Source organism: Myotis nattereri (assembly GCF_964212035.1).
Source record: "Myotis nattereri genome assembly, chromosome: 7".
Classification (NCBI taxonomy): domain Eukaryota; kingdom Metazoa; phylum Chordata; class Mammalia; order Chiroptera; family Vespertilionidae; genus Myotis; species Myotis nattereri.
In genome coordinates, this window is record NC_138082.1 from 2667732 (window position 1) to 2811910 (window position 144179).

Consider the following 144179-nt stretch of genomic DNA (forward strand, 5'->3'; position numbering starts at 1 on the left):
CAGGCAGGGCGAAGTGTTTTATTTGTAATTGTGGTAAAATGCACGTAACATAGTTGCGTCATCTTTTCTAATGGGGGTTCTTGATGTCGACACTTAGCAGATCGCGCTCAGCCTGTCTCCCGGGTTAAACCAGGCCTGACTCCAGTCTCAACAGATGAGTAGAAGTTTCTAGAAGGGAAGTCCTGCACTGACACCAGAGCAGAGCCGCTGGCCAGCGGCATCGTGGGTACCTGTGTCACGTGCTGTAAAGACGTTTAAACTGGGACGCTGCCCACAAGGTCACGCTCATGGTAATGCCTGGAGGTATCGAAGGATCAATACCACAAATGCATGAGGCTTCTCACACCCGAAATGTATCCCTTTAAACATTCATTTAAAAAGAAAAGCCCGAGCTCACGACCATCGGGTACAAAAGTGTGGCTGAGAAATGTGGCGGCCGCCTTGACCACGGCCACGCTGACTGAGGGCCTCCTTCGGGGTGTCACGGAGAGGGGCTCCCCTGTGGCTCAGGACCACTGGAGGCGGGGGTGGGAGAGTTACTCATGGAATTCCCCAACGGGAAGTGCCTGTAAGGCAGGACCAAGCAAAGGAGTCTTGTCATCGGAGATTTGTATCCTTACCTCCTAGGCCGGTGACGGCGAGCCTTCTGAGCGCGGCGTGCCAGCATTTCGAAAAACCCTAACTTCACTCTGGTGCCGTGTCACATAGAGAGATGTTTTGATTTTTGCGACCATAGTAAAACAAAGACTTATATTTTTGATATTTATTTTATATATTTAAATGCCATTTAACAAAGAAAAATCAACCCAAAAAATGAGTGTCATAGGTTCGCCATCACTGGCCTAGTCCCTCCATACAGCAAGCCACTGACTAGGCAGTTACCGCCTTGTCCCGCGTGGATGACATCACAGAAAAGCTCCTGGTGAAACCTCTCAAAGGACACCGAACACTCGACAGCAATGTCCCTACAGTTAACATCGCTCTAATCCAGGCAGGGAGAAGGGGACAGGCTGCTAGGACACCTGCAGTACAAAGTTCCAGATTCAAGGAAATCATCCCCAAACAAAACCAAACCCTTTTCGTCACATACACTTTCATCAACTGAATAAAATTTCTCAAATAATGGATATAAGTATATGTGGTCAACTGAAAAGGGCAGTGCAATAGGGTGGTGAAGGCCTGGGAGGGGCCGGTGCGGGGTGGGGGAGGGGGGGCGGGAGGAGGTCAATCGGGAAAAAGGGGAGTCACCATAATACTTTCAACAATAGAGGAATTTTTTTAAAAGTACAATGCACAACGAGAAGTTAGTTGCACGCTACTTGTTAAAATCTCAGATGGGTTTTCAGAAACGTAGACACATTGTTTGCTCCAGAGAACATACCTGTGTGACAGGCACGTTTATACTTAACAGATATTCCGCTCGCCAAAGTTACCTTTTGTCTTGATTTAGAATTCTGTGATTGACACGATTTTGGCCTGGCTCCCTTTCTAAAACTCTCCTCTCATTGGAAAAGTCAGGCTAATGTTTAAGCAGATGCCCCCCTCTGCCTCCCCACCCCCGCCTGCTCCCCTAAAAAAGCTCCCCCTGCTCTGACATGACCCAGGCCTGCACACACGGGCCAGAACTCAGCAGAGCCACCGCCTTTCTCCCTGCAGGGCCGGTTCTCTACCTGCAGCATCAGCGCATCCTGCCCCCCCCAGGTGCTCTCCTGTGGTTTCTGATTTAAAAACATATGTTCTCTTATACGACAATAACACAGCTAATCTCTCAAGAGAGCAGGTGCTAAACATCTAACACAAGAGAAGGAATAACAGAAGAAAGTCTTGATGAGCAATATTACATATCTCCTACAATTTGATATCCAAAAAATCCAAACCGAAATGTTGAAATATTACCTTTAGGGATTTTTGAAAAGCACAAATCAAATCTTCATTTTTTAAAAAAATATATTTTTATTGATTTCAGTGAGGAAGGGGGAGAGAGAGAAACGTCAATCATTGGTTGCCTCCTGCATGCCCCCTACCGAGCATCAAGCCTGCAATCCGGGCCTGTTCCCTGACCGGGAATTGAACCAGGATCTCCTGGCTCGTAGGTCGACCCCAACCACTGAGCCACGCCGGCCGGGCTCAGATCTTCATTTTTAATTGTGGGACTTTTATGGCGGCTTCTCCAACTTCTTTGGATATATCCACCCCCAGAGGACATCTGCATCAGAATCAGACAAATCACGTTACTGCAAACATTGGCTTCCTCCTCTGTCCCTCGTTCTACAGACTGTGTGCTTAGAATTCTAACAACATACATATCTAATTTATAATTAATCCCAGGTGGTGGTAGCTCTTAAATAAATACAAATAGGATCTCAAACCAGAATAATGGGTGAAGAAAGGCCAGTTCCATTAATGAATCTAAACTTCGAGACTTTTAAAAACCACTTTGAGGTATATTTGACATTTCTAAAAAGCTACACATATTTAATATATACAACCCAATGACTTTGGGGATTGAGATGTTTTGAAAGAAATAATTCTACACATCTCAAATACTGTAAATAAAGAAAAACTTAAAATGAAGTAAAAAATAACAAAAAAAGTCTTATGATTCTCTATAAAGATAAGAAGGTGAAATAGTTCACATGTAGCTGAAGGCAAACCTGCACCCCTTCCTACCCTACCCATCCCCCAGGTTCCCACTGCTTCCTCTCTGAGCGTCACCACCTGGCTTGCTCCTTGTCCTTCCTCGGTTGCTACTGGCAGGAGAGGCGAGATCCGACCCTCTTTCTTTGTTCTTCCTTAGTTCATAATTCTGGCTTCTGATTTCTGCTATTTCACTCTGTTACCCAACCTGGAGAAAGCCACCGTCTCCAGCCTCCACACTGCCCAGAGGAAGGCACCACGGCATCAGACGGTGGATTCCACCAGAGGCTGGGCCATCGACATGGGGCGGGGCCGGGGGCGGTTCTGCCACCACCAGCTAACTCTGCTCATTTGTAATCAGCCCTAAGAGTCTGGTTCATGCAGCGACAGTGAAGGACTCCAACACGGAGAAGTTTAAAGCATCAGATGAAACAATGTAGACACAGAACTGTTAGGTCAGGAAACATAACCATCCTCCGCTGGTTTTACGAGTCCAGGACTAACTGAGCCCGGAACTTGGTGCCAGATGGGGAAACCGTGCTCCTCGCTGGACCCGGGAGACAGAGGAAGGCGTGCAGAGAGCAGCTGCCTGGGCTGTGTCTCAGCTGCACGGGAAGAGCACACTCGCAGCCCAGTCCCCAGCAGGATGCCTGGTGCACATTCCCCTTCCGTTTCCCAGCATCCTCGCTGGTTCTGAGATGGATGTGACATTGCAAAATGCAGGCCAGGGACCTGGCTCCCACTGTTTCCAAAGGAAGGAATCCATCACCCTCACCCGTCCCCTGTTTCTAACCTGTGATTTGTCAGGTTTTTTGTCATTTGAAATTGTAGCAAACGCACTTCTTATAAGGTATCTACCTGATCGGTTCATGAAAGAAATGACTGTAACCAGAAGATCAATGAAAACCTCACATAGAAAAGCAACATCCCGGCTTTGACTTTGATAATGCAACTTGCGTAAAGATAGGAATGGTGCTACCTACTTCGGTTCGTAGCGGACGCCTTCTGTGTCGTATAAAATGCCCACGCCGGCACGCAGTCTTTCAATCCCGTTCCTAAACCAGGATCATTACACAGCGTGAGCAGCCCAGAGTTAAAGGAAGAAGGCGAGCGTAATGAAAGGGCGGTTCATATTGACCTGCTGAGGCAGGCACGCGTCCCAGGGCTTACCACGCGATCATCACGCCGTTGTCCGTGCACAGTCGGGGGGGAGGACACAGCAGAGCGCACTGGGTGGCGTTTGTTACAAGTTCCAGAGCTTTTCGGATGTAGAAGTTGCTGGCAACTCCTCCAGACACGACCTGGAGGAGCCGAGAAGAGCAGGAACAGGTGTCACGTACGGATGTAAGCCAGGCTGGCAGCTAACCTGGGAACGGCAGCATGCAATCAACCCCGCATCTGACAGATGGGCGACGGGCGGTGAAACATCTGCAGAATAACGATTTGAAGAAAAATACCACAAAACACTTCACATCAGCGTGTAATCGCTCCTCTCGTTTCTGTGTTCTTTCCTCTGGCCTTTTTCTAAGGACAGTCAGAGTACGATACCTTACCAGTGGTCGGCAAACTCATTAGTCAACAGAGCCAAATATCAACAGCACTTCTTCAAAACAGACTCGCCCAGGCCGAAAACCGACTTCTGCGCATGGGCCACGAAGTTTCAATCGCACTGACCGTGTGCGCTCGCACGTGGTATTTTGTGGAAGAGCCACACTCAAGGGGCTAAAGAGCCACATGTGGCTCGCGAGCCGCGGTTTGCCGACCACGGCCTTAGACCCTGGAGTTTTTACTTATAAGCACTTTTTTCTTAAACAATCCTTTAAGAACGATCGCCTTTGATATTCCAGTCTGTGCATCTACCGCCATCTAAATATCGTCTCACTTCCTAATTTTCAGAAAACCGCACTTTAAGACACAGTTACCCGAGGTTTACCAAGGCTGTAAACACGCGCGAGGGAGTTCATCAAAGGAGCACAAGTGTTAAGGAAATCAGCCCGTTTTCCTAAAAACCATGCCACCGGCTCCTGCCGTTCCTTCTAATCGTGGAGCCTCTGAAATGCACGGGCAGACGGCCCGGGGCTTCCTGGGCACACGGCTGTGCACACATCCCCTAACGCTGCCGCCTGTACAGGGAAGGGACGTGGTCTCCACTCCGCACATTGCCCACGTGGGCGCTGGCTGTGGCCCAGAGCCCATCCCTCAGGTGCTCAGGTGGCTGGGCCGCCCACCCCCCCCCCCTCCAGAACAGCCTCAGCACAGAGGGCGCCGCTACTCCAGGGGGACAGGCTCACCAGGGCGGGGGGCTCACCAGGGCGGGGGGCTCACCAGGGCGGCGTTGCTGGGCGGCAGCAGGCCTCGCTGCTGGCAGAACAGCAGGGCGCGGTGCGTGCGCTTGGCGAGGTGGCAGGCGGTGGTGTGCTGCACGGCGGCCGCAATGTCCGCAGCGGAGGCCAGGACCTGCCCCTGCTCCACGCCTGCAGACAGAGCACAGTCTGGGGTTACTCCTCTGTCCATCTTTATTACTTTCTTTTTGGTTAACCCTCACCCGAGGATATTTTTCCATCGATTTTCAGAGAGAGTGGGAGGGAGGGGGAGAGTCAGAGAGAAACATCGATGCACAAGGATTGGCTGCCTCCTGCAAGAGCCCTGACCAGGGCCTGGGCCCCTGCAACCGAGGTACATGCCCTTGACCGGAATCGAACCCAGGACCCTTGGTCCCCAAGCCAACGCTCTATCCACTGGGCCAAACCTGCTAGGGCTGTCCACCTTTATTTATTAGAAATATACCTTCCTCTTTTTCCTTTTGTGTTATTATCTTATTGACAGCATGTTGAAGTCCAGTGAAAGAAAAATCACAGTTTTTAGCCCGATGCATGGGAGGTGTGAGGTCAAAATGCAGTCTATTTCCTTGTTTCGCCAGATGCTCGATGGCCTTCCCACCACTCATGGTGGCGCACTCCGGGTGTTTTGTTAAAGACAGCCTTCTTGCCACCTGTCAGAAACAGACACAACGTCTTACAATGAGCCAGAAAATTGCACGCTTTGAAACCAAGATGCAAAGGAAACGAAAAACACACCAAACCTGGATGAATAAGACATGCTCTGCCTTTACAAACACGGCCGACAGCTGGTCAGGGAGACGGCCAGGCCTGCCTTTCTGACAACCCGACCGACAGCGGCTGGCACTGCCTCCCCGTCCACTGTTGCTCTTTCACTGGGGATGGGAAACAGGTTGGAAGTTAAGAATGGCCGCTTCTTCCATAAGAATCTGCCCTGCTGCTTCCCAACGTGCCAGTGGCTGCCAGCAGGATCTCTGTAGGATCCTGCCACAGAGGAAGCAGCAATCTGCGTGGTGGTAGTGCTGGTAATGGTGACATTTAACCACAGAACTCTGTGCGTCTCTAATGTCCTTATCTTCCTATATCCTCACATTTCACGTTTTTAGAGTACTTGACACTTCACAAAACACCTTCTTTCACATATATTATCCTATTTGATGAAAAACATAACTGCAGGCAATGAGATACCATCTCACACCTGTCAGAATGGCTATCATCAACAAATCAACAAATGACACGTGATGGCGAGGATGCGGAGAAAAAGGAACCCTCGTGCACTGCTGGTGGGAATGCAGACTGGTGCAGCCACTGTGGAGAACAGTATGGAGTTTCCTCAAAAAACTAAAAATGGAACTCCCATTTGACCCAGTGATCCCACTTCTAGGACTATATCCCAAGAAACCAGAAACACCATCAGAAAGGACATATGCACCCCTATGTTCATAGCAGCACAATTCACCATAGCTAAGATCTGGAAACAGCCTAAGTGCCCATCAGGAGATGAGTGGATTAGAAAACTGTGGTACATCTACACGATGGAATACTATGCTGCTGTAACAAAGAAAGAACTCTTACCATTTGCAACAGCAAGGAGGGACCTGGAGAGCATTATGCTAAGTGAAATAAGCCAGTCAGAGAAAGATAAATATCACATGATCTCACTCATTTGTGGAATATAATGAACAACATAAACTAATGAACAAAAACAGATCCAGAGACAGAGGCATTGAACAGACCGTCAAACCTCAGAGGGAAGGCAGGGAAAGGTGGGGGTAAGGGGGAGAGATCAACCACAGGACTTGTCTGTATGCACATAAGCATAACCAATGGACACAGACACTAGGAGGGTGAGGGCATGTGCTGGGGGTTGGGGGTGGCCGGAGAGAGGTCAATGGGGTAAAAGGAGACATATATAATACTATATGTAATACTTTTAAGCAATAAAGAATTTAAAAAAAAACAAAAGAACAACTGCATTTGCGAACTATGTGAGCCTTTATGGGCTGCTGTAAACCTCCTACCTTTTATTTGAAATGGGGCAGAAAGAATCTTTTGTAAACTAGGCACTACTTTTTCTGTTTGTCTTACCCTACGCATATGTTTTCGGTCTAATGGGATATCATTCAGAAATATTTAGATGAATGGTACTAGTGCAGCCATCACTCCTCAACGGAAACGGACACCTTGACAAAAAATAAGGTAGAAATTAATCTGAGTTACCTTGTCAAGCATGTCACCCGGCGCTATGTCCAGAGACTTTCCGAGAAGCAGGAAATCTGCAACTCCTCTGACTAAGGCCAACAGACAATGGCCTCCAGAAATCAAGAGAACGAGAAAGGGAAATTCCACTTCATTCGTCAGCCTGATAGTGAGCGCGTGAGCTTCCATGTGGTGGATGGGAATGAAGGGCTTCTTCAGCTGGCCGACCAGCTGCAGGCTGAAGGACAGGCCCACGCCCAGGCTCAGGGCGAGGCCGGGCATGGTGGTGGTGGCGACGGCGGAGAGTTCGCTCGGAGGGACTCGACTGGCCGACAGCGCTTCTTGCACTATCCGCTGGATATTTTCTCTGTGAAGCTGCTGAGCTACTGGCGGAATGATCCCACCGGTTCTGAAAGAGGTTTTTAAAAAAGCTTTTTGTAATTTTAAGATTGTAAAAACAGGGGAAGAAAAATTGTATACGAGAGCTGAAGGTATGTTTTCAAATCAATCATTAGATAGCTCACAATGTCAGTCACGTATTTTCAAACGTGTCTTACGATCCAGCTGCTGGAACCCAAATTGCAGTGATTCGGGGTGTGGTGTCTCTGCAAGCTGAAGGAAAGCGCCAAAATCATCCGAGAAACACGCCAAGGAAGAACTCTCGGGCAAGGGAAGGACAAGATGAAACTGGACTTTGGAAAAACGGATCTCTCTGCAGGCAGGAAGATTTTAGAAGATGTTTACAGTTGCCGCAGAAGGGTAAGGTGATTACATCTTAAACGGGGTGACCGTGGGGATGGAAAGAAAGGGACAGAGGCCTGGGCCACTGTAATCACTAGGTGGGTATCAGGGGAGGGAGGCCAAGGCATCGGAGGTGAGTCAGGCCGGGAGCTGGAATGACGGGGAGAAGAGAAAGGCTGACGGAAACATGAAGCCCGTTTAGTGAAGGAGACGAGTTTATTTTTAGACCCTCCGCACTGGCAGCCACGGCAGGACAGTCGACAGCCTGCAATCTGAAATGAAGTCGGGAGTTTTGATTTTGGGTCCATGTGGGACAAGCAGTGGATGAGCACTCTGAACGTCAAAAGCAAAGAAGTAGGGGGTGAAGTTGCCAGCAAAACACGTGCCAGCATGTGGCAGAGAAGCACAGCCATCGAATACGAGATCTGCAACACGTACCCCAAATCTCAGAAAGAACACAACACCTTTAAATGTGTGATATTGAAGATCTGCTGGGTATATAAACAGAAATAAAAACCCTGCCCTGGCCGGTTTGGCTCTGGATAGAGAGCGTCAACCTGCAGACTGAAGGGTCCTGGGCTCGATTCCGGTCAAGGGCACATGCCAGGGTTGTGGGCTCGATCCCCAGTAGGGGGCGTGCAGGAGGCAGCCAATCAATGACTCTCTCTCAGTATTGATGTTTCCATCTCTGTCTCCCTCTCCCTTCCTCTCTGAAAGCAATAAAAATAAAATAAATGAAAATCCTCAGTAGGAGCGTGCAATGACTATTTATTGAATACAGTCGGCCCTTGAATAACGCAGGGCTCAGGGGTGCCAACCCCCGTGCCGTCGAAAAGCCATGGATAACTTTGACTCTCCAACACTTTCCTAAGGGCCTACTGTTGACTGGCTGCCTTGCTGATAACATGGGCAGTTAATTAACACATATTTGGTGTATGTTTTACATACTGCCTTCTTACAATAAAGAAAGCCAGAGAAAAGAAGTCGCTATGAAGAAAATCCTCCGGAAGAGAAGCTGCATTTAGTACTGTACTGCCGTCGTTGATACCATGAGTTCATATTGTCTGCTTACAAGATGAATCGCCTATCAGTGCCCACATCAATACTGCCTTATGTGCTACAGAACACTGTAGATTGATACGGAGCAGTAACGCTGGGCATCCAAGTACTGGACACACGAGATAAACGGTATTTCATACGAAGGGCCAGGCTCTTACACCCGCTGGCACGGCTGCAGCGGCGGCCTCGCAAGCGTCCTTTCTGTTTACGATGGTCCCTCCGCTGGATTCCTGGGCCTTGGCTTGGTGGGCATGTCTCGATCCAGACCAAGCACGCCAGCTTTCCTTGTCAGGCCGAGACTGTCCTCTGCTCCTCACTAGCGGCACTTCGCGTGGGTCCCAGGGTGTTACCCAGAGTTTATGGTGCTGCATGAGGAACCCGCAGAGGTGACATTTACTGGGATACACACTTTCCTGGGGATGAGCTGCTTATGGAGAGGCAATGAGAGCCGCGCGGCGTTTTAAGCAGATGCTCACAACATCAGAGCTCACTGCAATAGCGACAGGAAGGGGCTACGAAACTACGACAGGAGTATAGCACGTACTGCAGTGGATTCTACGCGGTTATGATTTCGTGCTTCATCTCTCCGTTTGTTTACATTTCTCTCAACTGCAAATGGCGCCACGTGCAGTCTGTAAGTATATGCATACGTTTTGACAAATCTTAACTTTTTAGAACAGATTTGTGTATATTTTATGGTAGTCAATGATAAAACAGACTAATATCTACATATATTTTATACAGTCATGACATGACTTTTTCTTATTTTTTTAATATTTCTCAGCTATGTGATTCGGTTATGAGTTTTTTCAAATTGTTACAAATCTCCAAAAAAAATGTTCCAATATATTTACTGAAAAAAATCTATGCATAAGTGAACCTATGCCGTTCAAACCCATGTTGTCCAAGGGTCACTGCATACCATGTCTTAGAGATTAGGTTAAGCTTCCTGAGAGCAAGGACTTCTTGGTACTTCACTGTCCCTTTTATGTCTCACGTACGCACGAGAGGCCTATCCATTACTTCTAATTATCATCTTCTATATTATTCCTGTTATACTTCCCCCAATCCTATAAGGCAGTTATCTTTCCCACTTTATGGCGTGAAAAAAGAGGATAAAGAACGTGCCTAAAGTCAGCCAATAACAAATGCCTAATTCATGATTCAAATACAGGTCTGTGATCTCAAAATATCAACCTTTTTCACTACTCAGATGTTGTTAAATTAGTGACTTCAAGGTGTTTTTGATCTGTACAGTACTTTCAACACATTTTGAATTAGCTACTAATTTTAAAAACCTGGAGATATTACAGTCACGTTTCTCTCGAGGAGTCTGATCCAACAAACAGGGTCCATAGTCCTGCATGGCAATCACTGAGCAGTGACTCCCTGCAGGTATTTTCCACCTTCTCTCCAGCCCCTTCATTTCTGTCCCCTGCCTGGTGGGGACATCCAGGTTTACAGGCCTTGCAACTGCCGTGCTTTAACACAACAGCATATTGTTATTATAGAGCCAACATGAGTTGTGTCTAGAAACAGGAATAGCATTTGTTCTTTCCAGGGATTCACACAGGCCGGAAGTCAAGCCAGGCTCTCCTAGGCCTTCAGTGGAGAACATGAAACTTACAGGTGAACAAAAGAGGGGAAATCTTGGATAAATGTTGGAGCTGGGAACAAGCATGGTGTCTTTTTGGCAATGGGATTAGCTGGATCCGGGCCTCACTGTGGAGAGCCTTAAGGGCCAGGCTGACGGCGGAAGGCTAACGACAGCAGTTCTTAGAAGCTTTTGTACAAGAGAAGCAATTAGCTCCTGGAATTTAACTTTTATACAAGATAAACAGAAAAGAACTATTTCATTTTACACTTTCCAAAAAAAGTGGAAATCTACCAAGAGAGTGTCTACTTACTTTAAGTGAACTTCAGTCTGGGAATGTATTGCTTCTCCCAAAACATTCCCAGCGTCATCCACCACAGCAGCCGCCGTATCGTCACAACTGGTCTCGATTCCCAACACGACTTTGTGCAGAAATGCTTTCCCAGGATGAAAATTGGAACTTCTTAAATACTCATAAATTTTCCTTTTTGATGGTTTAGAAAAAACTCCTGCTGCCTTATTCAATATTAGCATGCTTGCTCTATTGATAGTTTCTGGAAAAGAATGAAAGGAACAAACTGTCATTCGGAACTGGCATTAGCCACTCGACCATTCAGTGAAGCAAAAATTCTGAAAGCTTGGTTTATTTTTTAATGTGTAGTTTTATAAAATTATAGTTAAGTCTTATAAAAGTCAGCAGAAAAATTTAAAGCAACTTGTTATGTAATTTATATACCATAATATAAATGACAGTGTGAATGAATGTAATACTTTTTAAGGGGGAAAATAGGGAAGTCAGAGGTAACATTTTTTTGGATTACTGTTACTCTCATGCTGTTCTTACCAAACCCTTCTTTATTCTTTATAAAACAGCTAATATTACAGTATAACAGTTGCATGGAATAGTCCTCCGGAAAGTGCTATTTATTTCTGTGACTGCTAACATTAAGACAAAATGTGGGGTTTTTTTTTAAAAAAAAAATCAAATGATAAAGGCAAAATGGATCAGTAAAAACAAATGCATTATATTTCCTGGAAACATCTTTCAAAATAAAATGTACTCATTTGCAAAAACAGCAGACACACAAAATAAGCTTTAGTCAGCTAGTTTACAAACAAGTGTTCTCATAACGTCACCTCACATGAACCATACCTCGACTAAAGAGACTGCAGTCGCCTACCTTTGTTATCCACTAGTTACAATTTTTCGAATTAAATTTACCTTTTTGCCAGAGGTTTATCACAACAGGGATGTCCCCAAATCCTCTGTTTCCCAACACAGCAGCAGCCCATCACCAACGCCCCCTGGCGGTCCCACTCTGCCACGTACCTAGTTTCATGTTCCCAGATCACCCGAAACTCTCTGCGGGCTGCCCTGGCCGGTTGCTCAGTGGTTAGAGCACAGCCTGGGGGCTGAAGGGCCCGGGTTCGATTCTGGTCAAGGGCACCTCCCTCTGCTGCGGGCTGGATCCCCGGCCCCGGTCTGGGCAGGGGCAGGAGGCAGCCAATCCGTGTATGATGTTTCTCTCTCTCTCTCTCTCCCTCTCTCGACTTCTCTCTCTAAACGTCAATGGTAACTACCGTCAGGCGAGGATGAACAAAACACAAACAGAACCGCTGCAGAGCGGGCTGGGCGTGTGAGCGGCCCTTTCCCTACACACAGGGGCCGCGCGGAGCAGAGAGCGCGCAGGTGGCGCGGGCAGAGTTAGATGCGATCCATCTATGCACAGAGAACAGGGGGCTTGGCTCAGGCAGACACCCCGGAACCGGACGGGCCACCCCTGGAGGCAGGCGAGGGGCTGGGCCCGCGGGCTCCCGGGGAAGCCGGGGCGCGGCCAGCGGCGCGCACGAAGGCGGGGGTGCCCGCCCGGCTCAGGCGGGGCCGCACCGGGAACCGGGAGGTCACGGCTAGTTCCCGGCCAGGGCTCGGGCCGGGCTGCGGGCTGATTCCGACCACGGGGCGCGCAGGGGCAGCCGTCCGCGCGCCCCGTCATGGACGCTGCTCCCCTCCCGCTCCCCTCCCGCTGGAACCCATGAACTCGCGCGGAAAGGCGGGCCGCCAGCTGCGCGGGGGGAGCCCGGCGCCGGGACGCGCGGGGCCCGGAGGAGCCACTCACCCTGAGCGCGGGCCGCGGGCGCCTCTGCTCCCTCCGCGGGAGGGCGCTCCGCCTGCCGGGGCTGGAGCCCGGCCCGGCGCCGGACGTGATGTCATCGGTCGGGCCGGCGGCCGGTGGCGTCACCGCCCCGAGGAGACGCGCGGGAAGTCCGTCTGCCCCCGGGCGCCGGGTTGCTAGGGACGCTCGCCGTCTGGCTGGACGCGGACGCCCGGGTCGGAGCAGCCTGGGTAGGGGTTCGTCCTCCCGTTCCCGAGGGGCTGCCACCCACTTACCGGTGCGGCCTGCGACACCCCACAATCTCAGGGCCGTGGGCCTGGGGCGCCGCAGGGCGCGGGGCTCCCAGAGGACGGCAGCCTCTCCGCTCGGACTCCCGCTGCTCCCCGTGGAAAGGGCTGGCTCGTTCTGCGGTGAAAACCAAAGGGGGTTGTACAAATTCACGCCTTTAAAGTCTTCATGCCCGACTTTTAGGGTGCATCGTGCACAGACCTGCAGCGCAGTCTTCCTCGTGTTCTTGCTCCCCTTTTATTTTTCTTCTGTTGACAGGTGGACTTGTCACCATTGGTTGGGGCAGGTCTGTCCCCCGAGGCCGTCTTCCTGCGTGGCTTCGGGGTTCACTAAGGGGGACCCTGCGATGCCAGGTGGGCAGCGCCGGCGCCTGGCAGGTGAAGCTCCGGTTAGTAAGATGATGAGACCAGGGGGGAAATCAGTGAGGGTCTCGTGATAGACAGACATGTAAACTCATAATTAGAATGTTAGGGACAGCTTTTCAGGTGAAACTTACCGTTTCCAACATTTTTAATCCTGTGAGGAGTCGTCATAACGAGCAATGAAGGGGCGCTTCCCATGGGCACTTCCCATGCGCCGGCCCCAGACTAACTTGCTGAACCCTCCCAGCCACCCGTGAGGGGCTCCCGTCGTCATTTACGGGAAAAGCGGGTTCACAGGATGTGGGCATCCAGCTACCAGGTGCAGAGTTAGAGTCAGGCTCTGGTCTGTTTTCTTAACTACCCGGTAACTCCTATTTTCTCTGGGCTGCCTTTTTGACCCCAGAGAGACAAAAAGAGAAAAATTAAGACCTAAAGAAAGAGAAGAATTAGTCGTCCCGACTGGCCATGGCAGATCGGAGGGGGCTGTTATGCACTGAAATCTCACCTGGCGCGGCGGTTTCTCTTGCCACGTGAACCAGTGGGCTCAGCAGGCGCCCAGTGCCCCCCTGTGCTGCCCAGCATTATCCTTTGTTGTGTTCGTGTCATTGGTGGATTCCTCGTCCAGGCACTCTTGGCTGACGTGGAGTCTGAACGTTGCATGAGGTGGAAGAGCAGAACTCCAGGGCACAGGGGGGGCGGGCATTTTATTCCTCCTTTGACTGAGTGCATGTTAGAAACTTCGACCCAATGCACGTGCTGTATTTGGCAAGTAAAGGTGTCCTCCTTCCATGCTCGTTATTGCACTAGGGAGAAATTATTGGAGGAATGGCGTGGGTACTCTGGACGGGGCATCTAGGCTTTCATCCGATCACATCATGGTTTGAGTGCCACTTACGGGCATTCTCAACGAAAGATGGCCTAACCACTGAAACTTCAGCTTGAACTGAGAGTTCCAAATAGATCTGAACATGCTCCTTTGTCTCTGCTATCGTCTAACTTCCCATTTGTATAGAGGAAAATTATATACAGAAGAATCTTTACAATTCTCATTCCCTACTTATATCTTACTAAATTGGATTTTAACACGTATTGTGGGGGTTCTTTCCTTTGGGCCAGAACTTATTAGTTGTTAAGAGATAAACTATCCATTCCCTATCTTCAAAGAACCGAGTCTAATAACAGGCAATTGCAATACAGCATTAGGGAAAGTGTGCATTGAGAAAGGGCACTCAGGTGGTGTAGCTTCCAGATGTATCCATAACCTAGCAGGCCTTGGTGCGAGTGCTGGGTTTCAACATCTGATTCTTATATAGCTTTAAACTGGTTTATGAATATGGTTTATGCGGTACCAGAGCACACATTCAATTTGCTAATAAACTATGTAAAAACTATTATACTACTATGTTAATTATGAGGAATGCAACAATGAGCTAGGACAGTTGACCTGGCTGGTCTTCACCTTGACCAGATCACAATGAAAACCAGATTCAAGCTAGAATCGGAGGACTGTTTAGTAAATAGGGAATGAAAGCAACAGAAATGGGTTTGGTGCTTTCCAATGTGTCTTCGTAGCTTCGGTTGTGCTAAAAAATAGTCATTTGCCTCTCTTTTCCTTTGCTAAGAAATATCTTTTGATATGAAACATTCTTTCATTCATGGTAATACTGTCAAGCAGGTCTCATCTTTGGAAGATATTTTGCTCTGTTTGCTGAGTCATTATGCTTATTTCATAAATTTACCCTAAGAAGATTTTAACCATTTTTATGTGTGCAGTTCAACAGTATTAAGTACATTTGTACTGTCGTGCAACCATCACAACCATCCATCTCCAAAACTTTTACATCTTCCCTAAATTTGTATCCATTAAACACTAATTCCCTATTACTGTGGGACCCTTTTCTCCCCACCTCCTCTGGCCTCTGGCAACCACCCACCACTGTTTGTTTTTATGACTTTGACCATGAAAAGAAAACCATCATTTAACAGCACTACATGTTGAACACTTGAGGTTTTAGTGACTGCCATTTACTTGCTTAATTTTTTGCCCCATGGCATTTATTATTACATTAAATGATATGTATTTATTTTTTCATTTATTATCTATTCTCCAGCTAGACTATAAGCACATAAGGGAAAGAACTTGGTTTGTCTTGTTTACAAACTGTATCCACAATACCTGAAATAACATCTACAGCAAATATCTATTGAATAAATATTTTTAAAACATGGTGAAAGTGGGAAAAATAGCAGAAGGCCTGGATTACAGCCAGATTTCTATCTCTGAAGTATGTGCAAAAATAGTAAGCCTTCGGAGATAAAGTTTAAAAATTAAGAAAAACAAAGTACTATTTTAAACTTTTTTTTTATTTTTACAAATTCAGTTGCTGAAAATACACCTTGAAAAATAACAGTATAACATTGATGACTGAATTTGGAGATTTTGCAATAATCCTACACCAAAGAAAATTTTTATTGAAGTATTTAAAAATGTACGGAAAAAAGAATACACAGGAAAAGACAAACATACAGAGGCATTATCATACAGCTGATTTCTAAAGTCAATACTTTTGAAATATAAAACAATTATCCCCAAAAGTCAGTTTACTGAAACAAACTGATTTTAAGTTGGTCTATAACTTTTCATTCAATTTTGTTTACAAATGTTCCTAGGGTTTTCAGTTTCATCCCATATCAGATCTGTTTTTTGGAAATATTTACTTCTCAAAGTTGTATATAGTTACTTCTTGCAATTAATGTCAGCAAATATAGGGAGCTTCTCTAGTCACAAGAATTCAGTATGGCTGCTGCTCTGGAAATAGTTACCATATTGGGTTACCTACATGAAGACTCAAGTACTCAAAGTCCAAATATTGGGGGCAGTATGAGGACTGAGAGCAGGAGGACGAAGGAAAGATGGTATTATCTGTAACTGCAGACCTGCTGGAAAAGACTCCACTAATTACTTTGGTACTAGTGCTAGAGAAGCAGTTGCTGCCAAACCACAAGTTGGCTATATAACTGTCCATTTTGTATTTCCTTTTCTAAAGAATGAATTAAATAATTAGATTGTTCAATCAAATAAGCAGAGACTTTTAAGTTACAATATAGTTTAACTGCGAAATAAATTATTTTATTTAATTGGTTTAGCAGCCTTGGGTCTGCAAAGGAAGCAAACCCCATTTTGTTTCAAAATTAGAAGGCTGACTCAGAGGCTGTTTGTAAGATGCCTAACTATCTTCTATCGCCAGTCAGTCTTGAACATGGACCTTCGTGAACTCAGTAACTTAATCAATGTGAAAATGATCTCATCCCTCAACACACAATGTTGAGCCAGCAAAATGAGAAAAAAAAAAGTACAAGGTAGGAATTAGCTTATATCCTCTTATACAGCACAAGAGGAATATACATGGCAATAAAAACAATCTACATTAGACTTGTAAAGAGATGATTTTGGTGTACATGTAAGTTGGCTTAAACTGACCATAGTGGAATGATTGGAAAGTTTCTTCTCCTAACGTAATGCCCATTCATTATAAACTGAGCTGGTCTTAGTATCTACTACACCCTCATTTTATAGCCATTTAACTTACAAGCTGGGCCTGCCCAGCCTCCCTCTGAAGCCTCTCTTGAGAAAGGTACCAGGTGCATTAAGCACAGGCACCCTCCCTTAAGAATCTGCACTTCACACAGCATATGAAGAACCAGCACTAGGCTCTCCAACGTAAATACCTCTCATTTCACACTATCATGGGAGCAGTTCACTGACCACTCCTTCCTTACAGGCGACTCAGCAGCTGTAAGCGCTTTCCTTCAGTTCCAAAGCCTTTCAATACTTGTTAATTCCAAAAATCCGAACACCGTGTAGCTGTGGCACTTTGGGAATCAGCACACTCAGGAGGGAAGCTGTGTTCAGCATGAAGTGAGTTGGGTCATACTTCGTATAGAAGCTTGCCAGAAAATATCTGTAAAATAAAAGTTAATATATTTAACGTCTAAAAATAAAATTACTTATAATGAAGGCATATGTGCACATTTTCACTTCTGCAATTCTGTTAAATGCATTTAATAAAATATGTTTGCTACTTAGCATCCTTTACGGCAGGCTTTCAAACGAGGGTTCATGTGCTCCCTGAAATTTCAGGTGGAGTTTTATATTTGTGTGTTTCTGAAGAGAAGATTCAGATCCAAAGATCCATCATAGTCTCTAAGGCAGCGGTTCTCAACCTGTGGGTCGCGACCCCTTTGGCGGTCAAACGACCCTTTCACAGGGGTCGCCTAAGACCATCCTGCATATCAGATATTTACATGACGGTTCACAACAGTAGCAACATGACAGTGATGAAGTAGCAACGAAAATAATGTTATGGTTGGGTCACAACATGAGGACCTGTATTTAAAGGGCCAGAAGGTTGAGAACCACTGCTCGACGGGTTCTGTGACCCACCAAAAGGTTAAGAACCACTATTGTGAAGTTGAGAAAAATGGGGTTTAGTGCATCAGTATAATTAGTGTCTTTGAACAAAAGCAAATACTTGGTTGACCTTTTTAACGGTCTCATTTCCATACTGTAAACAAATCTACAACCAGTTTAACTGGAAACCTGAAAGACGCTGTTGTAAAATGTCAGTTGTTTTGCTATTAACTGAACACACACATACATGTTCAAAGACACCCAGCACCTGAGAATTTAACAAGCCTCGCCCGACTGGAAGGCCATAAATCATCGAGCCAGAAAATCTAGTTTTACCCAAGCACTGCATCAGAGCACAGACACATCATCTGGCCCCTAACAACAGTACCCTAATATAGACAAGATTTAGAGAATAAAATATCATAACTAGGAAGTTAGTTTGCATATGGGCGTTTCGTATTTTGAGAGCACACAGGAAAGTATTCTTACAGCTTTTCTCCTAAGTACTGTTGTTAGTTTCTCGTAAGGGAGATAACTGTTTAAATATGGTTAAAAAACAAAAGCTATTTTTAAATGACTAAAAATATCAGAGCTGTGCACATCATTTTCAGATCTAAATTAAGAAATTCTAGTGTCTTAAATTTACCTTACAAACTATATAGTTAGAAAATTCTTGAGAATAATCCATATTCCTTAATCTTTACTTTTAAATCCTTTCTTCCTGTTTTCATATACTTTAGCACTGTTTTCCTCCATTCAATGAACAAAATAGGATACCACTTGCATTTAGTAAGCTTATTTCCCATCATCATTATGGGTTTAATCTATAATCTGTCAGAAATAATAAATCTTCTCAGAATGTTTTCAACTTATCATACCATAGCACATGTCCCCTTTATGTCTTTTAATGCAATGGTCGCCAACCGGTGGTCCACGGACCACTGGTGGTCTGAAAGGTTGGCGACTGCTGTTTTAATGAACAAAAACTGCGTGTGTAGACTATATAAAAATTACTTTACTATACAAAAAACCTACACAATCTTCCAAGGAGATGCAAAACCAAGTGGGAATCAGTGTGATAGTGTTTATTTGCCAAAGAATATTCTGGAAAGAGACCTGTATTAGAAGCCAGAAGTTTAGGGTTTCATCTGGGCTTTTGACTCCAACTACCTGCAAGATTTGGAGCAAGGCAATGCATCTGAGACTGTTTCTTTTAAAAACTTGGGCTAACAATTCACATCTCACCACCTGACAAATAATGATCAAATAAGAAAATGTCTTATTGTCACCAAATAGTATCAATGCTATATAGATGGTTTTAATGCTGTCTTTTCAGTTATGTAAGGAATTTAATTAGATGCTAGATAAAAGGTTAAATGCTTTACAGGTGTTATATCATTTAGTTCTTATAGTTGACTAGAGGCCCAGCACGAAATTCGTGCATGGGGATTGGGGGTCCCCTCAGCCCAGCTTGCACCCTCTCCAATCTGGGACCCCTCGGGGGATGTCCGACTGCTGGTTCCCAGGGATCGGGCCTAAACTGGCAGTCAGACATCCCTCTCACAATCCAGGGCCACTGGCTCCTAACTGCTCACCTGCCTGCCTGGTCGCCTCCAACTGCCCCTCCCCACCGGCCTCGTCGCCAACTGCACCACCTGCCAGCCTGGTTGCCCCACGCAGCCTGTTCAGTCGTTTGGTCACCCCTCACTAACCTCCCTGCCGGCCTGGTTGCCCCCCGCAGCCTGCTGTTCGGTCAGTCGTGACAGCCCCTGGCTTTTTATATATTAGGATGCCACAGGCTAGAATTTTATTTATGAGCAAATTAAACTGGCCAAGTGATCCAGGATTCAACCCAGGTCTACACTATCTTCTAGACCAGGGGTCCTCAAACTACGGCCCGCGGGCCACATGCAAATACAAATATTGTATTTGTTCCCGTTTTGTTTTTTTACTTCAAAATAAGGTATGTGCAGTGTGCATAGGAATTTGTTCATAGTTTTTTTTTTAAACTATAGTCCGGCCCTCCAGCGGTCTGAGGGACAGTGAACTGGCCCCCTGTTTAAAAAGTTTGAGGACCCCTGGTCTAGACCAGTGATTTTCAACTGGTGTGCTACAAGAATGTTTAAAACATGCAGTACCTCACTATTCAGTCAGGGGCACTGATCTCTTTTCCTAGATTCTCAAATAAAAAAATGTCAACAGCCAACAATAGCCACCTGGTGTAAATGAATCGAAAGTATACTTTTTTTGGTCAGATCGGCAAAAAAATATACATTTTGGCGTGCCACACAATTTTAGTAATAAACATGTTCCATGAGATGAAAAAGGTTGAAAATCACTGCTTAAAACCATGCTTTCTTTCCCAAGGAGTTTGAACATCCAAACAGGGCAGGTGGTCAATGAAGTATGTCTGAAACTGTCCAAGCCCTTGTTTAGAGAGAGCGATCTGTAGTGGACTATAAATAAGACTATGTGTTTAGTTTTCTTACAAGCAACTTATGAACATGAACTGGAACACATTTGACCTGTATATCCCAGAATGTCTAGGCATACTGATGGGCGTGGTCTGTTGTCTCCATATGCTACTGACTGAAGTGAAAACTGCTTTGTTACAGTTTGTTAAAGATTTTGCCTGCATTTTATATTTTATCTGAGGTAGCTATTTATTGACAGAAGTTTTTGTGTTTTTTCAAAAATATATTTTATTGATTTATTACAGAGAGGAAGGGAGAGGGATAGAGAGTTAGAAACATCGATGAGAGAAACATCGATCAGCTGCCTCCTGCACACCCCCTACTGGGAATGTGCCTGCAACCAAGGTACATGCCCTTGACCGGAATCGAACCTGGGACCCTTTAGTCCGCAGGCCGACGCTCTATCCACTGAGCCAAACCGGGTAGGGCTATTGACAGAAGTTTTTAACAAAATATTATTTCTAATTCAAATTCAATCCAATAAAACAATAGCTGCCTCTCGTCTAATCCTCCTCATTCCTAAAAATTTCCACCACTTACAGAATTATTGGAGAAATTGTGAAAAACTTCCGTGAAGACGTAAACTGTACTCCATAGTCCAGTTGTTCCCAGTGAGTTAGGAGCCTTGCTCTGCCCTGGTCAGGAGTTTCAAAAGGTGTTCCTTTTACAGCGTGCAGAAACACATACATCCCCTGGAAAACACACACGGGAGCGTATCAGCAACAACACATACGAAAGCGCTATTTGTCAGTCAGCACTAAGATAGTTCCAGACCATTTGTGACAAAGTATGAGATTAACTTACAGCTCAAGTTTTAACCTTTCACATTATTGTTTCCTCAGAGTACAATAAAACTTCCAGAGGCAGATAAATATCATTTGGTGAAAACCAGTGAAAAGTCAACCAAAAGTAACCTGCTTTCATCTTTTTTTAAGTTGAAAATAAGCAAAAAGTTTATCAGGGTAACTTTATATCATTACATTTAGATTTTCTTCTACGACCTTTCCTGTGAGGAAATAGGGTGACATTTTCCCCAATGGGCAGGAAAAGTTTATTGTGGCATATTAGTAAGTCTGATAATATTTATAAAATAAAAAAGACAAATTAGTAAATAATAGTCATAAACAAAATCTCTGTATCAGAAAAAATGGTTTTGAAAATATTTAACATTAGAACTGTCTTTGTCCCAATAGCTCTCTTCCAAAGCAACGGAGATGGTTTGATGTGGGCATAATGTTCTACTCAACTTGCTTTTAAAGTCACAACTGTGCCTCAAAAGTGTGTCTTTTGAAGTTTTAAAAAATAAACAAAATATTACTAAAAGCCAATGTGTTCAGTAATACGTTGAAATATCTAATTTTGTAATTAATTAGGAAAAAAACAATGTATACTAGATTTTTTTTCCCTTGTGATTATGATACCCAGTTAGATTGCTAGGTAGCGCTTCATTGCAGGATCCTATCTGAGGAACTGGTAACAATAAAGTCTAAACATTATGACAGCTTTTCCCACTCGAAATCATAATGTGATGCCTTTTCTACTCCTACTTTCAACAAATATATGGAAAAAACACACAGAAAAATTGGTGATTTGAAATTTCACATTAGTGCAGGTTAAGAGAGCCCTTGTTTTCAAAGCTTAGTCTACTTCCTATTCCATTAGGCAATTCAAAAGTTGTTTAGCTGCAATAACAGCTAAGCTATACAGTAATGATCATGTTCAACTGGATTTAACTCAACATACAGTAATAAGTTAAATGTACGCACCACAGGACATGCATGCATATATGAACTGAACAGACACACAGCCTGAAAAACATCAATCTCCTAAGAGATGGTTAAGGGAAAAAGATGTACAAACAACCAGAATGCAGGGCAGCAACTGTACAATCAGGGCACTCGGGAGATGCAGGGGAAAAGGTTCCTTGTTGCTGAGGCAACAGCCCGATGCTACCTTGTCAACTGCCTCATCCTTGAAGGTTCAGCTCAAATGACTACTCTTTTGTGCAGCCCTCCACAACAGTAATAACCTCTTGTCTGCATGGTTGAATTTTATTGATAATGCTTTTATTATAGCACAATACATATATTGTGCTGGAGTTGTTTACATAATGTTTGTTTTCCCATTAGCCTGAATACGTCAGGAACAAGGGCTGGTATACAGCAAGTACTAGATATGACGCCAAGATGACATTAAGCCAAGGGATGTTTATTCTGTTAGCGTAAGGGAAACATTTTCACGTGGGCTTTAAAGGAAAATATGAGACAGAAATTGTATGGTTTCAGATTCTTAGGAGTATGTTGTTGTCTACTCTAGACCACATAATGTGTTAGAATTATCAAGAGACGAACAATCCTGGTTTTCCCATCAGTACTTAGGATATACGTAATATTCATTGTATATATATCATTTTAAATGAAAAAGAATAAAACCTTATCTGGTCATATATCTTCTACTCTTATCATCATCATTATTATTTTAAATATATTTTATTGATTTTTACAGAGCGTAAGGGAGAGGGATAGAGTTAGAAATATCCATGAGAGAGAAACATTGATCAGCTGCCTCCTGCACACCCGCTACTGGGGATGTGCCTGCAACCAATGTACATGCCCTTGACCGGAATGGAATCTGGATCCTTCAGTCAGCAGGCCGACGCTCTATCCACTGAGCCAAACCCGTTAGGGCTACTCTATTATTTTTATTTTTAATAGTTTTTCTATGAAATTTTAGCAATTTATACCTACATCAAAAGAATTAGGGCCCTAACCAGTTTGGCTCAGTGGATAGAGCGTTGGCCTGCAGACTGAAGATCCCAGGTTTGATTCTGGTCAGGGTTGCAGGCTTGATCGCCAGTGGGTGACGTGCAGGAGGCAGCTGATCAATGATTCTCATCATTGATGTTTCTATCTCCCTCTCCCTTCCTCTCTCTGAAATCAATAAAAATATATGTAAAAAGAAAAGAATTAGGAAAAAAATGTAGCTCATAGTTAGCCCTTAATAAATATTTACTGACTCAAAAAGAATTCTCCTTCATTTTAAAAGCTAGGCAGAAAATTTGGCCAAGTATTAATACCTCTAAGGTGAACTGTAACACCGAAGAAAAACAGTCACTAAGGGGTCCACTGCATGGTTTCAGAAAGGCAAAGACTGTATTTTTTCTAACCAGGGATACCACTTAGGCCTACTTTCCTGTATTTAAAAGCATTCAGCATGTAGCTCACATTTTTAATTGTTTTAATGTAGGCTATCTTCAAAAGAAACTTAAATTTGGAGTCACATAATTGCTACAGCTATGTCTGGTTAGGTAGGTTTTTAGTGTGGTGACCTATGTCAGCAGTTTGTTCCCTGCATGTTGTCAATTTCCTATCCTTTTCCACGGCCATATACATACTGTGCCTCAATCTCAGTCAACCCAACTGAAAACACGAGGGAGTAAGAGGACTTCTAAAGTACATGTAACACACATGTCATAGGAGAAGGAAAAATTACAGGACAACACGGACTAATTCATTCAGCAAACACTGAAATAGGTATTGGGGATACAGAAATAAAAAGTAACAAAGATAAACTGCTAATTGTAAAACTATCATAAGTACAAGAAAGCAGCGTGGTGTTTTGCAGCTTCCTGGAGGAGGTGATTACTTGAGTAGAGTTTTCCAGAACAAGGAGGAATCAGGAAGAGCAGGAAGAAGGCGGGGCCATTAAATACAAGAGCTTACATTAAGGCAGAAAGGTGAGAGCAAGACGATTTTCATCATCGTTACTACGTAGCTTGTGTCTGGAGATGGGCTGTAATAAACTGAGTTCCCTTTCTTGCCTCTCCAGTTACCAAAAGGTGTTGTATCCCACAAGGGACTTGGCATTTTACTTTGAATGTAACGGGATCACTGAAGGATTTAAACAGTGTGACTTGAGCAGACATGCATTTCAAACTATCAAGCTGGAATGGAAGAAAGAAGAGGAGCACCAAGGAGACCATTTATCTATCGCAGCGATTTTCAGCCTTTTTCATATCATGGCACACATAAGCTAATTACTAAAATTCTGCAGCACACCAAAAAATACATGTTTTGCCCATCTGACAAAAAAAGTGTAATTTTGATTCATTGGACTATTGTTGTGTTGGCTGTTGTCTTTTTTATTTGACAATAAGGGAAAACAGATCAGTGCCCCTGACTAAATAAGCAGATATTGCATGTTTAAAAATTCTTCCCGCACACTGTTTGAAATGGCTGATCTTTTGGAGTAATTGACAGAAAAATAAGTGCATGATTTGCAGCAATGCCAGTGGGGACTAAGTTGAGAGGCAGAAAAGGCAGAATGGACAGGGTTTGGCTGAATGAATAGGAACATATAGGAAAGGGGGTGACCTGAGACTGGGGTGACCACATCTGCTAGTTCGCAAGGCGGCCCTGACTTACACCTGTTCCATCGGAGCAGTTCATACTACAGTCCCTTTACCCTCCACACAGCCTGTTTGGATGATACATTATATTATCTCTTTTCCTTTGTCATCCAGCTGTCTGGCTTGTAAGACAGTGGTGCCTTTAGATTAGGATCAAAGTCAAAGGACTGGATTGGGGGTAGTAAGAAATAGACCAGGAATGGGCTCAATTTATACTTGTTTGGTTTAAGGTGAAAGATGATCATTCTTCTAAAAGTAGAAATTGGAACTATGGAAGGATGAGGTAACTTAGAATATACAGCATAAGAAGAGATGAAGAAAAGAACCCTGGGGAAAGAAAGCACGAAGTACAAGAGGAAAGAAAAAAGATCAGAAATATATAGGAAAAAGCAATACCATGACCGCCAAAGGAAAAGAATTCCAATAGAAGGGATCTGATTAACGACGAATATTTCAGAGAAGTTACTATTTCAAAATGGTGTTTGCCCTACCAAAATCTGTCACTGAAAATGGACCAAATAAATGCACATCGGCATGTTTTTACCACATCACCCTTGTCCTCCTCTCATCAACTTTAAATACTCTCTAGAAATAAAATAAGTAATATTAATTTTTAAAAATCTATTCCACATTTTTCTGTCTTAATTTCCAAGGCTACATAATATGGTCAGCAGAGCTGATCAAACCTCTGATACTTTGGAGAGCTATCATATAATACAGAAGTGTGGTAATCAACTTGAAGAAGCTAAGGTACCATAAGGTCCTGAATCACATAAAATATGATTAAGCTCAAAATGTCTATACAGAAGTAGGAAAGTATACTTATAAAATTTAGAAAGACTTAAGGATTGAAACAAAAAAATATTCATTAGACTCCAATTAGCCAAAAATATATTACTTCTTCTGAAGTATTCTGGTCAATCAATATAATGTAGTAGCCTCAATTACAGTGTCTTTGAAATTTTTGCTAAAATGACCTACTATTTTCTAGATTCTAGAAAACCAATAGAAGGAAAAAAGTCTTACTTAGAAAAGGGCCCAATGTTTAAATATAAAGTGTAATAGAAAAATATATTCCCATTCCAGACACTAAAATCACTGAGCTGTACACTTTAAATGGGTGACTTATGTGAATTATATCGTAAAACTGTTTAAAAAAACCTAAATCATGTGTTCTTCTTTATAAGAAAACTTTTAAGCTTGTTAAAAAATTGTGTTTAAGTACAGGTAACATAAAATGTACCATATTAGTCATTTTCTAAGTGTACCGTGGAGTGGTATAAAGTACATTCACATTTATAAGCAAACAGCTTCACCATCCATCTCCAGAACGCTGCATCTCGCAAAGTTAAAACGCTCCCCCTTAAACAGTAACTCCGCACCCTGGCCTCCCCATCCTTGCCCATTAAGCCTTAGCTTCCCATGCTCAGGATGCGGTGAGTCCTTACCAGGTTGTGTATGACATTTGTCAAGGTCCAGGCCACGGGAACGCTGAAGAAGGGGATGCTGAGCAAGACGATGTGAAGCAAGCCCACGCCCAGGGCGTAGGTCAGCCATATCCCCCGGCTGTTCATGACCCGGGTGTTGGGGTTCACCTCGCTGTGGGCCACGCCAACGTTCATGTTTGCCCTGTAGGAAAGCAGTGGCATGGATCAGCACGGACATAGCTGGAACCTAAATAACCCCAATTCTGACCTGATCAAATAAGTGTCGGTAACCAGGATTATTCTTTTTCCTAGTTGTTCTGACACGGAACAAACACACCCTCTCGAATATGCTACTTGCAGGTGCTGACAAAGGCAGTCAAGAATTCTTACCATCTGACTTGATGGTAAGACAAACAAGACTTGTTTTTATAGTTCTTGTGGAAAAAACGAACAGTTTAAACCCCTTTCCTAATGACAACGTGTCTTCTAGCATGCTGGTTTTACTAAATGAGATAATGGGCAGGAAAGCTCAAAGTGAGAGAGAACCTACATTTTCTTATGCTGTGAGAGCAAAGTGAACACTCGGGAGCTCAACTGATCAACACAATCAGTTAATACAAAGAAGCAGCGCTGACCCAGCCAGTCTGCTGTCGTCAGACTCCTATCTGACGTCACGCCGTGCCCACAAAGGGCGTCAGAGTTCAAGTCACTCGGAGGAGGGCGCCGGGGAGGACAGAGCCGGTGGGCAAGCTGCCTGGTCCAGGGCTCGGGCGTTTCCCACCCTCAGGACACAGTCAGGTCCAAGCAACAGCCTCCTGTCAATGCTGTCACTCAAAGGCAATCAGCTCCTTCCTTTCTTTTTTTTAGGTTTTTCCTTTTCCCCTTTGCGTTCGAGATGAACCCCGAAGGGTGAGCGGGCCGCAGTTCCCGGCTGTTTGAACCATGTTTGCTTGGGCCTCAGACTCGCTTAGACAGAATAAGACTGCCCTGCAGAAGGCCCGTCACCCCGGGGAGGACCGACCGACCGACCGACCGACCGACAGTGCGGCCGGAGGGGAGGGGAGTCGGCTGACACTGAACCGGCGGATCTGAAGACATAAATAAACCCTTTCCGTGACAGAGCCGGCATCGAGAGGGGCTATCTCACAACCACCCGCAAGTGTTTCCGGGGCCCACGTCCCCCGCCCCCCCCAAACAGACAGACCCTCTGGGAGAACGCGGGGCAGGGCAGCCGGGCTCCTGCGGCGACAGCTGGTGACGCCGACACGCAGCGAAGCCTCGGGTTGGCACCTGCAAGTCCCGTCCCGACACCCCGGCACCGCACGGTCTCTGTGGGGGGACAGACCCCGCTCGGACGCCGTTCCCACTGCCCGTGTGTGTGTGTGTGTGTGTGTGTATGTGTGTGTGTGTTGGGGGTGCTCCAAAGACGCCCCAAAAGCCGCCTGCGCTGCCGGGGCGGGGGGCGGTCCTGCCCGGGCTCGGAGCCTTCCTGGGGGGCTGCGGGGACGCGGGCTTCACGCGGAGAAAGCCTCCCCGCTTGGCCCCGAGGGCGCCGTGGTGCGACGGGGAGGGCTCCCAGCCCGGCACCCAGCGCCCCGCAGCCCCTGCCCGCCACCCAGCGCCCCGCCCGCCCGAGCCCCCGGGGAGGGCCTTTCGCCCGCCCGACGCCCTGAAGACCGGCTCCACGATCGCCACCGCCGCCCCGCACCCCCTCCGCCCCTCTCCTCTCGAAGCGGCACGTCCGTCACGGCCGAGGCCCGACGACACGTCGCGGGTGCGAGCCTCGCTCAGAGGCCGCTGGGGGCCGCTCCGCCAGCCACAAAGGGCGCGCGGAGGCGGCCGGCGCCCAAGGCTCCCGGAGGCCCACTGGGCTGCCTCCCCGCCGCCCGCAGCAGCCCGCCCGCGGCCGCCGTCCGCTCCCACTCACCCTCCACCACACGCCCGGAGGCCGTCGCGGAGAAGGACCGGCTCCGCGGCGTCGCGTGTCCTCGCAGCCAAACGCCAGCGGCCCGCCCCCGAGCCGCGCAGCCCCGCTCAGCTCACGGAAGCGCTCGGCGCCGGACGCGCTGCCCGCGGATTGGCTGCGTGCGGTGCCAATCCCACGCTCGGGGGCGGGACTCGGACCACGCGCCTGCGCCTGAGCCCGCCCCCACCCTGCGCGCGCGCGCCGAGGGCGAATCCGGCGTCCGCGAGGACGGGCGTGGGCTGCGGGCGGGACGGCGGCTGGTGGCTGGTCGTGGCCCACGTCGCGCGAGCGAGAAGGTAGTGTCGTGTGGCTCCCGGGCACTCACTCGTGTGCTCTTGTGGGCTCGGCCCCCTCCCCTCGGCTCGCCCTGGCCCGCGCGCGAGCGCCCCTCCCCCAGGCCGGGCGGGAAGCGGACGAGCCGGGCCGCGGGCGCGCGCACGTGGGCTCCGCCGGGGGAGTGGCGGCCTGGGTCTGCCCCTGCCGAGTCGTGTGCGGGCCTCCGTGGCCGCCGGTTCCCCGGTTCCCCAGGCCCGCGGCGTCGTTGGCCGGCCCGGCGGCCTGCCAGCTGGCGGCGCGGTGTGTGCCGTGCGTGGCGCCCGGCGGGCGAGCGGGGCGCGCACCCTCCTCGGTGCCGGCTTTTCCCGCGCCGGCGGCTCCTGCGCCCCATGCGGAGGAGATGGGGGTGCGAAGCGTTGGTTTCCTCTGAGAACCGAGGGGAGAATGGAGAGTCTTGGGAGCCATGATTTGAAACCGCGTTACATGACTTGGCCGCGCTCAAAGCTTGGGATGCGCATCGCCGAGGTCGCTGTCAGCAACATGTCGAAGGTGGTGTTCGGGAATGACGACATATAAATATAGATATAGATATAGATGTTGATATCGATTCAGATATAGATATAGATATATCCTATATTATAATAGCCTAATATGCAGATTGTCCCCTTGTCCGGGAGTTCGACCAGGGGGCGAGGCCCTTCTGGCAGCTGCTAGGGACCCTACCCGTGCATGAATTTCCTGCCCTGGGCCTCTAGTGTATGTGTATATGTATATACATGTATATATAAATATACATGTATATACATATATATATAAACACACACACCCCTTGCATTTCTGCTGGCTCTGTGGACAGTTGTGTTAGACTTCCTATGTCCGTTAAGTAAACCTTTTCACTGTGTTGGTCTCTGACTTCCGCTTCGTGTCGGGCCAGCGCTGCCCTCCCTGACGGTCAGGGCGTGCGTTCCCCTCCGCACACCTGCACCCCCGCACACCTGCACCCCCGCACACCTGCACCCCCGCACACCTGCAGGCGGAGTCCTGGCGCCCCCGGGATCCCGGCTGGGACCTGCACGCCCCATACCCACCCTCCACGTTTCCCAAGGTGCAGCAGCACGCGCCATGTCAGCCTCGCCGTGTTGCAGAGCTTCTGCGAAGGGATGGCGATGGACACAAAACCTCTGTCCTCGAGACCCCTGCGCCATGGAGGGGACGGAGAAGCGGGGGCCGGAGCCACCTGTGAGGGGTGTGGGGCTGCCGTGAGTGAGAGGCGCTGGGGGATGGAGAGGAAGGAAGCTTCGAGGGTCCGTGGGCCCTGAACCACAGCTGGAGGGGGTGAGCCCTTGGGAGCCTGGAGAACAGCGGGCTGGGATTAGATAGAGGCCCAGCTGCCAGGGAGTTTGCACTGCACCTGGTTAGTGGTTGGGAATCTTTATAGCATTTCGACTAGAGAAGCAACATGATGAAATTTAAGTTACAGGCAGAAAACCCTACAGGTGATTGAGACTCGAGGCGAAATGTCTGCTAGATGGTTATTGCAAAGTACAAGGATGCAATTTTGAGGGGCTGAGCAGAGGCAGTAGCTGCAGCTGTAGGTCTAGAAAGGAGAGGACTCCTTTGAGAAACGTTTAAGCCGTAGGAGAGAGGACTTGGTGGCAGGGTGTCGGGAGTAAGGAGCACTTCTAGGGCGATGGCATTCTAGTTTTGTCTTGTGAGAGGAGCATGGCCTTCGGAGGCAGACACGCCCAGGTGTGCAGGTGTGCGTCTGTCACTTGCTATTTGTGTGACCTTAGACGCGTTACTACGCTTTTAAACCTAATCTGAGGTAGAAGAATGATAATACACATATGGTGGTTGTGAGGACTGAATGGGGTTTTATGTATATAATAGGTTATATAAAAGGCGGTTTATGTATATAGAAGGTTAATGAGAGGAAGATTCTGAGATCCGTTTGAGAGTCGTTTGGTGTAGGATGCCTGCAGGTCATCTAGGGGATGGTATTTAGAAGGTATTAGGAGATAAGGCCCTGCCTTGGGTTCAGGACAAAGTCTGTGAGGAGATTCAGGTGAGGTAAGGGAGGCCTAATGGAGGCCAGTGAAAACAGAGTGTGTCAGGGAATGAGGGAAGGCAGCCGTCACGTGCTGGGAGAGGGAGCTTTATCTTACGTTGGCTTTGGGGAGCCCACGACTTGAATGTTTTAAGCAGAGTCATGTAAAGGGTAGTTACCTGATATGTCTGGGATCTGACTAGTTCGGATCAATGGTAATTTGCCGGGGCTGACTGTATCTGAAAGAGAGGCCACAGGCTAGTTGGCATAAGGAGCCAAAAAAGCCCCGATTGCCTGCCTCCTTAGGCTTTTATTGTCACAACAGCTTGAACTAAGACTAACCTCTAGATACAATCAGCAGGGTAAGCATCCTTGAGAAAACACCTGCATCTTAGTGTCTTTCAAACCAGGACGTTTGAAGTCTAAACATAAAGATTCTGGTAAACGCCTGGGGCTCAGACCTGTGTGGAAAAGTCAAGGCCGAGTCTGCCGCCTTCGGCAAGGTCCCCCAGAGGCCTCTGACCTTCCAGGGAATCCTCCTTACAGACTTTCCAACCACCCATGCTTCCCCACAGTAATTTTAGGTTCAGGAGATCCGAACTCCAAAAGAGCTCAGTCATTTAAAAAGACACTGTCACTCATGAAAACATACGATGACTAATGTTTCCGTGCGTCCCACAGCGACGGTACCCCCGGCCATTCACAGCCGGCAGGTCACAGGCCACAGGTGTGCTTACCCTTCTTCAGTTATTACCATAACGGGGTTTACCAACTCCTCTGTTATAAAACGGAGATGATAATGGCATCTATGTCAGGGTGTTAAGACATAAGTTACTTAATACTGTATGTGCTTGCAATAGAGCCTGGCATACAGTGAGTCTCCATAAATGTGAGCTGCTATTATTATTGATGTTGCTATTAGTTCTGATGGGAATGCTTAAGTTTTTATTCTTACAACTTTCATTTTTATCTTCTAGGTACTCTACTAAAAGCTAGAATGAAACAGTTACCTACAGCAACGGTTCGCCTCCTTTCAAGCTCCCAGATAATCACGTCAGTGGTCAGTGTTGTAAAAGAGCTCATTGAAAACTCCTTAGATGCAGGGGCCACAAGCATAGATGTCAAACTGGTGAGTGTCCCTGAGAAGCCAAAGACCTTTAAAGCAAAAAAGGGACAGATATTTTCTCCTTACAGCTGTTACCTTTTCAGTAAATTATTCATAGGACATTGTATCCTTTGTTTTGTTTAAGAATAAATTCTCAAAAATAAATTGTGATTTAAATCGACATTAGTAACACTAAAGGAAATTATAAAAAACGCACAAAAACTTCATATTTAGGACTCCATTACATGAATTTATTTTGTATTTCCTAATAATAATTTATTCTAGGTTATTGACATATACTATACTTATTTATATATTCTTATTTGCATTTTATTTTTTACCTAATCTTATTTCAGACTATTTTCTTTGTTGCTTCATGGTTTTCACATTTTTTAATTTAAGTGCTATCTACACTAATAAAAGAGAAACATGGTAATTGGCGTACGACCGCTACCCTTTTCATTGGCTAATCAGCAAGATATGCAAATTAACTGTCAGCCAAGATGGCGGCGGACAGCCAGGCAGCTTGAAACTAACATGAGGCTTGCTTGCCTCAGTGACGGAGGATTGTTGGAGGAAACCAACGTTCCCCGCCTGTGGCTGCAGGCCTCTGAGTGGGCAGTTTAAGAAACATTGTAACAAATACCTCCGGACTTCAGCCAGCAGATTCGCAACATTGTAAGCAAAGGCCAGAAACCTACTTTCAGCACCGGAGGGAGGCCTAAGAGCTGGAGCCAAGCCTCAAGGTAAAGCTGGCCCAGAATAAAAAAGAAAAAAAAAAAAAGAAAAAAGGAGCAGTTGGGAACTTCAGTCACTCCCAGCCTGGAAACAGCCCTCAGCCCCTCACCCAGACTGGCCAGGCACCCCAATGAGGACCCCCACCCTGATCCAGGACACCCTTCAGGGCAAACCAGCCAGCCCCACCCATGCACCAGGCCTCTACCCTATATAGTAAAAGGGTAATATGCCTCCCGGCACCGGGATCAGCGTGACAGGGGGCAGCGCCCAAACCCCCTGAGCAGCCCTGCTCTGTGCCTGATAGGGGGGAGCTCCCCAAACCCCTCCCCCCACGGGCCCTGCTCTGTGTGTGACGGGGTAGAGCCATAACCTCCCCATTGGCCCTGCCCTGAGTGTGAGAGTGGCGGCGCCCCACCCCCCTGATCGGCCCTGCTCTGTGGGTGATAGAGGGCAGTGCCCCAACCCCCTGATTGGCCCTGCTCTGTGTGTGACGGGGTGGCACCGCAACCTCCCCATCGACCCTGCCTTGAGTGTGACAAGGGACGGTGCCCCAACCCCCCAATTGGCCCTACCCTGAGCGTGACTGAGGGTGGCATCACAACCTCCCAATCTGCCCTGCTCTGTGCATGACGGGGCGGCGCCCCAACTCCCCAATCGGCCCTGCTCTGAGCCCGACCAGGGGCTGTACCTAGGGATTGGGCCTGCCCTCTGCCACCCGGGAGTAGGCCTAAGCCAGCAGGTCATTATCTCCTGAGGGGTCCCAGACTGCGAGAGGGCATAGGCCGGGCTGAGGGACCTCCCCCAACCCCCGAGTGCACAAATTTTTGTGCACCGGGCCTCTAGTATATTAAATAATTTGAGTTAACATGACATGACACTCATGATTTATTATAGTTATTTTGCATGTCTACCTCCCCTGTTATAAATTACTAGCTCATAGAGGTAAGGACTATATTTTTTTTTTCTTTTTTTTTTGTGTCCCTGTACCTAACCAGTCCTGCTACATAAAAGGTGAGTAAATGGTATATAAATAGTGTATAGATGGTGAATAAAATTTTGTTGGAGCAAATGAATACATTTTTGTGTTTCCTAATTATCAGATATTTACATTATTTCAAGTATTACAGTATTAGAATACTAATATATTTTTGTAGGAAAAGAAACCTACCCTTTTCATGTATATAATTATCTATATATATATAAAAGCCCAGCGACTGGACCGGCGGAATGACCAGAATGGCTGGTAGCTATGACGTGCACTGCAGAAGCCAATCAGCCCCCAATACCCCTGATTGGGGGTGGGGCTGGCTGGACAATTGCCCTCTGCCCCTCCCCTCTGCCGGCCTGGCCTGATGGGCCCCCATTAGGGGGGGCCAGCCAGACCCCACCCATGTATGAATTCGTGCACTGGGCTTCTAGTATCTTATAAAATTCTTATAAAAACTCTGTGTATTAACTACTACTATTCCCATTATACAAATAATAAGGTTCTGAGAACTTGCCCAAAGGCATGTAATTTGTAAATAGGGGAGCTGAGATTGGAATTCAGATCTTTCTGACTCAAACCCGTTCAAGATCTTTCCTACATGCCAGTGACTCTCATAATGTTTGGGTACATCATCATAATTTAAGGAGTTTGTTAAAACAGCTACTGGGCCCCAGAATTTCAGATTCTCAGTGGGACCAAAAAATTTTCATTTCTAACAGATTTCTAGTTGATGCTGAGAATGGCTATTCTGTACCATATGGAACCTGTTTTTAAATATAAGCTTTATAAACATGAAAAAAATTATTAAACCCAAAGAAAGGCAATTTATTTTTCTTGGACATTTTCTATATTCACTTTAGTCTGATTCTATTACAACTAATAGTAATTAAATAGTACTAGATAATTATATCGAATGTATTTCACTTAAGAATCTTAGGCAGACAAACATCTTGTTCTTAAAGTTCTCTGGAAGGAAAATATCTTTGCCATCATTATTCTGAACTCTATTTCAGGTAAAGTTTTTATCTCTATTTCATTTATCTCTTCTGGAGAATTTTCTTGTCCTTTCATTTGGGGGTTGTTTCTTTGTCTCCTCATTTTGGCTGCCTATTTGGGTTTGTGACTATGTATTAGGCAGATCTGCTACACCTCTCAGTCTCTAGTGCAGAACAGTGTCAAACACTGTTTCTGACTAATTATATTAGGCAAAGACTCAAAGCCTCCAGAGACCACCTCTGCCTGCAGACTGACTGGATTCAGTCTTGATTAACCCTTAGGCAATCATCCTCAGGTGTGGTGAGAGTTTTTCCAACAGGGTGGGGCAATTGCTTCTGCCTGGAGGCTAATTGTTATTTTCAGTCTCCTAATGGACCTCAGAAACTCCACTCCAGGGCCACAGACAATAGGGTGAGTCAACTGTCTTCTCCCCAGGCAAAACCACTGGTCTCTATGTGGTTTTGGAAAACAGTTTTTAAAAGTCATGTTATGCAAGGGGGAGGGAGATCAATGGGGGAAAAAGGAGACATATGTAATACTATATATAATATTTTAAGCAATAAAGAATTTTTTTTAAATGTCACGTTATAAAGCCAACAGAAGTCCTCTTACAAAAGTAAATGAAAGTACACATTTTTAACTGGTTATGTATTTTAATCCCTTGAGATTTATCAGCTTCTTTTTGTTTGCTTTGTAGAGTTTTTAAATAACTGTGTTGCTGTAGAAAATAAGGCCTGTTTTATTATGGTTTCATGCAATAGTAACTATACTGGCTAGGAATGTTTTCCTAATTAGTTAAGCAGATAATATTTTTTGAAACATTTAAGTGGATCTTTGTGTTCTTTTTCTCAGATGACTAGAGTTCTTATTTATATTTAAAGTTTTGCATTTCTGTAGTTAATGATTTTCTATAAAAAATAGACCAGCTATTCCCTGGATAATTTAATTTTAAATTGGAAAGAGCTGAGGAACTAAATTTGGATGTCTCCCCCAATACCTTTCATATATATTTTATCTAAAAAGTACTGGCATAAAAGTATTAAATAATTTTAGACTATTAAAAAGATATGATACCATTTTAAATACCGGAGTCTTTATAAATGTAGGAAGATTTTTTTCCCTTTAAAATTTGCATCTATGGCCATACACATAAAACTTTGTGAAGTTAAGTTTATCATAGAAGTTTAGTACCAAATTTAGAATGTAGCATTCATAGAAAGTGTGATCACTTTAGGAATTTAGATTTTTTTGTTATGTATACATATTTTTAGTATTAGCTAAGAGTGCTAAGCTATGAATTGAGGGTTTTTTCCCTTGATTTTTCAAATTAAAAACTCACTGAGATTGCCAAATTAGGTGTATTTTCTCAGCAGTTTCCTGTTAGGTAACTATGCAGAAAGAAATTTAAAGTTGTAATGTAAATATTTAAACTCGTTATTGAACAAGTAGTTAAAGGGATAAAGTATTAAAAATCAGGTTGAATAATGGTAATTGCCAGACTCTTGGTGGGTGTTGTTTTTGATGGTTATGGTGTTATTTTGTTTGAGAGATTACATGTACAAAGGTATTTGTAATTTAGAAGAACTTTCTTTAGTCAAGTTTAAACATAAATTTAAACATAAATACCTATGATACTGAAGCAATTCAAGAGAACCTTAAAGATGAAACTGATTTTACAGTTGAATCTGAGTCCTGGGAAAATGAGGGACTTGCCCATTGTACCATAACTAGGAGTTAGTAGACTTAAGGAATTAAACTCTTCCTTAAGATTAAGTTTCCATAAGAGGTACATAAATGACAATGTTATTTCACTTGTGTTTCTGTTTCTAAATGTTGTAACAGTTTAATGTCTTAAGATGCTAAAAGTATTTTTTAACTTTGTGTAGGAGAATTATGGATTTGATAAAATTGAAGTGAGAGACAACGGTGAAGGTATCAAGGCCACTGATGCACCTGTGATGGCAATGAAGTACTACACCTCGAAAATAAATAGTCATGAAGATCTTGAAAATTTGACAACTTACGGTTTTCGTGGTGAAGCCTTGGGATCAATTTGTTGTGTAGCTGAGGTAAGGTAATTTATACTATTTTAGTGATTTTATAATTACAGAATATTAGAAGTGAGACAAAACTAAGCCAGCATTATTTATGTGTGTGTGCGTGCATGGGTGCGTGTGTGCGCGCGTGTGTGTGTGTGTGTGTGCGTGTGTCTGTAAGTAAAGGACCCCAGCTAGGTATTCATTTATTCTTTTTTCTCTGTAATGTGATGCCTAAGAAAGAAAAATTATGGGTGGTGGAGGTGGAGCAGTGGTTCCCAATGTGGGGCACATGCCCCACAGGGGGAGCAATTTCAATTTTAAGGAGGGCAATTCAAGAAGGAGTTAACAGTGAATTTTTGGCATTTCTTATGGTTCTAGGGGCTTCATATAAATATATATTGTGACATAATTATGCATTTCAGTTCTCTATTATATGTTTTAAAACTTTATTTGCCATTTTTTCATATCACTTCATATTATTATTTTTTTTAACAATTTCTTAGTGATTTCTTTCTCAGTACTTCAACTGTCCTTTCATTCTTTTATTTTTCTCTTTCATGTTCTTTGAAAGCTTGTTTAGACCAAGTTAATGGCCTTTTAGGCTTCCTCCACATGAACAGTTCACTTTTTGAATAATAAGAATTATATGTCACGGGTGGGGGGGGAGGCATCACCATTTTAGAGATGCTTAGGAGGGGCGTGGCCAAAACGAGGTTGGGAAGCACTGAGGTGGAGTTTGGAGTGGCTGGCATTGCTCCTCAGCATAGAGGACTATGAGCCCTTGCTCAAAAGCCAGGTGTTCAAACATCACTAACAGAGGGAAGACCTTGTGATTCCTCAAGTGCATGCTGCTTAAAACTTCTTTCCCAAACTAGCACAGCCCATGCTTCTGTGATTTTTCTCAGCACTTACTTTAAGTTCACTGAGACTCCAAAGAGTAGAGAAGAGTAACTTACAATTGGGCAATGCCCATCATTTTCCCCAGAGACTGTATATGGGAACCTAGAGCCCGAGGATCTTGCAGAAAACCTTATAAAGTGGGGTGGGATTTGTACCAGAGAACTTCTGAAGCTCCCGGTACTACTACTATTGGTTAAGTTCTCAGTGGCTATTTTAGAAGTCATATAATTTTACTTTATGATAATAAAGTGATAACATAAGTATTTGATTTTTTTAGCTGTTGTCCAAATTTGGCAGGTAGTCTTTAAGCTTTATTTTGGCAGAGTATTGTTGAAAAGTATATAATTTAGTGTTTCATTATTTTTTGAGATGTATATAACCTTTGAGAACGGAAATCAGTCACTATTAGCTTTGTCTGCTAGGTGGCAGCACTATACTTACACATAGGCCATATGATTTATCCACATGGACACTGCAGTTCTGATTTTAGATGGCTGTTTTGCAAGCTCTTATCCAGTAGCACTCTCTGTTTTTTTTCTTTATTTGATTACTTGAACCTACTTGATATCTGTTTATCATTTTGTCTTTTGTTTCAGTTTTTGAGGCATTTGAATGCCTTGAACATAAATACTTAAATAAATTTGCTCATCAGAATTACAAAAGGAGTAAAAGAATTGTCAAAGTATCGTAATAATAGACAGTTATAAACTTGCACACATGCACACACATCACAATGAATTTTTACGTATGTGAACTGCAGATCTAGACCATTGTCAGCACTCCTGAATGTTCTTTAATGCCCCTCCCAGGCTGTACTCCTCAAAGCAATCGCTATTCTGACCTATATCAACATAGTTCTTCTACCTATTTGTGAACTTGATCTAAATGGAATCTTACAATATGTATTATTTTTGCCACAGGTTTTTTTGTTGTTGTTGTGCCTGAAAGCCAAAGGAAATACAGAACTTTGGTGGTAGTAGTAATAGACCCTAGTCACTGCCAGATCCCCCCCGTCAGGCTGAGCACTGATTCTCCCAGCTCCCAAGAGCATTGCTGACTGCGTGCTCACAGCAGTCTCCCTCTGAGGCTGCCCTTGCCTCAGCTGAAGAGAGGTACCTAAACCATGCAGGGCACCTGCATCAGTGATTGGTTGACAAGGGGTTGTCAAGGCCCTATTTCAACTCACAGCTCCACCAGCCATGCTGTCTGCTCCAGAGTGGCCCGTGGGCCCCCAAGGCCTGTGCCTGTGCGCAGCCCACTTCTCTTTCTGCCCTGCCCCCACAGAAGGTCATCCTGGGAGCACTCCTGATAAGTGTCCTTCTCACTAGTCTCCGTCTGCATCTGCGTCCTGTGTCAGCCACCCCACAGTGAGGGTTCATGGCTCCATCTCCTAATACTGACAAGGAAACAGGTCTTGTGAAGACCAAGTGCCAGTTCTCACCCCAACTTCAAAACACAGTCTAATAACCAGTCAGCTGATTTCATTGTCTGAATGCAGTGTGCTGTGCGAAGTTTACTTCAGAGGAACTGTGCATAGAGAACTAAATGGAACATGAAAATTATAGCCTCTTTAGGGATACATAATGTGTTAATGATGAAACCAATAATTTAGTTCCAATGTCATGCTTCCCAGTGCTGAGTATTCCACAGTAGGTTATGCTGCCTTCTTATTAAGGTGGTTAAAAAGCCATTTATAAGTGTAAAAGTATCTCATCTATACTAATAAAAGGGTAATATGCTAATTCGATCAGATAGACGAGACGTCCTTCTGGACAAAGCCACGGTCGCAGGGCTCAGGCAGAGGCGGTTAGGGGCAATCAGGCAGGCAGGCAGGCAGAACAGTTAGGGGCGATCACGCAGGCAGGCAGAGTGGTTAGGAGAGATCAGGCAGGCAGGCGAGCAGTTAGGGGCAATCAGGCAGGCAGGCAGAACAGTTAGGGGCAATCAGGCAGGCAGGCAGAGTGGTTAGGAGAGATCAGGCAGGCAGGTGAGCAGTTAGGGGCAATCAGGCAGGCAGGCAGAACAGTTAGGGGCAATCAATCAGGCAGGCAGGCAGGCGAGCAGTTAGGGGTGATCAGGCAGGTAGGCAGAGTGGTTAGGGGCGATCAGGCAGGCAGGCAGGCAGGCCAGTGGTTAGGAGCCAGCGGTCCCAGATTGCAAGAGGGTGCAGGCCAGGCTGAGCCCCCACCACACACACACACGAATTTCGGGCCTCTAGTATTTAAATAGTAAATATCCAGTAAATAGTAAATAGTAAAAAAAAAATAGTAAATATCTAGTATTTAAATAGTAAAAAAAAAAAAAAAAATATCCAGGCCTGCAGTGTAAGCTCAAAAGATAGGTTGTCAAGGAGAAGTCAAGTTGAAACTTACATGGGAAGGTTCTGAATAGTGTTTCAGAAGTACAAAAAGCAATAGATGCTTGTTAAGGTCAATTGCATTAAAAAATAAATGAAGTTATTCAGGAAGACTTAATGATTGCCTTTTGGGGGGGAAATCACTTCTTAAATTTAATGACTATTCTTCACTCAGAATTGAAGTTTCATTTATAGAAGTTGCTTATTTATTTTAAGGTTCCAATTTATTTTGAAAAATTTTGGATAGAGATTGCAGTTATTATATTATTATATTATTGCAGAAATTTAGATTTTGTTATTTTATCTGCCAAACTAACTAATGCAGATAATTTTAAAGTCATACAGCTGTAAATGATCTCAGGCTCATTAGATTAATAATACAGGGTGGGGCAAAAGTAGGTTTACAGTTGTATGTGAAAGAGTTTATTCTTGTATTATTATTTATTAATTACTGCTGTTTTCCATATGAACAACTATAAACTTTCTTTTGCCCCATCTTGTATGTAATTAGGATAATGTTTTGCACAATATTAAACAGCTATTTCCCAAAACTCCAGTTATTGAAATTATTTTTTGTTAGGTTATTTTAAAGATGTTAATTTTAGCCCTGGCCAGGTGGCTCAGTTGGTTGGAGCATTGTCCTGTACACCAAAAAGATTGTTAGTTCCATTCCCCGTCAGGAAATCATACCTAGGTTGTGAGTTTTATTCCTGGTTGGAGCATGTACGGGAGGCAACCGATTGATGTTTCTCCCTTTACATCAATGTTTCTCTCTCTCTCCCCCTCCCCCCTTTCTCCCTCCCCTCAACCTTCTCCTCTCTCTCTAAAATCAATAAACATATCCTCAGGTAAGAATAAAAAAATTAAAGTAATAATGTTAATTTTAGTTATAGAAAGAAAAAAGTATACTTTCAGCAAAATTGGCTGGAGAAATTTAAAATACATCTAATCCTATATTCTTTATGCACGTTAAAAGAATGGGCAGTTTTTTACTTTGTCAATAATAAAATGACTTTCAATCTTAGAATTAAACAGTCCGAAGGAGTAAAACATTGTCTTTATATCTACAGAGTATCCTATTGGTATTTTCAAATGGATTACTGATTCCATAACCATTAATGTATCAATGACTGGCACAAATTGACTGATAATGATTTTCTTTAAATGAAATCATCAAGCATAACTTCTCTTGAAATACATTATTGTTTGTAGAGTAGTAATTTTGGTATATTTGTCATTTCTCAATGTTAAATTCCTGGTCCTAATTACTAAGCACACCGAATGGAATGAGCTAGAGAGTGAAAATCCTATTTTGACCTGTTCATACAATTTTTATGAAGACTGTATATATTGTTCCTGTAACATAATAAAATATAAAAAATACTATATTTCTGTATAAGTAGATATTTTACAGGCATTATATTAAAAATGATCTTTTTCCCCTCCAAAGAAATGTTTAAGAAACTCATATAAGTTTTTTTTTTTAAACTGGATTTTAAATGGAGGCTAAATTATATCTCAGTTTTGGGAAGACTACAGAACAGATTTGTTTTCTTAAAATCAGAACAAACTCTGAACTAGGAATCAGAAACCTAATTCTCATTCCCAAGTGTTTGAATAAGAGACGTGGTTGGCCAAAGGCATAAAACAGGTTAACTTTTCTGAGTGCCTTTTTATTTTTTTAGTCTATAAAGTGATGATGATAATTTGAGGGTCAAAGGAGATAATGCATATTAAAGTGTCCTGAATATTGTCACGTGCCATGCAGTGGAAGTTCGTTTTCTCTGGTCTTGAATGTGGAACGTGGTAGCAGCTGTATCACATAGGTGATGAGATCACCAGTCTTCCTCATTCCCTTGTTGGCAAGCAGTACTTCACATCAACTTCCAAAGTTTATGTAAACTCCTCAATATTTTGGGAAAATCCTTTCTAAAATTTTATAGCCATTCCTAGGAAAATTCCTTCTAATTTTCACCAAAGGCCTTTATTTTGTTGCATAAATTCATGTTTTTTCCTTTTGGTTTTCCTTCAGAAGAATTAGAATTGCCAGCCATGCTCTGCATAATACTCCTGTTTATTGATTTATTCAGCCAACATTTCTTAAAGAAGTTACAGCGTGCTGGGTATTATTCTGATCTATCAAGTTCACCAAACATAATTTTGTGATGAGCTAATACGGGATCTGTAGACTTGGTACAGTTTTAGGTTACATTAACCCTCCATGGCTTACGGGGACGGAATGGAGCTAAGTTGTTCTGTGTTGAAGATGGAGGTTGAGACTCCCTTTTAGCGGCCCACTCAGCTGTAAACGGCCCGAGGAGGCCCCTGCTGTCATCTGAGGATTCCTGCCTCCGGCTCCGTGGAGTAGGCGCCTTCTGTGTCCTTTCGAGCGCGGGGGGAGAGCTGTAGTTAGAACAGGCACAGGAATTTTTGAAGATTCTGCTTCCTAAAAACAACCTCCTCACAGGTGATAGAACCCTGTTGAAAATGAAAAAGTCAGAGGCCAGATCCGCCTGTTGCTTTCCTCCCACAGTGCAGTCTCTGGGAGAGGGTTCTGACGTCAGCGTGCGTCTGTCAGCGTCCGGCTCTGCACGCTGCCACGCGCACAGTAGGAGAAAGACATGTCGGCCATCCAGGCAGAGCCCGCGTTTCAGCTGAATCACGAGGACCATTTGCTTTAGTTTTCAGATCCATGTTCCTGTGTGGCATTCTTCCAAAAGTTAGTAAAAAATAGAAACACAATTTATGACATAATTACCTTAAATGAATTTTTGTCAAGTGAGGATTTCTTTGCATGAATTACCAGGATATATTCTAAGTTTTTAATTTACATTTTATCTAAAACATTGAGAAAAATTGTGCTTATCTAAACTGTAAATGCTTTTTTGTAACTTTAGCTTTGTAATAGTACTATAATTTCTTGAAACTCAGTAACTGAACCAGAATTAGTTTTTAATAACTGGTAAGTAATAAACCGCTAAAGTCCTCTAAGAACTTCTAAAACTTTTCCTTTTATAATAAACTTCTTTTAAAATTATTTGAATAAATTTTTTAAATTTTTTTTATTAACATCACTAGATTGATTCACTGCCACAGTTCCTCAGTATCTCCAGGAAAAGGCACCAGTAATAATTTGTAATATTCGAGATGCTTCTGCGGTGGAGTTACTGCGGGTTCAAATGCTAGCTACTGGACTGCTAACACATTCTGAACCTGTGCCTGGTCCAAGAAAAGGGTTCTTGCCCAGGACACAGGGTCATATGATGAAATGAACTCTTGAAATACAATTCCTTCCTCTGAAGAACACACTGTATTTCATGAATTGGTGAAACATGCTTATGCATTTTATCCTGCACTGTCTTCAGTAGTGAACTGCAGAGTATTTCCTATCTAAATAATTTTTCATAGTACCCTGAACATTCTAATTTTTTAAATGTTAATGTTGGAAATAATATTGTGTTCTATTTTTTTACTTTAACATAAATGTTACATTATGACCTCGTAGGTCCTATTTTACCTTTTAATACTTCAATTTATTCATCAAGGTTGGAGTATATTTACTATTCATTAATGTTTTGAAGATGAACAAGCTAATATCTGTGAAGTACTTTGACGTAGTTGAAGCGAAAACCCGTGTAACCTTATAAAGTATTAGCATCATCTTCATCTTATCATCACCCTCCCCTTAAAGATGATAGTGTAATTTATTCAGGACCATCGAGCAAGCCACTGGCAGAGTTAGTACTAGAACTCAGAGTTCCAGGGCTGCCTTTGCTCAGTGACACCAACTTTAGGTCAGGTGGCTAGCTCTTTGGAGAATAGAAATAGAATTCAGTTGACCTTGGCATTTTGGAGAAGTGGTTGGTTAAATGTAGAATTGTTTTTAAAGAGACAATCAGAGTAATTAGAGACAAAGAAAATCTCTAGCAGTCTGTCTTCTTTATTTTGACAGCCTTTACTAGAAGAAATCACTTTTGGGCACAGTGGAGTTGTGACATAGCAGGAAAATTAAGATTAGTTATCAGGAAAAATTTTAAATTATACAACTTTTGAACCATGGAATATATTTTTAGAAGAAGTAAAATAATTGTTTTAGATTATTAGAGAAGAGTTATCACAGAAGTAGCAGCTTTGAAGCAATTCTCCTAATAAGGATTTTATAGATGTCACCCTCAGAGACAATCTAGTAGACTGAACTAGTACTGACACTAGAGAAGCTGTACTGTTTTCGTTGTGACTTTGCAATTGCTTGCAGGATACCCACATGTGCCACAGAACCTTGTAGCCTACAGTAAGTCAGTGCATGGCTAGTACAGGGTGACGGAACCATCAGATATAGACTCAACTGGACCTAGTTGACTTCCAGCAACGGACCTGGATCTTCGTGGCTTTTTCCTTAATTATATAGATTTATCTCTCTATATATAAAAGCCTATTATGCAAATTGTCCCCTCAGGAGTTCGATTGCTCACTATGACGCGTGCTGACCACTAGGGGGCAGCTCGGAATGAAGGAAGGCCCCGATTAGCCCTGATTGCTGGCCAGGCCTAGGGACCCTACCCATGTACAAATTCTGTGCACCAGGCCTCTAGTTTTGTACTCAGTCTAAGGATGGCCAAAAAAGATTGCTTCCAGTTTTGGGTTGGCATTGTTCACCAGAAACGTGAGGAGGCTACCCTTTTCTGAATCCACCTGCTTTACTTGCCAGCATCCCCACTCCCCACCTATAGCATTTTCTGGCAGGGATATGGCTCACTGTTGTTATACTCACCTACTGACCTCACAAGATAAGTACACAGAAAGCTGAGGGAGAGTGCAGACCTTCTTAAGTTTATATTTCTATGACTGTAACATCTTAGGAAATGTTTCATACTGAATTAAATCCTTTTTTATACTTACATGTTTTAATGCTAAATTTTTTTAAATAATAAAATTACATTTAAACAGTGAGTTCAAAGCTTGGGTTTAAGAAAAGATTGGCCATACATATGTGTGTTGATTTGTGTTTATTCTTTTGAACCATTAACTTGAAATACAGAAGTGCAGGAAATGATCACTATACAAAAGGATTATTTACCAACAAATTTATGTGAGTAGTCTGTTAAAAAACAAATTTCCTTAATGCATTTGAAGTATTTCATTTTACAGGCGTAAGTCACATAATACATATAATAAAAATAGCCATGTCAGGTATTCCGATTTATATATGATTGTTTTATGTAGAGCAAAATATTAAAAAATGAATAATTAAACGTAAAAATTTATAAACTGACCTATTGCTTATTAGTATAACTCTAAGGAATATTATAAAAGAAGTGGTTATAAGAATTTATTAAGTAAAACTATTTTTAATCTTAAGTGAATATATGATAATTATTTTAAATATGGCTTGAGAATGAGCCCTCTGCAAAAATCATAATTTTATTAGATTTTTTTTTTATTCCAGGTTTTAATTACAACTAGGACAGCTGCTGATAATTTTAGCACCCAGTATGTTTTAGATGGCAGTGGCCACATAATTTCTCAAAAACCTTCACATCTTGGTCAAGGTAAGAGAGTAGCTTTGTAACATGCGTTGCCTTTTCTGTCTTAATAGTTTAGTTATTAAAAATTCTTGTTCCTAAAATTTAAATATATTGATTGCTTCGGGTTTGGTCCTGATAATAGCTAGTTAACTTCCAAGTGAACATTCAGCCTGTGCGTTAGCCACCAGTCTCTTAAATACTTGGAATTGGTCTCAAGAGGATCTGTGTGAAAGACTTTGGACAGCAACATGGATGAGTTACTCCTCTGTAAAAACTGTCAGAGCACTGTTTCACTCTTGCTGGATTACTATTGACTCTTTTATACATGAAGGATAATATTTTATTGAAATGCCTAAAACATTGATTTAGTAATCAAACTAATAAACCATACCCTCAAGGTATGATTAAACCAATAATTTAAAATATATTTACTTACAGAGATCTTAAAAAATGTACACAGTGGATAGAACAGTGTTCCCCTCACTGTTTCAATTATCAACTCATTACTCATGTTTCATCTAATACCTCACCCACTGCCTCCCTTTTTGTATCATTTAAATCAAGTAAATATATTAATTATTGCTATTGGTCATTTAGTTTTTTTCTTTTTTGGGGTTTTTTATTTTCTCTAATGATTAAGGTATTACACAGGGGTCCTCAAACTTTTTAAGCAGGGGGCCAGTTCACTGTCCCTCAGACCGCTGGAGGGCCGGACTATAGTTTAAAAAAAAACTATGAACAAATTCCTATGCACACTGCACATATCTTATTTTGAAGTAAAAAAACAAATACAATATTTGAATTTGCATGTGGCCCGCAGGCCGTAGTTTGAGGACCCCTGGTATTACATATGTGTCCTTATCCCCCCATTGTCCCCACCCCCCACCTCCCCACTCATGCCCTCACCCCCCTGGTGTCTGTGTCCATTTGTTATGCTTATATGCATGCATACAAGTCCTTTGGTTGATCTCTCCTCCTTCCCCCCACCCTCCCCTGCCTTCCATGTGGGGTTTGACGGTCTGATTGATGCTTCTGTCTCTGGATCTGCTTTTGTTCATCAGTTTATGTTGTTCATTATATTCCACAAATGAGTGAGATCATGTGATATTTTTCTTTCTCCAACTGACTTATTTCACTTAGCATAATGCTCTCCAGGTCCAGCCATGCTGTTGCAAATGGTAGGCGTTCCTTCCTTTTTATAGCAGCGCAGTATTCCATTGTGTAGATGTACCACAGTTTTCTAATCCATTCATCTACATAGGGGTGCATATATCCTTTCTGATTGGTGTTTCTGGTTTTCTTGGGATATATTTATTCCTAGAAGTGGGATCACTGGGTCAAATGGGAGCTCCATTTTTAGTTTTTTTTGAGGAAATTCCATACTGTTCTCCACAGTGGCTGCACCAGTCTGTCTGCATTCCCACCAGCAGTGCAGAAGGTGTCCTTTTTCTCCCCATCCTCACCAGCACTTGTCGTTTGTTGATTTGTTGATGATTGCCATTCTGACAGGTGTGAGATGGTACCACATTATCGTTTTGATTTGCATCTCTTGGATGATTAGTGACTTTGAGCATGTTTTCATGTGTCTCTTGGCTTTCTGAATGTCCTCTTTTGAAAAGTATCTATTTAGGTCTGTTGCCCATTTTTTGATTGGGTTGTTTATCTTCCTTCTGTTAAATTGTATCAGTTCCCTATAAATTTTGGAGATTAAACCCTTATCAGAGATAACATTGGCAAATATGTTCTCCCATGCAGTGGCCTTTCTTGTTGTTTTGTTGATGGTTTCTTTTGCTGTGCAGAAGATTTTATTTTGATGTAGTCCCATTTGTTTATTTTCTCTTTAGTTTCCATTGCCCTAGGACTGATGGTGAACCTATGACACCTCTGACACGCGAACTCATTTTTTTGTTGATTTTTCTTTGTTAAATGGCATTTAAATATATAAAATAAATATCAAAAATATGTCTTTGTTTTACTATGGTTGCAGATATCAAAAAATTTCTATATGTGACACGGCACCAGAGTTAAGTTAGGGTTTTTCAAAATGCTGACACGCCGAGCTCAAAAGGTTCGCCATCACTGCCCTAGGAGCTGTATCAGTAAAGATATTGCTTCGGCATATGTCTGAGATTTTGCTGCCTGTGGATTTCTCTAAGATTTTTATGGTTTCCCATCTTATGTTTAAGTCCTTTATCCATTTTGAGTTTATTTTTGTGTATGGTGTAAGTTGGTGGTCTAGTTTCATTTTTTTAGTGTTTTATACACTTACATAATTTCATTGTTTTTTAATCTTGTGTTTCTAAGTACCTCTACTATTTACTTCTAAGGGGAAAATAATCTCTTTAGGCTTGTGTTTCACATATTTCCTTTAATCTTTTTCATACTGCTAACTTCTAATAGGATGTTCAAGTTGAGAGAACGTTAAAGGTATGACCTCTTTAGAGTCATGTCCAAAAGAATTATTAGATCTGTAGAGGGACTTGTGTTTTTGTTGTTGTTTACCATTCTTCTCCAATTTGTATTGTAAATTCACTTTTAATTTTGTGGTCCCTCCCTATAATTTATCAGTCTTTTTTTTTTTTATGGTTTCTTCCTTCTAGGTTTTTTGTTTGTTTGTTTGTTTGTTTGTTTATTTCAGAGAGGAAGAGGGAGAGAGAGATAGAAACATCAATGATGAGAGAGAATCATTGATTGTCTGCCTCTTGCACGCCCCCTTCTGGGGATAGAGCCCACAATCCAGGCATGTGCCCTTGATCAGAATCGAATCCAGGACCCTTCAGTCTCCAGGCCGACGCTCTGTCCACTGAGCCAAACCAGCTAGGGCTCTTCCCTCCAGTTTTAATGTTAAATTATTGGATTTATTTTTTCAAATGTCTTGTCTTTCTTCATTGAAATTTATTTTCTTGTACCTTAACACTGATGCCAGATTCTCTCATTCTTTTTTTTTATATAAATCTCCAATTAGTTACTGTTAGATTTGCCCATTAAAAATTAACATTTTTGTATATACATGGAGTAAATAGAAACTTTTAAGAAAACACACTAACGTTTTTCTCATGTATTTAGATTAGGACAAAGAGAAGGCCTTTTAAAATATGGTTCCTCTCCAGAAATGCTCTGACCCCAGTTCTTAGAAGTTCAAATTAGGAAACCATTAGGAGTTATTTGAGTGGCTGGCTGTCCAGTAGAGTACTTTAAAGTAATCTAGTCACCTTATAAAACTTAAATGTATTTATTTTTATCTTACCTAGTAGCCAGTCTAATCTGGATGGCCAGTGACTTTGCATCACCCACATTTCTCATGCTTTCCTGTATTCATCTCCATGAGAACTATGAAGTAACAATTCTTAAATATGGAAACCTTCGGATCTTTGCCTGTTTTCTGATTGATTTTTCTTTTCTTGTTGACCTACATCTTCTACTTTTAGTGAGATCAGGTATGCATATGAAGGAATTTTTACAGGCAATTAATGAACCTGGTGTTCTTTTACAATATTTCTTTCACCTTAAGAAACAACATACTTGGAAAGTCAGTAGTTGCTAAACTAGTAGTAATTGCCTTTCATAGATCACTTTTTTCTCCAAAGTACAGTTTATTGGCTAGGAAAACAGCACAAAAATCAAGCTTATTGAAATCCACAAACACTTTCAAAAGCATTTTACATTTATATTGCCTTAGTGCTGATAGTTTTTGAGTGATTGAATCACGGACTCACATTTCACCAGCTGTCATTCAGCTTCCATTTAAATATTTTCTGTGTAAGATAAAACTACAGTTCAGCCATCTTAAGTAATACCTGTGCATTTAGGGTTCTCATAGATTAATTTCTGCTGTGGTGTAACAGCCGTACTTAGCAGTTACTCCTCATATCATCTAATAGGATGGCACCTGCAGATAGCCTAACTGTAGATGCAGGAACAAATTACAATTGAATCTTTTTTAAGCATTGGGAAATTTGTTACCCCTTTAAGAAACATATTTTAAAATGTTTAAAAATAGTTTACTGGAGATTCCAGTTCTGGTGTAGTTATTTGTTTTATGGATTAATTTAGCCATTTAAAATTATTTATGTGTTTAACAGTATGCCATTTATAATTACCCTTAGAAGACATTTAAAAAATTAATAAGAAATATAAAATTAAATCTTCAGCTTTTAAATTCTTTTTACTAAGTACTCTGACTAAATTATTTGTTTTAGTCATATCTTTTTTGTCATCACTTCTATTCTCTTTACTCTAGATAATCAGTATTAAGCTTCTAAATTTATTTGCCTTCCTAGAAAAATTCTTTTAACACCTTTTAATACTTCTTCTGCCTTAGGAATTTCTCACATGTCAAAAATAGTGTATTTAAAGTATTCTGATCAGGATATTTCCTTTCCCTACCCTGTTATTAGAGTAGAGCATCATGTTTTTTGTAAATCCCTGCTGTGTGTGATTGTACATATATACAAAGATTTTTTTAATTTTGAGAATGGAATTTTATTAAGTAGTTTAAGGAAATTGACATATGCAACAATCATACCTCTTTACATTAGGAACATAAATCACTGCCTATATAAGTGGCATAACATAGGCATCATGTAAAAATATAACAGGGAGCATATCACAGGCTGCAGTTTCATCCTGGTGTTTGTAGAATGTGCTAAAGTTAGAGAGCTGAACAGTTCTCTTGTAAAATATGATAGTATACTAGGGCCTCCTCCCTCTTGGCCAATATTACTTGGTACTTTTTTTTTAAGACTATATATTTCATTTGGAATCAGCAAAGTTTTCCGTCATTAAGTTTTATTCCAACACATCATTCTTGGCTTATTGGTAATTTTCAATTTACTCTGAGAGAATATTTTTAGCTGCTAAAGCAATTATTTATCAATTAACATATGTATTAGGTATATTGTGGTCTCTGATATGTAACATATTTTAAAAATCAGCATATTTTTTCCTTTCATAAACATATTTTGTCCTACTGATTTCTCCCTGCCTTCTTCCTTCACACCATCTATTCACAGCTACAGTATATGCCCTTATATTTGTCACAGGAACTCATGAGTGGAGAACACAGATGAGTAAATAAATAATGACAATACAAAGTAGCCACCAGCTGCCAAGAGTAAAGGTAACAGAATTTTCAGAAAAGAACATTTGAATTTGAAAATGGTAGGTCAGAAGGGATGGCAGTATAACTTTTCAGCAAGATGGATATAGAAGATTTCAAGAGACCATTGCTTTCTATGTAGCAAAGAAGAGAAAAGCACATAATTTTTAAAATTTGTATTATTTAAAAACCATTGAAGAACTATGTCACAAAGAAGTTTAAATGAATTAAGTTCAAGAGAAAGATGACCCTTTCCTAGACAAGAAGAAGCTAGTGGCCACTGGTATCCCTGGGAACATTAACTGAGACTGGAGGCCTAGCAAGACAAAAGAGCAGACCTACTTTGGTCCTCCGAGAAACCAGTTGAACGTTTAATAGCCATATGTGAGTTTACATGACAGATTGGAAGATGGGATCCTCTAATATGGAGCTTGTTCACCTCATGCCTAAATTTCATCAGGACTTTTACTGAGTAACAAGTGATTAAGAAAGTTGGGACTAAGCTAGAGAGAGAAAGAAAAATCTTAAGTCTTGCTGCGCTTAGGTGTCTTAGCCTTGCTAGAGGAAGAGACATATTTCCATCCTCAAGACATTAGAAACTGGAAGTGAACTGGAACTAAATGAATGGGCAACTCGGCTCCAACACAGATAAACTCCTGATTGTATTGAAGAGATCCGCTCTTTAGCTGCTTGACAGAGGAAATGAAGTGCCTTCTCTGGGGGAAAGAAAGTATTACCACCTTCATTACCTATTGTCCTTTTATGCACAGTGTCTGGGGAAAATAAAAATATTGAGAGACAAAAAGATAGGAAAATGGAATCCGTAATCAAGAGAAAAAATAGTTGATATAAGCAAACCCACAAATGACCCAGATATTTGAATTAGCAGATAAGAACTTTTAAAACAACTGTTATGCTGAAGAATTTGGAGGGAAAATGGTCCTAATTTCATTTTTTTTTAAAACAAGAGCTAATTAATAACCCAATATTTAAGCAGTATAAATGTTTATACCTGTATTCAACTTTTAGTTAAATAAATGCATAATTTAAAAAATATCTTGTTTTGAATATTTGTTGTTCAGAAGATGAGGGTAAATCAAACCAGGCAATTAGATATTTCAGATAAGAATTTTTAGTGGAATAATTAAGGTTATCATATATGCTGCGTAGCTACCTATATATTATACTTTAAGTGTAGAATAAGCATCATCCCGAGGTGTTTTGAATACCAGCAGAATTCTTAAGATACTACATTCCGGTAAGCCCATGTTTCTTTGCAGTGGTAGAAATAAGATTATTTTTGCTTTTACCACATAGAAGAGAGCACACCTAGCAGGTCAGTCCTGTTACAAGAGAAGATTGCAACATAGAATCAGAATAGCAAAGTTGATCTTCTTTGGGCCAAAGTTGGAGGAGGACTGGCTTTCAGTGATAGAAGGGGTTAATTACTGATTGTATATGGATTTAAAGATCTGAAGTTCCTTCCACATCTAAATATGCTCTTCATTTATCTGCCAACAGGTACAACTGTAACTGCTTTAAGATTGTTTAAGAACCTACCTGTAAGAAAGCAATTTTACTCAACTACTAAAAAATGTAAAGATGAAATAAAAAAGGTCCTAGATCTCCTCATAAGCTATGGAATACTTAAACCTGACTTAAGGATTCTTTTTATACATAACAAGGTATGCATTATTGTATTTCTGTAAGATCTTTTTGGTATATGATATATTAAAGGAACAATGTATTTTATCTAAATCAAACATATAAAGAGTCTTCTTAAAATTGTCCTCATTTGTTTAGTTTGATCTCAGTAAATAAAGAATCTTTATTTTGTTACTTAATATCTATATAAAATCTGATGGAACCTTTCATTTATTAATTTCTAAGATCAGAGATTCCCACCTACAGACTCTTCCACGCAAGCAGTGTTTCTGTGCTTCCTAAATATGAAGATAAATAAAGACTTGTTCTTTTCCTTTAAGGAGTTCACAATTTAGTGACATTTTCCACTATCTATTCTAATCCCTTCCTTCTTTGGAAGAGTTTATTTTTACAGGAAACTCTACCTTATTTTCTCCTGTTTTTCAGAGCCGGGCTGATGAGGAACTCTTGTTGCTGTATGAATCTTAGGGGAAAGAAAGGCTTACATAATTTCTGATTATTTTGTTTTTCATAAAGTTTCACATATGTACCTTGAAATAGTTCATGGAAGGAGAGTAGAACCACACAGCGGAAGTGTGGAATCCTGGTGCGAAGTAAGGAATTAACATTTATTGAGAACCCACATAATGCCAGGACCTGTGTAGGTACATTAAACTCCCATAAACAATCACATGAGGTAGACATACCAGTTTTGCAATTGTCCTCTGAGATGAACTCAGGAAGGTCAAGTACTTCACTCCGTGTTGCATGGCTGCTAAACTGTGATGGGATTTGAAACGAACATGCCTACAGAGTGCAGGTCTTTACCATCTGTTGCTTCCCATTGTGATAGTACTTTATCTATAATAATAAAAGCGTAATATGCCAATTAGATCGGACGTCCTTCCGGATGACCTTCCAGACAAAGCAGGGGCTGCAGCCTCAGGACTGAGGAAGCTGCTCCGCTGCGAGGGATATAGGTAGCCAGGGAGGGATCCAGGCAGCCAGGGAGGGATCCAGGCAGCCACCGGGGCTGTGAGGGAGGGATCCAGGCAGCCACCGGGGCTGTGAGGGAGGGATCCAGGCAGCCACCGGGGCTGTGAGGGAGGGATCCTGGCAGCCACCGGGGCTGTGAGGGATCTAGGCAGCCGCAGCAGCTGCAAAGGCCTATTCTTGCACAAATTTCGTGCATCGGGCCTCTAATATTTATATAGTTCTTTTCCAGGTTTCAGAGCACTTACAAAACTTTTTGAGTCAGACTGCGTTATTTCTATTTGCACAGGGAACTTGAAGTTCAGAGTGATGAAAGGATTTTTTTTCCCCAAAGCGATCAAAGGAAAAATTTTATTTTCTAGTAAGTAATAGTGCTTAGGTCAGAACTGTTTTCACCCAGTTTTCTTTCTACTCCACATGTTTTCACTTGTTAAGGTTTTGTATTAAACCAAGCTATGGTAGAATATTTATGATAAAAGTCTTTGGTCATTAAAAAAATAAAAAAGAAAGAAAAACATTAAGAATAGTCAGCCACCTGTTGCTGTTGGCATAGAGCTCAACCAAATGATACTGTGAGATCTCTTCCAGCTCTGCCATGCTGTGATTCCTCAGGGTGTCAATGGGTGGAGGTTCGTCCTGCTAATACAAATAACACGAGGACCTCTTGATCCAAAGGATGTTTACTAATTAAAAGTTGAATGTAACCAATTAAGAAAAGATCAGAGACAGAAGAAATAGTGATCAGGAAGAGAAAAGTGATGGAAAAGGTAAAATATTAAGATAGGAACTATATATAGAAGTGAGTACAACTAAAGAAGAAAGTTAAGTAAGAGAAAACAATCAAAGAATAAAAAGATTATTGCCTCATGTAATGGAAATGAGTATTTAAAGTCATTTTATATATAAAATGAGTATTTATATATGTAAACTTTGGATAAGTTTATATTTTCTCAGCCCCTATAAGATCATCTGTATAGGTATTTTAAGAATGAAAAGTAGAACTTTATAATATACTGCATCTTATTGGTGTTGGAGGGCAACGTGTCTGAACTGACATTGAGCGAACACGAGCCCCTCGATGGCCTTCAGTGATGTCAGGCCCTGGAGAGTGTGCTGAGCGTGTCGTGCCGGGATGTCCGACTACCAAAAGTCTTCCCGTGACCTAGGCATTAGCTCTATTACACAAGGGAACCACGGACTAAGCCACAGCAAGCAGTCTCTCTTCAAGCCTTTTTCTCTTAGTACAAATTGTTTTTCTACTTTTTGTTTCTTAATAGTGCTGTTGTGCCTCGAATTTTAAACTATATTGTTAAACTTCCAAAAACAGCATTGCCACATTTTCTTAAATCTTTTTGAACATTGAGTGCAGTTCTGATCGTAGTCTTTTTCTTTTAAACATGCTTACTCTTACCCTATTTTATGTGCTTTTCTGAAGAATGTTTGTGCCTTTGCTTAAAATTTAAACATTACCATGTCGGCATCTTTTCCTTTTTTGAAAAAAATTTTTGCTGTAGAAGCAAACAATCACATTACACATAATATGAGAAGTACTATTGCTATTTTGACATCTTGGATTAGATAGTGTTTCTTCTTTTTATGAAGGTTTAACCTGCCAAGACATTCTTTGAATACTGATAATGTCAATGTTCTTGCCAGTATGGTTATGTTAGAAAGAAGTGTTTTTCTTCTTTCATCATCATGTTCCTTGAAAGCGTATTGAATAATAAGACAGCTAAAGGGAAATAATTCACAAGTGGATTCAGTGAGTTTATTCAAATAATTTACAAGTGGACTCAGTGAGTTTATTACTTTGAGAAATGCTAGAGCCATTCCTTAGGACGAGCACTACAATTTTCAGCTTTAATTGTAATAACTGAGTTCCTGTGAAGTCCTGCAGCATATATTTTCATTTATAAAGTAATTTTCCATAATTAGAAGTTTTTCTCCCTGTGATAATACCTGAAACCAATTTACTATTCTTAGCTGTTTCATATGTATCTGAGTAAGTCTATATATCACTAGTTCAGAACATAATGCTAAATGTATGAGTTCAGATAAGAAATACTTTCATACTTTATGCTTGTTGTTTTTCTGTGGATATTTCTTTTGCCCAAAATATTGTTTGTAGTTTTTAAAATTGTTTGGAATTCAGTTTTTGTCTTCATAATTAGAAGCCCACTGATATTGCAAAAGCTAAATTGGATATCGTTGATATAAAAAGGTTTTAACTGGTACAAAGGAGAAGTAATTGAAGGAATGACTTCCCACATCCCCCACCTCCATGTGATGAATGCTAAAGTTTATTTGGATCAGTTTAAGTATTTTTGAGGTTTGGAAGAATGGTGTTAGCTTTGAAGAGTTGACTCTCTAGTGTCCGTCAATCTGGGAGGAGGCAGGGCCTTAGTCAGGAACAGAAACCCAGGAAACTGGCCATGGAGAGTTGGTGGCTCCCACTGGACAAAGCTTTTGGGTTTCCTAGGAGGCTACTCTTCTGGGGTGGCGGTCAAAGATTTGGGGGTGGGGGTGACCAAGAATGAGAAAGGGGCTAGTTTATTGGATTATGAATTAAAGATAAGTAAGTGGTCATTTATAATCTGTCCCTTACATTCAAAGATGTTTTTTTGCATCTTTACCATTGTATCCTTCTTTGCATCTTTTAGTCTTTTACTCCAACATGTTTTTTTTTTGTTTTTTTTTAATATATTTTATTGATTTTTTACAGAGAGGAAGGGAGAGAGATAGAGAGTTAGAAACATCGATGAGAGAGAAACATCGATCAGCTGCCTCCTGCACACCTCCCACTGGGGATGTGCCCGCAACCCAGGTACATGCCCTTGACCGGAACTGAACCCGGGACCCCTCAGTCCGCAGGCCGACGCTCTATCCACTGAACCAAACCGGTTTCGGCAACTCCAACATGTTTTAATGTCCCAGTTTTGTGTCAGCTGTGCTAGGAGGAATCAAGGAAAAGTCCTCTGCCCACCATTGGATCATTGCTACAGGGGCACGCCCTTCTCCCCATCCCGGCCAGGGCTGTGGAGGCAGAGTAGTTAAAGAGAAAGTTCAGGTGAGGGCTGTGCTTTAATGCTTCCTTTTGAAGAAATTATTCCTTCAGTTCCAATGTTGAAAGTTTGGGTGGGTTTTGTTTTTGTTTCTTTTTCAGTTAATGAAGGCAGATGTCTCTTTAGATATATTTTATTTATTTATTTTTTGAGAAGCTGAGCGATTTTAATTTATTTGTTTTTATAACTTTATTTTTATTGTTGACACTGTTACAGATGTCCCCATTCCTGCTCCCCTTTGCCCAGCTCCCCCGGCCCCCTGATAATAATGCATCATTCATTCTCCTTTGGCTTCTTCACAGCTGCTAGATTCAGAGCTTTGAGTAGGTGCTCTGGAGCAGTTATGTGATGGCCTGCACTCGGGAATAGCTTACAGTATAAGTCAGAAAATACTGCAAAAGTGTCTGAACATTTAATAGATGGAAATAATGAAAACTTGTTGAGTGGTTGTTGAATGATATCGATCAATACTATAGACATTGAGAGGACGGGACCTTTGCTTTGGGCTAGAACAGTCAGGGAAGACTTTCTGGTGGATGTGTTCCGAGGGCCTCCGCTCTCAGAATAAGACCACTCCTCTCTCTTCTATGCCTCCATCTGCAGTTGTCAGCTAGGATTCCCACAACTCAATCATGGCAAGACCTTAAAAGTCAGAATCTTGCAACTGTTACCTGCTTTGGGACTATCAGCCCTAATATCATGTTTTTATTCCTGTTGATGTCAGTTAACACAAGAAGCCTGGGTCTCCCAAATCATCCCTTATCCCCCTGGACTCTTGCTCATACAAATCATTGCTTTTCCTAACTCTGCCTCTCACACCTGGCCATCTATAGTGCGCCGTTTCATGTAAGCCAAGTAAAATCTCCCGTGTCCTTAGCCTTTGCTTCGCTCACGTTGCTCTAATGGAAATCTGGCTTTTCTGAGAACCTTGTATCCCTGGCAGCCTTTTCAAATGCTGACTAAATATCTAAATGATGACTGAATGGCTAAAATCTCATTCAGCTTTGAATCTTGCTCTTTAGACTCCTAGATTATAATCACTATAGTGAATTCAGTATCCCCATAGGTAGTCTTTTCTAGAGTCTCAGGTCTTTTACTCCTCTTCTCCAGTAATTTTTGTTCTCCACCCTGCCTCGGCCACTAATTCCTGCGGCTACACTGTAGGCCTAGTCATTGTCCAAAACGACACCTCCATTAATTTCAGTGTTAAGTAGTTTACCTCTGCCTGCCACCTCCGTCTCTCCAGCTAACTCCCTGCCAGTCCTTAGACTCTATTGGACCTCTGATCCTTGACTCTGCTGCCTTTTAACTGTTTCTTGTCCCTGTTACCCTCAGTTCTCTCCTTGCCCTACTACAGTACGTTGTCCATAATTAGCATTCCTTGGAAGCTCCTTCGATATTCTTGCTCCTCTCTCACTAAACTGTACTTGTTTGACTAATCAAATCCTGGTTAAATCCATCTCTTTCTCTTCTTGGTGCCTAAGCCTGTACAGTTGGATGTAGCTGGAACACATCTCCTGACTAGTACCACTTTAGATCATGATCACAAATCTTAGTGCTTCCAAGTGTTCACACTGTGTTTCTGTAGTCAATTTTCCCTTCTGGTCTCCTACCAGTGCTTTAAAGAACTTTATCATGGATGCAGATTACTTGAGAATCTTGTTAAAAATGCAGGTTCTGATTCAGTAGGTCAGGGAGGGCTTGCACGTCCACATTTCCAACACGTCTCCAGGTGCTGCAGTTCTGCTGGCTCATTCGCCCCGTTGGGGGATTCCTAGAAAGTTACAGAAGAGAGAGGCTGACTTGGGCCACATGACAGGTGTTATTGATTCAGTACAGTAGAGGCAACATGTAAAAGTGATCTCACCTAGGACCTCCTCCCCCAGGGTGGGTGCACCATAGGGGGACTCTACTACAGTCAAATTTGGTAATACAGATAAATGGATCGCCTTCTAAGTAGAGAAATATTGTGAACATTAACAATGTTGAGCGGTGAATAAATCAATTTAGGTGAGTAGGTATCTTCTATCTATATAAAAGCCTAAGCAACTGTTACTACCTGTCAGCCGAACAACCAGTCGCTATGATGCACACTGACCACTAGGGGGCAGACACTCAATGCAGGAGCTGCCCCCTGGTGGTCAGTGCGCTCCCACAGCCAACCTCCCGTGGTCCCACCTCCTGGCCAGCCGGCCCCAATCAGTCCTGATTGCCAGCCAGGCTGGGACCCCACCCATGCACAAATTCGTGCAGTGGGCCTCTAGTTTTATATAGAGGAAGATAAATCTTGAATGATAATTTGAGGCTAGGTTATAAAGGGTTCTGAATGCGCGGCTGTCTTTTTTTTTTTTTTAATGGAAAATTGGGAGTAGGGAAGTGACTTAATCCAGTGGTTCTCAACCTTCTGGCCCTTTAAATACAGTTCCTCATGTTGTGACCCCCAACCATAAAATTATTTTTGTTGCTACTTCATAACTGTAATTTTGCTACTGTTATCAATCGTAATGTAAATATCTGATATGCAGGATGGTCTTAGGCGACCCCTGTGAAAGGGGTCGCGACCCACAGGTTGAGAATCGCTGGATCAATGTGTTACCCTCTGGCCATTAGTTTGGCAGTGGTTACAGGAAAGAATTATAGTAGGCTATAAGCAGTGATACTAGTTAGGTTATGTGTTTCTAGAAATTGAGCCTTTGCTTCTAGGTTATCCAGTTTGTTGGTATATAAGTATTCATATAGGCTCGTGATTCTTTTTATATGTATGGCATTAGCTGTAATGTCTCTTCTTTCATTTCTAATTTTATTTGAGTCTTTTTTTAGTTTAAGGGTTTGTCAGTTTTGTTTCTTTTCAATAAACCAACTCTTAGTTTTGTGCATTTTTTTCCTGTCTTTTTCTATTGTATTTATTTCTACTCTGTAATCATTGTCATTTTCTTTCTTTTGGTAGCTTTGGTCTTAGGTTGATGTTCTTTTTCTAGTTCCTTAAGGTGAATAGTTAGGTTGTTTATTTAACATCTTTTTTTAAGGTAGACAATGAACTTCACTGTTTGTACTGCTTTTGCTGCATCTCAAGAGTTTTGGTATGTTTTCATTTGTATTTATCTTAAAGAATGTGTTATTTAATTTCCACATATTGTGAATTTTCCAGTTTTCTTCTGGTATTGATTTTTTGTTTTATTCTATTGTGGCCAGAAAAAATGCTTGGTATTTTTTAAACTTAAATTTGTTTTGTGACATACTATAATTTACCCTGGGGAAATAGGAGCTTGGAATGAATGTGTATTTTGCTGCTGTGGGGAAGAGTGATTGGCGTTGGTCTATTAGTTCTATTAGGTCTGTAGTGTTGTTATTCAAGTCCTCTGATTACTCATTGATCTGGATTTTCTATCCATTATTGGTCTTTATCTGAAAAGATAACAACTAGAGAACCATGTGGAGGATGGAGTTGCATTGCAAAGGAGATGGTTGGGGTAGCTTCATTTAGAATGAGAAGTAAAGGCAAGTTTGGAGAAGCAAAGTCTTATGAAAAACAAAATGTAATAGATAAGGTTCCCTATTCAGTGAGAAAAAAAGAGGAAAAGCTGAAATCAAATATTGTAAAGCAATAGCAGCTTGATTTGCAAATAACCTTTTCCATAAAATTAAATGTGGGAGGGAGTGCTGATTGCCTTGGGGTTCCAGGTTTAAAGAGTTGTTTAGAAAGGCCGATCTCAAGACCTCCTGTAAACAATAGTAAGAAGTACGGTAATCTGGAGGCAGTTACTAGTTTGCCCAGGGGTGGGCAAACTTTTTGCCTCGAGGGCCCCAATGGGTTCTTAAACTGGACCGGAGGGCCGGAACAAAAACATGGATGGAGTGTTTGTGTGAACTAATATAAATTCAAAGTAAACATCATAACATAAAAGGGTACAGTCTTTTTTTTTTTAGTTTTATTCATTTCAAACGGGCCGGATTCGACCCGCGGGCCGTAGTTTGCCCACGGCTGTACTAGACTCTGGTCAGGTTCAGAAAAGCCTTCGAATGGGCTCTTGAGAAAGACAAGGCAAAGGCATTCAAAGGACATGTAAGGTTGATAAGTCATCAGAGGTCAGAAAAAGCTCAAAATGGGGTGGGGAAGTGGGAGGGAAGGCTGGGAAAGTTGCCTGGGCCCACATTCTAAAGGCCCTTGTCTGCCTTACATGAGAATTTGGATTTCTTGCAAATGGCTAAAAGGCAATACAATAAGGAGTTTCTAACAAAATGAGGTAATTCTCATGGCAGTTGGAGGAGGGTCAGATGGCGTTTAGTAGTGTGATTGAGGTGGCTGGGTCAGTGTGCTGGGTAGTTGCGCAGAGCATAGGGAAGAGGGTCTAGACAAGAAGAACATCTCTCATGTAGATGTGACAAGAGTTGATGAGCAATTGGAAATACTCTTTCTTGTTTTAAAGATCACTAACAATGAGTATCTACCATCTCCCTTTGAAAGTTATGCAAATATTGACTATGTTTTTAAATTTTTATTTACTTTTTTAAAATGAGTCATACCTTTACATGGTGCAAAAGCCAAAAAATATGAAAAGTAAAGTAAAAAAATTACTCTCATCTTTATCTCTTGTCTGCCTGGCTCTTATAAGCAACCCCCCCTCCCCCCCCCCCCCAAAAAAAAAGAAAGAAAAGAAAAAAGGTAAAGTTACCCATTTCTTTGTAACTTTCAGGGGAAGTAATTATGCATACTCTATTAAAAAACTGAATATAAAATAAAAAAATTTAAGCAGAATAAAAGTATGAATAAGAGATTTTAAGTTAAGAGTCATGCTGAATATGTTTTATCAAGATAGAATTCTTTTAAAAAAGTCTCAGGCTACTTAGAAGAATCAAATCATAACTTATTATGTTAATAGAATGTGATATTCCTTAACACTAGTATTGATGTTGTGATGGGATAATCATAATTTTATACTGAATCAAAACGTTTAACACTGTCTTAGTGATAAGCTTCTGTAGCTAAAATCATTGTCAGATTGCCAGGGTGGAAGAAGCTGATCTTCCCTATAATATTTTGTGCCCCTGCCCTTTTCTGATCCAAAGTCAGTACAAATACATATGCAGGAGCAGATATACTGATCACTTATATCAACTTACTAGTATAAGACCTTGGAAGTAGTTAAAACGTCATAGACCATCTGTGCATATAATTGGCACATAATTAGGCCAATATGTATACTTTTTATTTCATATTAATGAAGGAGTCTCCTTTGCTCAGACAGTCTTATTGGCATTGCCTTTATTAGTTAACTAGAGGCCCAGTGCACGAAATTCATGCATGGGGGGGGGGTCCCCTCAGCCCAGCCCGCACCCTCTCCAATCCGGGACCCCTTGGGGGATGTCCGACTGCTGGTTTAGGCCCAATCCTAGGGCCTCTGGCTCCTAATCGCTCACCTACCTGCTGGACTGGTCACCCTGAACTGCCCCCCGCTGCTGTCCTGGTCGCCCCTAACTGCCCCCACCTCCCACCAGCCTGGTTGCCCCTCACAGTTCCCCCGCCAGCCTGGTCGCCCCACACAGCCTGCTTGTTCAGTCGTTCGGTTGTCCCTCACTAGCCCCCCTTCCAGCCTGGATAGAGGCAGCCATCTTATGAGGGCGTGAGGGTTGATTTGCATATTGCCTCTTTATTATATAGGAGTGTGCATCATCTATGTGCAGCATCCTTTTCCCCATTATCACAAATTGCCTTCACATTTGAGGTATACTAATTAAATATTGAGTATTCTCATCTAATTTTATTTCCTTCAAATAGTACATGTAATTAAGTAGGAACAGTGGCAAGATATATTTATATATCTTCAATCAACTACATGGTGTGCATGTAATAATATATTTTTGATTGAGGTGTTTTTTGCACTGTCATCATACTGACTAGAGTCAGATTCTTAGTTGGCACATCTAGATGCTCCAACTTTGTGTGACCTAAATAGGAAACATATGGGGGCATGTGTGTTTATTTTTAGCACAGGTTAAGCTTTCGGCCTAAGGGCAAAATATATGAAAACTTCAGGAAGTGAGAAGAATATCTGTTTTAGAAAATAATATAGGATTAATTAAATGGTAAGGAAAGCAAACTAAAAACTACTTACTATAGAAAATGTAGTATTTAAAAATTTAGTTTCTTCTAGATTCTTCATTTTTAATTATCATTTTTTTGTCTATTTCTTTAATAATGGATTTTGCCTAATAGTGAAGATTGGATTTGTTGGGAGACCTCTTTATCATTTATTGCTAGCCCAACTGTAAGGCTAGTTTAGAAAATGCTTCTAAATTATTGCTTTGGTGCAATAGTTGCCTGCTGTGAAATAATACTCCAGAACTACTAGCAGTGTTTACGTAAACATTTTTTTTCACATTTAATGATTTTCATGTTTCATAGCTTTTTTAGAACCCATTTCCTCAAGTAACCTTTTTATAATTCTATGTAGCTATTCAGCAGATCAGGCAGTGAAATAGCATCTTTATATATTAATCAACAAAGATTTCTATCTTAGGTCTCACCTGAGGCATCACTCTAATACAAACTAAATAATGTGATGTTTACATTACAAGTATCACAGGCTTTAAAGCAGGAATTTTGAACCATAAGTTTTCTTGAAATACTTTCACTACTTTATTTTTAGCATATTTTCTATATGTGTATGTCAGTATCAGCTAGCATAACTTTGAAGAGATAAATTATTTTGTGAATAAATTTTTATTGACAATTTTTTGTTAAAAGTAACTTGTGATATGGAAAGTATGGAGCAGGGGCAGGGGGTCATTTCACTCCAATACAGTTGCAGATTATTCAGAACTTGACCTACTTGCTGTTATTTTGAATATTGTCCCTTAAAGCACAAGCTCCTGGCTCGCTTAAAATAACAGCCTTGATAGCAGAAGCAGCACTTCTTTGTCTATTTACAAACACACAGGCAGTGCAGATTTCAGTCTGGCAGTTCCTCCAAAAATAAAGTTACTGCCTTACCTAGCAGTTCCACTCCTTGGTATGTACCCAGGGGAAATGAAAGCACGGCACACAGAAACTTGTACATGAGTTCTCCTAGCAGCATCATTCATAATAGCTAACAAGTGGAAACAACACAAACGCCGTCATCTGATGAAAGGTCATTCTAATGTATGTCCATGCAGTGGAGCCATAGGGAGCCATTGAAAGGAATGAAGTACTGATGGGTAAACAACATGGGTGAACCTGGAAAACACTGTGCTAAGTGAAAGAAGCCACTCACAAATGCTGTGTATTGTATGATTGCATTTATATGAAATACCCAAAGTATGCAAATTTATAGAGACAGAAGGTAATTTAGTGATTACTTAGTAGGAAGAAATGGGGGTGACTGATAATGGGTACAGGGTTTCTTTTTGAAGTGATAAAATTGTTCTAAAATTAGATTATGTTGATAATTGCACAGCTCTGTAAATGTAAAAACCATTGACTTGTATACATAAAATGAATGAATTGTAATGGTGTGAGTTATATCTCAAAACTGTTACATTTTTTTAAAAAAAGAAAGTCAAAGGTTGCTTTGGATTTCCTAAAGCAAAATTACTACTTAGTTACTAAGACATGATTCCTAATGTGTATGTGGTATGGCAACCAGCAGTCTTAATCTTTCAAAACAAAGAGCTAGTTTTCAGCTCCACTAGAGTTACTTTTCTGTAGGAAAAAATGTACCCATTTCCTCACTCCTTCAACAAATTGGTGTTTATTGGGCCCCGACAGTGTTCTTGGTGCCAGGGACCCAGTCACATTCCTGCTTCTCTGCGCCTCACCTTCTCAGGTTCTCAGCCACCGTGTCACATCTAGTCCACCCCGATTCCTTCGTCTGTCCCTCCTGACCGCCACCTCTGTTCTTAACTTGATCTCTCGACACTAGTCGCATAGGACTACGTCTTCTTTCTTAGAAACGTCTTTGTTCTGTGCACCGTCCTGTCCTGCGGCTCTTCCTGTCTCCCTGACTACACCTTTGCATGTATATAATAGGTAATTATTAAGGTAATTTTTAAAAGTATGCATTATTCCAAATTATTATTCCAGTTCAACTATTTACAGAAACCTTATAGAATAGTCTATCCTTAATCAAATAATACCTTATTTAGAGGAACAATTTAATTTAAATATGTGCTGAAGTATATACTCTGAAGTTTAGAAGAGGGAGAAAATTAATATATAATGAAACTGTGTTATGCCAGGCACTGCCTTATGTGTCTGCCTCCATTATATATTTTCATTTCCCAGCAACTCTGAGAGGTAAATATTCTTAGTTATCATGTAGAGAGGAGGAAACCGAGGTTAAGGGAAGTGAAGTCAGTTTTACACTGCAACGTACCCAGCTACTAAAATTCAGAACCAGAGCTCTGTCAGCCTTTTCATGCATCTGTTCTTTCCATGCATCTCTTCTAAACGATCCTGAAGATATAAACGGAGGCTAAATATAGAAATCAGTGGTGCAGTGAATGTAGTCAATCTAAGTTATCTGTGTCTTTTCTCCCCAGGCAGTGGTTTGGCAGAAAACGAGAGCATCCGATCATAAGATGGCTCTCCTGTCTGTTCTGGGGACTGCTGTCATGAGCAACATGGAGCCTTTTCAGTACCACTCGGAGGAAGCTCAGGTACACACAGAAATGGTCTTTAAAAGTCTCATTGCCAAGGAAACTGTTACATTATTTCCCAATTGCAGGTTTGAGGGGGCAAGAGCCTTTAACGATTGTACTTACATTAATTTTTAAATTTTTTAAATTTAGGATGTCATCTATTTACTTTCCACTATGAAAGAAAAAGACTTTTAACTCTTACTTTTTTTTCCCTTTCTTGTTTTAAATATATACTCCAACTTCCTTTTCTTTTTTAAAAAAAATATTAATTTTTTACAGAGAGGAAGGGAGAGGGATAAAGAGTTAGAAACATGGATGAGAGAGAAACATCGATCAGCTGCCGCCTGCACACCCCCTACTGGGGATGTGCCCACAGCCAAGGTACATGCCCTTAACTGGAATCAAACCTGGGACCTTTCAGTCCGCAGGCCGACGCTCTATCCACTGAGCCACACCAGTTAGGGCTCCAACTTCCTTTTCTTGGTCTATCACCCTCAGACAGTGTTTCTTGAGTTCCTAATATATTGGATGTGGTTATTAACACCCCACTCTTATTTCTGCTTGCCCTTTCCTCTCCGTCATGTCAACTCTACTTTTATGTTACCAAGTTTAATAACCAATTTTCTTATGTAACCACTAGAAGCCCAGCACGCAAAATCGCACAGCCCCGCCTACCCTTGCACCTTGCCACGCTTGCAGCCCTGCCCATCCGTGCTGGTCTTTGGTCCTTACGGTGTTAGGGCCACAGGCCTTTTATAATAGAGATTTCTTAAGTCTTCCATAGTTTGTTTGAAGATTGATTATAAAAGTTGAAACTATATATGGGGTATACAGCACTATATAAATAATCTTCATTACATTCCCTCTGTAGGGATCTAGTTTTATGTCTCTCTATGCCATGCATAGAGAATATTCCCATTGCCCCAATTAAATGGCATTTCTTTGTTTCTTTCCCCATCAATTACATGAAATTTGTCATGTTTTTCTTTGCCTCTTATATGGACTATCTTATTTTTCATTTTTCTGGACTTTCCCAAATTTTTCTTTCTTTTTTTAGTGAAGAAACTTACTTTATTATGTCAGCAATAAAATCTTTCAGTTTTCTAGCTATTACTGGTAACCCATTTCATTCCATTCTTTTTGCACTCATTGTTCCCAGACTCACTTATTTCATATTTGGATTGATTGTTTCAGGCATTCTCATCCTGGGCTTTCTTTTCATAGGAGTACTCGCTATTTCAACTATTTCTGGTGTCCCATGCCTTCCTCTTTTTTGGAATTCATTGTTGTTTATCTGATATACATTTTTAAATATCTTTTGCAGAGGTAAACTTTCATGTCTAAGTGACTTTATTTTTCACTTTCTCTTGTTGATACTCTGGTGGACATAAAATTCTAGATTAAATAATTTTTCTTTAGAGCTTTGAGGACATTGAATATCTTTGACCGTCCATTGTTGCTGATGGGAAGATTAATATATTACAATTCTTTCTTTCTAGGGCGAGGCAATGTGTTTTTCTACCTGAAAATTTTAGGCTCTTTCCTTTATCTTTCTTCTTAAATTTTATGAGGATATGTGTAGGTGTGTGTCTTTTATTATACATTTGCTTAATATGCTGAGCTGTTGGTGTGAGACCTGAATCTGAAGACTTTTTTTTTTAATGAAAGCTCCCTATTGTTGATTAGGACCTCTTATTTTTCTTTTGCTTTTGTTTGTTTTTTCCCCCAAGTTTTTCATCTTCCTTTTTTCTGTAAGTTTTTGGAGATCTCTCTGATTCTTTTACCCCATCTACTGAATTTTTTTCTTATTCTGAAAGTGCTATGTTTAATTTCTAAGAGCATTTTAAAGTTGTGTTGCTTCTTAGTAACTTATTCTTGTTTTATGGATACAAAATCTTGAATCTTTCTGAAGATTATATCTTTTTGTCTTTTAATTATTTGTTCCTTAAATAATCATTTTTCTTAGGAGGCCAGTTTCATTTTGCTTATCAGGTTCTTTTTTTCCAAGCCTCTCATTCTTTCGCTGTCTTTTCCCCTGAATAGCAAGTCTAACTGGGAACTTGGTGTTTGTGGCTGTCAGGCTCCACTTCAGTGTTAAGTTATGAAGATCCTGGTCCTGGTCCTGTTCCTGGAGTCTGGGGGGATCATAGTCCATTAGGGGCTGAGGCGTCCTCTGTACCCATGCGCACTGCCTGGGAAATTCAGTTTATCTCCCTCCATCCCTTCCTCCGCCCCTCCTCCTCTTCCCTCCTCCTCTGCCCCCCCTTTCTTAGCACGAAATTAAATTGTAATTGGCTTATGGAAGATTGTCCTTATTCATTTCCGTTAAGAAGAGTTCTTTTGTTGTTCTTGTGAGTCTGCTGACTAAGCCTGAAGGTTCCTGTTCTACTGGACAGTTGGCTTCTGGGTTCTGCTCTTCTCCCTTTTCTTAATTTGTGGGAATCTCTTTTCTACGACTGGTTCCCCTCTTATTCTCTTTGCAGTGCTGAGTTTTTAATTATTATTGTTTTAGTAGAGTCTTGGACGGGAACTTGTGCTCACTTAATGCCTTAAGAGTTCTCTCTGCCTCAGGAAGGAGTCAGGCCAGCCTTAGTGGCCAGCTGCAATGCCTGGAGAATGGCCATGATCTGACATGGATCCTGTTTTTCAGAACTCACTGGTTTCGACACACCCAAATGCCACCTAAGACTGGTCATGGTGGCTGACTTGGGATGGTCAGGGTATTGTCTAAATCCCCGTAGGTTCCTGGGGCTTCATGGGACGTTATTGCCTACACTGGTAGCTCGGGAAGCGTGCGGCAGGAGGTCCTTGCTTGATGTCTGTGGTATTGTGCGCTAGAAGTTCTAACTGCCATAGGCTGGTCTGGAGACCAACAGCGTTGGCATCACCTGGGAGCTAATGGTTAGAAACGAAGAATCAGTCCTCATTCCAGACACACTGAATCAGAGTCTGAATTTGAACAAGGTCTCCAGGTGCGCATTGAAGCATGAAAAGTGCTGACATAGGCCTTCACCAGGTATGGTTCCGTGTGTTGATGGGACTGTCTCATGAGCCAATTCTGCAGTTGGGAGTTTTTTCCTCTGATGTGTATTGAGATGTGTTGCCAGATCCATGCTTGCCTATTGATTTTTTAAAAAATCTTTTCTTGAGATAGAATTTCATAAGGGCTGTTGGTAATGTATGGGAGATACCAAAACTTTTGATGCACCTTCATGTGGGTGTGTTGGCATTGAGGCATGGGAGAATTCGGAAGACATGTTGCTGAGGGCTCCAGTCCCATGGGCTATCCGAATGATAAGCTTTTTTGAGTGTGTCTCTGGTGAGAGTAATCTAAATACCATCTTCTGTCGAGACGGGTACTCTCTTACGTTGCTAGCAGCCACCCGTCACCCTTCCATGCTTTCTGGGACTTGTAGGGAGAGTTGTTTTATGTCAGAGTTTCTTCCACACCTTTGCATTTCTGGCCAAAGGCAGTCTTAAGTCTGTTTGCCAGCTGCTAGCAGTTGCCCCCTCACTGCATTTGTGTCCCCATCACACACCTTTACATTGTGAAACTTAGTCATCAGTGCCCCTCCCTGGACTTGGCTGGTAGATGGCCACTGGGGACCTGGGTGTAGAGAATCTTTATGTATCTCTTCCCTTAACGTTAAAGGTCGGTTTTCTTTGCACAGGAACTCCACTTGGGAAGAATCTCCAGTTATCGACGGTGGCCCCAGTTACCCCACTGCTGTGGGACCGTTGGCTAGGTGTTTCCCTGTGTGGTTTTCTTGGCTTCATGGAGCTCCTCCAGTTCTGTTTTGGGGTTTTTTGACATCTGTCTTCTAGTTGATATTATTTTTAGAATTCAGAATTTATTCATTTTTCTATTCTCTTCTAAACTTAATTTATAGCTGTTAGTTTTGATTTCTTTATCTTCTGGGTTATTATAGAATGGATTTTTTTTTCGTTACTCTTTTAAAAGCATGGTAGACATAGTAACGTCAAAGTCCTTTTCACATTCTTTTAATCATTCCTACTTTCCTGAGAGAATATTCTCATTCCCTGCTGTTTTAGATGCTTTGAAATTTTAATTTGCAAAATCACCTTGAATGCACATTTGTCATTTTTGTTGTTTAGAAATTTTTCCCTCTTTCCCTTTCTCTCCCTCCTCATACTTTGGCAGATACTACCCCCCTTCCCAGCCCCAGTTCAGAATGAGGTGTTATAATTAGTAGTTACTGCCTTTCATCCTGCCACGATTTTAGGGACCCTTTTCCTAGCTGATTGGGCTTAGCCTTGTTTTTGTTTTGGAGTTGTGTGTGCTCTTTCTGTGACCCTTGCAAACAGCCACACACAGTCTTTTTAAGCATTTGGGGGGCTGGGTTGGAGGGAGGATATCACAGCCACCCATTTAAGTTGGAAAGACTGGTTTCAATTCCATGTTTTTATGGGTGTGTTCTCTCTCCTTATTTCCATACAGAATTTAATTTCCAGCTAACATAGCTGGTGTCTGATCCTAGAGCACATGGGGCTCTTGACCTCAGCCATTACGCCCTATTACGTTTTTTCACACGTAACATTTTTATGTTTGTCATTTTAAAAAATGGTTAGGTGTTTTGAAATTATTGTAAAAACTAATTTTATCTCTCTGTGTCATCTATTTATAGTTGGGATGAGGGAGCAGGAAATTTCTACATGACTTATCCCATTATCCTGACCAAAGAAAGTACTTAAAGTATTACTTTAGGAACATAACTCCATGGTGTTCTAGAAGTTTACTGAAATGGGAGAAGGACAAGTGTTAGGAAACCAGTTACTGTTATTTCAACAGAATTGGGGTGGAAGAGAAGAGATGGGTTTGACAGATTGGGTAGGTAGCAGGGCTCTTTATCTAATGTTTTATTTTGTTGCACTGATTTGGTCTTGTATAGACATTATTTTTCCATGAACTAGCTTGATTTTCACTTTTTATAGTAGTTTATAAAACTTTGCTGTTTGATTTTACTCTTTCCATATAATGTAAATGTAGTTTGTTAGTTCTTAAGATTATCCTAAGCCATTTTTAAAAGCTCAGTATTTTGGAAGTCATAGTGATTATTCAGTGGCCCATCAAGATGGTATGAAAGGAAAACACTAGCAGTATTAACAATTTCTTCTTCATTTGAGTCTTCATAATTACCTATCTGGGGCAGACTTTTTTTTAATCCACAAGCTTAGTAAGTCTTTTAGAGAGTAAATCGGCTGTCCCTGATGCTCAGCAGGTGCTTTAAGAAGGGTCTCATGTTACCTGTTTAATTATACAACCATTGCTAAGTGCTGTGAAGTTTTACAGTTAATTAAGTAGTATCATTTTGTAATGGATTATCCAGCTTTACTAATTTACTTTTTAAGATTGGCACAATTTGGCACTGTGACAATAATGCACTTAGCGTTCTAAAATTGGTAATGTGTCTTCCTTAAACATTTATTTCCCAGGGCAGCAGTAGCCATAGACATAGGTGGCGGCCTACAGGCTCTGTTGTTAAGGATCCTCATGGTTTCTGGGTAACTGAAAATAGCAACCCCACAGATTCCCTACCTTTTCTAAACCTAAACTGAAAGTTTACTATTATTTAACAGGTTAATAACACATTTGGTTCTGCTGGTTTCAGATAGATTATAGGCCGGTATTTTAAATAACTTGACCAAGATGACAGCTAGTAGTGGAGCTGGCATTTAAATCATGTCAGTCTGTCTCTAAACTGTATTCTTAACGATGGTATTATCTTTAAAGGTAGAAGTGGGAGCATAGTCCTTGCCTCCTGTCCCCTCAGCGTCTCTCTTCTCAGTGGTAATTGTTTCTAGGATCTTTCTTCATTTTCTTCCTTCTCTTCATATTTGTAAAATAGAGAAAGAATGCGTAAAAATAATGAATAAATCATTGGTTTGTTTGTAAAAGAGTTCTCTAAATGAAAAATAAGATAAAATACAACACTGTAATCAATGTCAAAGGGCAAGATATTTTTTAAACTTTATTTTTGCTGTTGACACTATTATAGGTGGCCCCATCCCCCCCCCCCCCCCACCTTGCCTAACTTCACCAAGCCCATCCAGTCCATAGGAGGTAGCTAAGCACTTCATCCAAGTCCCAGACAATAGCCTTCAAGAGTCAAACACTTTGAGTGTCCCAGCTTTGAGCCTCCCTTCCTCCCCTCCCCCCAGAAAAAAGAGGGCCCTTTAAAGTCACTGCTAGGTGTACCCAGCGACCCTCTAGGACCAAGTACGGCAGTGTGGCCTTGCCCGCAGTTGGAGGCAGAAATTGGAGTCTGGACCCTGCACTCCCCAGACTGGTGCTGTAACAATAGGAGTGCTCTTCCCTGGGAAGGTGGTGTCTGGCTCTCCCGGACAGACTGCATTCCCACCCATTTTCACCACCAGATGCTGTGGGGCTCCTCTTCCTGATGTTGCTCTTGGTGGGGATCCCTGTCACCACGCTCCTAGGAGAGGGAGTTTTACAGCCACCAGCACATCTGAGTGTGGGGGCTAGCCTTTTCTGAGTCTCTGCCCTTCTTACCAGTCTCTACATGGCTTCTTCTGTAAATTCTTGCTTATTATATTTCAGTTTAGCTAGCCTTCAGTTGGTTATTCAGGTTGATTGCTTTATAATTTAGCTATAAATCCAGTTTGGGCCGGGAGCAGGTTGGTGTAGCTTCCATGAATTCTGCAGCCATCTTGGAATCCAAAGAGCAAGAGATTTTTAACTCAGGAATAAAACCCAGTCAGATTGGCTTTATAGCATACTCTGAATAAATATAGAAACAGCTACTACTTTATAGGAAAAGGTGGCTGAAAGAAAAGGACAAACAGCCAGAGGAAAGTCACAATATGGGGAAAGAAAATTTTAAATTTGCGTATTAGTGTTTTATTATATAGGATAAGGAAAAGGAGAATTTAAAGTTGAGCAGAGAGAGCAGTATTTATGTCTGTGGCAGTAAAATATATGCCCATTCATGAAGCTTTTATGAATGCCAATTTTTCCTTAACATAGAATTGCAGAAAGAGTTAGAGGCAGAGAACACCAATTTAACATGCTTCCAATATTTTATTTAAAGTTAATGCTCAAGACATGGTTACCAGACCATAAGATGAAAATGTATGTATGTTTTGATAACTTGTAATGTATAGTATGTAGCCAGACCTATGGAACCACACTTATTGTTACATTGCATATTAATTCTATAATTACAATTATAGATTTATCTAAGTGGATTTCTTCCAAAGCATGATGCAGACCACTCTTCCACAAGTCTTTCAACCCCAGAAAGGAGTTTCATCTTTATAAACAGTCGACCAATACACCAAAAAGACATATTAAAGGTAATCTGTTTAAGAAAAAAAGCATTGCTTCTATCAGAAATGAAAACTAGCTCTGTCATTTGTCAACTTGTTACAAGGGTTACTGCTAATACTTTATTCTGAAACTAGAGGCCCAGGGCACTAAATTCGTATACGGGAGGCAGGGGATGTCGAGCCTAAACCAGCAGTCAGACATCCCTCTTGCAATCCAGGATGCTGCATGCACCAGTGACCGTACTTTTCATACAAGTGAAACGCATCTTGCTGTTGTATGGACAGCTACATTTTTTTGCCCTGATTATAAAAAGTATACATAACATGATCCTTCTGAGGCAGTAGTACCATTTTCCCCATCTTATGGGTGGAAAAACTGAAGCAGAGAGAAGGTAAGTAATTGGCTTTGTCACACAGTTATAAGTTACAGAATCAAAGCTGACCACAAAATGTGCAAGCCAGTGTCCATGCATGTCATTGTTGCATCATCCTGTTTTTTCAGTGTTAGAGTAGCCTTTGCCAGGTTTTAATTTTTAAATCTAAGAGACAGTTCCCAATATATAGGGTAGAGTCCTTAGGCCTGGCTGGTGATCAGGGCCAATCTGTGAGGCGACCAGTGGGTGGGGCAGTCGGGTCTTTCTCCCCCCCCCCCTTCCCCCCCCTCCCCCCCAGCACCCACCTTGGCTAGTGGCCTGGCGCTGCCTGCTGGCTGGCCGGCCCCACCCCCCCCATCACCATGTTGAGCGTCTGCCCCCTGGTGGTCAGTGCACATCATAGCAACTGGACGTTCCGCTGTTCACTCGATTTGCATATAGGGTTTTATTATATAGGATAAGGAAAAGGAGAAAGATATACAATATTTATTAAATACTTTTCTAGGTACCTTACATATGATGTCTGATTGAGTCTTTACAACTATGTGATATATTATTTTCTTTTTATTTTTGATGAAAAAATAATTGAAATGTTAGTCACTTTTTTTGGTTTCATAGCCAGGAAGTAACAGAGTTTGGATTTGAACTCTGGAGTTTTTGTTTGTTTGTTTGTTTTTAATATATTTTATTGAGTTTTTACAGAGAGGAAGGGAGAGAGATAGAGAGTTAGAAACATCGATGAGAGAGAAACATCGATCAGCTGCCTCTTGCACATCCCCTACTGGGGATGTGCCCGCAACCCAGGTACATGCCCTTGACCGGAATCGAACCTGGGACCCTTCAGTCCGCAGGCCGACGCTCTATCCACTGAGCCAAACCGGTTTCGGCTGAACTCTGGACTTTGACACTGTGGAGATACACACACACACACACACACACACACACATATCTATCTATCTATCTCTAAATATATATATATAATTACTATTTTTTTAGCTGATTTCAGAGAGGGAGGGAGAGGGAGAGAGAGATAGAAACATCAGTGATGAGAGAGAATCATTGACCGGCTGCTTCCTGCACACATCACACTAGGGATGGAGCCTGCCACCTGGGCATGTGCCCTGACTGGGAATTGAACTGTGACCCCCTGGTTCATAGGTTGATGATCTTTAACTATGAAGCCAGTTGCCTTGGATGTTTGTACTACTTAATGAATGCTTGTACTTCATTCCCATAGGTTCAAGGCCTCTAAATGAATGTTACTATTTAGATACTGATTTTCCTGATAAGCAGTTACATCCACTCAGTTGAATATTCTTCTTTTGGTGGTATTTTATGGATGGCAATATTTATTTATATGAGTTTTTTTGTCTTTTATTCATTATATATATTTCTAGTTAATCCGACGTTATTACAATCTGAAGTGCCTAAAGGAATCTACTCGTTTATATCCCATTTTCTTTCTGAAAATTGATGTTCCTACAGCTAACGTGGATGTAAATTTAACACCGGATAAAAGTCAAGTATTGTTACAGAACAAGGTAAACTTTTTTAGATAAATTTTTGAATTTATGTTATTTACAAACTTATACTATCCTAACCATTTTTGTGTGACAAAGGAGATTTGCTTGTTTATACCTATTTTTTAACTATTATTTTAAATCTTGTCTATTTAATTTTTCTATAATTTCTCCTAACATTTGTTAATTTGTATTTGTAGGAATCTGTTTTAATTGCTCTTGAAAATCTGATGACGACTTGTTACGGATCACTACCTAGTACAAATTCTTATGAAAATAGTAAAACAGATGTTTCCTCAGCTGACATGGCTGTTAGTAAAAAAGCAGAAACAGATGTGCTTTTTAATAAGACGGAATCATCTGGAAGTAATTATCCAAATGTTGATACTTCGAGCATTTCTTTTCAAAATGATGTGCATGCTAATGAATCTGGAGAAAACGTTAACGGTTGTTTAAATCATATTCACGTTCATGACCATTATGATGACCATTTTATTAGTGAAAATTCTAACATGGATAACACTAAAAATACATTTCTGGAGATCCCAATGGATAATTTATCAAGTGAGGACACCCAGAAGGAATATACTGAAACTTGTTTTGTAGGTTCTGTGACGCACACCCAATCAGAAAATGGCAGTCAAGGCCGTATCGATGAGAGTGGGGGAAATGAGAAAGAAGCAGTTCCTGAGAAGTCTGTGGAAATTTGTGCAGATAACTGGAGCAGGGGAAATGCACTCAAAAATGCGATGGGAGAAAACATCGAACCTGTGAAGATCCTAGTGCCTCCGGGAAGTTCAGCACGTGAAGGAAGTGAGAGGAGCCCCCCAAGCCCTGAACAGGGGAATCCCAGTGATGGGTCCTGGAACAAAAAGTCGAACGTGGTGGATCACAAGTCAGGACAGCTGACCGCTTACGATTTAATCAGCCGTCGCGCCATCAAGAAACCCATGTCAGCAAGCGCCCTTTTTGTTCACGATCATCGTGTTCAGTTTCTCACAGAAAATCCTCAGACCAGTTTGGAGGCTGCAGCGATACAGCTGGAGGAACTGTGGAAGACACTGAGTGAAGAGGAAAAGCTGAAGTAAGGTTCCAGAGCTTGCATGGGACCTGAACGTTCAAATATTTCCATCCACTGGGTTACAAAAAAATTTTTAACTTCTTATTTGTGGAAAATGCCTTTTGACTTGGCTAGAGTACCTTTTTTGGCATCACTTTTTTGTTAGAAAATTTTGCTTTTGCTCTGACTGACCCGCTCTTAGCCTTTCCCTCCCACCTTCCCTTCCCTCTGTCCTTCCTTAAATGAGGGAATATATGTTGAGGGCATTCAGTGTACCAGGCCCTGTGTACCATAGCTAGTCACTTCAAATACAGTCATAAGTAAACATTTCTACTTCTAAATGGTGTAGCCTAGGGAGGAAGACAGTTTTACAATAATAATCATAGAATATGATGAGTTTTTTAAATCTTTATTGTTTAAAGTATTACAGATGTCCCCTTTTTTCCCCATTGACCCCCCCCCCCCAATTTAAAAAATATAGGGAATTATGAAAACACTTAGCAGTTGGTCTTAATCTCATCTGTGGGACAGGAAACACTTCCCTGAATAGAAATTAATCAGAAAGGTGTAGGGAGTTTTCTAGAGAGAAGGAACAGCATGTAAGAAGGTACAGAAACTAGAAGCAAAATGATGTTCTTTGGGAACTGAAGGGTGCCCTCTCTGATAGGAGTTGAATTGATGGGAGTGTGATAAAGAAAGATGGAGAAAGGCAGGCCAGATCATGAAGGGGCTCTGTAAGCCATAACAGAGCTTGAGAAAAAACTAGAATCAGGGATTTCTGCTGAGAACTTAGGACAGACTGGAGCAGGAGTACTTCCATCTTCCAGTTCTTCCTTTCTGGTTCTCGTGTCCCTCCCCACCCCCATGATTGCCTCTCCTTCAGTGGATTAGAAACCAGATTTTGGCATGTGACCTGCCACTGGGCTCTCAGTCAATTGATGTTAACTCGAACTTTGACTTGCAGTCAGTAGGAACATATATCTACTTAAAATAGCTAAGAATAAATTGTAATTGGGGCATTATTGAAAATGGTAAATAAACTTTGTAACTACATGTAATCTTTAGTCACTAAAACATCACTTTAATTGATTACTGGTCAAATCAGAATTATAATTTTTCCATTCCAGTTAATAATCCCTTAATGACATTAAGTCAAAAGTAGCAGATGTTTTTACTTAACATTCACTTAATATTCCTTTGGACATAACTTTTTATATTTCCCAAGAAACTCATGAAATTGACTTCTTGAGTAAATCAAAAGATTAGTACCATATGTGAAAATTTGCACTTTATAATTAATTACAAATGGTGACCTTCATCTTGAACTCATTTCCACCGTACAGGAAATCTTGAATTTGAATGTCCAGGAGCTAAAAATACTTAATTGTAGTAATATTGAAAGTAAATTAATCATGTGTTTTATATAGCTAATCCACAAGTTCGGATTCTAAGTAAAAATGAGAGAAAATAACGTAAAAAATTATGAATATGACATGGTGACTAACCAAAAGAGGCATTTTTTGCCTAGTTTACAGAGAAACAAGGTCTTTTTACATTCTCATCCAGATAGCATTTCTTTATTTAACAAACAAGTACTAAGTGCCAACTAAACAACATACTACGGTCTCTTGTCTCTTAATTTCACTTTAACATTTAATACAGCTCTCCCACTAATAGCATTTTTATTTTCTGACACAGATCTATTCATATTTCTTAAAAATGTTTTATGCATATTACCTACAATGGAATTCAGCCCGTTTCTTACATTTCTTAAAACAAGAGATAACATTTTCTAGACTCAAATTTAAAACTGAATTTAAAAAAGAAATTAGCAAGGTTGCTTAAATAATTATTAACCATTAGTCAAATTGTGTTCCCTTTTCATTATGTTTCTTGATAGAAAATAATAGTATCAAACATCACCATTTGCAATGTGCCAGGTAGTACTGTACTGTGAAGGAGCTGTAGATTATCCATGCCGAGACACAGGAAAATTAAATCACTTGCCGAGATTTACGGAGCTACTAAGTGGCAGAGCCAAACCAGGCAGTCCATCTTGGTGGTCTGCGCTCTTTGCCACTACACTTTGCTGACCATAATCATAGTCATTTTCAATTCTGGATATGCATTAGGATCTCCCAGAGAACTCTTTAAAAAACAGTGCTGCCTGCCCTCAGCCTAGGCCTGGAGAAATAGAAACTTCAATTTTTTAGAAAAGGGTTGATCTAACAATTATGCTAGAACCCAGTAAAATTTTAAAATGTTCATTATTTCGTACCTTTTTTTATTGATGACTCTAAAATGAGAAATAAGTAGTAACTGAAAAAATAAATGTTTAGCTATGAAACCATTATAATTTTAATCATTGTAATTTTGCTTGTTGTATTGAATTTAATTTTACTAGTATCTATTTAGTTAATGGAATATTAACCTTTGTACATTTTCTTTTGCAGTGCTCAGTGAATTGCTTATTCCGTGTTGATGTGATAGCAAAAGTATAAGGAACTCTTTGGAGCTGGGATTGACTATTTTGTCTTTTTGTTGTTGTTTTTTTAGTGCCTGTGCCTGCAGTGCTTTCTTACATGGATTTTTAAATTGGGTAAAATATAGTGGCTGTGAAATGCATAGATCTTAACCATATATATAGCTCAATGCATTTCATATGTGTAGACCCATGGTCACCACCCCAAAATGTAGAACATTTCCATCACCCTAGAAAGTCCCTTTATGCCACTTGGACCAGCCAATCTCCATACACAGCCCTGTTTTGATTTCCATCACACTAGTTTGCTTTTTCCAGTTTTTAAACTTTATATATATATATATATATATATATATATATATATATATGTATATATATATATATATCATATGTATCATATATATATATAAATCATATGTACCTTTATACCTAGCATCATCCTCTCGATAAAATATTTTAGTGATTTTTATCATATTTGTTGAGTGTATCAGTATAGTTTATTTTTAATAGATTATATTCAATTGTAAAATATATAGTCATGCACTGCCTAAAGATGGGGATATGTAGAAAAGACACAGTAAATATGGCATAAAAGATTAAAATAGTATGCCTATATAGGGCACTTACCAGGAGTGAAGCTCTGAATAAGTCCGTCAGTGAGTGATGAGTGAATGTGAAGGCCTAAGACATTACTGTACACTATTGTAGATTTTACAACGCTGTTCATTTAGACTAACTAATGTGTAAAGCATGAGATTAAATCCGGCACAAAAGAAAATGATGCAAGAGATTTAATAAACACAAGATATATGAGGCTGCTGCCAGCATACCGTTTTACAGCAAACTTTTTTAAATAAGTAGGCATACACTCTAACAATAAAAAGTATACTAGAGTAAATACATAAGTATTATTTTTGAACAGTCTGTGTCTATATATTTAAAGTGTAACTCTTGTAGACATATATTATTTTTTATTTATTTATTTATTTTGCTTTTTAAATTCAGGCTTACAACCTGCCTTTTAATTGGAATATTCAGTCCATGTAATGTAATGACTGACAGGGTTGAGTTTAGGTCTACCATTTTCTTATTTTGTTCATCTCATCAGTTTTGTTCCTCTATTTCTCCTGTTTTGGGGAAACAGCCTTGTTCAGGTTAAAGGAATATAATTTAATAGTTAACTTTAATTCCTTTATTAATTTTGCATTAGTTTTTGCTTTGGGGAATATTTTATACATCCTTAATTTATCACTTAAGAGTTCGTAGAATATAATTTCACACAAATACAGAGTGGGTCAAAAGTAGGTTTATAGTTGTGAGTATGTGAGAGTTTATTCTTGTATTACTATTTTCCATATGAACAACTGTAAACCTACTTTTGCCTCACCCTGTATAAAAACTAGGCAAGTATAATTCCATTTACCACTCTTGTCCTTTCTGCAGTTGGTGTCATGTATTTTATATTTACATACAACATAAACCTCACTTTAAAATACTATATTTTTAAATTTAAAGTTATCTTTAAAAAATAATTATTTTAAAGATTTTTTTTCTATTTACCTACACAGTTACCATTTCTGCTGTTCATTATTTCTGAATATCCATTTGGTTTCATTCCTCAATAGTACAATGATGCTGAAAATAGATTCTCAACATTTTTTTTTTCTGAAAGTGTCTATTTTTATGGTGGTGTTTGTTTGTTTAGTAACTGTTTGTTTTTTATCTAACTCCTTTCAGAATATTATTATTACCTTTCCTTTTTAGCAATTATGTAATACCTTTTTTCTCCTTTGACTGCTTTATCTTTATTTTGGTTTTCAGCGGTTAGGATTCTAATATACTTAGCTGTGGATTTCTTTGGATTTGTCCTGCTTGGGGTTTACTGACCTTGGATATGTAAAATGTGTGTCTCCAGATTGGTTGTGTCAGCCATAATTTCATTTCTTCAAATGTTTTCCGCCCCTCACTTTTATTGTTTATATGTAACTTACATTTTGGGTTGCTGTTTATGCCATAAGTCACTAAGGTGTTTTTCAATCTTCAATCACTTTTCTCTCTGTTGTTCAGATTGGATAATTTCTATTGAGCTGTATTCTGTTTTACTGACCCTGTCTTTGCCATCTCTGACCTGCTGTTAAACCTCCCAGTAAATTTTTTGTTTTAGATACTGTGTTTCTTAGTTTTAGAATTTCCATTTCCATTTTATCCTTTTGATAATTTTCCTTCTCTGTTGAGTTACCCCCTTCTACTCTCTCATTATGATCATCTTTTCCTTTAAGACCTTAAATACTTATAAAAACCTGTTTTTATTTATTTGGCAAATTCCAACATCTGAGTCATCTTGAGGTTGGTTTCTACTGATCACTTCTTTTCTTGACCATGAATCATGTTTTCCTGTTTTTTATTGGTTGAGTGATACCTTCTGATTGTATAATGGACATTATGGCTCATATGTTGTAGAAAATCTGGATTCTGTTTTCTTCTGAAAAGTGTTGGTTTTTGTTCAGCCAGGCATTTAAATTATTGACAGACAACCTTGAGCTTATGGAAGCTTTGTTTACACTTCAGTAGGGAGACTAAATTTAGCCTTTAGTCCTAGGGCAGCTTCCATAGTTACAGGACAGTTGTTGTTTTTTATTACCTCTAAAATGTGGTCTTCCTTCAGTTTTAACTGAAAGCCCAAAGTGTTTACTATGCCATCTAATTCTGTGGAATTCAGACTCCAATCTCAATCTCTCTCTCTCTCTCTCTCTCTCTCTCTCTCTCTCTCTCTCTCTCTCTCCCTTTAATTGCAACAAGTAGCCACTGAAATACCTGGTTAGCTCATTTAGCCTTCTAGGATTTTTATCCTCTGGGTTCCCACACATGGGGTTTTCTCCCTCAGTGTTCAGTTGTTTTGGAATCAAGGAGCTAGCTCTGTGTTCGGTTGACTCAAGCTAATGGCAGTGCAGCTTTCTGATGGGAGTTCTTGCCACTCCTACTCCTGTTAATGCTGGGAACTGCTCTCTGGGTAAAGGCTGTATAAATGTGGTTCTGTTTATTCAAGGGTTGAACCCATTACAGTTTCTGCCTGCTTTTACTGCTCTTCAGTACCTATGTTAAATGGGTGGTATCTATTTTGTTTATATATGGGAGGGATAGTCCAATATAGCTCCTTCACAATTACCAGGCCTGGAATGCCAGCTTCATCCTATCTAATAAAAGAGAAACATAGTAATTGGCGTATGACCGCTACCCTTCCCATTGGCTAATCAGGGCAATATGCAAATTAACTGTCAGCCAAGATGGCGGCCAGCAGCCAGGCAGCTTGAAACTAACATGAGGCTTGCTTGCTTCAGTGACGGAGGACTCCAACGTTCCCCGCCTGCCGCTGCAGGTCTCTGAGCTGCAAGCAACTATGTAACAAACATAGAAGCTAAACAAAACCCCAGAAACCTGCCGGGCTTCAGCCAGCAGGATCGCAACATTGTAAGCAAAAGCCAGAAACCTACTTTCAGCAGTGGAGGCCTAAGAGCTGGAGCCAAGCCTCAAAGCTAAAGCTGGCCCAGAATAAAAAAAAAAAAAAAAGGAGCAGTTGGGAGCTTCAGTAACCCCCAGCCTGAAAATAGCCCTCATCCCCTCACCCAAGCTGGCCAGGCACCCCAGTGGGGACCCCCACCCTGAAGGATGTGTGACCAGCTGCAAACAGCCATCATTCCCTCACCCAGGCTGGCCAGGCACCCCAGTGGGGACCCCCACCCTGATCCAGGACACCCTTCAGGGCAAACCAGCAGGCACCCACCCGTGCACCAGGTCTCTACCCTATATAGTAAAAGGGTAATATGCCTCCCAGCACCGGGATCAGTGGAGCCGCAAGGCCTCCCGGCACCGGGATCAGCGTGACAGGAGGCAGCGCCCAAACCCCCTGATCACCCTGCGGCTCTGTGTGTGACAGGGTGCAGCGCCCCAACCCCCTGATCGGCCCTGCTCTATGTGTGACAGGGTAGAGCCATAACCTCCCCATTGGCCCTGCCCTGAGTTTGAGAGTGGGGGCACCCCAACCCCCTGATCGGCCCTGCTCTGTGGGTGATAGAGGGCAGCGCCCCAACCCCCTGATGGGCCCTGCTCTGTGCATGACGAGGTGGCGCTGCAACCTCCCCATCGGCCCTGCTCTGTGTATGACAGGGGGCGGCGTCCCAACTCCCCAATCGGCCCTGCTCTGAGCCCGACCAGGGGCTGCACCTAGGGATTGGGCCTGCCCTCTGCCACCCGGGAGCAGGCCTAAGCCAGCAGGTCATTATCTCCCAAGGGGTCCCAGACTGCGAGAGGGCACAGGCCGGGCTGAGGGGCCCCCCTCCCTCCCGAGTGCACAAATTTTTGTGCACCGGGCCTCTAGTCTATATATATAAAATGCTACGTGTCCAACCAGTCGTTATGACCCACACTGACCACCAGGGGCAGATGCTCAACGCAGGAGCTGCTATGACGCACACTGGCCATTTACAGAGAAACGGCACTGTGTACCTGGCACCCACGAAGCAATACTTGGCTTCCCCCAAGTGGGACACAGACCCCGCCACCACCCTGGAGTGACACCCCACCAAATCGCAGCCAACACTGCCAAGGGTCCATGGTGCAAAATGCGGCCCACAGCCTAGCCCAGCCTGGAAACGGTGACTGTGAGTGCCAGGTAATGAGGTCACGTAGCAACACCATGCTGCCTCTCCCTAGCAACTAGCTTCCTTGCAGTTTCTTCAGCCCATGAATACGACTTGCTTTATAACCAGGTGGAAACCTTTTATATTTTAACCAAATGTTTGTGAAGCATTTTCCCGTGCCTCATCTCATGATCTTCACAGAAGTCCTGGAGTAGGTAGATAGGAGACTTGGTGGAATCCTATTTTTTTTTTTTTCATTAGCCGGAAAACGGAGATTTAGAAAGCTTAGAAACTTGACCTGACTGAAAAGAAGTAAGAAATGGTGGACCTTGAAAACGACTTCAGGTTTTCTCACTACACAGAATATAGTCAAACACGGCTGTAGTTAAATATTATACCCTTTGTTCTCCCTGCGTGATCTACAACAATAATCTGCTTTGTATTGATATTTACTGCTGTGTTGCTGAGAATTACCTGAAAGAGAAGTTGGGGTGCTTCACTGGCCTGGAATAAGTTTAGCTACATCGGAAAGCAGGCCTAATTAAGCAAGTTTATTCTCTATGTATAAAAGGCTAAGTTGACTCGCGCATGTGCGATACATATAAAGCTCTTGCTGGCCTCAATCGCATGCATGTGTTTCGATCTGTCATTGTCGATGGTGAATTTGGTTGACGCTTATATTATAGAGAAAGGGCGAATAGTGATATTAAAATACTCTAATTTCCTTCCAATGTGCACAAATTTGTGCATCGGGCCACTCTTTTTTTATAAAATTTATTTTGGATGGTTAATGTATTTCTGATTACGAACTCATTAGTTCTCTTTATCTATTCATAGATATGAAGAGAGGGCTACTAAAGACTTGGAACGATACAACAGGCAAATCAAGAGAGCCATTGAACAGGAGTCACAAACCTCACTACCAGATGGCAGAAAAAAGATAAAACCCACAAGCTCATGGAGTTTGGCACAGAAGCACAAGTTGAAAACATCATTATCTAATCAGCCAAAACTTGATGAGCTTTTCCAGTCCCAACTTGAAAAAAAAAAGAGTCAAACCATTAAAATAGTTCAAATTCACTTTTCTATGGAAAACTTTAAAAAAAATGTAGAGAAACACAAGAAATTTGAACCAGAAGAGAAGGACGAACTTTGCTTAATCCACAATCTCAAGTTTCCTGATGGATGGCTAGTTACATCCAAAACAGAGGTAATGTTGTTAAATCCATATAGAGTGGAAGAAGCCCTGCTATTTAAAAGACTTCTTGAGAATCACAAACTTCCTGCAGAACCATTGGAAAAACCAATTATATTAACAGAGAGGTATGGTGAAGTAATATATTTCTTACTCTAAAAACATTTATTAATCCATACTAGATTAGAAATTGGAGGTAAAAAGTTGAAAGTGTTTCCTAATAGGGAAAAGTGTTTATTTAAAGAAATCTTATAAAAACTTCATTTCTGATCTTCAGTGGAAGTAATTGTTTTTAAGTAAATAATTTTAAAATATTCTACGTAGTTCTGCAATTAATAAATATGAAGCTTAATTCTCCTCCTGTACATTAGTGACTTCCCTAGGGTAATTTTGAAGTGAAGTTGCCATAATAATTCTTTGGTATGTGCTCTGAAACATTTAAAGGATATACCAAAATAGATCTGTACAATGAATACCTTTATCAACAATTTTCAAGATTTTGCCACATTTACTCTGCCCATGTATGTGTGTGTGTATGTATATATATGCATATTTTCTTTCCTTTGCTAAAGTATTTTAGAACAATTCCCACCCATATGTCTTTCAGTATATCTCTCTCAAAAATGGCTATTTTCTTAGCTAACCACAGTGCCTTTGTCATAACTTACACAGTAATAATTCCTTGGAATTGTTCCTTGTCTCAAAATGTCTTTCCTGTAGTTTTAAAATTTTTAATTTGTGTCTATTCAAAGTCCAACCGTTACATTTTGGTATGCTCACAACTCTATCTGAATACCACACCATTAACTTTTTATTAATACCGACACTTGCTCATTGGAATGTCTCGTCTCGATTTGTCTCTTTGTTCCCATGCGATGGTGGTCAGCTTGTTTTTCCCTCTCCCGTGTTTCAGTGGGAGTTAGCTCAGGAGGACGGAATGGATTTAGATTCCACTTTCTGGTGAGATGGCCTCATAGACGGTGCCATGTGCTTTGTATTCAATCCCATCAAAGGCACTTATCCCTGGGTCAGCAGGTGACAGCCTGATCTCCCACCTTAAGTTCCCTGTCATCCTTTCCATCTAATGTTTCATCCATTGATTATTCTCTTGGAACTAATTTTATTACAGATTCTATTTTATTTTTTTAATATATTTTTATTGATTTCCAGAGAGGAAGAGAGAGAGAGAAATAGAGACATCAATGATAAGAGAATCATTGATCAGCTGCCTCATGCACGCCCCCCACTGGGGATCGATCCTGCAACCCAGGCATGTGCCCTTGACCGAAATCGAATTGGGACCCTTCAGTCCTCAGACCAACGCTCCATCCACTGAGACAAACCAGCTAGGGCTAGTATAGATTTTAAAACAGGGAGTTTCTTTTTTACATCCTATATGAGCACATTATTTTCTGTAAAAATGAATAACTAATCACATTAATATTTCCTTTTTTTTATACTTAATTTTTCTTTTTTAGTGTGACACAGGTAGAAGAGAATCACAGGTACATCAAAGGAGATAAAAACCTGAAATGGAAAGATAATTAGAATTTGTTCTCTAGGACACATCTGCAGATAATTCTTTCAGACCTCTAAGAATAAATAAAAAAATTACTTATAAAATATATTAAAACCTCTGTGTTAAAGGCCCTGTACCAGAAGGAAAAAGAAATGGGGCCGAACATTTGTAAACTGTCTTTTATAATTAAGGCTACAATTACCACATTAACTGAAATCCAGCATCTCTCATAGTATAGATTGGCTTAGGACTGTCAAAAGAAGAATCAGAAAAAGAGTTAATGCAGCCTTAAGCTGTATTAAAACAGTTCAAATACCTGATACTTTTCTCTTTATTTCCTTAAAAAGAGCTAGGGTGTATCTGGAGTTTTCTGAAATGTGACGTCCCCATTACAGTTAATAATGTAAGTTTTTCAGAACTGAGCTATGGACAGGGTCATTTGGGGTTGGGCTGTTTTCTCACTAGAATTCTCCTGAGGGGTGTGTAGCTTCTCTCTGAAGGGAGCAATTTAGAGAGCTGTAAAACAAAGTAGGAGCGCAACAATGGCTAATGTTTATTGAGCACTTACTTATGAAAGAGCTTTACTACGCCCTTTGCTTTCATGATCTTCATACCTGATGAGAGAGAGGTACTGTCATTGTCCTTATTCTGTAGGTGGGGAAACTGAGACATAGAACTGTTACATAACTTACCCAGGCTCACATGGCTAATAAATAAATAGTTGGATCCGAGCGCCCGATCTAGACAGTAACTGTAGAGCCTGCACCATTTGTTGCTGTGCTAGATCATCACCACCACTGGCTCTCAGATTGCTTTTCTGAATCTTGGTTAGACCAGAGAGCACGTCTGATATGTAGCCAGAGTTTTCCACTCTGTGACATCTGTCATAGCCAGTGGGGTCCTTTGCCTTTCAGAGATGATAAGCAAAAAATCATCTATTCATTTACTTTTTCAAGGGTTCAGGGCTGTAATGAATAAATAGTAGCTTAAAATCTTATACAGAAACATAGAACAGAGCCCTGAACACCTAAGACAGTATCTATCACTTGCTAGGCACTCAAGTATTCATTGGCTGAATGGGAAAATGGTAACCTCTCACACGTCAACCCCAGCAGACACTTTATTGTAATAACATGTTTGAGCACTGTGATTGAGCCTATAACCAACAGGAAAGGCTAATTTGTGCCCTAGAGAATCTTTGGCTACCTCAGAATTTTGCCTAAAGCCAATACCACTCATACGCCACGGCTGGCAAACATGCCATGCCGGAAGGAAGCTCTCCCAGGCTCCGAATTACTGAATTTATAAGTTCCTGGGAGAAAGATATATATGCTTATCTTTTTATTATTGACTAACAATTGGAAATTATGTAGGCTGTACCACTTGAGTAACTTGGCAATATATTATGTGTCTGTTTAAAGGTATAAATGGCATTTATAGGTAAAGTTTTCATTTGTATTATATTGAGGGAGCACACTTTTTTATTTTACATTTTATTTATAACATCGTAGAAGATAGGAACTGTCTTTTATATGTATTCTTCCTCCTTCTGTACGTTATATGTGGTAGGTCTTCTATAAAATATTAACAGAAATGTAAAAAAGTAACCTTCCTTACAGAGTTGCTGATGCCTTTGTATTTTGGTTACTAATAACACTTTTTAAAAGGCCTTTAGATTAACTATTTTCCATAAAATTTTAAATTTTATTTTACATATTTAATAAATTAAAGGACCATTATTTCTTTTTCAGTCTTTTTAATGGATCTCATTATTTAGAGATTTTATATAAAATGACAGCAGGTGACCAAAGCTACAGTGGATCAACTTACCTGTCCGATCCTCGTCTTACAGCAAATGGTTTCAAGATAAAATTGATACCAGGTATGATGATGTGGTTTAATATTTCCTCTCTTGGAAAAATAAATCTTGTTCCAGGAGACACATTTGGGTTTCATAATTTAGAGATATCATGGTGTATTTTTGTCTCACTAAAAGTACGTCAGTCACGTAAAAACAGCCATATTTCAGACATGTCACATCTGTCTGAAATAAGCAGGTTTGGTATCTCTTTCATTCTGTTGGCTTGAATTGCATTTCCATAACTAATCAAGTAGTTCTAATTTTTGCCATTCTTTGTCACAGTATTCAAATGCCTGCTCTGTCTAACTAGTTATTAAATGCTCATTCCGATGGTAAAGCAGAGGTAAATATGTAGCTCCTGGCGTAACCTAACAAAAACGGGCCTCGTGCTTTTTCTTAAATCATTCTGGTGCTTTCTTTGCAGTTACATGTGTAACACCAGCCCTCTTGCTGTCTGGAGAGTGGCTGATTGGATCCCCTGGCTTTCCTAAGACTGTGTGATAGCACTCCTTGTTGGTATGGAAATTCACTGGTGGGGAGGAAAAAAGGCTCCTTCAGGCTGGGAGACTTCAGTTTTTCCTGGCTGGCCCTTTCTCTGTTCTTTCATTGTTTCCGGACTTCACCGCCTTCTGCCCTAGCTCCTAAATTGGCAGCAGGGGTCACAAAGGCACCACCAAGAGTGATAATACTGTTCCTTCTTCCACCCACGCCTAAACTTGTGACCAAAGTGTAGAAAAACAAGTTCAATCAAAACAGTGTTGACGATTTTTAAAGGAATGTTTTACTGAGATCTCAAAAGAAAATAAGTGAAAACAATGTACAAAACCATGAAATTGGGTATAAGCTGAAAATACTTTGGTGTTCTGAACTTTAATTTTACTTGGCTTTTTCAGTTTTAAGGATACCTACCCTAAACTTCTTGCCTACTCACTGCCGCGGTCTTGGATAGTTACATATGGAGTAGAGTGTCTAAATTCCCACTCTGCCATTTAAACACTGTTTATGGGAAAGCGAGTTAGCCTAGATATTTCTTCATCAGTAGCAACTAGTAATTATTGAATATTCTTAATATTAAATGTATTAATTTATTCTTCTAATAGCCCTATGAAGTAGGCTTTATTGCTGTCCCCATTTTATAGGTGGTAACATCAAAGCACAGAGAAGTTAAGTTTGCTTAGCGGTTCGCAGAGGTAGAACCAGGATTTGAACCCATGTAATCTATCTTTTAGAGCCTGGCTCTTAATGAATTTGTTATATTGCTTCCCTATTAAAATTGAGATATTTACATCATGAAGTAGTGAGCAACTAAACAAAGTACTTGTATGATCAGTTAGCATAGTGTGTAGCAATGGGTTGATAGGTGTTCAAATACTCTCTTTTCTTCCCATCCTTTGGAGTCATTTCTTTTAGTCCTTCTAGAAATCTTCAGGACCCTGGCACATTTTTAATTTATTTGCAGTGTGAAACAAGGTGTGTGTGTGTGTGTAGCAAGATATTTTTTCTTGACTTAATCTAATTTCCTAATTAACTCTTTGGTGTTGGTGGCTGGTGCCATTTTTTTCTCGAAAGATGTCATCACAGCCATTTTTTTTTTTAATTAGGGTAACTGCTTTATCTATTCCAAGAGCATGTTTATTTTTGAGCTACCCAGTGAGTTTCTGACAGATGCTGTCAGCTCTTAGCTTGTAGATAGGGTTTTTTAAGTCTGACTGAATGCCAGTACTTTTTGCATGGCATCAAAGGTGTAAAAATTACTAAGACAGTCATCTGCAAACTGACTTGATTTGTTTGGAATTAACAGATTATCATGAGCATATCTTGTCAATAACAGATCAAATTAAAAACCTTCATGTTTTCTTTCTTAATTTTTTGGTTATTTTTCTTTATTAATTTTTATGCCATGTTTCTTAAAGCCCATTTCTTTTTCTTTTAGTGAGAGTTTTGTTGTATTGGACTTAACTTTGGATCAACAATTTGCCAGTTTTTACAAAACATCTTTGGATACAGGCAATGAAAGATAGGAAGAATACATCTGACTTTGAGGGAAAAGATTCTGAATGTGACCCTAAAAACTTTGCTTATTAATGGCATCGTTTTTTGTTCTGCATCAATAAGAATTCCATATTTTAGAAAGTGAAAACTTGTCAAACCACTTATTAATTTGAAGTATTTTCTCTGAAAATTGGGAAGCATTTCACAGAATTTTATGGAAATGTCTTGAAAGTTTATAGTTACATGGTTCCAGATATCTAAGTTTTTTATATCTGAATTTTGCAAGCACAAAGATTAAAATATTGCTCAGATTCCTCATCTGTTGCCAAATGCTTTTTATCCATGTCCATAAGTAATTCTCTGAAATGTGTAGTTTTTCAGAGCAAATATAGTTGGCATTAGACTTTTCAATCAAATCATATTAGTAACAAGTCTCTTGACTGATATTTTTGTAAATTCCATATCGATATGTATGTAAGAAGATGTGAACTAGAATATTCTGCTACCTCCTCTTTGCCTGTCTAACCCCTGATTACAGTCCCATTTAAGTTCCCCTGGTTGCTCAAACTCTCATTTTGTCTCCATTCACTGAAGTCCGATTTTATCACTTACTGGCTGATCTTACATGTGTTTATTCTAGTCGTCAGTTGTTTCCCAGGAAGAGCATTTGGGTGCTGCTCTGCTTAGTGTGCCACTTGCATTGCATCTGCCATCCACGTCAAGGCCTGGTCTAACTGAGAATGGGCTAGGGCAGGGGTGGGCAAACTTTTTGACTCGAGGGCCACAATGGGTTCTTAAACTGGACCGGAGGGCTGGAACAAAAGCATGGATGGAGTGTTTGTGTGAACTAATATAAATTCAAAGTAAACATCATTACATAAAAGGGTACGGTCTTTTTTTTTTTTTAGTTTTATTCATTTCAAACGGGCCATATCCGGCCCGCGGGCCATAGTTTGCCCACGGCTGGGCTAGGGATAGGATCATCGCCATATCAGGGTCTGAAACTCTTCAAGCTACACCACTCCTCTTTTTTGTTTTTGTCCATCCATTTACAACTCATTTATACCACTTTCCAACTTTGGACTGTCTCATTTTCTTTACTTCAAAGTAACATTCTATGGACTTCAATATTAAGAATACTGTTACACAGATATAGCCAAAGAAAACAAGTCTGCTATTTTCCAAAACTATAACATGCATTCTAATGCAAAATTTCATGCTTTGGAATGAATATATGCTATTATGAATATTTTACCTAGTTTTACATTCAATGATATAGCTAGTTTTTAGTTTTATTTTAATCATTAAATTATTTAGAATAGCTTAAATAATAGATAACATGTCAGTTTACACATTGTCCTAGTAAAATATATTGAATAAACATTAGCATTTCATTTCCTCAAATTACTAATCTATAATAATAAAAGCATAATATGCTAATTAGACTGGATGTCCTTCTGGATGAAGCCGGGGCTGCGAGGGAAGCCCAGGTCCCGGGTGACTGCCGGTGACCAGAGGGTAAGCCCGTGTCCTGGGTACCAGAGGGAAGCTGGTGCCGACAGCCGGGGGAAGGAAGGCCTACTCTTGCATGAATGTTGTGCATCAGGCCTCTAGTATATTAATAAGCTACTCACTATGATGGTAACCATTTTGCAACATATGTTTATCAAATCAATACTTTATATACCTTACACTTATATAATGTTATGTCAGTTATATTTCAGTAAAGCTGGAAAAAAATTCCAGCTGTATTTTAATAATTTGTAAGTTAAAATAATCATTGAAATAATCCACGTCTTTAAGTTAGATATTAAACCAGTAGACTTGAACTTGAACAGAAGCAGTTGTTAAAACACTTAGAGCAGTATTTATTTTAATAAATATCATGGGACTCCATTTTCTCTCTAAAGAAAGAAATCTTCTAAACAAATGCAGGGAACAGAACAGCAGTCATTAAGATTAAATGATACAACGCTCATGTGGTTTCTACAAACACATATGACTTACTGGGAATGTGAAATCCTGTGGAAATTATTATTTGTTCTCCCAACTAGGGAACAAAACTTTGTCCTGACTGTATTACATTCTGTGAAGGCTCACTACATACTCAAACAGTGGTTTTGTTTTTAATAGGTATTTTCTGGAATATAATTTAAACACAACCAAACTAATGATAAATATGGTATTTTTTTGGTGTTCTTTTTTTCTTCTAGGAGTTTCCATTGCTGAAAACTACTTAGAAATAGAGGGAATGGCTAACTGTCTTCCGTTCTATGGCGTGATGGATTTGAAAGAAATTCTTAATGCTATAGTCAACAAAAATGCAAAAGAAGTTTATGAATGTAGACCTCGCAAAGTGATAAGTTATTTAGAGGTATGCATTATTCAGTTATGTTGGCTAAGGTTTTAAGATACTTAACTGTTCCTTAATAAAATAATAAATGATTTCAAAATAGTAAAGTTTCTATAAGGTTTATTATTGTTTGCAAGAGGGAAATACTATTAAAAAAGAAAAAAAAGAAAACTCCTTTAAAATAAACCGGTTGTGGTAAACTGTTGTGGATTCTTACTATAACGTTATTCCTTGAGTACATACTGAGAAGAGCCTTATGCATGAGACTTTTTGTAGTGAAGTTCTTTTTGTTGTTTTTGTGTTTTTTTTAGAAGGGATTCAAAATTGCTCCATCAAAATACCAAATACTTGTGTAAAAAGAACTGTAATGTGCTTTTCAAGAGCAAAAGAAGAGAAAGAAAATGAAAGAGGTAGATTATTAAGTAAATGGAAATTGTAGTTTTCTAGCACAAATGAGATAGGCAGCAGTGGGCTAAAAAATAAACTCAAGAGTAATAGAGGGTAAGGGTGGGGAATGGGAGACATCTACAGTACTATCAACAATAAAAAATATGTAAGAGAGGGTGGAGGAAGATTATAAACTTTTAAATGTCCAAATGTAATAGTGGTGGGAAAACAATAGGAATTGTCTCTATTTGAGCCTTTATCCCTCAAGGTTGACTGGTATTATTTTTAAAGTGAACCTTATCTTTAGTAAAGTTTATTTTCTCCCTTAAAAAAAAAAAGGAGCTGTTTTTGTTTTAGGCTATTACCCTGGTCTGCCCATTGCATTCTGAGGGCCAGGCTTCCTCAGCAGGGAAGTCCACTTTCACCTTTTCTGAAGATTGTATGAAAGCATTCTGAGTCCTTCAGGAGCTTTGTCTTGTGGGATTTCCCAGCCCACACGGGCAATTCAACATGGCCAGTTTCTAGGGATAGAAAAGGAGTGTGTGTGTGTGAAGGAGTTGTGGGTCATGATTGTGCATTGAAGAACCATTTGGGAAGAAATAAGATTTCAGAAATAATGGAAGTATTTGGGATTAGATACAAATATTTTTACTGTTATTATACCTACCATTATATTAAGGCAATAGTGGGTGTGATTCTTAAAGGAAGATAATCTAGGATAAAAGAGAATGCCTATCAGAACCACAACCACAGGAATGCTTCATTGAAGGTCAGGTTGAATTAGGTGAAACAGATAAAGATACTATAGTTAAAGGAGTACCAAGAGGAGGGTTCAAGGGAAGAAAGAAATGTCAATATTAATACTACATCCTTCATAGGGTAGTAGTTGCTGGAAGACCATTAGGTGTGACTGCTAAATGGAAGTGATAACCCTGAAGAGAGCCACAGTGGAAAATAGGGTGAAAGACGTGTGTCAGTGGTGGAAACTGGGCAGCAAGCCACGAGGTGGTGAAAGGAAGAGAAGAGGTTTTAGCATGATTGTACTGAATTGGTAGAAAACATTGACTATGAAAGGTTGGAAAGCAGATGTTCCAAAAGAGGCAGGAAGGAAGATGCAGCATAATATAAACTTTATTTTTTTTAAAAAAAATATATATATTTTATTGATTTTTTACAGAGAGGAAGGGAGAGAGATAGAGAGTTAGAAACATCGATGAGAGAGAAACATCGATCAGCTGCCTCCTGCACATCTCCCACTGGGGATATGCCCGCAACCCAGGTACATGCCCTTGACCGGAATCGAACCTGGGACCCTCCAGTCCACAGGCCGACGCTCTATCCACTGAGCCAAACCGGTTTCGGCTGATATAAACTTTAGAAAGGAGAAACCGTCCTCTGAATCAGGAGCAGAAGAGGGGAGGGAAAGTGAATGTAAAATATTTTGAGGTAAATTGAGAGAAGTCATGTATGATTCATGTGATAAAGGACTAGGAGAGTTATCTGCTGCGAGTGAAGGGGCTGGAGAGGCGCTGGGGATCTGGGAATAGTAGAAAAGGTAAGAAAATAAGAGCTGTCGGCCCTCTACGAGGAGGTTGATTAGAGAAGAATACGATTTTCAGGTGGCATTGAGGGCTCATAAGAGCTAACATTGGTATTGGATCCAGCCAGTCTTGTCATTGTCCAGAAGTGCTTGGCAGAATTTATCCAGACGTGGAGAGGAGCAGCATGGCTGGTAGAAGAACAAGAGGGTATGTGAAGGAATTTGAGCACGCTATAATACAAGAAACCATTTTAGGTGAGAGACAGATACAAAGATTAATGACATTCTACTGGGAATCGGTGTTAGATTTTAGCAGGAGTCTAAAGGGAATGCAGGAAGCTAGACACAGTGTCCTTTATTTCTTACTCACTAGGCATACCTTATATAGGAAGATGACAGAAGGGTGCTTGCTAGTGGACCAGGAGAATAAGGAGAGATTGTAGAGGTTAAAGGTCAAAGTGAAGATAAAGAATAGGTTTAGTTGGAATAAAGGAGTAGGATGGTTGGGAGTATAATAGGAGAGGCTCTGTGGTTAGAATAAGGCTAGGATTTAAAATCTTCGAAGTACAATTTTTTTTTTTTAATCTTAAAAGAAGCCAGCTTTACTAATACCATTTTATCCCCAAACTCTCAGTCTTCACCATCTCAGAAAACATCATTACCATATCAAAAATGCGGACATGGTCCTCAATTCTGCACCCTCATAACCAGTTCCTCAGTGAGTCTTGACTACCTCCAGCTCATGGCAGGAGCCTTTACACCTCCCTCCATGTCCACTACAGTCACTAGGACTGCAGAGATTGCCCCAAACCATGCTTCCTTCAGACAGTAGCCAGATGTGAATTGTAAAAGCAATGCCAGGCTCTTGCTTAAAAGCCCTCTGGTTATTTCCCTGTGCATTCAGATGAAAACCCACATTGCTCACCCGTCTTCAAGGGTGATGTGCCCCTTGCTTCCCTCCCTGTCTTGTTCCTCTCTCCCCTTTAGTAAAGAGGCCGCACTTACACGGGTCACTTGATTCTGTTGTTCCCTCTGCCTAAATGCTTTTCTTTACCCATGATACTTGCATCCTGGGTCCTTGTTTAAATTGAAGCTTAAATGTCACCCCACCTCAAGAAAGCTTTTCCTAACCACACAATTACTTTCTATCATGTTGCTCAGTTTAATTCTGTACATATTACTGCAGTTTTCTTTGTCTTTTCTCTGTTTTCTGTTTCTTTGAACTAGAATGTAAATTTCACAAGAGCCGGGATCTTGTTTGTCTTGTTCTCTGCTGTATTCCTATAACCTACAAAAATGACTAGCGCATAATTGGTGTTTAATAAATATTGTTGAACAAATGAATAATAAAAAATATATAATCAATTTTCTGTCTTCCTTCTTACCAGGAAGAACATATTTCTGCTTCCGGGTATCTCACAGTAAAAATTGATGGCTCTCTCTTCACAGGGAGAAGCGGTGCGTCTATCTAGACAATTACCCATGTACTTATCAAAGGAGGACATCCAAGACATCATCTACAGAATGAAGCACCAATTTGGAAATGAAATTAAAGGGTGTGTTCATGGTCGCCCATTTTTTCATCATTTAACTCATCTTCCAGAAGCTACATGATTAAACATATTTAAGAAAATTAGTTACTGTTGAAATTGATTTGGTCATAATAATATGAATCAGTGTTTGAACTATCTCTGAACAGTGTTCATTGGTTCACTTATTTTAAGTGAAGATTTACTGGCTTATTTGTATATTGAAAACTTTTAAACTGTAGAAAACTTAAATAAACTAATATAGACTATTCATTTTATTTTGAAGAACCAGCCTTTATAATAATTGGTTGTAAGCAACAAAATTGAAAATACACAGTATTCTTGGGTGGTGAATTTTCTACCCAATATATTCAATGAACTGTGTCTCCAAAGTTAATATATGGAAGTCCTAACCCGCATGTGATGGTGTTTGAAGAGGTAATTAGGTTTAGAAGAAGTCATGAGGGTGGGGCCATCACCATGGCATTATTACCCTTAGAAGAAGAGCCACCAGAGAGTTGGCTTGTTCTCCTTTCTCCCTCCCAGCACCCCGCCCCCAGTGTGAGGATATGGAGAGAAGGTGGCCTTCATCAGAAACCAACCATACTGTACCTTGATCTTGAACTTTTAGCCTCTAGGACGCAGAATATCTGTAGTTTTCGTCACTAGTCTATAGTATTTGTTAAGGCAGTTTGAGCTAAGATACCAGCTCAGCCCTGTGCAGGGAGAGATCCTACAGACTCGGCTGGCATATCTGACAAGTTGTCAGTCCTTGCTCAAAGGCTGGTGAGACAGGAAGTGGGACAACATGAGAAAATGAAGAGGAAGACAAAACAACTTTAAAAATTCTGCCATTTACCTCTCTTATATGGACGTTATTGGGCTTTGGGGTTAAAATTTTTCAGAGGGCATGAGAAGTTCTACATTTTTAAAAATATATATTAATTGATTTTAGAGAGGAAGTGAAGGGAGAGATAGAAACATCAATGATGAGAGAGAATCACTGATTGACTGCCTCCTGCACACCCCCCACTGGGGATCAAGCCCACAACCCAGACATGTGCCCTTGACCAGAATGGAACCAGGACCTCTCAGTTCACAGGCCAACACTCTGTCCACTGAGCCAAACCAGCTAGGGCAAAATCGACATTTTTAACACAATATTTAAGTTAAGATTATTCATTCCCCATGTGTCCTTTCAAAAAACAGGCCCCCACCCTGACCGGTTTGGCTCAGTGGATAGAGGGTAGGCCTGCGGACTGAAGGGTCCCAGGTTCAATTCCGGTCAAGGGCATGTACCTTGGTTGTGGGCACATCCCCAGTAGGGGGTGTGCAGGAGGCAGCTGATTGATGCTTCTCTCTCATTGATGTTTCTGGCTCTCTATTCCTCTCCCTTCCTCTCTGTAAAAATCAATAAAATATATTAAAAGACAAAACAGAAAACAGGTCCCACAATGCATCAAAATAATTTATAAAAAATTGAAATATGATTTCCAATGAATATGTTTGTTGTAGGAAGTAAAATACACTATAGGATATAGTATCTCCACATTCACACCACCTCCCATATTTCTCAAGGAGAATTTTTTAATTCCTAAGACCCCTTGAGTTATATAAGAGGTGCAAGTTGTGATTCCTGGAATTCTCCCCGTAGCCAGGCCTTTCTCCTGTCAACACTGCCTTGCTTTCCAGAACTTAAATACTATTTTTTCCTCATTAACCCCTTTAGAAATTGGGGGCCCTTCTCAGAGAGACCTTTCTTGGAGAAATATTTTTTAACTTACTGGTAAATTGAGAAAAGAAGCTCATGGAAATATAGAGGATGATGAAATTTGCATCATTACATTTGTACCAACTCTTTAAGCGAAATTTTGGGCTCATTTTCTAGCTGAGTCAGTGTGTGATTGTTTAAGATGTCCTTCAACGACCTCTGGGGTGAATAAATAAACACATTTTTTTTTCCAGGTCTGGATTCTGCCAATCAGGGTAGCAGTAATGAGAGCAGGTATTTGCCACCTGTTTGCTGAGTACATTGTGCATTACCTTGCATGATCTTGTTTGATCTTCACAACAAATTTAGGATTGTAGGTACTATTGAGACTTATGCCAGAACTCGAGTTCTTAACCACTGTTACCTACCTGCAGTGAAAAATAAGCCTTAAAGAGACATTAGGGTCAACGAAAGTGGGGACAATGGAAGTATAAAGGACTCCTGATGCCACTCTAGGGGGTGTTAGATCAACTTCGGGCTGCAACGTTTGTTTCTCAGGAGGATCTGGGGTAGTAGCAGTGGGTGGGTTCAAGTCCAGTTTAGTTTTTCTTATTGATTCTTACTAAAATCTGCCATCTCTGTAACAAAAAAGACAAGGTAAAATTTAAGCCCTCACCCTGACCATACTTTTAGACATTTAATTCTTCATCTCTAAAATGAAGATGTTGAATTTGACCCCCATGTACACAATCATATGATTCCGTAATTTTGTTTCTTCCTTTTTTGTTGTGAATATTTATTAGCAGGAATGGAATGACCTCTTTTCAGTTAATTACCACTACATTACTTTATTGACCATATTTAAATGCCCCTCAGCTAGCCCACTTTTTCCATAAAATCTTTTAAATGAATTAGGGGAAAGGTAGATTTCTTCTACCCTACGCAAATTGAACTTGCAGTCACTATAACAAACCCGCCCTCTGCACTTAAGTGGTCTTCTCATTCCTTTGCCTAGTCAGCGCCATTTAGTGACTGTCACACTCAGTGCTGGACACAACAGAGAAGACATCCCTGGCCCTCCAGAGGAGAAAAACTTGTGGTGTGATATATTATGAGGACATGTATATATTGTGGGAGCATAAAGGGGTATCCACTCCCAACTTGGAGAAATCTATGGGAGAAACTGGGAGAAAGGAAAGGAGGGTCTTTCAGGCAGAGGGAACAGCAGGTGCCAGCTCATTGTGAGCACAAGGAATTCTGTGTCACTAGATCCCGAGTAAATGAAGACTGGATTAGAGTGCTAGGCAGTGCCTTCATCATAAAGATTCTCATAAGCTCTAAGGATTGGGGAAATTTTATCATAAGGATTGTGAAAACCATTAAAGTGTGTGTGTGTGTGTGTGTGTGTGTTTTAAATATATTTTTATTGGTTTCAGAGAGGGAGGGAGAGAAACATTAATGATGAGAAAAATTCACTGATAAGCTGCCTCCTGCACACCCCACACTGGGGATCACTCCCACAACCCAGGCATGTGCCCTGACCAGGAATTGAACCATGACCTCCTGGTTCATAGGTCGACACTCAACCACTGAGCCACACCGGCTGGCAAAACCATTAAAGTTTTAATCAGGAAAGTACACAATAAGGTTCAGAACACTTTAGCCAAATTTAAATCAGGGCAAGTAAGTAGGCTACTTGAGAATTCAGACAACATGTGATCCACAAAGTGAAAGGCTCTGTGGTAACAAAGTCTATCTGACAGTTACTGAGGGCTTCGTCGCCTCACAGTGTACACTTTAGATTCTCTGGGATGATGCCATAATAAACCAAACTGGAAAAAAAGGTATCTCCTTATTTTTTTAATTTATGGTGTTAACAGATTACTGGAAGAATGGAAGGTCATTTGCCATTCCTTTGTGTACTAAGAAGTTAGTATGATTTCAGCCAGTCCTGAGTTCCTTACAGAATACGAAAGCCACTCATTATCTTTTTAAAAGATAATTAAATCTGGTGTTTGCATTTTAATCTAGTCTTGTATCTGAGGCCTTTTGGAAACCAACCTAAAGTTTCTAGTTGTCCCTTAAATGAAACATCTTTACTTATAAAGGATTTATATATTCAAACATAATTTTTTAGGTAGCATTTATGTCTAGATGCTTAACAAGACAAAGGAATGGCTGAAAATTTTAGAATTATCTTTAATGTTGAACTTACTTGATTGTTAAGAACTTTCTCACAGGCATTTTAATTATGTTCTATAATTTAGATCATAAAAAATGAATAACAAGAAGAAACAGGCAAGAAATTGTGAATGGATCATATTTTTGGAAGAAAATGGTATGTTTTCAAAAGTTTATTTAATTTAGAAAGGCATCTTTATTTTTAATTTTTATTTTATTTTACTAAAGACATTGATCAATTATAGCAAATTAACTTGCAAGACAGTGTTGCTGTTCTGCCCCAAAATATAGTAGGTCCTTAACTTACAGTGGTTCAACTTAGGATTTTTCAACTATCCATGATGCAAAAGCAATACACATTCAGTAGAAACTTCGAATTTTGATCTTTTCCTGGGCTAGTGGTAGGCGGTAGGCTGTATGATACTGTCATGATGTGGGCAGCAACAGTGAGCCACGGCTCCCTCTCAGGCACATGATCATGTTGGTAAACAACCGGTACTTTACAGTGTAGTATGTTACCGGCAGTTTTTAGTTTGTGTTCTGACAACGTTTAAAGTAGATAACGCCAAGCTATGATGTTTGGGAAGTTAGGTGTATTAAGTGCATATTTGACTTAGGATATTTTCAATTGGTGATGGGTTTATCAGGATGTAACCCTAATGTAAGTCGAGGAGCATCTATGTATTATAAGTAATCCACTGATAATGATAGCAAAAAAATTTTCCATGTGCTTTTACATGTAAATAGGTAAATGTATATGAGGTACTTATTATCTACTTGGAAGTTTGCAATTTTATTGGTCTTTTCTCCTTAACTTCCCAAATCACATAAAAATCTTATAGAGCAAACATTTTCCCACATACATAGTGATGATCCTTGATGTTCCAGATAAAAACAAGATTTCCTCTCAACACATGCAGTTTCTAACTTGTTAAAGATGTTATAGGAGCCATCAAGTTTTAGCTATTTTTACAATTAAAACCAAAGTAAAGTGTGCAATCTTTCTCTGTTCTCAAAGTTGAAAGAAGAGTACTTCATGTTTTCTGGGTTTCTCCAGGTGACAAGTTTGAGGATATTCTGTGTACACTAGTATATGGGTATGGCCTAAGCCAGCACTTCTCAAATTAACATGCATGTGAATCTCCTGGGCATCTTGTAAAAATACCTGGGTAATTCAGTAGGTCTGGGATAGGGTCTGATATTTTGCATTTCTAACAAGTTCTCAGGTAATGCTTATGCTACTGGTTTAGGAACCACACTTGGGTTAACAAGGACGTACATAATCCTTTGGCCAAGTGCTAGGCTCTTCAGATAGAATACAAATACATTTTTTTAACTCAAACATATACTAAAATTTAATTAGAATATGAGTCTGTTTATGGTTCTCCATTCGCTTTGGAAAGTTAGACTTGGCTTTTCTCACAGGCATTTTAATTATGTTCTGTAATTTAGATAAAAATGAATGACAAGAAGAAACAAGTTTTTCTTATGGAACATCATTCTTTTTTTTTTAAAGAAGTTTGGTTTATATATTCTGAACAATGTTGGCTCCCAAATGGCACGATCAGTAGTTACCGTCCTGTCCACACATTCCTGCATCAAGAGGTGGAGTCTCTCCATTCACTGTCTTCAATCTGGGCTAGTTCATGACTACCTTGACCTTTAGGTTATAACAGAAGTGAGTCTACCTGCCTCCCAAGGCAAAGTCACAGAAGCCTGGCAGCTTTCCTCTGTCTACATTAAAACAGTTTCTCTGGGTAAGTCAATTACCTCATAAGTCAATTTTGCCTGGCCAGCGTGGCTCAGTTGTTGAGCATCGATCTGTGAACCAGGAGGTCATAGTTCAATTCCCAATCAGGGCACATGCCTGGGTTGCGGGCTCAATTCCCAGTGGGCGGCATGCAGGAGGCAGCCGATCAATGATTATCTCTCATCATTGATGTTTCTCTCTCTATCTCTATCTCTATCTCTATCTCTATCTCTCTCTCTCTCTCTCTCTCTCTCTCTCTCTATCTCTCTCTCCCTTCCTCTCTGAAATCAATAAAAAAGAAGTCAGTCTACCCTGTGTCTGCCGGTCTATATGAAAGTACTCGATAGCAAGGTGAAGGGCCATGTGGAGAAAGAGATGCTTGACTACTTGGTTTCCGTTGTGCAGCCATACTAGCTCAGGCACCAGATATGGAGTGACAATACCAGTTAAAATTTAGAATTAAATGTAACATAGTATTAATATTGAATATTAAAAATATCTCATTACTGAATCAGTTAAGAGAACAACACTAGTAAAAGGGGGGAGACTTTGAAAGAAAAAGAAAAATGACTTGTACATTATTTCCAAAAAGGATTTAAAGTGGGTTACAATTAAAGACCAAATAAAATGAGATTAAAAACCATTAACATAAAGAAAATATTCCAATTAAATACTGAGGAAAGAGAAAGTGGAAAGACACAGAAGACAAAAAAGAAGCACTGTGCGTGGAGCGCTTCCCCAGAGAAGCTCATAGGAAGAGAGCTCAGGGCTGGAGGGACCTGAGCTCTTCCATTACCACGAGAGCTGTGTATTTTTATTTCTTTCTACTCACTCATGCGTTATAGGACTCTGCACTAATCATTAACCCCACTGCCTGGACACCCTTCAGCTGGCCAAAAACTCATTTTTTGTGTTTTTTAGGACAATAAAGTAACTATTCCTATACCCTAGCACTAGTGTCTACCACTCATTCAATGCTTAGTAGACTTTGTATTACATTTCTTATGTGTAGTTTTATTACCTCTGTTAACTTTTTAAAAATATATATTGATACTTATAGAGAGAGAAAGGGAGAGGGAGAGAGAAAGAGAAGGATTGATGTAAGAGCAGAACACCCATTGGCTGCCTCCTGCACAGCCACCACTGGGACCAAGCCCACTACTCAGGCGTGTGCCCTGACAGGGAATGGGATCAGCAACCTCTTGGTGCTTGGGAGGACGACACCCAATCAACTGTGCCCCACTGGGCAGGGCCTACCTCTGTTTATCTTTATCACCCAGCAGGGTGCATTGTACTTTTTATAAATTGGCGCACCACAGCATGTACATGATTTCAAATAATAAACCCTTTCTTAAATATGATAAAGATTAAGATTCCTCTGGTAAATGGTTTCATTTGGTAGTTAAATTTATGAAGACTGAAGGCCTTATTTACTCTACAAATTTGCTCCCTATGTTTCTTTTCAAAACTTAAGCTGTGGAAATTCCGAGATAGTGGCCGGGAGAACGGCAATGAGGAAGAGAGTGAGTGAGGGAGAGAGTGAGGGAGCGAAAGGGGAGTGTGTGGACGTGTGGTGTGTGTGTGTGTCTGAGTGAGGGACAGCTAGATCTCGCAGGACCTTAGGAGGCTGGCGGACGAGGCTCGCATAGCCGGCAGCCTCTGCTACTGCTGTAATCTCTCCTGGAGTGCTGGGTCTGCTGCAGAGGCTGTGCGATCTTGAAGGGAAGAGCTGCTATGACTAGGAGCCCAGTCTTACCTCCACCCAGGGTGCTCTCAGACACTACCCAGGATCTTACAGCCACTCCGGCCAGGGACCTGCTGCCTCGGCTGCCACCCCAAGGACACAGGGACTCCAGCCTCCCCAGCTGAGGGCTCCTGTGAGTTCAGGAGTGTGCTCTCCTGCTGTCAGCCAGATGCTTTAGCCCCAGGCATCGTGACCATGCATGCAAATAGCCGAGCCTTATGCAGCAGCCCCAGGCACCATGACCACTCCAACAGCCACGCAAGCAACCACTGCCCATGACTGCCGGAGGAGCAGCCACCACCTGCAACTGCACGAGGAGCAGCCGTCCCATGACTGCACCCCCCCCCCTCTGAGGAGCAGCAGCCTCGCGACTGCCCAAGGAGCAGCCACCGCCCTCAACCACACGAGGAACAACCGCCCCGCGACCACGCAAGGAGCAGCTGCCCTGCAAGCAGCTGCCACCCTGCAACCACGCAACCTGCCACCAAGCCCACTGCTGCAGCCACAGGCCCCACACAACTCGACACCTAGATCCTTTGGTGAGAGCAAAAATGGGGAGACAGAAGAACAACCCCCAAAAGGAAAGAAAAGGAGGACTCGTCAGAAAAGTAATGAAACAGAGGCATGCAATATGTCAGAAAAAGAATTCAGAATACAGTTCATAAACTGGATGGGTGAGAAAATCAACAACCTATGTAAGAATCAGAAGGAAATAAGGAGTGATATAGCTACAATAAAAAACAATATGGAAGCTTTCAATAGTAGACTAGGAGAAGCAGAGGACCAAATTAGCAAATTAGAAGACAGGAAAGCAAAACACACCCAATCTGAACTGCAATTGGAGAAAAAAAATCAAAAGAAAGAAGAGAGCTTGAGAGAGCTTTAGGACAACATAAAGTGAAGCAACATACGTTTAATAGAGGTGCCAGAACGACAAGAAGAGGAGCAAGGGTTAGAAAACCTATTTGAAGAAATGTCAGAAAACTTCCCTGATTTGGGGAAGAAAAGTCACAAAAGCACAGAGGGTCCTAAACAAGATGAACCCAAAAAGACCCACACCAAGACATGTAATTACAAAAGCAAACATTAACGACAAAGAGAGAATCTTAAAGGCTGCCAGAGAGAGACAGAAAGTTACCTACAAGGGAGCTCCCATTAGATTATCAAATGATTTCTCAACAGAAACACGTCAGGCCAGAAAGGAATGGAAGGAAGTATACAAAGTGATGCAAAGCAAGGGACTGAATCCAAAAATACTCTATCCAGAAAGGCTATCATTCAAAATTGAAGGGGAAATCAGGAGCTTCATAGACAAAAAAAAAAAGGCTAAGGGAGTTTATCACTACTAAGCCAGCAATGCAAGAAATGCTAAAGGGACTGTTGTAAAAAGAAGGGAAAAAAAGGGGTGGGGGAGAAGGAACACAGGCACAAAAAAATAAAAATGGACACAAACAAGTACCTATCAATAATAACTTTAACCGTAAATGGCCTAAATGCTCCAATCAAAAGACATCGAGTGGCCGAATGGATAAGAAAACATGACCCATATATATGCTGTCTACAAGAAACCCACCTCAGAACAAGAGACTCACACAGACTGAAAGTGAAGGAATGGAAAAATATCTTTCAGGCAAATGGAAATGAAAAAAAAGCTGGGGTAGCAATACTTATATCTGACAAAATAGACCTCAAAGTGAAGGCCATAACAAGAGATAAGGAAGGCCACTTCGTAATACTAAAGGGTTCGATACAACAAGAGGATATAACTCTGGTAAACATATATGCACCCAATGCAGGAGCACCCAAATACATAAAAAACCTTCTTGGAGAGATCAACAGCAGTACGATCATAGTAGGGGACTTTAATACCCCATTGACATCACTGGATAAATCCTCTAGACAAAAAATCAGCAAGGAAACAGCAATCCTAAATGACTCACTAGATCAGTTGGAATTGACATCTTCAGAACATTTCACCCCAAAGCTACAGAATATACATTCTTCTCAAGTGCACATGGGACATTTTCAGAGATGACCACATATTGGGTCACAGGCAAAGTCTCTCCAAATTCAAGAAGATTGAAATATCAAACATCTTCTCAGACCACAGTAGATAATAAATTATCTAACTCTACAACTTGAAGAGTTAGAGAGCAACAAGACAAACCTAGAGTGAGCAGAAGGAAGGAGATTATAAAGATCAGAGCAAAAATAAATGAAATAGAAATAAAAAAAATACAAAAGATGAATGAAACCAAGAGCTGGTTCTTTGAAAGGATAAACAAGATTGATGAACCTCTAGCCAGGTTCACCAAGAAGCAAAGAGAGAGGACCCAAATAAACAAAATCAGAAATGAAAGAGGCGAAATAACAACAGACCCCACAGAAATACAAAAGATTGTAAAAAAAATACTATGAACATCTCTGCTCCAACAAACTGAACAATCTAGAGCAGCCGTGGGCAAACTACGGCCCGTGGGCCGGATCCAGCCCGTATGAAATGAATAAAACTAAAAAAAAAAAAAAAGACCGTACCCTTTTATGTAATGATGTTTACTTTGAATTTATATTAGTTCACATAAACACTCCATCCATGCTTTTGTTCCGGCTTTCCAGTCCAGTTTAAGAACCCATTGTGGCCCTCGAGTCAGAAAGTTTGCCCACCCCTGATCTAGAGGAAATGGACATATTCCTAGAAAAATATAACCTTCCAAAACTCAATCAAGACAACCAAAAAATCTCAACAGGCCAACAACTATGGAGGAAATTGAAGCAGTCATCAAAAAGCTTCCAGTAAACAAAAGCCCGTGGCCAGACGGCTTCACAGGAGAGTTTTATCAAACATTCAAACAAGAACTAAAATCTATCCTTCTCAAACTATTCCCAAAAATTCAAGAGGAAGGCACACTTCCAAGCTCTTTCTATGAAGCCAGCATTACCCTAATCCCAAAACCAGATAAAGACACTACAAAGAAAGAGAATTCAGGCCAATATTCCTGATGAACATAGATGCTAAAATCCTCAAAAAAATTATAGCAAATTGGATCCAGCATTACATTAGAAAGATTATACACCATGACCAAGTGGGATTTATTCCAGGGATACAAAGCTGGTACAATATCTGCAAATTAATAAATGTGATTCATCACATAAACAAATTGAGAGACAAAAATCACAATCATATCAAGTGATACAGAAAAGGCATTTGACAAAATTCAACACCCTTTCCTGATAAAAACTCTCAGCAAAGTGGAAATAGAGGGATCATACCTCAACATAATAAAAGCCTTATATGACAAACCTACAGCCAACATACTCAATGGGCAAAAACTAAAACCATTTCCCCTAAGAACAGGGACAAGACAGGGATGCCATCTTTAACCACTCCTGTTCGACATAGTACTGGAAGTGCTAGCCATAGCTATCAGACAAGAAGAGGAAATAAAAGGTATCCAAATTGGAAAAGAAGGAGAAAAATTGTCATTATTTGCAGATGACATGATATTGTACATAGAAAACCCTAAAGACTCCATTCAAAAAACTATTAGAACTAATAAATGAATTCAGCAATGTAGCAGAATACAAAATTAACACCCAGAAATCTATGGCTTTTTTATACACCAATAATGAACTCACAGAAAGAGAAACTGAAAAAACAATCCCATTTACCATTGCAACAAAAAAATTAAGATACCTAAGAATAAATTTAACCAAGGAGGTAAAGAGCCTGTACTCAGAAAATTACAAGATGCTGAAAAAAAGAGATAGAGGAATACATAAACAAACGGAAGAATATACCGTGTTCATGAATTGGTAGAATCAACATCATTAAAATGTCCATACTACCCACAGCAATCTATAGATTCAATGCAATTCCCATTAAAATACCAATGGCATACCTTAAAGGCCTTAGAACAAACTCTCCAAAAATTAATTTGGAATTTAAAAAGACCCCGAATAGCTGCAGCAATCTTGAGCAAGAAGAACAAAGTTGGAGGGATCACAATACCAGATATCAAACTATATTACAAAGCCACTGTTCTCAAAACTGCCTGGTACTGGCACAAGAACAGACATATAGACCAATGGAACAGAACAGAGAACCCAGAGATCAACCCAAGCCATTATGCTCAATTAATATTTGACAAAGGAGGCAAGAGCATACAATGGAGTCAAGACAGTCTCTTCAATAAATGGTGTTGGGAAAATTGGACAGATACATACCAAAAAATGAAACTAGACCACCAACTTACACCATACACAAAAATAAACTCAAAATGGATAAAGGACTTAAAGGTAAGATGGGAAACCATAAAAATCCTAGAAGAAGCCATAGGTAGCAAAATAGCAGACATTTGTTGTAGCAATATCTTTACCGATATAGCTCCTAGGGCAATGGAAACTAAGGAGAAAATAAACAAATGGGACTACATCAAAATAAAAATCTTCTGCACAGCAAAAGAAACCATCAACAAAGCAACAAGAAAGCCCACTGCATGGGAGAACATATTTGGCATTGTTATCTCCAATAAAGGTTTAATCTCCAAAATTTATAAGGAACTCATACAACTTAACGGAAGGAAGATAAACAATATCCAATCAAAAAATGGGCAAAGGACCTAAATAGACACTTTTTTTTGAAAGAAGACACACAGAAGGCAGAGAGACATATGAAAACATACTCAAAGTCACTAATCATCTGAGAGATGCAAATCAAACAACAATGAGGTACCATCTCACACCTGTCAGAATGGCTATCATCAACATCAACAAACGACAAGTGCTGGCAAAGTTGTGGAGAAAAAGGAACCCTTGTGCACTGTTGGTGGGAATGCAGACTGGTGCAGCCACTGTGGAGAACAGTATGGAGTTTCCTCAAAAAACTAAAAATGGAACTCCCATTTGACTCAGTAATCTCACTTCTAATAATATATCCCAAGATACTAGAAACACCATCAGAAAGGATATATGCACCCGTATGTTCATAACAGCACAAATTACAATAGCTAAGATTTGGAAACATGCCGGGGTCCAACCCCAGCAGGTCCAGGGGTCCCCAAAGGTGTGGACGGAGTCGGCGAAGAAGGAAGGACATGGAGACAGTGTTCAGTTGATCAGCAGCCTAGCCAGGATCTCCAGCCAGGATCTCCAGCCAAGTTCTGGTCTGGATCTCCAGAGAGGTTCTGCTGTTTATTGTCTTGTTACATCTGTATTTATACCAGTTGATTTTAATCCTGTCAATTTCTATTACAAAGGTTAGGGCGTTTCTTATCTCCATTCCAGGGAGTAAAGATTATGTAGCTTAAGCATGATTGTTTGTAGTTAAAGTGATTACCCGCCTGGCACTTAGTTAAGGAGTTTCATCCCCTCCCTAACTTCAGGGAAAAATCCCTACCTGGGGAAACAACCTTTCTCGGAGAGGTGACCTTGGTTAAAACACACAGCACTAAGGGGAGCAAACATATTAAGAACAGTATGCTATATACGCCAGGTCCCTTGAAACATGCTGTGCAGATGTTTCTATCCTGCAGCGACTGTGTCAAGCAGCAAGGATGGACCGGCTTCCGGCAGAAACAGCCTAAGTGCCCATCAGCAGACAAGTGGATTAGGAAACTGTGGTACATCTACACAATGGACTACGATGCTGCTGTAAAAAAGAAGGAATTCTTTTTTTAAAAAATATATATATTTTATTGATTTTTTACAGAGAAGAAGGGGGAGGGATAGAGAGTTAGAAACATCGATGAGAGAGAAACATCTACCAGCTGCCTCCTGCACACTCCCTACTGGGGATGTGCCCGCAACCAAGGTACATGCCCTTGACCGGAATCAAACCGGGGACCTTTCAGTCCGCAGGCCGACGTTCTATCCACTGAATCAAACGGGTTAGGGCAAAAAAGAAGGAATTCTTACCATTTGAGGCAGCATGGATGGAACTGGAGAGCATTATGCTAAGTGAAATAAACCAGTCAGAGAAAGATAAATATCACATGATCTCGCTCATTTGTGGAATATAATGAATAACATAAACTGATGAACAAAAATAGAGCCAGAGTCATAGAAGCATCGAATAGACCGTCCAACTGATGAGGGAAGGCGGTGGGTGAGGGGATAAGAGATCAAAGGACTTGTATGCATGCATATGAGCATAACCAATGGACACAGATTGGGGGAGGTGAGGGCATGTGCTGGAGGGGGGGGCGGTGGAGGGGGTGGGCAACCGGGGAGAAGTCAATGGGAGAAAAGGAGACTTATGTAATACTTTATACAATAAAGAATTTTAAAAAAACTTAAAGAGCAAACTAATAGAATTTTCATTGATCATAATTCATTTCCAAAAGGACTGGAAAAACTATTGTAACAAAAGGACCTGACTCAGGACACTTTACTGCAAAGCTGTAGAGTATTTAATTTAAATGTAAAATCATCTATACCTGAGCTAACAAGGAAAAGGAACCATTGGGGGAAGATTTGAATGCTTTGTATAATCTTAAGCAAAATATTCATACTTTATGTTTTTTTCTTAGGTGTGTATCTCAAAATACAGATGTAGTCAAGGACTCTAAATGTACATGTTAGTGAACCTTTTTTTCTAAAGCTATGACAAACGTCTTTACTTTAGAAAAAGAAAAGAGCCGAAACCAGTTTGGCTCAGTGGATAGAGCGTCGGCCTGCGGACTGAAAGGTCCCAGGTTGGATTCCGGTCAAGGGCATGTACCTGGGTTGTGGGCACATCCCCAGCAGGAGATGTGCAGGAGGCAGCTGATCGATGTTTCTCTCTCATCAATGTTTCTAACTCTCTATCTCTCTCCCTTCCTCTCTGTAAAAAATCAATAAAATATATTTTTTTTTAAAAAAAAGAAAAAGTAAAGAAAGGTACTGGAATGCTTTGGACTCCTTTGATATTCTCCCTTAACTTTTCCTATCTAAGGTTTAATTTATAAAATTTAAAAATTAGTTATTGAGGTTTATTAAATTACTAAAATAGGGTCAGCTTTTTAAATTCAGTACATTTTTAGTTGATTGTGGTGTATTATGTCTTAAAAATAAAACAAAAACTATAAAGGTATCATTTGTGGTGTTCACAAATTTTGGTTACTTTGACATGCTTTAGGTGAGTGATTGAGAGTTTATTACAAAATATTAGCTTTCCTTGTGATGGCCTTGGATTACACGCATATGGCTACAGAGTGTCTGAGTATTTGTCAAAATAAATGATAAGCTCAAGCTTCATTATCATGTGTCGTTTACACAGTGAATCTGATATAGTGTTACTTCATACTTTTGATGCTCTTTGCAGTAAATTTGATATAGAACAGTTGCTAAAGAAACCCTGTTTAAATGTGTGACCATTTTTATGGAAAACATCTGGGGTAATTATAATTAGTTCAGGATGTGCGCTGTTTAAAAATAATCTTGAGTTCATGGAGAAAGGAGCATATCTGTTTCTCAATGACTAGAATAATCCAAATTTGTATAAAAAGTTCTTTAAGTTATTGGTAGCTATGCTTGGAGTATAATTTTAGAGTATTCCAAAAGGAAAGAAAGAGAGTAACTTTTATGTAAAATGCCAAGTTGGCACTTTCCACCTGTTAGTGTGTTTCGCTTAGAACAGCTGTGTCTTTTATTATCAGTAAACAGATGCAGAAAGTAATGGAATGTTTTAAAGCAATATGTTAATCCTGTCTTCCACTCCTGAACTGTCCCACAATATCGTGATTAAATATTGACTGTGCAGCTGTTACTTACAATGATGGAATTTCTTAGTTAATTTCTCCTTCGCAGGCCCAAACGTTTTAATATTTAGAGATCTGTTTTCTAATCTTAAAGTGTTTCATAATGTAGTTTATTATAATTTGATTTCTAAAGATAAATTATTAGACTGTTATGGATACAAATTCATATGTTTATAAAATTCTTATTGTTTGCATGAATTGACTAATATTCTAAGTAGGATAAACAACTGTTAAAAAGTATTTAAAATGTAAATTATTCATGAATATGAAGATTATTATTTATTATTATAATTTTGTTTAGTTTTATGCTTAAAACTGTCTTCAATGAACTAAATAGGAAATTATGATATTTTTATCAAATATTTATGGCACAGAGTGCATAATACTTTCTTAGGAAGTTGACCATATTGAGCAAAAACATCCTGCAAGTGATTTCAACTGGTAGCCTTTCGCAGTTTAATTATGTCTTAATCCTTGCATCTCCCTTGTTAAAGAAAATATTTTAGATACCACTTCAGTAATTAACACTTTCATATTTAAGCTCTAAGAGCAGTTTTTGACCCAAGATTATTATTATCATTAATTGCTAATATTTATTGCATTCAATATATGCAAAATATTGTGCACAGAACTTTATACATATTATAACATTCTGGTCCCCCTTTCTAGAAGAGGTAATTCAGCCTTCAGGACATGAAGTGAATGGACGGGTCTTATAGCTGGAAAGTGGTGGAGACTGGATTTAATTAAACCCAGGCCTCAAGCCTCTTGTTCTTAACAACTTTGCCTTTTCCCTGCCGTTAGCATCTAATATCGACATTATAGAGAGGGGAAGTGACGTGCAATGTGAACTTGGACAGTGTCCTGTGTTTGAAGCCACTGTGTGCATCCCAAAGTGATGATGATATTACTCAGTCCTCTTGCCCAAAAAGCAAGCACAGTTACACATGCGTGGACTTACGGAGAGTGGAGAGCTCCGATCCTGGTGTCTCACCCACGATGACCATGTTGATGCTCTTTGCCGTCAGCAGTGTCTCGCTCTCAGGTGTGACGACACGGTCTGCACTGGGAAAGACTCTCACGTACCCTTTCAGACTTTATCCAATTGTGCTACTTTGCAGAAACTACTCCCACAGTCTCTTCCCTTTCCCAAAAAGAACCTTTTTTTTTTTTTTTTGAGAGAGAGATATTAATTCTTTAAAAAAAGATATGATGTTTTTCAGAGGGAGAGAGAGTTAGAAACATCCATGAGAGAGAACTTCAGCACAGATCAGCTGCCTCCTCCACGACCCATACTGGGGATTGAGCCAATACCCAGGCATGCGCCCTGACCAGGAATCGAAACAGTGACCTCTTGGGGCATGGGCTGACGCTCTACCACTGAGCCACTCTGGCTGAGGAAGAAAGAACCTTTCTTTGATTCAAGAGGTTTTAAAGAGCAGCATGATGTAATTTCTACCTACGTGACATTATTTTTAAAAATGCCTTCACCTAGAACTATCAGTTATTATTGGAGCTGAGTTTTATTAAATGACTATTTTCTGTCAGAAATTATTAATTATTTCTATACTCTTATTTTGTCATTTGTCATAGGAAATGTCCCATTGTATTTATGAAGAAACTAAGACTCAAAAAAATTAAATAAATTGGCCAAGATCACAGTAAGTAAATGCTATTTGTATGCATTTAATTTGTTAAAAAACTAGAAATATAAAAGTATTCAGCTAATTATTTTTGTAGAAAGTTTTGCGATTTCCACCTGTAACAGATGGTTACATCAGTGTAGTTTCTCTCTTCACAGTGATAAGACTGTTCATAAGATTAACTAGAATAAGCAATGTCATAAGGTATTGCTAGAAGAAATTGAATAATGTAGAAGTCCATTGTAAGGTGGTTCTTAAGAGAAAAAATGTTCTTGCATGCAAGCTATCTGAAATATCATAAGTATAGGCACCTTTTTGCATGCAATAATATTCCACGTTATCAGAGCTTTTAATAAATATTTTACATATTTTACTAAATTTAATTAGTTAGCCTATAATTCAGCATTACAGCTTTATTCAAATTGTTTTTTGTGTGTCTTCATTAAAATTAACTATTCAACACAAAGAACATGAGCTAAACAATGAAATGGTTATTTTATGCAGTACAGAGATTTCCCAGGCAGAATTATTTGGTAGTTTGTTTTTTTTTCTTTACATTTTTTAAGACTTTTTAAATTTTATTCTTTTTTGTTGATTTCAGACAGGAAGGGAGAGAGAGATGGAAACATCAATGATGAGAGAGAATCATTGATCGGCTGCCTCCTGCACGCCCCACACTGGGGATCGAGCCCAAAACCCGGGCCTGTGCCCTGACCTGGAATCAAACTGTGACCTCCTGGTTTATAGATCAACGCTCAACCACTGAGCCATGCCAGCCGGGCTGAAGACTTTTTTAAAATATATTTTTATTGATTTCAGAGAGAAAGGGAAAGAGACAGAGAGACAGAGAGAGAGAGAGAGAGAGAGAGAGAGAGAGAGAGAGAGAGAGAGAGAGGAGAGAGAGAAAGAAAGGGAGAGAGACAGAGACAGAGAGAGAGAGAGAGACAGAGAGACAGAGAGACAGAGAGAAGCATTAATGATGGGAGAGAATCATTGATCTGCTGCCTCCTGCACACCCCTCATTGGGGATTAAGCCTGCAACCCGGGCACATGCTCTTGACCAGGAATTGAACCATGACCTCCATAATGAGGACCTCCATAACCATGACCTCAACCACTGAGCCATGTCAACTAGGCCATTTTTGAAGAATTTTTAAAAGTGAAAGTTTATTTTGAGATGATTGTAGATTTGCCTGTAATTTTAAGAAATAATAAAACAGAGAGCCCATGTCCCCTTTACCCCAGTAAAACTCCATAGCACAATATCCCAGCCAGGACACTGATGGCAAAACAGGGTACAGACATTTCCATCACCACGAGGATCCCTCGTGTCACCTTTCACAGCTGTGTGCTTCCACTCCACCCGGTCCCTTGGCCACGACAGCGGCTCATCTGTGCCCCACTCCTGGACTGTTGTCATTTCAAGCATGGGATTTTCTATATGGACAGTCGGGTCATCTGCCAATAGGGCCCAGGTCCTTCCTTTTGAGTCCCTATGCACTTTATTTGCCTTTTCTACCTGGCTGCCCTGGCTGTACCTCCCAGCACTATGTTAGAGTAGTGGTTACATCCTCTCCTTGTTCCCTGTTGTAGGGAAAAAAGTGTTCCATTTTGCAATTAATTATAGGTTTTTTATAGATATTCTGTCAACTTGAAGAAGTTCCCTCTATTCCTATTTTTCTGAGTTTTCTAAAATGAAATGGGTATTGAATTTTGTCAAATGCTTTTTATGCATCAATTCATTGTGATATTTCTTTATCTTGTTAATATGCAGGAATACATTGATTTTCAAATAGTGAACCGGCCTTGTGTCCCTGGAATCAGCTTCAACTGGTCATTGTGAGTAAATCTTTTTATATATTGCTGGGTTCTATTTGCTAATACTTTGTTAAGAATTTTTGTGTCTATATTCATGAGGGATATTGGTCTGTAGTTTGCTTTTTTTGGACTGTCTTTGTGGTTTGGTGTCAGGGTATCACTAACTTCATAAAATAAATTGCAGCGTCTACAGAAACTGTGAGATAAATGTGCACATTGCAAGCTGCTAGGTTTGTGATGGTTTCAGACACTGCAGTAGACAGAGAGCAGGCTCCCCGAGTATCCATTCCCACTTCTGCACACAGTAGTCTCGCCTTCCTCCTCCCCTTTCACCCAGGTGGGCTTGTTGGGAGGAACCCTCTTGTCCATTGTCTGCTGTGGTCTCTGGATTTCCTGCTCGAAGGTTCTTGTCCATGGCCACACTTAAAGTGCAATTCAAGAATGTGCTCTCAGTGGGATCCACTTCCTGCTGGTGCATTTCTGGTAGCCCATCGCTTACTTTAGTGGTTAAATAGACACTTTTATAAGGAAGGAATGTGACTTCTGTAAAAAATCCTCTCAAATCCCATTCAACTGAGTCTAGTTTGTCGCAAGTGTAGGTCACCATGGCCCCAAATCGCAGATGGACACAGTCCTTTATTCCTGTGCCCATGGCTTGCTGCTGCCTGGGCTTTCCTTTTCTTAAGTGTAAGAAACGACTGGGAGCTGTGAATGCCTGCATTAGAGACGGAGGAAGAGCCCAGGCCAGTAGTGACCTTCACTTTGTACTTAAAGTGAAGGACACCTCTACTGCAAATAATGAGAATCTACTCTAAATGGTAGAATGTACAAAGCTTGATGAGCCTTTTAATAGAGGTCATGGAGAGGAACAAAGACCAGTCCTAGCTTCTATCTCGAGCAAATGGTGGTGCCATTTTTCAGGAGGGAACGCAGAAAGAGCAGTTTCAGGGGAGGCAGGAAGCATAGGCATCAGAGAAGATGATTTTAATGTTTGGCATGCAGAGTTAGAGATTTCTGAAAGACATCTAACCAGATACGCCCACGAGTCCATTAGTGGTATGACCTTCAGGAATAGTTTAGGATAGGAGGTTTTTTGGATTCATTCCCATATGTGTAAGACCGGACTGTGGGATAAAATCACCCAGGAATAGTGTGTATAATGAGAAGAGATTACGTGTGCCTAGGATCGAATCTTAAGAAATAACAATTAAGCCTGGGTCTCGGGCTCAATCCCCAGTAGGGAACGTGCAGGAGGCAGCCGATTGATGATTCTCACATTGATGTTTCTCTTTCTTCCTCTCCGTTCCTCTCTCTCTCTTTTAAAAAAAAAAAAAGGAAAGAAATAAAAGAAAATCAATTTAAAAAAAGATGAATGAGTAAAGGAAGGGGAGCATGCAAAGGATACGAAAGCAGAGTAAAGAAAGGAGGAAAATAAGAAAATATATACGGTTAAAGCCAGGAGAAAAGAATGTTTTAAGAAGGCATAGTCTGTATTATCAAACATTATATAGACATTAAGGACAAAAAATTAGTGAAAAGTAAACATATGATCTTGCTGAAAAAGTGATTTTAGTGAAGTGATAGTAGAAACCTGATTATACTGGATTAATGTTTGTGTAGAAAAGAGAAATCTGACTTGAAATTAATTTAGATACTTTTTGTTCCTTATTATCCCAGTTTTCTAGTTAACAACTTTTGCAGTGTTTATTTTTGACATTTGATTGTTCACGTATGGCTGGAATGTATAGGCATTTTACAATTTATTTTCCTAAGGTCGAACCCACTAAATCTCACTCATCGCAGAGCTTCCCATTTCATTCTGTGGGAATGACTGTACTTGTTCCACGTTCTCAGGGAGATGTCCAATATCTTATCTGTGTTCTATTGAGTGACCCTAACTTTTAAATGCCTTTGCTGCTTTAAATATTAGTGCTCAAGCTGAAATATGAGCTCTGTTATCTTTTCTTCTTTGCTAACTGCAAAAGCTTAGAATAACTTATGCACTTTTGGGCAAGGAGTGAATACTTGTTTGAGTGATGGAGGAGTATTTTATGAAAATTAAATTAATAGTTGAAAACTCCCATTGCAAAAATTAAGTGAAAAGCTCTGGGCTGGGGTGTCTCAGTTGGTTGGAGCGTCGTCCTGTACACCAGAAGGTGGCCGGTTCAATTCCCAGCCAGGTCACATACCCAGGTTGTGGGTTCCATCCCTGTCAGAGGCATGTACGGAGGCAACGATCAGTGTTCCTCTCTCTCTTTCTCTTTCCCTTCTTCTCTCGCTCAAATCAGTAAAAAAAAAAAAAAAAAAAAAAGAACTAAGTTAAAAATATAGTAATGAATAGGAATTTGGTTAATTTATATTTACAAATAAGTTCTGGTGAAAACAACATTAATTTTATGCAACTTTTTTTATTCTTTTCTTTTTAATTTGAAATAATCTTAGACTTAAACAAGAGTTGCAAAAATAGTACAATGATTTCTGTATGCCCTTCCCTCCAGATATTAACACTTCACCATACTTGCTTTAGCATTTTCTCTCCTTTCTTTTTTCTGAAACTTTTTAAAGTCTTGAGGTTACACACAAATTCTCCTGAACCTCTAAAAACTCCACTATGTGCACCCTAAAAATAAGGAGTCTCACTATCTCAATACAATTCTCAAAATCAGAAAATTGACATTGACATAATGCTATTATCTAATCTATAAACCTGTGCCATCCAATAGGATAGTCACTAGCCAAATGTAAATGTGGTTGTTTACATTTAAATTAATTACAATTAAATTAGAGACTCAGTTTCTCCGTCACACTGGCCACATTTCAAGCACTCAGCATCCAGTGACTGTGGTATTGGAGGACACAGATGTAGAAACCACTCATATCATTGCATAAAGTTCTGTTGCACAGTAATGTTCTAGACCAGTGGTTCCCAACCTTTTTTGGCCATGCCCCACCTAAGCATCTCTACAATCCTGATGTCCCCCCTGTGACATATAATTCTTATTATTCAAAAAGAGATCTATTCACAGGGAGGAAGCCTAAAAGGTCATTAACTTGGCCTAAACAAGCTTCCAAAGAACATGGCATCCATGAAAGAGAGAAATTAAAGAACGAAAGGACAGTTGAAGTCCTGAGGAAGAAATCACTGAGAAATTGCTTAAAAATAATAATAATATGAAGTGATACGAAAAAATAGCAAATAAAGTTTCAAAACATATAATAGAGAACTGAAATGCAAAAATATGTCACTATATATACTGTATATGAGGCCCCTAGAACCATAAGAAATGTCAAAAATTCACTGTTAATAACTCATTCTCGAATTACTCCCCCTTAAAATTCAAATTTCTCCCCTGTGGGGCTTGTGCCCCACATTGGAAGCCACTGCTCTAGACATTCAAACTGTGCCAGTTGTCCCACCAGTGCCCTTTCTAGAAAAAGAAAAAAGAGTTGTTCCAAATCTTGTTAAGTATTCCGCTGTTCTCATTTTGGTCCAGGACCCTATTTCATTCAGTTGGCACATCTCTGTTAGTCTCCTCCAGTCTGGGGTATTCATGACAAATTATTTTTTTTTCTAATTCTATCATTTCTACCACTTTTATTAGTTGAAATTCTATTTTAAGAAAAAACTTTGTCTCCTTTATTTATTTACTTATATTGGTAGGAACTCATGAAGTCTTTCGTTCTATAGTTAAAAATTAATTACTATCATTTATTTTGTGCTCAAATTATCCCAGATTTGAAGAGTGAGAGCCTTCTCAGTTGGTTTATATTCTGATTAAACACATCCACTATAAAAATGGGGTTGTTGCCCTGGCCGGTTTGGCTCACTGGATAGAGCGTCAGCCTGGGGACTGAAGGGTCCCAGGTTCGATTCCAGTCAAGGGCATGTACCTTGGTTGCAGGCACATCCCCAGTAGGGAGTGTGCGGGAAGCAGCTGATCGATGCTTCTCTCTCATCAATGTTTCTCTCTATCCCTCTCCCTTCCTCTCTGTAAAAAAGCAATAAAATATATCTTTTTAAAAAATGGGGTTGTTTTGCAGTATTGCTACCATTTAATTAATTAAAAATCGTGTGGTTTATGGCATTTTTTATCTATTGAATCATAAAGCTATTTAAAATATGGGAATCATCATTATATTCCTAAAAAGTAAAGATTATTCATCATGTGCTTATCTGCATTTCTCAATTATCCTCCCTCTCTTGGCCATTGTTGAGAACAAGGTATTTTCACTGACATTGCTTTGTCATGCTTAACTTGGGCAAAGGTTCGCTGCTTCATGTTCACTTTTCAGCTTTGAGAGAGCTTTTATATAATCGGCATTTAGTTATTTTCTTGATTGTTAAGTGCCTTTACTAATGTTAGTGCTTGTGAAACAAGGTTGACACTACATAAGAGTTGAAATTGGCATTTATTCGTGTACAGAAGTCTTTCTCCAAAAGGTTCCTAGTCTGGGGGGGGGGGGGGCGGGCAAGAATATGAGGGTGGGGTGGGAGCACCTTCCAGGAAGCCTAAGCCGCATACCCAGTGCCTAGCGCTCTGTTGGGCCCTACTTGTGCTCAGTCAACATCCGTGGAATGAATGGATAATAGCACGGGGAAAGGCTCCCCGACAATTTCTTTTATCTTGAATTCCTTTAGATTATTTTTTAACTTAATAGTTTTTCACATCCAGGCCATTTTAACATTTTGCTGCCTAAATATCTCTATCTATTAAAGCATTCCCAAACTGTGTTCTCGGGGGTGGGGGGGGGTGGGGGTGGGGGTGGTGCGGGGGCGGGGGGGGGGCAGGTTGACATTTTCAAAGTGGGGTAGGAATTCCCTGTAGAACAAATGAGGTTGGTAATTTTTCTGCACTTTGCTCACAGAGCCTTTCATGTGTTTTTGTACACTGTGAATCTCTTAGGGAAGGACAGTGCCCCCAAATATGACATGCCCTAAGAGGTCTATTGATTTCCTCTAAAGCTGAGCCCTTGAAATGGAAATGACCATAAGAAGATTACTCATCTAAACATTTGTCACACACTCACCAGGCAAATTTAATGCAGTTTTCAAAATCATTGAGGCTCTCTGTAAGCCATTCCATACACCTTGGTAGAAGATATTTTGTAGCGTAACAGTAGTAGAAATTTTAAACATTCAAGGAATGTTGAGTCAGTCTTTTAATTATACCAAGTAAGAAAAAGGCCCATAGAAATAGAACCCAGAGGAGTCTATATAAATAGCGATGTGAAGAAGAGTGGATTCCTTTTCAGCTGTAACATCACATTTTTTGCATGTTGCACACATTGCTTAGCTGTTTCTAAACAATTTCCATTGACGTCATTTGTGAAAACCGCCTGGTCTCATGTTCTGGAAACGGACAGCGTTGTAACGAACAGATGCAGATTCCACATTGTAATTGGTTTTTCCTCTAAACTGATGTTCTGACTCAGGCATCATTAATGACTCCTGCTTCTCTCCATCCTTGCCTTGCACATCTGAAAGTCTGTCTGTCAGATGAAGCACTTTGGTGATTTTTTAAAATTAGAGCTTATCGCATTCTGACCTATAAATTCTCTAATCACTTATATTTAACTAGAATTTTATTTTAGCGCGCCCTTTTCAACATTTTTGTCAGATATGGGTTTTATATACTTCATTTTCCCTTTGTATTTTCCAGAGAAGCACATCATTTTAACTGTAGCCCTCTTTTAATTACATTTTTTCTATTTTTAAATTAACACTTTAAAAACTAGATATTATAGAATATAATATATCTGCTTTGTTTTTTACAAATTCAACTTGCTCTCTGAAGAGTAAGTAATAAATATTAGTAGAACCCCAAACAGAAACAAAAAGATGTACTCTCATATTACTTATTTTATTCTGCTAAGATCTTAACAATAACACGGAAACAACTTTATCTTCCAGAATAGGACTAACTTAGGTGACTATCTGAGGGACTTAAAGGGCCCAAATACTCTCTCTAAGCATAATGCATATACATTATCAAGTAAGATTAAATAAATCCAAAAAGTCCTTGTTTTTGAACAATTTCTATGACAGTTTCTAACTATTGCTAAAATTTGTGATAATAATAGAAAACACAATATTCATTAATGAAGAAATGCTAGTATTATAATTATTTTGGAGGTGTCTGTAGGTTCTTTTCATGAAAGTACCAAAATACAGAGCAAATGTCCTGGCATATTGTTGCCTGTTGTAAGGAAGATTTAATAGCTTGTTATGGACTATTAATACGAACAGAAGTCATTTAGAGTTCAGATGTATATTTAGAACTAACGTGTGCAAAAAGATACAAAGTGAATCAAGAAATTCTGGAAAAGATTGTTTGAAAAGGACAAATTTCTATTTTCTGGCTAGCATTAATGAAATAAATAAGGAAACGAGATTTATTTTGAAGGATTTTATGAAGAGCCTCAAATAGGAACTTAAAATTGATAGAACTGAATCAGTGAAAGCATGAAACTTTATCTAAAATTGTAGTTACATAAATACCATTTAATTTCAAATGTTATCTAGGAAATCCAGAAAGATTACAGCTGTTGGTTAGATGATTACCAACTGCACATCTATCTGAGTTTAATAATAAACTGCTGTTTGTTATTGCTTACTGTACATTTAAAATTAGTACATATAAATTTGTTTTCTCTGTTTTTGAAAATAGTTTTGCATAGAGAGGAGAAAAAGCTTCAGTTCCAGATACCTTTTGAGCAAATATTACTAGGAATGCAAGTAAATGGTTTGATATTTAACTTTAATTTGTGGGTTAAAAGGTGTGTATAATGGAAGCACATGCCAAGTGGGTTTGCTGCATGAATTTTGCAGCATATGGTAAACTAAAACCCTGGTGACCTTTGGTCTTGTTGATCACATGCATGAAGATGATCACCTGTTAATCTCTACTAATCACTGGCACGTCCTTGTATAGAAGACAGAATAGTTATTTGTGCTGCATTTGCTCTTTTGGAAAATGCTTCAACAAGGAACTTGTAAAAACTACTTTATACTCTTAAGATTATGGAATATTTTATATCTAAAAAGATAATTTTAAAATAAGAATTAGAATTTCCAACCTGTGCATATCTATATATTTTGTGGGGTTTTTATGAGTTTATTTTGGATAATAATTTTCTGAAAGGCATAGATATGAATGACTCTGTTGTGCTTATCGATAAACATGCACACAAGCTTGTACCCTTTGGCAGACACAGTATGTACTGTTTCTTGCTGGAATTGTGAGGGTGGGGAGCACCAGTGCTTCTTAGTCTTTGATGTGCATATGAATGACCTGGGAGCTTGTTAAAACCCAGATTTGATTCAGTAGTTTTAGGGTGGGGCTCCTAGCTCAAGACCCTCCTGTCAGTCTCAGGTCAGCACACTTTTTCTTTAAGGGTTAGGTAGGAAATATTTTAGTGTCTGCAGGCTGAGAAGCAAAATGAAGATATTATGCAGTTGTTGACATAGCAAGAGAAAAAAGCACAAATGTCTACAACTATATTATTGATGAAATTCAAAGTATAATAATAATGGAGTGTTTTTGAGGTCCATCTATGTAATGAAACTCTATTCAGCAATAAGAAGAAATGATCTACTGACACAACAGGATTGAACTCAAAAGCAGGCCACGCGAAGGCCTTCCACACAAGCTGCATACGACGTGGCTCCGTGTCTATGAGGTTCCAGCCTAAAGCGCAAGCACCAGCAGGGACAGAAGCCCAGCGCCTCCGGGCAGAAGGGCAGGAGCCAGCTGTCAGCCATGAGGAGGAGGGCTCTCTCCAGCCCACTAGGCCCCCGAGGCAGGTGCCAGGGGAGGAGCAGACTGGACCAGCTCCGCACAGGAGCAGGAGCTCCAGGCCGCACGCAGGGAAGACGATGTCCAGACTGGAGCAGGGCCGCGTCTCAGCCATTTAACAGCGCGGTGCCGCCTTTCTCGGCAGCCCCTGAGGGCGGCTTTGTGGGGGCCTCAGGCTTCGTCCTTACTCCCCACACTGCCTGCCCGTGGCAGAGCTTCCGCCCCCCGTGCAGAAAGAAGGACGTCTGCTTGCTAATCCAGGGCGCGCGGCTCCTGTAACTGTGCATGACCCCAGCAGCTTCATGAACAACATTAAACACACACACACACACACACACACACACACACACACACACACACACACGACAAAAACCCACTGCTGAGGCCAGAGGCGAGGAGTGGGCCCTCGCGGGACTGGCAGGAAAGTCCTCGATGCGGACGTGCTGTGGTCGGAGGTGTGTCTGTGTTTCAGGGCCCAGGGAGCTGGGGAAGGCCTTGGCGCGGGCCTGGGCTTTCTTGGGGGCAGCCCGGCGGGATGGGCCGGTGGTTAGGAGCTCAGGTCTGTGGCCCAAACCAGCCAAGAGCAGAGGCCGCGCCCAAGCCCCGTGAGGGAGCCGTCTCGGAAGCGCGCTCCGGCCCCCGCAGCCCGTCGGAAGCGCATCCATGCTTTTTCCTTTGGGTGGACTTGCGGTGCTGGGCTCAGAAAGCCTTTCATCCCAAGCGTATATACTTGTTTATGTCTTTGCTGTTCTTTTATGGTTCTGTCTTTACAGTGAACGCTTCAATTTTTCGTTAAATGAAAGCCAAATATGGAGGGTAGGGAAGTATATCTGTAGGTAAACTGGATATCGGTTGCCAACGTTTATTTCGCTGTCCTGAAGTATTTCCCCAGATACCCTGCTCGGGCCTCCAAGTTAGAGCGTCCGTGAGGTTACAGATCGTCCTGTCTCACCTCAGCAGAGCCTTCACTGGAAGCATGGAAGGGCTGAGGGTAGCCCTGGGGTCTTCCCTCGCCCCCCAAGGTGGTCAGGGATATAGCCTCAGAGCTGGAGCTTCTGAGCTTCCCAGTCAGGCCCTTGTGGAAGGAACTGAAGCAAAACCATCTTCTCCTGCAGTGAGTTCCTCAGTCTTGGATTGGGGGGGGGGGGGGGGGGGCCGAGGAAAGCTCATACTATGAATGTCTATTTTGGAATTCTAAGCCTAGGATTTAGCTCTTTTAAGGTTTTACTCATTCTTTTCCCTGAAGGCAATATTTATAAATAAAGATAAATAGGTAAATGAAAGTTAACAAGGAGTGGAAAGAGCAGCCTTTTAATATCTAAAAACATCCCGCTGTAGTTTTTATGAAAATTTTGAAGACGAATACTTCCACCATACTTAGGATACAGCCATGTGTCTTTTTAAGAACTTTTGATCTTTTGATGGGGAACGCCACATCTTACAATTTATTGAATATACAGTCAGAGGGTGTTCCCGTGTTATTTTTGGCGATCTAACAAGCTGATTCTTATGTAACTGTAATAATGATCGGTCTTCACTATAATTGAGTTACTTATAGTTTAGGATTTGAAAATTGTAGGTTGAATGATGGAAAGGGGGAAAGTGTAAGCTAGAATTAATGTCAAAACAAAGGACAAAAATGTGGTGATAGCAACAGAAATGAGAAATAGGTGGTCAGATGGGTTTGTTATCTGTGCCAGTCCTAGGACTGTATCTTTCTTGATGTTTTAAATTTAACATTTTTGGTGTCTGCTATTAAATGTGAGAGCATGCCTAGACTTTTTGTCAAGGCTCCACTTAAGAATCTGAAATAGAGCAATGGTAGGTGGGGTTCAGTTGGTTGAGCATCATCCATGCACCAAAAGGTTTCCAGTTTGATTCTAGGTCAGATCACATGCCCCAGCTGCGGGCTCAATCCCCAATAGGATCATTCTCTCTCATTGTTGATTCTCTCATTGTTGATGTTTCTATCTCTCTCCTCAAATCAGTAAATAACATATTAAAAGAGAAAGAATCTGAGCTGGTAAATTTGGGACAGTTTGCATCTAAAAGGACTTTCCAAAGGCCTTGCCTATCTAATTCACCAATATAATCCACATATGTAGTAGAATGCTTGGCACATAGATGCTAAAACAACAACAACAGCAATAATAATACAAGCAACTGACATTTATATGATTTTTACTTCATGTTAGGCACAGTTATAAGACTTTTACATATATTGATTGGTTCATTCCTCACAACAACCTATGAGATAGGCATCGTTCATACCCTCTTTTTACAGATGAGGAAACATACGCAGAAGATAAATTACTTTTCCATGGTCTGAAGGCTAATAAACAATTGTGAAAACCAAGATGCAGGAAAGTCATGTGACTTCAGGTTCCAGGTCTTAACCACCAGGCTACCCATTTTGTTTATTGTTTGTGATGTTGAATGAATGAATGAATCCCTCAATTGCATTACCAAAATGAAAACAGTCAGAGGGTTAGAAGAGATTAGGTGACGATGTGGTAGGTCAGTGGTTGGCAAACTGCAGCCCCTTGAGTGTGGCTCTTCCACAAAATACCACATGCGGGCGTGCACGTACAGTGCGATTGAAATTTCTTGGCCACACTCAAGGGGCCAAAGAGCCGCATGTGGCTTGTGAGCCGCAGTTTGCCGACCACTGTGGTAGGTATAAGAACATCCAAGTTGAGGATCAATGTTAGGGAGAAGGAAAGAGAAAGGGAAGAAAAGAGATATAACCTAACTCAGGTATTTCTAGAAGCAAAAACCATTCTTCAAGTCCCTTCTTCCTAACTCTCTTGGTATAAACTTTAAGAGGCACATCTACTTCATCAAATTTTATTTTCTTATAAGAAAATTACTTAATGAAGTCACAGTCTTATATAGTTGATTCTAAGTAACAATTTGATAAATTTGCATATGCACACACACTAGTTAAATCTATGGTAACTTATTTTGCAAATCATTAGTGTACATGGTTTGACCAAATTTCTATTCTGATTTATTGATATGTTTATATGAGGAACCATACAAATATATAAACACTAAATCATTTTGTGCTTGAATATTCAACAGATTTTAAAAAAACTCTTACAAGTAACACATTTTTGCATCATTTTTATCAATGACTAATTCAGTTCACTTAATTATTATTTTTTTCAGATATCTGTTGGCATATCTCAGAATAATCCATTTGGAATATTGAAGTTTTTTAACTTTATTTTTATTGTTGACACTGTAACAGATGTCCCCATTCCCCCCCGCCCCCCGCATTTGCCCATCTCCAACCAGCCCCCACCCCCTTCCCTCTGGCCATCACCACACTGTTGTCTGTGTCTATGGGTTATGCATATATGTTCTTTGGCTAATCCCTTTACCTTCTTTCATCCAGTCCTTCCCACCCCCCTCCCCTCCAATACTGTCAGTCTGTTCCATGTATCTATGCCACTGGTTCTATTTTGTTTGTCAGTTTATTTTGTTCATTAGATTATACATATAAGTGAGATCATAGAGTGTGTCTTTCTCTGACTGGCTTATTTCACTTAGCATAATAATCACCAGGCTCCCCCATGCTGTTGCAAAAGGTAAGAGTTCCTTTTGTACATAGTATTCACTGGTGTAAATGTACCACTACTTTTTTATCCACTCATCTACTGATGGGCACTTGGGCTGTTTCCAGATCTTAGCTATTGTAATTTGTGCTGAAATGAACATAGGAATGCATATATTCTTTCAAAATATTGTTTTGGGATTCTTAGGATATATTCCCAGAAGTGGGATCGCTGGGTCATAAGGCAGTTCCAGTTTTAATTTTGGGGGGAAACTCCATACTGCTTTTGACAGTAACTGCACCAGTCTGCATTCCCACCAGCAGTGTACAAGTGTTCCCTTTCCTCCACATCCTCGCCAGCACTTGTCATTTGTTGGTAGCCATTCTGATAGGTATGAGTGATATCTCATTGTGGTTTTAATTTGCATCTTTCTGATGATTAGTGACGTTGAGCATTTTTTCATGTGCCTGTCAGTATGTCCTCTTTGGAGAAGCGTCTACTCAGGTCCTTTACCCAGTGTTCAGTTGGATTGTTTGCTACCTGGAGTTGAGTTGTATAAGTTCTTTTATTAATGACCTTCAATGACTTTTCTAGCATTCAAACATTATCAGCAAAAATAATTTCTGTATTTTTGCTCAGAATTAGACCATTTAGTTATGCACTTTTGTGTGTTCATTACTGATGTTTAAATTGCCATAGTCGTTACATACATTCTGGTATCTTTGACCTATACAAAGTTTATCTTTAACCTACCCAATCAGCACATTTTAATCAGGATGTGATTTTTAGAACACCAAATTTCTCATAAACACCATCATGTGACAAAGCAGGAAGAGAAGCATCAAAACAGATCTTATGTCTTTGCTGCATCATCCCACACAGGCAGGGTCTTTAAAAAACGGAACCCAATGTAAATGCCTTAAAACTTAATGTACCACTGAGCCAAACCAATAAAAAATCAATACAATATATTTAAAAAACTTAATGTACCTCAGAAAATTAACACAGAACTAGCTTAAACCAGATATGTTTGATCTATGTCACATGACTATCATTGTTAACTGTTTGCTTGGCTCGTTCCCTTGCCTTGCCAAAATTATAATTTTTGTTCTTCTAAATTTGGATATAAGAGATTTTCACAGATGACTTCTAATGTGGAAGTCGTCTTCATTTTGGAAATAACAAGATCCACAATCTCAAGATCTTCCAGAAAGTCTTAAGAATTATGGGGCATTTTCAACTTAATGCTTTAGCCTTTTTAAACTTATTTTGCTTAGTATATTTTTAAGAACAGTTATAAGACTCCCAAACCTTACATAAAAACATAAAATTAGTCTTTTCTGCCCTCTAGTAAAATCGCAGTTTTCATTCCACATTCAGTTACAATATTTTAGCATTTTTATAATAATTTTCACTTCCGCTTGAAGAATATCAGACATGATTTTCACTGCAAAGGTATCCATGCGTGTGGTGTGATGTTAAGATGTGAAAAGTAAAAAATGTCCTCTTTCCCCGCCCTCACTCCATTACATAGATGCTTCTGTGCTTATGCACAAAGATCCCTGTTGATAAACAAATGACCTCAGCTCCATTATCCACTCACATGCTGCAAGTGTGTCTTTGCAACCAGTCTTCACTGGTGTTTTCTTGCAGTTAAGTGATAAGTTATACAAAACTTTTCAGAAATCTGTGCTATTTGTAGCTACAGATTTATCAGCCAAACAAACTAGTTTGTTAGTAAGTCAGCTGCCACCAAGAACAGAGAAGAATAATCATTTAAACAATCATTTGAGCCACAATTTTTATATTAACTTGTTATTTAATAAAATATATATCATATAATAGAATAACATTTCCCTAATTTCTATAATATAGTATCATACTGTAGCTTTTGTATTAAGAATCTTTTTTCATATTTCATAACAGTATGAAAAATACTTTTGAACAAAGAAAAGATGCTTAAATAGTCCTACATTAAAATTAAGAACTGTTCATCAAAAGACATAAAAAGAGTGAAAAGACAAGCCATGGAAAATATTTTTGTGCCATATAATTCACAAAGGATTAATCTCCAAAATACATAAAGAACCATTCCCCACTCAGCTAAGAAAAGACAAGCAACACTATAGGAAATAAACAAGAGACTTGAACAAGCACTTCATAAGAGTTTATCAATATGACTGATAAACAAAAAGGTACTCAACCTCATTGTTAACGGGAGAAGTGAAAACTAAAACCCCAGCTAGATACTGCTGTACACCTACCAGCTTGGCTTACATTTAAAGCCTGGTAACATCAAATATTGACAAGAGTATGGATCAATTGGGAGTACTGCTGGTGAAAGTATAAATTGATAAAAAACACATTAGAAAATAATTTGACATAAATATTATAGTAATTTACATAGTACATATAATTTTGGCATTTTATATATATACACACACACACATACACACACACACACACACACACACACACATGTCATTATATCCCCAATAGAAATTCTTGCATATGTGCACCAAGAGAGTTGTGCAAAATCGTTAGCAAACTAGGTAATTGGAAAAACTGCAAACAAGCCTTAATGTCTATCAACAATCGAATGGATAAAATATAGTGTTACTTTTACATAGTGCAATGCTGCAATGAAAATGCATGAGTTACAGCTGCATGTAATAATTTGAATGAATCTTAGGAATACAGTGTCCAAGGAAAAAATAAAAAAGGACACTCACAAAATTGCTTAATTTATATAAAGTTTAGAATGTTCACAAGTAAACAATAAATTGATTAGGAATGAGACCTTATGGAGTTCAACCCTGAAGAAAAGCAAGAAAACAACACAAAATCCAGGGGAGTGATGGCCTCTGAGGGACAGGGGGGAGGCAGTTGGTTTAGGAGGACACACAGCACAAGGATGACATCATGCTCTTAACCTGGGTGCGGCTGTGTAAACATTCTTGTTATCATTTACATGTTATGTTCTTTGTACATATTATTTTCTATCAATATTTTCTTTTAAAGTTCTAAATAATTATATAAAACTAGAGGCCCGGTGCACAAAAAGTTGTGCACTGGAGGGGGCGTCCCTCAGCCCAACCTGCCCCCTCTCACAGTCCAGGAGCCCACAAGGAATGTCCTACTAATGTGGGGAGTGGGCCTAAGCTGCAGTCTGGCTTCCTTCTGTGGGAAGCCAGGCTGATCAGGGAAAGGCGCTGCCCCCATCACCCCACTGCTGCTGCCACTGCCAGCTGCCGAGGCTGCAAGTCCTGAGCCCTGGGCCTCGCAGCCGCTGGGGCTCATGGCTCACTGAGCCCTAAGCTTTGCAGCCACCGGGACTCACATCTGCCTGAGCCGTGAGCCCCTGGCCTCGCAGCCACCTGAGCTGCTGCGGCTTTGTCCAGAAGGACGTCCAGAAGATGTCTAATCTAATTAGCATATTATCCTTTTATTAGTATAGATATTTAATATAGAAATTTAGCTCTTTATATAATCTAAAAACCTGAAAGTGATTCTCTTATGAAAGGATGTGTTTCTTTGGGAGACTAGCTGCCTTACATCCAGAAACAATGTTCAGGAGAATGCGTCCGTTATAAAGGCGGTGGCTGTTTTCACCACAGAAATTTTCCAAGCAATTAGACTCTTTTTAGCAGATCAACTCTTTCTTGGAAATAAAATAAAATAATGGAGCCAATGTCACTTGAATTTTTTTTCAAAATTGGAGTGATATTTATAAATTTCCCATTAGCAGTCCTAAGCATGCTTTAAATAATTGTGAGAAAATATTTAGAAATTTCCGTTCTTAAAGACTGACATTTTCCAAAGGAAATGCTATTATTGATACGTGATTGGGTTTTGCTGAGTAAAGCTGTTCCCCGCACAAACAGTGCGGCCACCTGCACCTGCTTGTCAGTGCGCTCTGAGAACACGCATGGTAACTGTAAACGCAGGAATGTGTGACAAGCTAGCAGCCAGCTGTGCAGAGCCTGACTTTTTCCAGGTGTTAAAATAAGTATGACCATTTGGTTCACTTGTAACTCAACGAAAATATTTCATGATTTGTTAGCTTAAAATCCATTTATAATTTTTATTGGAGGCAGTAGATAATGCTATATGCATTTGAAATGAGAAAAAAAAATACCCAGAAATGTGTGTGGTGTCATTACTTATTATATTCAATGGCTTCTTCAAAAAATGCAAAGAATGTTAATGTAACATTTGTGTAGATATTTTTTTCACAGGAAAAGGCAACTGAGCCACTTCTGCCTATAGGCATCTGAAAGGATGGGAAGAATGAATGAAGTTATATTTGTGCAGTCGAAGTTCAACTTGGCAGAACCAGTTCCAGACTGGGCTACATTAACTTCTGTCTTGGGCACACACCGATGTTTGATCGTTACTATTATTTATTGAAATAGTAGTAGCTGTCTGTTAGGTGTTAGCTCAAGAGACCCAGGTCTCTAAATCTTGCTGTGGCTGATGTATCCATCCTCACAAGGTTCCTGAGGGAGAAGGTAGCAGTGAGACGACTGCAAGCAGAAAATCCAAATCACTTTTCTTATTAGACTAGAGGCCCAGTGCACGAATTCTTGCATAGGTGGGGTCCGGCCAGCCCACCCCAATCGGACCAATTGGGGGTGGAGCCAGCCGAGGGGAGGGGCCGCCCCCTGGTCAAATTCCTGGTTGAACTCCCGGTCGAACTCCTGTTCAAGGGGACAATTTCCATATTCGCCTTTTATTATATAGGATTGTCTTGTATCTAAAACCAGTTTCAGAGCCAGAGTCCTCAGATCCAGGACTAGAGTGGAATAGAGGGCGTGGCAGCCCCACCCCCGGAAGTACTTACACTCAGGGAGAGCAGAGTGGAGGGACCTGGAAAAGAGAGGAGAGCTCTCAGGGCTTCTCTGCCCTGCCCCTCCCATCACAACACGTTCATTTCTAATCTGTTGATCCATGGATTGCTATGATCCACTCAGGGCAAAGCAAAAGAGTGATTCTAATGCTTGGAAGAGCAGATTCTTTCCTGCTTCTTCTGGAAGATAGAATAAATTAGCAGGATTCCTGGACATTTAATTAAGCTTGTTAGTTTCTGGCAGAGACTCACAATGTCATAAAAAAGGAATACATTGGCTCGGCCGGTGTGGCTCAGTGTTTGAGCGTCGACTTATGAACCAGGAGCTCATGGTTCCATTCCTGGCCAGGGTGTGGGCTCAATCCCCAGTAGGAGGTGTGCAGGCGGCAGCCGATCAATGATCTCTCTCATCATTGTTTCTCTCTCTCTCCCCCTTCTTCTCTGGAATCAATAAAAATATATATTTTTTAAAAAGGGATGCATTGATAATAGGCAGCTTTCTAGTGAGACCTACCATGTGCCTAGCCAGGGGGTATTAAAATCAGGATAGCATACGGTCCTTGTCCCCACCTCTGTGTGACCCGCTCCCTTGACATTTACGATACATTCTGTAAAGTTACAATGGGCTTATAGAGATGCCTTTTTAAAGTCAGTCGTTACAGGCTGGCGATGAACTCCCACTGCAGGCTAAAGAAAAGAAAACTCATGCTAGCACAAATTTATTTACTGAAATAGCAAATATTTGTTGTGCCTTCATGTGCTAGAAACTGAATATATAACGGTAAATAAGATAGATCACCATCCTTACCTAATGGAGCTTACAATATCAAATATAGAATGCTGTTATTGACAATGATGCCTATTAGGCATCCAAGTATTGTTGTAATACTGTTCTTTTTCTATTTAATTGCATTTGTACTTTTCACTTGATATAGAATTCTGAATAACAGGGTGTGTTTTTTCCCTTCCGCATTTAAAAAATGTGCCACTCCTTTTATTGTGTTTTTTATTGTGTTTATATGCATATATAACCACATATGTATATTATAGTCCTTGACCCCTTTATCTCAAGAGTGTTTCTAATTGCTTCTTGGAGCATTTGTATGCTAACTCTTTAAAATCCTTGTTTGATCATTCCAACAGCTATATTATCTCAGTCATGGTGTCTATTGATTGTCTTTTCTCATTCAAGATTTTCCTCATATGAAATATAACTTTTGGTTGTTGAATATTATGTATATTTTGAGTATTATGCTATGAGAATATATTTTCTTTTAAATATATTTTTATTGATTTCAGAGAGGAAGGGAGAGAGAGATAGAAACATCAGTGATGAGAGAATCATTGATTGGCTGCCTCCTGCACACCCCACACTGGGGATAGAGCCAGCAACCCAGGCAGGTGCCCTTGACCAGAATTGAATCATGACCTTCCTGTTCATAGGTCAACCACTGAGCCACACCGGCCGGGCGGTACCATATTTTCTATTTAAGTCTTATCTTCTAGCAGCCAGTCATACTTTTAGGTTCAGAATATGCATCCTGTCCCATTTTTGGTGGCTATGTCTTGAATGTCAAATTAGTTTCCAGAGCAATTGCAGTGTAAATCTGGCCTGCCTCACAAAGGTTAATTTGAAACCTGGGAATGTCTATACCATAGTTAAATTCTCAGAATTTTCTCTGTGTTGATTCTCATTGGATTCATACAGGGCCACTTGGGGGTGTGCCCAGGACTTCCTCGGTGCAGGGCAGGAATGGTTGGCAGGGCTCTAGCCACAGTGACTGGTGTGGAGGAGAAGGGGCACTACTTCTTCCATGAGGTTTGCCTGGCGTTGGGGGTACAGTTAAGAGTTCTGTTCTGCAGAGATGCCTCCTTGCTAGTCCTTTGGATGGAGAAAATGGGTTTTCACTGGGGCGCACTTATTTATTTCTTTATTTAGAGGGTCTGTGCCAAGCACGTATATAGGGGGCAAACAAAGAAGAACAACAAAACCCCACACACCCACACAGGTCATTTCTCAGGTCCCATGGTCTCCACCTTTCCGGGTCTTCTGGTAATTGCTGTATGTATTTTGCCCACAGCTTGGTTGTTGTAATCTTGAGCAAGGATGGGGTTGAATATGCTTACTCCATCTTACCAAGAACTAGAAGTTTCTCTAAGGATTTAAAAATCATTTCTTTAAACTTTTCTTCTGCTCCTAGTATTCTGTCAGTTTCCTTTTGATTTGATTTTTTTTCTATATTTTCATATTGGAGGCTTTCTCCAAATGTAAACTTATTCAGATTTAATGGCGAGACACCAAAAGGCTGATTGTAGGCACTTATGTATCTATGGGCCTTGATGACTAGGAGTTCTACTATAGGGCAACCTGTGGCAAGCTAGCTTTTATGGGATGCAACTATTAAAGTGTAACTTTCAGATTCATACAAATATAAATGAACAAGTATCAGAGATTTTATTTGACTCAGTAAGATGTTATGACTGATTCAAAGAGCAGTTGAGAAACTGACGTCTGCATGTTATGTATATAAATAGATGTATTTCTTCATCTGATTATAGAAAAGGAAGTCAGAGAGACACGCCATGGCCTCAAAAGCACATGCCAGGCTGTGACCGGCCTCAGGAGGCCACGTAGGAAGGAGCTGAGAGTGGCCCATGGTGATGGTCAGCAAGGAAAGGGGGACCGAGGAACGGCCTTCTGTCAACCAAAAGAATGAATTTGGAAGAGGATTCTCCCCAGAGCGTCCTGATGAAAACTCAGTGTAGCTGACAGCTTGATCTCAGCCTTGTGATGCTCCAGAACCCTCCATGCTTCACGAGACTTCTGACCTGCAGAACTGCCTGCTAATGAGTGAGTGTTGTCTTAAGCTGCTAAGCTTGCGGTAATTTGTTATGCAGCAAAAGAAAACTAATACAATACCAAAAAAGGTGTATATAAATTGGTAAACATGTAAGTAAATCTGCACTAACATCTGTGTAAAAATAACCATATTATCTATTGGGGGGGGGGGGATCTTCAAAAGACAAAATACCATCCTGAGCAAAAGCCTGTAAGTTGAAAGAGCACTGACCATAGTTAAAGTATCCTAGGGGCTTTGTTTTGGGGGACAGGGATTTGTCCTTCCTAAACCCTGATCCCCCTCCTGCTTAGGCAAATGTCCATTCAGCCAGAGAGACCACACGTCCCTGCGTCCCATACAGCGAGGTATGGCCATGCATCAAGTTATCACCAATGTGATGTGAACTCGAGTCGTGCACCCTGTCACATGATTTGCTTAAAAGGAAATTGCTTGTCTTGGACTTCTCATTCTCTCTTCTCTGAACATGGACAGTGGAGAGACTTTGCTTTGACCATGCGCATTCAGACTGTGGGAGACGGTGTAGCGACATGGAATCACCTGGGTCCCTGAATGCCTCGGTAGAGCTGAGCCGTACTGCTAACCTGACTGTGTCTGGAGCCATTGCACGAGGGAGAAATGTGCATTAACCCTTTGTATTTGTAGATGTCTTTCCTAGAGTAGCTCGACCTTAACTAAATCAGTCCCTGGAACTGATGGGCAGCAATCGCAGAAACCTACAATCCGGGGCATTTGGCTTGGCAAACGCTAGGGCTTAGCATTGAGGCAGTAGATCTTATGCTGTTTGGGGGACAGAAGTAGTTGGCTTTTCCAGCCTGTGAGGCTCAAATTTCTGGATTCTCTATCCTCTTCCTTCTCTCCTTGCAAACTGGCATATTCTCGCCTGAGCTCATCTTTTTCTTATAATACCTTGCTAAACGCAGCAAGAGCAGCCAACACACACTCCCTGATGCTTTCAGAAACGCATTAGAGGAAACAGCATGGAGTAAACTCTGACTCAAACACTTTCCCTAAAGCTTCCTCAAAGAAAGAGAGGCAATCCTTTGACAAATAGCAAATTAAGAATGTTGCCTCCAACCTAAACATATTGTTCAGATAGCCTCATAATTGCTGTCATTAAAAGGAGAGAGGGAGCCAGGAAGTCAGAGAAAGGCTAGCTTCAAAACCTTGTTCAGAAAAACAAAACAAAAATATTTGATGTGGTAACTGACATATAAACAAATAGGAAAAAAATAGAACCAAAGCCTAGTAAGGGGCTTTGAGAATTGTCAATGAGTCTGTAAGTCAGATCTTGTGAAGGGTTTTGGTTGTTTAAACCTTAGAGCAACCCTCAGGCTTCCGAACCTACTATAGTGAAGAAGGGGCTATTAAAACAGTACACCTCCGCCCCCCTCCTCCCCTCCCCCTCCCCCCGGCCATTTCCACTCTACCATATCTACATTCTCTCCAAAACCAGACGTGACCACAGATTCTGGACAGTGAAGAACCTTAGAAGGCAAAGAGACTGCAGATGATAAAGGAACTTTTGTAAGATATCAGAACCCATGTGTAAACAAGGAGACCTCTTTTAATACCAGGCCAAAGGGTTTGTTAGCATTCCTGTGCGGCATGGTGTACTTCCTGTCTGTGGGTCCAGGACTGCTCTGTATCTTCCATTCTTCCTTTATCTTTTATCCTTCCTTTCTTTATCTAACAGGTGTTCCATCATCATGTGCTAGGGTTCAGGTTTATATAACTTGACTATTAATATATTGCTCCCAGGACTATGAGCAGTCATTTGAAATGTGGAGAATTTGGATCCTCTACTAGATGGGATCTTGAATTATGCTCCAAAGAGAGGCATTCAAGTCTTTTCTATGTATGGGAAGAAAATAGACATAGGTGTTTTGATGGCCAGACTTCTAGTGTCCCCCGAAAACTCTTCTCCCTTCTTTCTAGGTAGTTGGTATTACCAGCAAGAGACTGTATTTCCCAGTCAGAGTTGCAGCAATATATTGTCATGTTACTCACTTCTTGATATTGGACAGAAGTGCTGTGTGCCACTTCGACCTCTGTGGCATAGAAGAAAATTGCTTGCACGGGATTCTCCCTTCCCCTTTGCTTGGATGTCACCGTGGCAGCAGTCTGCCGTTGCCCCTGCAGAGGACACATCCTGCAGGGGGCAATACAGTGGCGTGCAGGTAGCGCAGGCCCGAGTGGTCACACGGAGCAGAGCCACGTGCTCACCTGGGCTGCTCGCTGCAGACTGTTACATGAAAAAGAAAGGAACTTCTCCTCGAGCCGCTGTATCTTTGAGCATCTGAGCCTTTCCCCTAATTCAGAACGCTAAGAGTGTCTTAGTTCAGACGTTGTTATGCACACATGATACATCTCAAGGGTAACCGCTAAAAGAATAGAGTGCATAATTTCTGGTATAAAAATCTCAATCCTCCTATTTTGCCAAAAAGGACAAGAAAGAAGTAGAAGCAAAGGAAAGGCTGGACAAATAGCACAAGGTAAGATTATAGAAACAAGTCCAGAAATGTAAATACTCTCAATAAATGTAATGAACTAAACTCACCAATTTTGAATTTAATTCCTTTGTTGTCAGAAACATAACTGCCTGTGGGAAAAATAGATTTTTAGAGTCTTTTATATCAGCACACAATTCCCATTTTGCTGCTCTTGATTCTCTCTGGATTGAGTTGTGGTGTGGTGCCCTTCCTTTCAGCCGGAGGCTTTCCTCACTGCCTTTGTGGGGCGGGCATGCCAGCAGTGATTCTCTCAGACTCACTTATCTGGGGTGATTTGACTTGATTTGATCTGCCCTGCCTCTGGCTGGTTGGCTTTCCTTTCTGACACTCTAAAGAACAGGTGTCTAAGAAGCTGTAGGTGTCCAGTCAGGCAACTGTACATTTTGGGACCATGAACTCTCAGAGTCCTCCTTCCATGACAGTCTTGGTTTATTACTGTTCAGGGTAAGGCATGAATTTTGACAAAAACCTAATTTTCTTGGACATTTGAAGTAACATTGACTCTTATGAGAGCCTCTGAAACTAGTTCAGTTGTAGAGTTTGGGCATGCACACAACAGAAGTTGTTCTTAACATAGACAATTAAAGAAAATTTATGGAGCCCTGGCAAGGTGGTTAGAGCATCACCCTGATATGCCAAGGTTGTGGGTTAGATCTCCAGTCAGGGCACATACAGTAATCAATGAACACATCAATAAGTGGAACAACAAATCCATGTTTCTCTCTGTCTCTCTCTCGTTTCCGCTCTCTCTAAAAATCAATTTAAACTTTTTTTTTACTAAGTAAATCTTTATTGTTCAGATTATTACATTTGTTCCTCTTTTTCCCCCCATAACGCCCCTCCACCCAGTTCCCACCCCACCCTCCTCCCTCACTCCCCATCCACTGTCCTCATCCATAGGTGCACGATTGTTGTCCAGTCTCTTCCTGCATCCCCCTCACCCCTTTCCCCCCCCAAGAATAGTCAGTCCACTCCCTTTCTATGCCCCTGATTCTATTATAATCACCAGTTCATTCTGTTCATCAGATTATTCACTTGATTTTCAGATTCACTTGTTGATAGATGTGTATTTGTTGTTCATAATTTGTATCTTTACCTTTTTCTTCTTCTTCCTCTTCTTAAAGGATACCTTTCAGCATTTCATATAATACTGGTTTGGTGGTGATGAACTCCTTTAGCTTTTTCTTATCTGTGAAGCTCTTTATCTGACCTTCAATTCTAAATGATAGCTTTGCTGGATAAAGTAATCTTGGTTGTAGGTTCTTGGCGTTCATCAATTTGAATATTTCTTGCCACTCCCTTCTGGCCTGCAAAGTTTCTGTTGAGAAATCAGCTGACAGTCATATGGGTGCGCCCTTGTAGGTAACTGAGTTTCTTTCTCTTGCTGCTTTTAAGATTCTCTCTTTGGCCAAAACCTGTTTGGCTCAGTGGATAGAGCATCAGCCTGCGGACTGAAAGGTCCCAGGTTCGATTCCGGTCAAGGGCATGTACCTGGGTTGCGGGCATATCCCCAGTGAGAGATGTGCAGGAGGCAGCTGATCGATGTTTCTCTCTCATCGATGTTTCTAACTCTCTATCTCTCTCCCTTCCTCTCTGCAAAAAATCAATAAAATATATTAAAAAAAAAAGATTCTCTCTTTGTCTTTTGCTCTTGGCATTTTAATTATGATGTGTCTTGGTGTGGTCCTCTTTGGATTCCTTTTGTTTGGGGTCCTCTGCGCTTCCTGGACTTGTAAGTCTCTTTCTTTCACCAGGTAGGGGAAGTCTTCTGTCATTATTTCTTCAAATAGGTTTTCAATATCTTGCTCTCTCTCATCTTCTGGCACCCCTATAATTCAGATGTTGGTACGCTTGAAGCTGTCCCAGAGGCTCCTTACACTATCTTCGTATTTTTGGATTCTTTTTTCATTTTGCTTTTCCATTTGGGTGTTTTTTGCTTCTTCGTCTTTCAAATTGTTGACTTGATTCTTGCGATCCTCTAGTCAGCTGTTGGAATTCTGTATAATATTCTTTATTTCAGTCAATGTATGCTTAATTTCTAGTTGGTCCTTTATCAAAGCCTCGAGGGTCTCATTAGATTTCTTGTAGATCTCATTAAGTTTATCAGCAGTTTCTAGAAAATTCTTGAAAAACCTTAAAAGTGTGATTTTGAACTCTATATCCAGTAGTTTGCTTTCCTCCATTTCTGTCATTTGTGTCCTTTTTCTTTGTCTCCGCATTTTTTATGCTTCCCTGTGTTGATAAAGTGGTTTTCTGTGCTAAGTGTCCTCTAGGGCCCAGTGGTTCAGCCTCCCCAATTACCTGAGGACACTCTTGATGCACCCCCCTGTGGGCTTTGTGCACAGTCTTGTTGCAGTTAAGCCTTGATTGTTGTAGGTATCACTGGGAGGAATTGACCTCCAGGCCAATTGGCTGTGAGAATCAGCTGTGTCTGCAGTCGGAGAACTTCTGTGCTAGAGACACCCCTCTGGGGCAAGACTTGCTTGGATGGGGCTTTGGTGCTCACTGAGTCAGCCCCCTGAGTGTGTCCTTTATGGTTCCACGGAGCTGCAAACTGGATGGTCCCACTCTCACCTCTGGGTTTCCTGGCTCCTGGATCTCTAGGGAGGTGCTAATCTAGCCTTTGCCTGAGGCTATCCAGCAAAAGCCTCCCTGCAGGGCTTGGGCAGGGCGGGTCCCACGGGATCAACAGGGCGGGGCTAGCAGTTATGGCTGCTCTCAGAGGCTCTGCTTCTCAGTGTCTGGGCAATCGCTGCTAGCCCCTCAGAGAGAAAGCTGCCCTCGAGTTCCGACCAATGCCAGACAGTCCCGCTTCTCCCGTCTGAGTCTGGATCCCCAGAGACTCTCCTGGAACTGGAGCTCAGACTCCCTCCCAATTAAAAACGACAACCGCGCCCTCAATCGCCAGCCCTCTCCGCATGCACCTCCGCACCTTAGTATTTTACTTCCGCACTGCACCTCCTCTGAGTCTCGGTGTGCTTTTCTCTGTCCTTCTAGTTGTGGAATTTCCACTCAGCCAGCCTTCCTGTGGTTCTGGATGATGTCCGTTCCGTCTCTTAGTTGTATTTTTGAAGTGGTTGTTCGAGGCAGCAAACTCTGGTATTTATCTATGCCGCCATCTTGGGTTCTCCTCTAAACTTTTTTAAAAAAGAAAATTTGGAGGCCCGACCTCAGCGCCTGGCTCGGCTGGCGAGCCCCTGCACGTGTGCGGCGGGGCGGCGGGCGGGGCAGCCCTGGGATCATCTGCCTTGCACGTGGGGTAACGTCCCGAATACAGGTCTTGTGTATGAGAGAGAGGGATGTGTGTGGTCTTTCCCCAACATGTACCGGGCACTGCAGCTTGACCAGGCCGCATATATATCTTTCCGACAAAGAATGTTAGCTTTCTTCATCTCCTTGCAGCGGCGGGAAGGGGGTGAATGGGACGGGACAGATGGAGGGGTTAACTGCAAAAGGCAGTATCTGGCCGTTAATTTCCTTGCTTATTCTCGCACCAACCCTGCAAGGTAGGCAGGCTTCATTGTTCTCAGTTAACTCAAGAGGAGACTGAGCCTTAGCTGGTTTGGCTCAGTGGATAAAGCGTCGAACTGTGCACTGGATGCTACTGAGTTCAATTCGGGTCAAGGGCACATGCCCAGGTTGCGGGCTTGATCCCTGGTTGGGGTGGGGGGCAGTACAGGAGGCAGCTGACCAGTGGTTCTCTCATCATTGATCTCTCTCTCACTCTCTCTCTCTCTCTCCCTATCCCTTCCTGGCCTGGCCTGTGACCTCTCACAATCTGGGCTGAGGGACCCATCCCCACCCCAGTGCCAGAATTTCATGCAGCGGGCCTCTAGTAAAAATATATGGAGGGTTGGGAGGGGGGGGGGGAAAGAAAATTTATGAATATATACTGACTTGTCCACAGAATCAGAGTAAGAGTTAAGTAGCTAGACTTCTAGCAGTCTAGGAACCAAGACACCTATGGAGAGATTAGAAACAGGATATCGTCTTGGGACATCCTTTTTGTTATTTCCAAGGTATCAGTCGCCAAACCACTGATGATTCATTACAACTACCTTTTGTTCTTGTACCTCAGACCAGGCTGAACAGACAGCACCTTCCCATGTCACCTGACTTTACTGAGCATGCTCCCGTCTTCCCCATGTCCAGTCCCTTCCCCAGGTGATTTTCAGGAAACTGCCCAGACGACCACGCTTACAATGTCTGGCCTTCCCTTTGCTTTTTCCCATGAGTAATAACTAGGTCATTGCAATGGTAACAGCAGCACCAGCCATTCTTCCCTTACCTTGAAGCACAGCTTAACTTTTCCTTATTTTTACATTGTCCTTGGTCAGTTTCGTTGGGGTTGGGAAGAAGGGAAGCAGGAACTGTTTCAAATCTGAATTTGTGTCCCGTTAGCCTCTTTCTTTGCAATATCTGGTGTACTATATTGGTGCTCAGTACAGAAGAGCTTTTACTATCGTCCAGTGGAGGTGCAAATGAGCACTAGAACTGGAGAATATTAAACAATTGCAGTTATGAAGGAAGCATTCCTTGACAACATTTCTAGACATAACTGAGAAATATATATTTTCTAAGCTAGACTTACCGTAGCCTCAAAGTACTAGTAAACTATCTGACTAAAAGAGCCACAGAAAGTTTCATCACCGCCAAAGGTCACCTCCTGCTGTCTCGTTGCCGTTGACCTCTCTCCCCATCCCCATCCCAGCCTTTGGGGACCTCTGACCCAAGTCTCGTCCCCACAGCTCCGCCTTTCCCAGGGTGGCATGGGAGTAGATGCATAGCACGTTGCCTTTCGAGTCTGGTTTCTTTCACTTAACCTCATGGATTTAAATCCACTCATGCTGTTGTGTATATGACTAGTTTTGAACCATTCATATTTACGCTCAGCAAGACATCTCTGTCTGTAACCGCTCAGGTCCTTCTGACTGGGCATTCTTTATTTCTGGAATGCCTTGTAGTCTACTGGACGTCTACTCATTTTTGACTTCTTTCTCAACACGACATGACCATTCTAGGCAAAGTTAGGCACCCTCTTTTCTATAATACTTACTGTAGTGCATTGCAATATGCAAACTATGGCTATAGGCTGCATCCAACAGCCACTCCTGCAACCCCTGCCTCTTTGTGCTTGAACACCTGGAACTAAGAATGGCTTTAGAAATTATTTTCATTTCTGAAAAAAAATAAAAATTAAAATAAATCTACACTAATAAAAGAGAAAAATGGTAATTGGCGTACGGCACTACCCTTTTCATTGGCTAATCAGGGCTATATGCAAATTAACTGCCAACTAAGATTGGCAGTTAACTGCCAACTAAGATTGGCAGTTAACTGCCAACAAGATGGCGGCTAATTTGCATATGTAGGCACAATGCAGGGGGGCGAAAGGGAAAGCAGGAAGAAGCCCCCTGCCACTGACAGTGATCGGAAACCCAGGGGGGAGCTAAGAGCTGGGGGGCAGGGCAGAGGCGGCCCTGGAGGCCGCCTTTGCCCTGCCCCCCAGCCATGATCGGAGAATCAGGCGCCTTTGCCGCCCTGGCCAGTGATAGCAGGAAGTAGGGGTGGAGCCAGCGATGGGAGCTGGGCACGGTCGAAGCTGGAAGTCCCAGGAGCTAGGGGTCCCTAGCCTGGGCCTAAAGCGGAGCCCATGATCGCGGGGCCGCTGCAGCTGCGGGTCCCCGCAGCCCGGGCCGGACGCCTAGGCCAGAGGCGTTAGGCCTGGGCAGGGGCGGAACCTGCAACCGCGGGGAGCTGGGGGTCCCCTGCCCAGGCCTGACACCTCTGCCGGAGGCCTCAGGCCTGGTCAAGGGGCCAATCCGGTGATTGGTGATCGGAGGGTGATGAGGGTCAACTCCTCTGGCCGAGGCATCAGGCCTGGGTGGGGGGCGGAGCCAGGGATTGGGGGGATATGATGGTCCCCTTGCCCAGGCCTGAAGCCTGGGTCAGAGGCGTCAGGCTTGGGCGGGGGGTGGAGCAAGTAATTAGAGGGAGATGGGGGTCCCCTGTCCAAGCCTGACACCTCTGGCGGAGGTGTCAGGCCTGGGCAAGGGGCCGATCAGGCGATCGGAGGGTGATGGGGGTCTGCGCCTCTGGCTGAGGCATCAGGCCTGGGCAAGGGGCAGAGCCAGCAATCGGAGGGGTCTGGGGGTCCCCTGCCCAGGCCTGACGCCTGGGCCAGAGGCATCAGGCCTGGGCTGGGGGCAGAACCAGTGATGGGGGGAAATGAGGGTCCCCTGCCCAGGCCTGACGCCTCTGTTAGAGGCGTCAGGCCTGTGCAAGGGGCCAATCCTGCGATTGGAGGGTGATGGGGGTCAATGCCTGAGGGCTCCCAGTATGTGAGAGGGGGCAGGCTGGGCTGAGGGACACTCCCCCCCCCCCAGTGCACGAATTTCGTGCACTGGGCCCCTAGTGTATATATATATAAATTGGCTTTACTTTTTTAATATTTCAAGAAAAACGATCTTAAATATAATGTTACATGCAATAAACATTAATATCTCAAGAAAAATGATTTTTAATATGATGTTACATGCAATAAACACCAATTATTCAAGAAAAATGATCTTACATATAATAATATTACATGCAATAAACATTAATATTTCAAGAATAAAAGGATTTTAAGTATGATAATATTACCAAAACTGTACTAACATAGTATAATATCACAAAAGTTGTAAGAAATATTAAAAATTTTCAAATAACAGGATTACTTCTATTATATTCTAGTATATTTTCCCCCCTCTGGCTCTATTTTTGTTCATCAGTTTATGTTGTTCATTATATTCCACAAATGAGTGAGATCATATGATATATATCTTTCTCTGACTGGCTTATTTTGCTTAGCATGATGCTTTTAAAGTCTATTTTGTCAGATATGAGTATTGTTACTCCAGCTTTTCTTTCTTTTCCATTTTCATGGAAAATTTTTTTCCATCCCTTCACTTTCATCCTGTGTGACTTTTGTTTTGAGGTGGGTCTCTTGTAGACAGCATATAGTTGGGTCATGTTTTTGTATCCATTCAGCTACCGTATACCTTTTGATTGAAGCATTTCATCCATTTTCATTTAGGGTTATTATCGAGAGGTACTTATAGCCATTTTAATTCCATATGGCTAGGTTTCTCTCTCTGTTTCTTCTTCTCAGCAATCCCTTACAGCAATCCCTTTAGCATTTCTTGTAATGCTGGCTTGCTGGTGATGAACTCCTTTAGCCCCTTTTTTGTCTGGGAAGCTCTTTATTTGACTGTCTATTTTGAATGATAGCCTTGCTGGATATAGTAATCTTGGTCTCAGATCCTTGCTTTCCATTACCTTGAGTACTTCATGCCATTCCCTTCTGGCCTGTAGAGTTTCTGATGAGAAATCAGGTATCAGCCTTATGGGAACTCCTTTGTAGGCAACGGTTTTCTTTTCTCTTGCAGCCTTTAAGATTCTCTTTTTGTCTTTAATTTTTGGCATTTTAATTATGATGTGTCTGGGCATGGGCCTGTTTGGGTTCTTCTTGTTTGGGGTTCTCTGTGCCTCCTTAATTTGTGTGACTTTTTCCTTTACCAGGTTAGGGAAGTTTTCTACCATTATTTCTTCAAACACCTTTTCTATTCCTTTCTCCCTTTCTGCTTCTTCTGGCACACCTACTGTACTAATATTGTTATGTTTCACATTGTCCCATAGTGCCCTTAAGCTGTCCTCCTGTTTTTTAATTTTTTTTATATTCTCTAATTGAGTGATATTTTCAACTCTGTTTTCTAATTCACTGATTCAATCCTCAGATTTCCCTAATCTGCTGTGTATTCCTTTCAATGTATTCTTTGTGTTATGTCATTCTTTATCTCAGACTGTTCTTTTTTCATAGTTACTATATCTTTTTTCATACTGTTGAGCATTTTTAACATCATTACTCTGAACTCTGTTTCAGATAAATTTCTTATCTCTGCTTCATTTTTCTCTTCTTCTGGAGAATTCACTAGTTCTTTCATTTGGGGGTTGTTTCTTTTGTTTCCTCATTTTTGTTGTCTGTTTGGGTTTGTGACTATGTTTTAGGTAGAACCTTTATACCTCTCAATCTCTAGTGCAGGACAGTGTTAAAGGCTGTTTCTGACTAATTGGATCAGGCAAAGGCTCAAAGCCTCCAGAGATGCCTCTGTCTACAGACTGATAGGATTCCAACTTGAATTGCCCCCAGGCAATCATCCTCAGGTGTGTGAGAGTTTTTTCAATAGTGTGGGGCAGTTGCTTCTGCCTGGAGGCTAATTGTTACTTTTAGTCTCTTCAGTGGCCTCAGGGCAAGGTGTTTTCCAATAGGGTGTGACAACTGTCTTCCCCCCAGGCAAGGCAGCTCTCTATGTGGGAAAGATGTCTTCTGCTGTGTGAGGGAATGACTCAGCACAGGAAACTTGGGATGTCTGCCTTCTGAGCTCTATCCCCCGAGTCCCCAGTCCTGGGTTCTGGTCTCACAGCTCCAGTCCACTTTACCCTCCCTCTACCAGAGCACAAGGTGAGTGGCTCAACAGGGAATTTTTGTGTGTTGGCCCTTTAAGAGGGTGCCCGAACTTTCAGCTGCCACTCCCTGGCAGACAGCACCCCACTGCTTTTCACAGCTAGATGTTATGTAGGTACCCTCCTCAGTTTGGTGCTCTCTGCTGGGGAGCCCAGCTTTGGGATTAGATCCCAGAGTTCTCAGTGCCCTCCCCCTCCCCCCCCCCCAGCTGAGATATCTCTCCGGGACTTCAGTTACCCATATGTGGGTGCCCAGCCAGCCCTTTTGCGCCTCCGCCCCTCCTACCAGTCTCTATGTGGTCTCCACCTTCGGTCCTTGGGTATCAGGGTTCTCTCCTGTGAGTTTTCCATTGATTATTCAGGAAGCCTTTCTGTATATCAGTTGTAATTCCAGCTTGTTCCTGGGAGCATGTCCGTGCAGCATCCTCCTACTCTGCCGCCATTTTTAATCTCTCCACTTCCATTCTTGATCACATTAAAGCTTTATAAGAAAGCTATGATGCGGGTAATTATTATCTTATTGGCTTTACATTTTTAAAGAATTGTTAAGAAAGAGAAAAAGGGAGGGAGGAAGAGAATATGTGACAACAAAATGTAGCCCACAAAGCCTATTTGGCTGTGAAATCTTTGCATCCCCAGCATCCAGCTACATCAGTTAGAGTTCAGAAAGAAACCAAGTTGGATTTATCAACACTGGCTTTTTTTTGGCGGGGAAGGAGGGATGGTTAGAAGAGTGAGAGGAGTAGAGAGGAAAGATTTTATTAACCAGAGACGAGGAACCAACACTCCTAATGGCCTTATAAGACCTGGGAGGTTTTGCAGCTTCCAGAAACAAAAAAAGAATGGCACCTGATTCCTACCTTCTCATCTCGTGTGAGTGCCTTCCAATGGCAGGGTCTAGCCAGAATGGCTTTGGCAATGGACTCTGGAAAACGTTGTTTTCAAGGTATTAGTCCCAGTGGCTCGAGGGAGAGCAAACGGTGTGAATGTGTAGATGACAAATACCTGGCTCACTGGCATGACGTCTTGCACACAGTCATTCTGAGAAAAGGCTTATTGAATTGAATTGAATGAACCTTTGAACCTTTAGTTGGTGGCACTTCATTGGATGCCTAAGTTAATAAAACCATTTCTTGCCTTCAAGTAAGTTATAGTCTACTACCTGTAAGCTGGTCTAGCAAGGGGCTGCCGTGTGAGCTGCTAACCACTCTCCAGGCACAATGTAACAGGTGGCGAAGAGAGAGCCCACGGCAAATGCAGAAAGCAGGCAGAGAAAAAACAACCCAGCCTGGAGCATGGGGGTAGGGCCTCTTGGAGGGATAGACTTTAGGCATTGGAAGGCTTTTGAAACCA

The 144179-nt window shown here is 41.0% G+C and overlaps 3 protein-coding genes across 6 annotated transcripts; 1 reads left to right on the top strand and 2 right to left on the bottom strand.

The window, feature by feature from the left end:
* Positions 1–1939: 1939 nt before the first annotated feature.
* On the bottom strand, positions 1940–12770 carry OSGEPL1 (O-sialoglycoprotein endopeptidase like 1). 2 transcript variants are annotated; one of them, XM_081095956.1, is made up of 8 exons: positions 12687–12770; positions 10883–11123; positions 7197–7584; positions 5425–5629; positions 4963–5111; positions 3808–3938; positions 3621–3692; positions 1940–2206 (listed from the first exon to the last, which is right to left on the bottom strand). In XM_081095956.1, the coding sequence occupies exons 2-8, from the start codon at positions 11101–11103 to the stop codon at positions 2128–2130; spliced, it is 1245 nt and encodes a 414-aa protein (XP_080952082.1). In that variant the 5' UTR covers positions 11104–11123; positions 12687–12770; the 3' UTR covers positions 1940–2127. The 2 variants fall into 2 exon arrangements, with proteins under 2 accessions (XP_080952082.1, XP_080952081.1); XM_081095955.1 differs by lacking the exon at positions 12687–12770 and adding an exon at positions 11900–12185.
* A 2911-nt stretch (positions 12771–15681) lies between these two features.
* Positions 15682–28102, bottom strand: ORMDL1 (ORMDL sphingolipid biosynthesis regulator 1). The gene is made up of 4 exons (XM_081096030.1): positions 27981–28102; positions 26075–26255; positions 20759–20910; positions 15682–17295 (listed from the first exon to the last, which is right to left on the bottom strand). The coding sequence occupies exons 2-4, from the start codon at positions 26246–26248 to the stop codon at positions 17160–17162; spliced, it is 462 nt and encodes a 153-aa protein (XP_080952156.1). The 5' UTR covers positions 26249–26255; positions 27981–28102; the 3' UTR covers positions 15682–17159.
* A 113-nt stretch (positions 28103–28215) lies between these two features.
* Positions 28216–94535, top strand: PMS1 (PMS1 homolog 1, mismatch repair system component). 3 transcript variants are annotated; one of them, XM_081095401.1, is made up of 14 exons: positions 28216–28315; positions 31320–31471; positions 36056–36238; positions 41998–42183; positions 44911–45013; positions 51609–51772; positions 64307–64423; positions 71618–71740; positions 73485–73628; positions 73808–74691; positions 82624–83109; positions 86252–86382; positions 90567–90727; positions 91018–91244. In XM_081095401.1, exons 2-14 carry the CDS (start codon positions 31340–31342, stop codon positions 91060–91062), a joined length of 2859 nt encoding a protein of 952 aa, XP_080951527.1. In that variant the 5' UTR covers positions 28216–28315; positions 31320–31339; the 3' UTR covers positions 91063–91244. The 3 variants fall into 3 exon arrangements, with proteins under 3 accessions (XP_080951527.1, XP_080951526.1, XP_080951528.1); XM_081095400.1 differs by lacking the exon at positions 91018–91244 and adding an exon at positions 94083–94535 and having other exon boundaries at positions 28224–28315; XM_081095402.1 differs by lacking the exons at positions 31320–31471; positions 91018–91244 and adding an exon at positions 94083–94535 and having other exon boundaries at positions 28244–28315.
* The last annotated feature ends 49644 nt before the right edge of the window (positions 94536–144179 follow it).

Coding starts and splice junctions, on each gene's coding strand:
- OSGEPL1 (XM_081095955.1), bottom strand. Junction 5,112..5,424: donor ACAAAAGGAAAAAGAGGAAG/GTATATTTCTAA, acceptor CTCTGTCTGCAG/GCGTGGAGCAGGGGCAGGTC. Junction 3,939..4,962: donor CGCCCAGCAACGCCGCCCTG/GTGAGCCCCCCG, acceptor CGGCTCCTCCAG/GTCGTGTCTGGAGGAGTTGC.
- ORMDL1 (XM_081096030.1), bottom strand. CDS start 26,248: ATGAACGTTGGCGTGGCCCACAGCGAGGTGAACCCCAACACCCGGGTC. Junction 20,911..26,074: donor CAAATGTCATACACAACCTG/GTAAGGACTCAC, acceptor TGTGTTTTCCAG/GGGATGTATGTGTTTCTGCA. Junction 17,296..20,758: donor ACAATTTCTCCAATAATTCT/GTAAGTGGTGGA, acceptor TTTATTTTACAG/ATATTTTCTGGCAAGCTTCT.
- PMS1 (XM_081095400.1), top strand. CDS start 31,340: ATGAAACAGTTACCTACAGCAACGGTTCGCCTCCTTTCAAGCTCCCAG. Junction 74,692..82,623: donor AGTGAAGAGGAAAAGCTGAA/GTAAGGTTCCAG, acceptor ATCTATTCATAG/ATATGAAGAGAGGGCTACTA. Junction 86,383..90,566: donor CAAGATAAAATTGATACCAG/GTATGATGATGT, acceptor TTTTTCTTCTAG/GAGTTTCCATTGCTGAAAAC.